Source organism: Chrysochloris asiatica, unplaced genomic scaffold (genome assembly GCF_000296735.1).
Source record: "Chrysochloris asiatica unplaced genomic scaffold, ChrAsi1.0 scaffold00107, whole genome shotgun sequence".
Lineage (NCBI taxonomy): Eukaryota > Metazoa > Chordata > Mammalia > Afrosoricida > Chrysochloridae > Chrysochloris > Chrysochloris asiatica.
This window is the reverse complement of record NW_006408625.1, coordinates 4,068,434-4,186,277: the sequence shown is the minus strand read 5'-3', so window position 1 is coordinate 4,186,277 and position 117,844 is coordinate 4,068,434. Positions and strand designations below refer to the sequence as shown.

General features: G+C 43.3%; 1 protein-coding gene across 3 annotated transcripts; it reads left to right on the top strand.

Moving 5' to 3' along the window:
* The first annotated feature begins 23,017 nt into the window (after nt 1–23,017).
* PTCH1 (patched 1) lies at nt 23,018–104,582 on the top strand. Of its 3 annotated transcripts, XM_006867639.1 has the most exons (24): nt 33,071–33,277; nt 33,957–34,149; nt 58,444–58,633; nt 63,171–63,240; nt 63,365–63,456; nt 64,814–65,012; nt 65,303–65,424; nt 66,273–66,420; nt 67,400–67,531; nt 67,972–68,127; nt 68,675–68,773; nt 69,626–69,751; nt 75,657–75,775; nt 76,334–76,736; nt 77,132–77,441; nt 82,887–83,029; nt 85,082–85,265; nt 86,933–87,213; nt 89,086–89,223; nt 91,334–91,476; nt 96,393–96,492; nt 96,981–97,235; nt 99,058–99,601; nt 103,915–104,582. In XM_006867639.1, the coding sequence occupies exons 3-23, from the start codon at nt 58,503–58,505 to the stop codon at nt 99,598–99,600; spliced, it is 3,894 nt and encodes a 1,297-aa protein (XP_006867701.1). In that variant the 5' UTR covers nt 33,071–33,277; nt 33,957–34,149; nt 58,444–58,502; the 3' UTR covers nt 99,601; nt 103,915–104,582. The 3 variants fall into 3 exon arrangements, with proteins under 3 accessions (XP_006867700.1, XP_006867699.1, XP_006867701.1); XM_006867638.1 differs by lacking the exons at nt 33,071–33,277; nt 103,915–104,582 and adding an exon at nt 23,018–23,354 and having other exon boundaries at nt 99,058–99,600; XM_006867637.1 differs by lacking the exons at nt 33,071–33,277; nt 103,915–104,582 and adding an exon at nt 32,162–32,365 and having other exon boundaries at nt 99,058–99,600.
* The last annotated feature ends 13,262 nt before the right edge of the window (nt 104,583–117,844 follow it).

Genomic DNA, 117,844 nt, shown 5'->3' with positions numbered 1-117,844 from the left:
CCTGTGTGTTCATGAGGGACATTGGTCTATAATTTTCTTTTTTAGTGATGCTAGTTATTCTTGCTTCATAAAATGAATTCAGGAAGTGTTGTTTTCTATATTCTGGAATAATTTGCATAGAATAGATGTCAGCTCTTCTCTGACTGTTTGGCAGAATCCACCAATAAAGCCATCCTTGCCTAGACTTTTTTAATTGGGAGGTTTTTTTTCAATAATGTGATCAATTTTTTCTCTTATTATAGGCCTTTTCAAGTTTTCTACTTCAGTGTGTGGTAGTGTAGTTGGGCCGTGTGTTTCTAGATATTTGTCCATCCCTTCTAGATTTTCAATTTTGTTGGAGTGCAGTTCTTTATAGCACGCTGTTGTTATCCTTTTTATTTCCATTGATTCTATTGTGAGGTCACCCATATCATTTCTTATTCATGTTATTTGTATCTTCTCTTCAATTTATTTTGTTAGAATTGCCATTGGTTTGTTGATTTTACTAATCCTTGCAAATAACCAATTTCTTGTCTTGGTGATTCTTTCTATAGGTTTTCCATTTTATATTTCATTCATTTCTGCTCTAACCTTTATTATTTCTCTTTTTTTCTGGTGGCAGTAGGCTTATTTTGCTGGTGTTTTGCTAATTGTTGGAGATGTAGGGCTATAGTATTGATTTTGGTTCTTGTTTTGGATGTGTGTGTTTCTCACTAGAAAGAGCACTCTGAGCACTGGGTATGGTGTATTTCAGTTTGCACTCGTTTCAAGGATTTTCTTATAATTTCATTTTTCATTTGCTCTATTACCCAGTAGCTTTTAAGCAGAATGTTAATCTATATCAATGTACTTGACTTTTCTTATTTGATCTTCCTTTCATTGATTTTTAATTTTATAGTGCTGTGATCTGAGAAGATGCTTTTTAGTAATATTGATGTTTTAAATTTATTGAGGTTTGCTTAGTGGCCTAACATATGGTCTAGTCTGGAGAATGTTCCATATGCACTGGAAAAGAGTGTGTATTGTGCCATTGTTGAGTTGAACACTGTATATTTTCATGAGGTACAGTTTGTTGATTGTGTTGTTTAGTTCTGTGCTTTGTTGAGTTTCTTTCTAGTTCTGTCCTTCATCAAAAGAAGTATATTAAAATCTCCTACTATTGTTATTTGTTGTTGTTGTTGTTATGTGCCGTGGAGTCGATTCCGACTCATAGCAACCCTGTACAGGGCTTCCGAGGGTGTAAATCTTTACGGGAGTAGAAAGCCTCATCTTTCTCCCATGGAACCGCTGGTAGTTTCGAACTGCTGACCTTGCGGCTTGTAGCCCGATTCGTAACCACTACGCTACCAGAGCTCCTACTATTGTTATAGAGTTACCTATTTATTTCTTTAGTTCTATTAGACTTAATTTTTGTATTTTGATGCTCTTTCGTTGAGGGCACAGATATAATAGTTATGTCCTCTTGTTCAATTGACCCCTTTCTCATGCTATAATGTCCTGCTTTGTTTCTTGTGTTGGTTTTTGCCTTAAAGTCTATTCTATAAAAAAACTAATATTGCCACTCATGTTCATTTTTTATTGCCATTAGTTTGATATATTTTCTCAATCCTTTGATTTTGAGTCTATTTCTGTCTTATGTATAAAATGGGTCTCTTGTAGACAGCATATTAAAGGATTTTGTTTTCTTATCCATTCTACTACTCTCTGTCTCTTGACTGGTATATTTAATCCATTTACATTCAGTGCAATTTCAATAGTTATGAATTTATTGCTGTCAATTTGCTGTATGTGGTTTTTTTTGTTGTTGTTCTTTTGTGTGTGTGTGTGTGGTGCCACTGGTTTCTTTGTTCCACATAATTTTCTGTGCTTTGTTCATTTTATTTGTAGGTTTTTCTTTTCATTTTTATTTCTGATGTATTGTTGTTAAGTGCTGTCGAGTCGATTCTGACCCATAGAGACCCTGTATAGGGTTTCCAAGGAGCTGCTGGTAAACTTGAACCATGGACCTTGCAGTTCAAACAGCTATTGATGTATTAATGTTTACTAAATCTTTCTGATTTTTCTCTTTTTAATTTTGATTTGGAGCATTACTTCTCTTTGAGGTTACCCTATGGTTTATTCATTGTTTCCCCATTTTAAACAGTCTACTTTATTTTGAAATCTACTTGACCCCTTCACCATTTGTAAGTTCTGTATCTATACTATTCCTTCCTTTGCCTCATAGTTCACTTCATTATACATTGATATCTCTGGTTCCCTATTTTCTGTCTTATAGGTTTGTCTTACTTTAAATACTTCTATATCTGAATTGGAAGGAGCTCTGGTAGCGTAGTGGTTACGAATCGGGCTGCGAACCTTAAGGTCAGCAGTTCGAAACTACCAGCCGCTCCGCGGGAGAAAGATGAGGCTTTCTACTCCCGTAAAGATTTACACCCTTGGAAACCCTGTACAGGGTCGCTATGGGTCGGAACCGACTCGATGGCACTTCACAACAACAACAACATATCTGAATTGAGTTCTGAGTGGTGTCATGTATGGTATACTCAGGTTGTTGTCTGCTGTTATAAATTCTCAGTCCAAAGAATTTTTGTCTTTAGTAATTTTTTCACTTCTGTATTTTTTGTAAGTGTGGTCTGGTTATTACAAATGTCTTTAATTTCTATTTATCTGAAAATATTTTAATTGTGTCATTGTATTTGAAGGACAACTTTGGTAGGTATATATTTCTTGGGTGGCAATTTTTTTCTTTCAGATGTTTGCATATGTCATCCTGTTGCCTTCTTGACTACATGGTTTCAGCTGAGAAATAAGAGTTTAGTCTTATTGGTTCTTCTTTGTAGGTGACTTTGTTTTCTTGAGCTGTTCTCAGCATTCTTTTCTCATCTTTGGTTTTGGAAAGTTTGATTATGATATGCATTGGTGAATTTCTTTTGGGATATATCTTGTTTAGTGTTCAGTCAGCTTTTTGTATGCTTAGCTTCTCATCCTTCATGATGTTAGGGAAGTTTTCTTCCCAAATTCTGACAATTTTCTCTGTGTTTTTATTGTCTTTTCCTGTTCTGGAATTTGATTATCCATAAGTTATTCCTCCTTATGGAGCCCCAAATAATTCTTAGGATTTCTTTGTATTTTTTCATTCTTTTTTATGGTTGTTCTTCTAGCATACTAATATTGAAAGATTTATGTCCAAGCTCACTAATTCAGGCTTCCATTGTCTCCAGTATACTTCTGTGCCTTTCAATATAATATCCATTTCTGAAATCTTGATATTATACTACTGGATTTCTAATTACAGATTTTATATTGTTTCAAATTTTGCATTTATTTTGTCTATTTGTTCGAGTAGTGATTTCCTGAATTCTTCTAAAGTTTTTCTATATTCTCCTTGCTTTCCTTGATCTGTCTGTCAATCCTTTGAAGGGACTTAAATATCATTCTTTTGAATTCTTTTTCAGTTAGTTCCATTACCTTTTCTTCCTCAAAAATATTTTCTGGTTCTGCATCTTGGTTATTTGTTTGAGCCATTCTTTCTTATTTCTTCATGTGAGCTAATATTGCCTGCTCTCTCTGGGACATAGTGTTGTTCTCCTGCATATATTTAATGGATGATTGTATGTTATTGTGTTCTTAGACTCTCACCAACTGTCTACGGTGGGTGTTGTTTGAGAATGGAAGCTTGTGTACCATTCATTCTCTGTTCATGCCCCTTCCTCAGCTTAGCATGGGTTTGGCTGGTGTTTGCTGTTGTCTATCATTGACCAGATACAGGGTTGCTATGTGTCACAACTGACTCGATGGCACTTAACAACAACAAACCATTGACCAGGATGTATATAAACTAGTATTGGTTATTTCCCAGTGGAGAGCTAGAGAGGGAATGGCCGTGGCTGGGTTGCATGGGCACTGATGATGTATCCTGTCAGTTGAGAAAGAAGATAAACACACACTCACACACACAAGAAAACAAAGCAGAATAAACAAAAAAGCCAGCAACAATGGAAACAGAAAATAATAAAGGAGGGAAAAAAATGAAAGAAAAGCAGGCAGCAATCAGAAAAATATATATATAAGAGCTAAAAAGAGAAACGAAGAACAAGAAAATGGAGCTATAGAAGTCAAAGATAAGTTCTGCTTTCAGTGGAAAGTCTATGGAAGGGGTGGCAGGCGCCATGCCAGGGCTCAAAGGTGGCAAGAAGAAGATCCTGAAACAACCCAAGGAAATGGACAAGGCAGACAAGGCTTTCAAGCAGAAACCAAAAGAAAGAGCAAAAGAAATTTGAAGAGCTAAAAGCAAAAGCTACAGGGAAGGAACCCCTAGCCACAGGTATCTGTCAAAAAATAAACTTTGTGACTGAGTGGATGATTAACCTTGATTCCATTTCTGTTTAAACATTTGAATCCCAACTATTACATCTCTTACTGCATATAGTTAAATTGAAGTGCTGTCTTGGAGTCTGTTGTACATTTAAGAATAAACTTTTGTTAAAAAGAAAAGAAAAAGTAGAAGCAAGAAATTTTTTTTAATCTTTGGGAAAACCAGGGAGAGGGAAGCTGAAAAGAGAGAGTAGAGAGTAGTAAAGATCAAAAGGAAACAAAAAAGAAGAGGGGAATTGAGAAAAAGAGGTAAAAAATAATAGTGGAGATGTGGTTGAATGCTGCCAAGTCGGTTCTGACCCACTGTGATTGGTTATGTGCCATGGAGTTGGTTCCAACTCATAGCAACCTTGTACAGGGTTTCCGAGGCTATAAATCTTTATGGGAGCAGAAAGCCTCATCTTTCTCACACAGAACAGCTGGTAGTTTCAAACTGCTGACCTAGCAGTTCACAGCCTGATTCGTAAGCACTATGCAACCAGAGCTCCTGTTCTGACCCATAGCGACCCTGTATAGGGTTTCTGAGGAGCAGCTGTTGAGCTTGAAACTACTTTGCAGCCCAGCACATTAACACACAGTTCACACCAGGATAAAATTCAAGGGAATGGAAAAAGAAGAAAGAAACAAACAAAAACAGTGAAACTATGAAAGGGGAAAAACAAAACCACAAACAAACAAAAACAGTACATCCATTGGACCTGGAGGGGAGAAAATTCTGGGGTTCTCCTGCCAGCCAAAGTGGGTATATGAGGGATGTGGCAGCAGAGTTCCTGGCCCTAGGTGGAGCCCTTTTAGTTCTTGTTGCCTATGTTCAGAACACTCAGTCTGGAAGTAGTTCATGGAGGAACTTGATGGAGCTGGTATCAGTATTTGTTAGGACCACAAGGAATAAGGGAGCAGGCTGGCTGGTGATGAAGGTTTCTGCTAGCCTAATGCTGGTCTGATGACTCTGTGGGTTCTGTAGGTCTGGAGCCAATGCTGCCCAAATCCAGGCACCAAAGTGATGTAGCTGGCCCCTGGCTCACACTGCTGTGGCTCCCAACCATGTGTCTTCAAATTCCTGGAGAGCAGATTTTGTTCTGGGGGTGGATGAGTGTGGAAACTGGCCACACCTCTGGTCACCAGGAAAGCATGGGGGAAAAGAATGAATCATACCTTTCCCATCGCCTTTGTGAACCTGCTCTGCCAGGCCACCTTCTGTCACCAAAGCTACTCACAAAATTTCAAGGTAGTCATACCGCGTCTGACTTGCCTTTCACCAACCAGTCTCCCTCTCTCACCACCCCTGCTCAGCTTCTCCTCCCAGCAAGTATTCAACCCACTTCTCTCCTTTATGAGAATCTCATAAAGGATTCTCATTTATGTCTGCTTCATTTGGTCTCTCATATCTTTGTTGGAGCGGGTTTGTGGAGTATATCTGCCTTGTCTGCATCTTGCCAGAAGTCCTCCACATATCTTGTATTACAAAATTTCTATTTGATTTTCTATTTTATTCAAAGTCATGTGACTTTAACCAATTGAAAAATATGGATTTAAGACTAAAGGACATTTTCTAGGAGGATTTTAATTTAATCTTGTTCAATAAAAATTGAGTGTGCATTGACATTTCTCAAACTCCAATCTACCTATTTCTAAATTCTACATTCATAGAAATATTGTGGGAATATTTCATGTATTCCAATAAATATTGAAATGTGCTGGCAATAGGAAGATTTCATATTTATTTCTATCTTATTAAAATATAACTTTTAAAGCTATAATCATGACTCTCATAGATTTAAAATGTCTTCTCAACTCATCAATTGATGAGGAAACCAGTAAGATGTTAAATAGATTAAACAGAGCACTTGAAGTACCACATATATAAATATAGCGTGATGAGTGCTGATATTAATTTACAAATAGATGCAAAAATCTGGCAAAACTAATCAATATCTTGTTGTTGTCAATATCTACAGGCCAATAAAATACATTCTTCCAGAATATTTTGCATTTTTATGGACAAGAGTCATTTGCATTACTATCAATCTTATAAAATTTATGTTGTTGTTATTGTTAGATGCTGTAGAGTCAGTTCTGACACAAAGCAACCTTGTGAACAAAAGAACAAAACACTGCCCAGTACTGCACCATCCTTACAATCATTGTTAAGCTTGAGCCCGTTGCTGCTGCCACTTTGCCAATCCATTTCATTGGAGGTCTTCCTCTTCGTCTCTGACTTACCACTTTACAAGCATAATATCCTTCTCCAGTGACTGGTCCTTCCTGATAATATGTCTGAAGTATAAAATACAGAATTTCATCATCCTGCTTTCTAAGGAGCATTCTGGCAGTACAGATTTGTTTGTTCTTCTAGCAGTCCATGGTACTTTTAATATTCTTCTCCAACACCATAATTCAAATGCTTAGAGAAAACAACTAGATTAGTGGTTTCCAGGGACTGAGGGAAGAAGAGAATGGAAGTTGTGCTGTAGAGTTGCTTCTGGCCTTGCAGGTGTTTATCCTACAACACCACACCAGAATTCCAACCACAAGCATTGTTGTTGTTGTTAAGTGCTGTTGAGTTAGTTCGGATCCATAGCGACCCTGTATAGGGTTTCCAAGGAATGGTTGGTTGAAACTGTTGTGGTTCAAACCGACCTTGTGCAGTTCAAACTGGCAGTGCTTAACCCACAGCACCACACTAGGAGTCCGGGTGGGTTATTTAAAATCACAAAGACTAAGCAAAGATATAGTCACCTGTATAAGCAAATAAGGAGCTGCAATTTGTAAACTGCTGTCTCCATCACTTCCTCCAGGCCAGTGTTGTTTGTAACAGAGTATTTCTTAAATTGTCTGTCACTTCATCCATAGTTAAGTGACTTCATAATAAAACATCCTATCAACTTGAAAATCCACAAGGTGACTTTTTAATGAATTTTTGCTATTACTTTCATAACTCCTAAGAATGTTTGCATTAAATTAATAGCATTACCTTATCTACAGGATAAGCACTGGACCACAAGTCAGTTTGAGTCACAAGGTTGGCTGTTCAAACTCACCTGCCGCTCCTCAGAAACCCTACACAGGTCGTCATGAGTTGGGACTGACTGGATGGCACTTAACAACAACAACAACCACCTTATCCTCAAAGAGTCGCTAAAATGACATTATAAGATGACCCCAATGAAGGGTTGACTTCTATAATGCAGATTTTTTTTTAAAGCCCAGGTTTAAATTGAATTGTATTATCGACTGAATTGTGCCCCCCCCCCCAAAAAAATATGTGTTGTAAATCCTAACCCCTGTAGGATAAACATTGGACTGCTAACCACAAGTTAAAACCCACTAGCTGATCTGTAGGAAAAAGATGAGACTTTCTGCTCCCATAAAGATTTATAGGCTCAGAAACCTTATACGAGGTCGCTTTGAGTTGGAATCAAACTTGATGACAGTGGGTGGCACATCTAAGGTCATATCTATTTGGGAATGGATTTTCTTTGTTGTGTTAATGAGGGAGGATTCATGTGGGGTGTGTTTTAGGCCAATCTCTTGTGGTAATTGGTGCTGTAAGACCAGCACTGGACTATGAACCAGAAGGTCAGCAATTCAAATCCACCAACTGCTCCTCCGAAAACCTGTACAGCATTGCTATGAGTCCGAAAACACAACAGCACTTAACAATAACAACACCTTGTGGTATTAAAGAGCAGATTAAGTAAGCAAGTACAAATGGAGGAGAGGACACTTGCAACAAGACCGCCAAAGAACCTAAGAATGAAAAGATTCAAGGACCTACGTCCATAGCACATAGAGAGAGCCTTCCCCCTAGTGTCAGAGTTCCAGCCTTCCTAAACTGTGAGAAAATAAATTTGTTTGCTAAACCCAACCACTTGTGATAGATTTGTTCTGCATACCACAGTGGCGGTGGTGTTGTTAAAGGGCTGTTGAGTTGATCCCTCTACAGGTTTTCCAAGGAGCAGCTGCTGGGTTTGAATTGATGACCTTGTGGTTCAAACCAACCTTTCAGTCCAGTGTTTACCCTACAGCTTCACACCAGGACTCCTCAAACCACCATAACACCAGATAGCTAAAACAGGCCCATAAGGTAGCAATGCATTTACATTACGTGTCCACCAGAGGCTCTTTGGAAACTCTATACAGGGTTACTATGAATAGGAACCTACTCCACAGCACTTGGTAACATCAGCAACAACAAGCCTCTGGCCTTTGGAAAACATTATGTGGGTTTCCAATCTATACCAAAATAACATTGTATTCACATCCCATTTCCTAACTCTAAGCACTGCGAAGCCTTCTTTCTAGTCTATACGAAATGCATCACATTGATACAGAAAAAGCACGAGCGCAGTAGCTCAGAGCTTGGCCAGTCTGGAGCTTGCTTCTTGGTTGTTTCTCTCCTTCCTTAAAAGAATGCCCTTTCTCTCTCCTTTTGTCCTGGACAACAGCTCCCTCTTCCTTTCTGCAGCAAAGTGACCACCTCTTCCCTAGCTTCTCCACCCCCCCCCGCCCCCACCTCACTCCATGCCCTCACCAAAAATAAGGCTCAGTCACACACTCCCACTGCTTCCAAGATTTTGACAATGTGTCTCCGTTCCCACATTTATCACATTATTCTATAGTTATTTGATCTCTCTAACCTTCCCGTCTTCTCACTGGACTATGAGTTTATACAGACTAGGATACTGTCTTTTTTAACAGTGTTTTTTATTCTGAAACAGATCGTACACTCAAAAGTGTATTTATCCTCACACCCACTTAAAATAAAGCCAAACCAGTTGCTGGAAGATTCCATTTCAACTCATGGGAACACCCTGTATGTTAGAGAAGAGCTGTGCTCCACAGGGTAGATCACTGGAATTTTCTTCTGCAATGCCTGCAGGTAGATTTGAGCTTCCAACCTTCCAACTAACAGTGAGTGCGTTACCCATTTGCACCTCACGGGAACTCCTCATACCCACTGTTGCTGTTGTTAAGTGCTGTCGAGCTACACAACAGAACGAAACACTCCCTGATCCAGCATCAATCTCACAATCCTTGCTACACTAGGTTGCACCATTTTATATTCCCATCAACAACAGATATGAGATCGATTCTCCACACCCTCACCAACCTGTCATCTGCAATTTTTCTGTGATCTGTGAGTCCCACAAAAGAATTGAAAGAGGGACTCGAACAGATATTTCTACACCAATATTCATTGCAGCACTGTTCTTCACAAAAGTCAAAAGGTGGACAAAAACAACCCAAGTGTCTATCAACAGATGAATGGATAAATAAAATGTGGTTTTGAAATATTATTCAGTTATAAAGAAAAATGAATTTCAGATATATGGTATGACATACATGAACCTTGAAAACATGATGTTGGGTAAATTATGTTAGGTACAAAAGGACAAATACTGTGTGATGCTACTGATATGGACTCCTGGTGTGGTGCTGTAAGATCAGCAATGACTTTAAACCACAAGGTTGCCAGTTCAAACCCACCAGCTGCTCCTTAGAAACCCTATTGTTGTTGTTAAGTGCCATCGAGTTGATTCCGAAGGGTCACTATGAGTTGGAACTGGCTCAACAGCACTTAACAAACAACAACTAATCTGAAAGACCTAGAATACGCAAATATAGAGACAGAAAGTAGGTGATTGACTATCAGGGACTGGGGGGTAGGAAAGTGGGGAAATGTTGTGTGAGAGGTACTGCGTTTCTGTTTACAGTCACGGAAAATTTGTGGAAATGGATTGTGTGCTGTAAAGTTAGTTCTGACTCATAGCAACCGTGTATACGATTTCTGAAGCAATAAATCTTACCAGAGCAGAAAGTCTCATCTTTCTCTCTCAGAGCAGCTGGTGGATTTGAACCACAGACAAAGGCACTACCTAAGCCACCTGAACCCCAAAGTCTCCTTTGTCTTACCATCTTGCTCATACTTGCAATGGGTATACTTTCATGTTTTACATGCTGTGACACTGTGGGTTAATGCACCAGACTGCAAAGCCGTTTGAACTGCAAGATGGGAGGTTCAAGCTCACCAGCTGCTCCTCGAAAACCCTATATAGGGTCGCTATGGATTAGAACCGACTTGACAGCACTTCACAACAACAACAACAATGGAGTCCTGATGTGGCACTTCAGGATAATGCGCTGGACTGCAAGGTCAATTTGAGCTGCAAGATTGGTAGTTCAAACCCACCAGTCGCTACTCAGAAACCCTATACAAGGTCGCTGAGTCAGAACCAACTCAACTGCACTTACCAACAACAACAATTGGGTATGAATGGTATTTCGTGATGTTTTTAAGGAAATAGCCTTTTACCCCACCTCCAAACTCCCAGCACCCAGCAAGGGCGTACAGTTGTTGAGTGCTGTCAAATCAATAGTGACTCATAACCATCCCATATTGACAAAGTAGAACTGCCCCTTAGAGGTTTGTAGGCTGTCTTTTTGTGTGTGTGAATTGAGTGGAAGTTTACAGAGAAATGAGGTTTCTATTCACCAATTCATATACATTTTGATTTATATCATTGACTACAATTCCCAAAATGTAGCAACATGTCACTTTCTCCCTATTTCCATTCTGCCTTCCTTCCCAACCCTGCTGAACCTTGTCGTGGGGTAAATGCTGCCCTTTTTATCTCAAATGGTTGATTATTCTAAGGAGTGCATACCTCCCCAATATTATTGTTCCCTTATAGAGAGCTGGTTCGAAACTACCAGCCGCTCCGCGGGAGAAAGATGAGGCTTTCTACTCCCGTAAAGATTTACACCCTCGGAAACCCTGTACAGGGTCGCTATGGGTCGGAACCGACTCGATGGCACTTAACAACAACAACAACATAGAGAGCTGAGCCATGGAGGTGAGTGTCTTTCCAGACCTGAAGTGTGACTAACGACCACAGTCACAGGGTTCCACTGGTCTCTGTCCCACTAGTAAGCCTAGTCTTTTTCCTGATTTTGAGTTTGTTCCACATTTTCTCCTATTCTATTCAGGACCTTCCAGTGTGGTCCATTTCAGAGCAGTTGATAGCGGTAGCCAGGTACCATCTAGTTCTTCTGGTCTTCCGGTTTGGAGGCTGAGGTTCCAGTAGTTAATTTGTCTATTGGACTAATTATTTCCATGTATCCTCAATTTTGTTCACTCTTCTTTGCTCCAGACACGGAGCTTGGGGAAATTAGTTACACCTTATGTGATCACTCACAAGCTTTTAAGACCTCAGTCACTACTCACTAAACCAGGATGTAGAACATTGCTTTTGTGGACTGGTTATTGTTGTTAAGGGCCATGGAGTTAGTTCCAACTCATAGCCACCTGATGTACAACACAACAAAACACTGCCCAGTCCTGCACCATCCTCACAATTGCAGCTACCCTTGAGCCCATCATTGCCGCTATTATGCCAACCCATCTCATTGGAGCTCTCCCTCTATTTTTGCTGTCCCTCCACTTTACCAAGCATGATGTCCTTCTTCAGGGACTGGTCCCTCCTGATAATATGTCTGTAGTATGAGAGACTAAGTCTGACCATCCTGGCTTCTAAGGAGCATTCTGGCCATACTTCTTCCAACACAGATTTGTTTTTTCTTCTGGTAGTCCATGGTATTTTTAATATTCTTCTCCAACACCATAACTAGGTTATGCCAATTGACCTTGGTGTCCCTGGAGACTATGGTCCTGAGCCCAGCAACTCATTCCCTCAAGGTGTTTGGTAATGTCTAAGACGTTTTCATCACTTTGCCTCTATGTTCCACCAAGTTCATGGATATGTTTACAGCAATGGTAAATACACATGTAGAAATACCATGTGCATAGTCTTACTTTCCCTTCCACACCTGTTTGTTTAACCTTGCATCCTTGCGTAGATCACTGTTATTGTGGGATTGTGCGAGATTGTGTATATAACTATATTTACCTCTGTTGCCTTTAATCTTGCACCCCTCCCAGTGCCTTCCCCTTCCATTTTTTTGTTGTTATCTTTTAGGAAGGAGATTGCCAGGTTTTTCTCCTGCAGGTGAGTTCTAACCAGCAGCCTTTCAATTTGCACCTGAGAACTTAACTGTTTGTGCCACCAAACTCTTATGCAAATAGCAGTGCTGGTGATAGTGTGCCATGGAGTTGGTGCCGACTCATAACCACCCTGCATAGACTTTCCGAGGCTGTAAAGCTTTATGGGAGCAGAAGGCCTCATCTTTCTTCCGTGGAACAACTGGTAGTTTCCAACTGTTGACCTTGAGATTAGCAGCCCTACTTATAACCAGTATGCTACCAGAGCGCCTTGCAAATGGCTGAAGCTCACAAATTTGTTACTTGATGAATGAAAAGCATGGTTCTATGTGATACATCGTCTAATCGAAGAGAATATAAAAAACATATTTGTAAATTAACCAAGTGTCCCTTAGGACTGTAATCTAGCTGCACATCAGAATTGCTTGTATATCCCTTTATTTTGGGGTGTTTTTTTGTTTGTTTTTTTTTTTTTTTTTGGTATTTATTATGAAAATGTCAAACATACAACAAAGCTGAAGTAAGTCTGCAGGGAGCACCTGGATATCCACCTCCTACATGCTACCATTAATTATCATTACTAAACTTTAGGGAATTCATTTTAAAACTACTGATTCCCTGAGTCTGAAGTTTTGATCCTAGCTCTAGGAGAAGGGCAAAGAATCTATCTTTGTTTCTTTGTTTTTGTTTCCTAAACTCCCCAGGGTGATTCTGACGAACAGCCAGGCTTGGAAACCACTGCCTTAAGGAACTCACAGCAATCAATAATGAAGGTTTGTAATTAGCCTAGCAGTGCTCATTCTTTGGGGGAGAGGGAATTCTGCTGGTTGCCTAAAGCCATTTTCTTAGACCACCAGCATTCCATGGAAATGTGTCACACGGTGTCTTGTCCTGTTCCTGTCGTTTTTGTGGCGGAATGACAAGTTTCTGAGAGATAGCAGATCAGGTATTTTTTAAGCTAGATGTCAAGTGGGACCAGTAGAACTCCAATCTGCCCTGTCTCCTTCCTTGGAACACCCGTAAACCACTGCTATTGAGTCAGTTCCAACTCATAGTGACCCTGTATAGGGTTTCCCAGGTTGTAAATCTTTATGGAAGCAGAGAGCCTCATCTTTCTCCTGAGGAGAGGCTGGTGGGTTTGAAACTATTCTGATGCATAGTGACCCTGTAGGGTTTCTGAGGAGTGGCTGGTGAGTTTGAGGCACTGATTGATCTTGTGGTTCAAATCAACCTTGTGGTCCAGTACTTATCCTATGGCACCACCAAGGCTCCTTGTGGAACACCCAGGCAGAGGTAGACTTGTCCTTCAGATCCAAGTCAGCTTCTTTCAACCACCGTCCTGGGATGCGAAAGGTTAGGTAGGATCAGAGACAGGGTTCAAGCTCCCATCTAGCACCTCATGGCCCCCAAACTAGGCATCTATCAACAGCTGGTAAGAGTTGCTGAAGGAACTGGTTACTACCCAAGTTCCTTCCCTCCTGGGGACTGCAGAAAACAGAAACAGTCTTATCAGGCCCGTGTTCTCTAGGGGGCGGGGTCAGTCTAATAATCTCAAGGCACAGCAGTGTGTGTATGTGGGGAGTCTTCAAAGCCACCAATGTACTGTGGAGGAACCCTCACAACATGACAGAAGGATGCCTCAGTTTCCCTCAAACAATTTTGACCTTTATCCAAAAAAATCACACATACACAGAGCATTTTGCTTCACACAATCTCTTACTCAGGGAGTGAAAACACATTTGGGCTTATCACTCTTTTAAAAAATTGTTTTTTAATCTCCAACCAACACCATTTAATTAATTAATTTTGCCTTCTCCAGCACCCAAGTTAGTATATATTAACACACCCTGTAGTCCTGGTGTGGCACTGTGGGATAAAGCACTGGACCATAAGGTTGTTTGAACTGCAAGGTCAGTGGTTCAAATTCACCAGTCGCTCCTCAGAGATCCTATGTAGTGTCGCTATGAGTTGGAACTGACTCTCAGCACTTAACAACAACCCTACAGTTGGAGTCCTGGTATGGTGCTGTAGGATAAGCCATTGACTTACTTAGAGAAACACCCTACAGTTAGTGATTTACCCTTCTTTCCCCTAGTAACGATCAATAAATGTTTCTTTTAGTGTGAAAATCTTTTCTAGACTCTCTACAATACTGGTCTCACACAATATTTGTCCTCTTTGTAATTGGCTTATTTCAGGTGCGGCGCCATAGGATAAGCACTGGACCACAAGGTCGATTTGAACCACAAGATCGGTACCTCAAACTCATCAGCCACTCCTCAGAAACCCTACAGGGTCACTATGAGTCAGAACTGACTCCATGGCACTTAATAACAATAATGTCCTCCAGGTTCATCTTTGTTATGAAATGTTTCTCAGATTCGTTGTTCTTTTACATTGTGTAATATTCAATTATATGTATTTACCATAGTTTATTTAAGGAATTCTGATAGCATAGTGTTTATGAGCTGAGCTGCTAACCTCAAAGTCGGCTATTCAAAACTACCAGACGCTCCGTGGGAGAAAGATGCTCCCGTAAAGATTTACAGCCTTGGAAACCCTGTACAGGATTGCTATGAGTCAGAATTGACTCCACAGCACACCACCACCAACACCACCACCAACACCACCACCATAGTTTATTTATAATCAACCCTTCCATGGATGGCCATTTAGGTTGTTTTCATCCAATCTTGTAGCTTAGCTCTTGGAACTTGGCTTCATACCTATCGCACAGATCTTGACTGAGATAAATGATGAATTCTGAGCAAACGCCTCATGTGCTGCAGAGCAACACTGCCCCGTAAGGTTTCCTTGGATGTCGTCTTTACGAAAGTGGACTTTCTTCTGTGTCACCATTGGATGTGTTTGTTCTAACCACCAAGCTATAAGTTAGCCATTGAGTTGAATACAAACAGTTAGCTCCGCCCAGCACCTTTTTCATTTTTACTTCCTTTATTAAAGGTATCAATGCTCCTAGAAGCAGTTGTCTAAAACTCAAACAACATTTTGAATTAGGGAAATCTGCTACAAAAAACCTCTTTAAAGTGACATAGAGCAAAGATGTCACTTCGAGGATTAAGGTGCTCCTGACCCAACTGTGATGCTTTAGGATAAGCACTGTATTGCTAACCACAGGTTGGCAGTTCAAACCCATCAGTTGCTCCTTGGAAACCCTATATACGGTTGCCATGAGTCAGAACTGACTCAAAGCACTTAAGGACAACAAGGACCCAAGCCATGGTATTTTTAATCACCTTATATGCTTGTGATAGTTGGACAATGAATAAGGAAGATCATGGAAGAATCAATGGCATTTGAATAACAGGATTGGTAAAGAATACTGAAAGTACCATGGACTGCCAAAAGAAAAGACAAATCTGTTTTACAAGGAGTACAGCCAGAATGCTCCTTAGAAGTAGGGATGGCAAGACTTCATCTCTCTCTTTAGACATATTGTTAGGAGGGACTTCTCCCTGGAGAAGGACATCATGCTTGGTAAAGTGGAGGGTCAGTGAAAAAGAGGAAGACTGCCAATGAGATGGACAGACCCAGTGTCAGCAACAATGGGCTCAAACATAATAACAATTATGAGGTTGGTGCAGGACTGAGCAGTGTTTCGTTCTGTTGTGCATAGGGTCACTATGAGTCAGAACCAACTAGACAGTATCTAACAATAACAACCACCTTGGCTATCTTTTAGGTACAATTAGAACCCTACCATAAATTTTCTGACCTGGTTAATTACATTAAGCTATTTATGGGAGGGAATCCTTGGGAGAAGTAAATGGTTAAGCACTGGACTACTATCCAAAAGTTTGGCAGTTCGAACCAACCTTGGAAGACAGGGATCTGCTTCTGAAAAGTCACAACCCTAAAAACTCTATGGAACAGTTTTACTCTGGACACATGGGGCCACCATAAACTAGAATTAACTCAATGGTAAGTACCAACAATATCAGTGGGAGACCCCGGTTCAATTCCCAGCCAGTGTGCCTCAAAAGCAGTCATCACCCCTCTGTCAGTGGAGGCTTGCACGGCACTATGAAGCTGAACAGGTTTCAGCAGAGATTCAAGACTAAGAAGGAGTAGGAAGAAAGCGCTGGTGATCTACTTCAAGTATCAGCCAATGAATATCCTCTGGAGCACAACAACCAATCCTGGGAATGATGCAGGACTGGGCACTTTCTCATTCCTGGGGTGACTCCTTGGCAAGTAAAGACAGCCGTTCTCCTTTCACTCAGCCCTCACTGTAAACCACTGTGGCCACACCTTCCTCCTGCACTTTAAAAGCTCCTTTGCCATTCTTACCGTGTTCTTTGTTTACAGGATTGACCCTGCATTTCTTCATACAGGAATCTCATAATCGGGTGTCCCCTGTGTACACCACTTATGGGAGTAAGCAACTGGGATAACTTTCCATTTTTTTGATGGCTGGGGTGTCCACAGGTTTCTCTCTCCACATGTTTCATCTTGCCCTGAGATTATCATCCACTCTTTTGACACTCTAGCACCTTCATGTGCTTCCCTCCTCCTTGGAATGTGGTTCCCTGGGAGCCTTTGGTTTATGGCATTCCAGGATTTTCTCCACTCATCTTGTGTCCAAGCTGTGTGTTCAGGTTTCTCTGTTCATACCACTCACTGTCTTTTGTATCTGTCAGAGAAGTACGTTAAACTCTTCTGTGATCCTGTTTTATTTCTTGCTGTTGCTGTTTAAACCATTCCTTTTACTGTTTCAGCACTGTTTCACTTTGTTTTCTAATTCCAAGTTAGAACAACCAACATCTTTAGATATTTTTTTTACCCCTCCAGTCCTCAAAGCTCTAATTCTATAAGTTGGTTTGGCTTGTGGGTATCTTCCTGACAGGAAAAGGAGGGGAATAGTCATTTTAGAATTGGAATCCCTAATTAAGTAAGATGGCTTCCTATGAAAGCTTGTGAGGATCTGTCGAACCCAGTACAAAATAATTGCCCTGCTAAGGTGTGGCCAATGTGGCAATGCCACTGACCATTGCAAAAGCAGTATTCATCCTAAGGATGAATTAGGATAGTTTTTTAAATGCAGGCAAATGTTTCTTTGGATCCCTCAATTATTCAATTGAAAGTGTTCCAATTGCTAAGGGCTGGCATCAAGAAAGGAGTCATTGGGTGGTGCAAATGGCTAGAAGGCTAAGTGAAAGATTGACAGAGATACCTTGGAAGAAAGGCCTGAGGAATTGCATCTGAAAGGTCATGGTCACAGCCTTAAAACCCTATGAAGCACATTTTCATCTGTGTATGGAGAGTCACCAGGGGCCAGAACTGCCTTGAGGGCAACTGGGATTTTTTTTATATATATATACTTTTTATTTTTTTGCATGGAGAAGGGGATGAATGAAAGTGCTTATACACTTATCCTTAATGAAACCAAAAGAAGGAAGACTAGAATGCAGAGAGTGTGTGTCTGTAGTTTTGTGTGTGTTACATGGGTAACATGTCTCAAGTTGTTGTTGCTGTTAAGTGCTGTCAAGTTGGTTCCAGCTCGACTATCCTGAATAGGACTTCCAAGGAGTGATTTACAGGCTTGAACCACCAACCATGCAGTTCAAACCAACCTCGCATTAGCCCACACCACCAAACAATTCAGAATGACAAACAGAGCCAAGGATGACCTTCCCCATCAACAGAATTGATCATGCTCATGTGTTCTGCTTTGAAGTGTTCTAGAAGGCCTAGTATGATGCTATAGGATAAGTACTGAACTGCTGACACCAAGTTGGCAGTTCAAACCCATCAGTCACTCCTTGGAAACCCTATACAGAGTCACTATGAGTCAGAACTGACTTGATGGCACTCAACAGCAACAACAACAGTGTCCCCTCATCCAGTGCTCCAAACACCTCTATCTAGTCCTACCTTGAGGAGCCTTGGTGGCCCACAAAGTGGTTTAACTCCCAGCCCCTAACCAAAATCTCAGCTGTTCGAATTCACCAGCTGTTGGGGAGTTGGGGGAAGAAAGATGCGACAGCCTGTTTTTGTAAAGCTTTATGACCTTGATATGATAATCTCAGGGCCAGATGAAGCATGTAGAGAGAAATCCCATGTGGCAGTTCTACTGTGGACTATAAGGTTGCTAGGAGTTAGAATCCATTCTACAGCTATGAATTTGTTGTTTTGGTTGGTCCTGCCTTTAAAAATCCTACTACCATAGAGTCAATTCCAACTCATAGTGACTCTATATAGGATTTCTAAGGCTGTAAAACCATTAAAGGAGCAGAATGCCTCATCTTTCTCTCAAGGAGCAGCTGTTGAGTTTAAACTGTGTATCTTGCAATGAACAGTCCGGTCAGTCCTTACCTTCTTGTTGTTAAGTACTGTTGAGTTGATTCTGACTCACAGTAACCTGGTACAGGGTTTCCAAGGAGCAGCTCGTAGGCTTGAACTGCCAACCTTGTGGTTAGCAGCACAGTGCTTATCCTGCAGTGCCACACCAGGACTCTTAGTACCCTGAAATCCTCAATTTTGGAGTTACTCTCCTCTGAAATTCCAAATATAGAGCTGTTAGGATAAGCACTGAACTGTTAACCACAAGGTTGTTGGTTCAAACCCACCAACATCTCCATGGAAGCCCTATAAAGGGTCACTATGCTCTCTTTAAAGTGTTCAGGAGCAAAGATATCAGTTTGAGGACTAAGGTCTGCCTGACCCAAGTCATGGTACTTCCAATTGCCTCATATGCATATGAAAGTTGGACAATGAATAAGGGAGGCTGTAGAAGAATTGATACAGTTGAGTTATGGTGTTGGAAAAGAATATTCAAAGTACCATGGACTGCCAAAAGAACAAACAAACCTGTGTTGGAAGAAGTACAGCCAGAATGTTCCTTAGAAACCAGGATGATGAGACTTCATCTCTCATACTTTGGACATGTTACCAGGAGGGACCAGTCCCTGGACAAGGACAGCATGTTTCTTAGACAGTCAGCAGAAAAGAGGAAGCTCCCCAATGTGATGGATTGGCCCAGTGGCAACAGCCATGAGCTCAAGCATACCAGCTGTGAGAGTGGTGTTTCATTCTGTTATGGATAGGGTTGCTATGAGTCGGAACAGACTTGACAACACCTAACAACAAAAACAAGTCGGAACCAATATAAGGTTATTTAACAACAACAACAAAAATCCAAGTTAAGTTGCAAAAGTACTGTCTAGTAGTCTTGTTAACTGTTAACATCCTGACATCAATTGGTTTATCAGACTGGACAGGCTGGAGTTTAGCTCCATTGTCTGGTAGCTTGATTAGCTATTAACACCTTGATGCCAACTAGTGTATCAAAAGCTGATTTTTCTTCTGTAGAAAGGAATGAAGTCCAAGCAACTTTAGGAGGATCCAGCAAAGAGAGATGGCCCACCCTGGTGAAAATTCTCAGCAAAACACCAGAAGGTAGTAACTTAAGGACTCTGAGCCCCGAACACATACTGCCTTGTTATTGAACTCTTCTAGCATCTGAGAGAGAATGGGAAGAGGGGAATAAAACTGACATAATTTGCAAAAATTTACCTCAAGTTTTACCAGTGGGTTCCCCTCCTTACTGACCCTTACCAATACCAAAGGTTTTCTCTCCCTGCTTCACTACCTGGCTCCTGACCAACTCCCAACAATTTGCTCTCAAACCTCCCAATTATAAAGCCTTTGACTGAAAGATCATTGATATTAACACATTCCTACAAACACTCAGTCTCTATACCAGGCAGCCTAAACCCACAGCCTTTGAGTCCATTCCGACTCACAATAACCCTGTATAGAGTTTTTGAGGTTTTAAATCTTGAAGGGAGCAGAAAGCCTCATCTTTCTCTCATGGAGCAGCTGGTGAGCTTGAACTGCTGAACTTGTGCTGATTCTACAGCTTCACCATGGTTCCTTCATATACCAGCAAGACTGCACTATTTTAACTATCAACCATTCTATCGCTTGGCAACCTTATGTATTACAGAGTAGAACTGCCCCCATAAGATTTTCTTCTCTGTAGATCACCAAGAGTTTCTTCCAGAATGGTGCAGGGTGGGTTCCAACTGCTAACCTTTCAGTTAGTTGTTGTTGTTAGGTGCCACTGAGTCAGTTCCTGTATAGGATTTCCAGGTGTCAGAGTCCATGCGTCTCCTACAGCGCCACAGCAGTAGTTAAGCATAAACTGTTTAAATCTGCTTTGTCAAGAGGGGCAGATTTGCTAAGAAGCTCATTAGCCTCCACACACCTCAGGGCACACTCTACAGCCCTATAGTAATGTTGTGCTTTAATTTTGAATCCCTGAAGGAAGCACCAGAGAGCTTGGTGACTCTGTAGGATAAGTACTAGACTGGGAACCACAAGGTCTGCAGTTAGAGCCCACCAGCTGCTCTGCAGAAGAAAGATCAGGTTTTCTGCTCCTGCAAACATTTCTATCCTTAGAAACCCTCTCCAGGGTTGCTGTGAGTCAGAACCAACTCAAGGGCACTTAACAATAACTAAGAAAACACCTTCAAGCTTCATAAACTTCAGGCCCCACAGCACCTGGGTTCACCCCTGTATCCCAGCCTCATTCTCCACTCAAGGTGCATATGGCCATGTGTGCTATTGTGTTTGTATGAAGGGTCTTCACTTGAGCTCAGAGAAGTAAACAATACAAGTGCTGCTGGAATTTTCCCACAAAGCTAGCAACCTAGCAACTTTTTTATTGTATTAGATTCACATGCCTTGGCTAAACTGTTTTGAAAATCTCCATTTCACTTTCACGTCCTAATCCACTGTATTTGGAAATGTATTATACCTTCCCCTTCTTCATCCATCCAAGTTTATAGCAGTGTATGAATACGGTTCTTTGATATGATACTAAAATATGCTTTGGGTAAATAGTTGATTTTTTTCCCTAATTATTATGACTCTTAGGACCCATTTGAGCTCCCCCTCCCCCCCCTTTTTTTTACTAGAGCCAATTTGCATGAAATGATTTTCCAGTTCAGCCTAATTCATAGGACTGCCAAGCATTCCATGTGTAATGACTTAACGTACCTCAAAGACAAACACTGGCAACTCAAGGGATCCTATATTAAGGAATATGTATGAGCGAGCTTCAAAAAGCTTGAGGAAAATGTAATTAAAAGATAGTCGAATTTTTCCATGAACCTTTTGAAGCCCCCTGGATTATTTTTAGAGGAGGGAGTTGAACCATAACATCTAGGTGTTTTGTGTCAGCAAGGTTGGCAGTTCAAATTCATCACCCACTCCTCGGAAACCCTATTCAGAATCTCTACAAGTTGGAACTGACTTGATGGCACTTAACAACACTCACATTGTCAGCCCAGAAGAGGAAGTCTGGCTTTATTTGACCAACAGTGTGGTTATGAATCGGGCTGCGAACCTCAAGGTCAGCAGTTCGAAACTACCAGCTGTTCCACATGAGAAAGATGAGGCTTTCTGCTCCCGTAAAGATTTACAGCCTCAGAAACCCGTACAGGGTCCCTATGAGTTGGAACCGACTCCACAGCAGGCGCTTAACAACAACAATAACAAACGTTTGATTGTTTTGGTAAATTTTCTCCCATTCCTCCCTCAGAGTGGAAGCAGTGGGGCAGTGGGTAAGCTAGACTGCTAACAAAAGGTCAGGGGTTGGAACCCACCAGTTGGATCTTTGGGTGAACCATGTGGTGGTCCGCTTCTGTAAAGATGACAGTCTTGGAAACTCTATTGGGGCAGTTCTACTTTGTCCTCTAGAATTGCTCTGAGTCCAAATCCATCACTCTCCTTGTGTCTGTGATTCGTCTTTATTCACAATGTGTTCCATTTAAAATAGCACCTCTCAGCTGAGTGTGAAACATGGCCCAGCCAGCTGGTTGGAGCAGATAAAATGTTAAACATTGTGGTGGGGTCTCTCCTAAATAGGAGTTTTAATGCCAGGCAAGAGGCTCAGAGTTGTCCTCCTTGGACCCACAAGCACCTTCATCTAACCTGTCCACCCAAGCTAGCCTCGTCCGGGAAAGCAGTGTGGGTGGGAGCATTTGGGTGGCATACCCAAAAACCACAGTAATTAGGAAAAAAGGCAAATATCAGTTAGTGATTCCATAGCCAGCTACTAATCTTGGTTTCCAAGGGATCCCACCTTGGTCTCTTAGAAGTAGCGGCTGTCAGAGACCTCCGTCAGAAATGACACGGATCCACATACATCGTACTGTATGAAACTTCCTGAGAGGCTCTTGTTATCTGCTTCCCTGGCTCTCTGCCTCCCTGTCAGCTTGTGGGCCTGTCAACCAGAACGCTCCCAGCTCCTCAGAGCTGCCGTGGGAATGCCAGCAAGAAAGGGCTTTGAAATTTGGGGACAAGAAAGGTGGTGTTCTTCTGTAATCCTCTGGGCACCCCCCTCTCCCACCCCATTTTCCTCAGCACTGGGGATGCTGAAAAAGGCTTCCTTGCTCCCCTGCACCCCCACCCCTGGGCTCTAGCAAGAAAGCGAAATGTTCTCTAATACTGTGTGTGTGGTGGGGGTGGGGGGGTGGCACAAGGTAGGAAAGGCGGGCGATGGAACTTGCGGAGACCCCCCCGCCCAGCGGCCCCCTGCAAACCGGGCCGCGGGTGGGGAGGGGGGCCCCTGGGGCTCGCGGGAGCTTGCTCTGCCGGGCGCCTCCCAGGAAGACAGGGAGGGGAGCGCTGTTTACCCAGGAGGGCTGTGCTGATAGCACGTTCCTCTAGTTTACTTTGCTTTCCTTGAGTTTATTGTAAAGGGGTAAAGTTTTCGGATCCGTCACGTGACCCTGACAGGTCCTGCCTATGGCGCGGCAGACCACCCACGCCGAGGGCCATGGAACTGCTTAATAGAAACAGCCTTGTAATTGTGAGTCCGCGCTGCACTCCACCGAAAGCCTCCGGCGGCCCAGCGCGCCGGGTTTTTTACACTTTCCGTTCCTTTTGTAAAGACGGAGGAGGAGGAGGAGAAGACGAAGACGAAGAAAAAGAAGACGACAAGGAAGACAAAGAGACCCGCAGCGACAAGGCAAGGGGGAGACGAGGAAAGACGGGGAGAAGACGGAGGAACGGAGAACCGAGAAAGGGGGGCAAGGGAAAAAAAGGAATTGATGTGAAATCCAAGTCAAGCGTCCGCGCGATCTGCACCCGCGCTCTGGGCAGGGGTTGACCGCCAGCGATGGTGAGTGCAACCGGGCTTCGCGACCTCGCCCTTGCGTGGTGTGCACCCCGGGAGGCGCGGGATCCTGGGCTGGGAGCTCCCGGTGCCCGGGACTGAGGGCGCGCGGGCACCTTCCGCCGAACAGGAGCTGCGGGCCCGGGTGGGCTTTACCACCGGGGGGTGCGGGAGCACTAGTCCGCGTCTGTCTTCTTGCTAGCTCGCTCACTGCGGGGGCCCCAGCTCTCGAGGGTGGCCCTGTGGGACGAAGAGGGGGGCTAGCTGTGACGGCTGGGGCCGGGAACGGCTCCTAGGAGGGGTGGATTCTCACGGAGGGGGTCGCTTCGGATCCCATTTTCACGCTTGAAAGGGTCGCCACCTTGGCTTCCGCTCCTTAGCCTGGTGGTGGCTACTGACAAGCCAGTGGAGACCCGGCTGGTGATGGAAGGGCTGGTGCGGAGAGAATGACAGCGCAGGAGGGAGGGGGGGACAACAGGGAGGGGGGGCTTGAAGAGCGTGCGCGCTCAGAAGCGAGTTTTATTCTGTCTCCATGTCCTAGTGCACCAGCTGGAGGTGCCCGGTGCACCCACATCTCGCACTTTGAGCGCACCGACACAGATGCTCAGTTGGGTGTGACACTCCGGGCTAGGGGAAGCACGGAGAGGTCTGGTAACCAATGGGGCTGAGTCCCGGAAGGGGTCATGGGTAGAGGTATCCCTTGACTCTTGCACTCGTGGATTCGGGCATTCTCGTGCCTACCACCCATTAGAGAGATGGGTGGCTGGCCCAGTGCTCAGAAAGTTTAGTGTGGCTTTGGGACAATTATTTTGAACCCCTGTAGACATGGTCCTGAGTATCCCCAATATGCGCAGTCTTAACCGCTGGGGTGACATAGTCAGGTTTCCACGTTTTTAAGTCCATGTGATGAATTAGTGTGTGGATAAGCAATAAGTTTAAAGTATTCAGATCTTCGTTTCCTTCACCTAAGAACCATACGGACTGTCTACGAAGGACACTCAAACCAACTGCCATCAAGTGGATTCTGACTCATAGGGACCCTAACCCTAGGTAGGCTTTCTGAGGCTGTAAGTCTATACTGGAACAGACCGCCTCATTTTTTTCCTGAGGAGCAGGTGATGGGTTTGGGCTGGTAAATTTGAACTGTCTACCTTGTGGCACGCTGTGGGATAATGCACTGGACCGAAGGTCTTTGGGACCGAAAAGTCTATTAACCTCAAGGTCAGCGACTCAACCAACCCCTCCTGGGAAACCCTATATTGGGTCCCTAAGAGTCACAACTGACTCAATGGCACTTAACAACCTTATGATTGGATTTCTGGTGTGGCGCTGTAAGCGTAGAACTGCAAGGTTGGTTTGAACCACATCGATGGTTCAAGCTCACCAGTCGCTCCTTGGAAACCCCATACTGACTGGGTCGCTGAGTTGGAACCAATTGCATGGCAACACCTTGTGGTTAGCGTTCAGTGCTTATCCTACAGCGCCACCAGGGCCATTTATGGAAGACACCCAGAGACGTCTATTTTCCTAGACTTGGAAGATCATCTTCCGTTTTTATTCTTCCTTGCTCCCAGAGCTTGTGCTTTTCCTTCCTGAGGAAGAGAAATATGAAAGAACTATACAAAAAAAAAAAGAAAGAACTGGACATAAACAATGAAGCCCAAAATGATGGCTTTAAATATGTAATAATTGGTTAACTGAGGTCTAGAACTACAAGAATCCATTTTCATCATTTTGTGTGTGTTCAAAAAAAAAAAAAGTTTTTTTTTTCCTTTTTGCTTCAATAGTTCAACATGCAATTAATCGCCTCCACAAAGAAATACAATGCTTTGTGGTGTTAAGCCTTTGTTACTGTAACATATTATTTCTGGGTGGCACCTCAGGATAAATGGTTAGCCCCAGGTGCATTGTGTACACAAGTTGTAAAACCAGGGGTTCTCAGCTGCAAGTTTGGGGATGTTCCAATTGTCATCCAACTTACTTCCACAGCAAGGCAGTAAAAAAGCCTTTGAGCTCATGGCCTTTTAAAATTAAAATCTTGGATCAAGATGGACACCAATAGGCCCATCATCTAATATGCCTATTCTCAATTTGGGGTATTAGCTTCCTTTCAAACTCACTGTGAAAGGTGTATCTAATTTCTGGTTATAATCTAGTCATAATCTGACAAGCTATTGAACAAGAGTTAGCACCAAATGGAATTATTTTATGAAAAGAAAAAAGGCTGTTCTACAAATTGCCTTCAACATTCTACAGATAGAAAAACTGGTGAGGCAAATCATTATGGATTAAAATATCTGTCTTTCCAGTTTTTTTTTTTTTTTCATTCTCTCTCTCTCTCTTATACACACACACACACACACACACACTCACCTTTTATTTTCTCCCGCCTCTGCCACAGTGTATAAAGCCCTATTGAGACATGTAGGCGTGATGTGTAAACCGGATTAGCACTATGAAAGAAAGACACACAATAAGCTGGAATTGTTTTACTTCCCTTTCATTTCTCATGCCTATATCTCTAATAAATTTGTTGCTCCAGCAGTGGGTCAAAGGGATCATGTTGCTCAGCTTCTTTTTCATGCAAGACCCAATGGCAGAGATCATTGAAATGAATAGTGTGCCTTCTGCCAAATGTAAAGCTTGATATAGATATATTAGACAGGGAGATCCGGATGAAGCAAGGAGATGGAGGGGGGGGATGTTCAAAGTCTGGATCTTTCCACAACATATTATACTCTATTAGAGTAAAGCAGTGTGGCTAAGCATATTATGTAGAGAAAGTGGTAAAAGTAATACAAAGGTCAATGCTGTTTTAAGTTCCTTGTAGGTTCTGAGCCTTCTTTTTGCACTTGGTAACATATCTTGCAAAAGAATACCAATAGCATTTGGAGTTGTACGAAGTCTAATTCCTCTTTCAAGCTAGTGTTTGAACCTGGAGTAATAAATGTGGACATTTCTGGGACCTTCTCAGGATATCCCCTTAATGACACCCCCCCCTCTGCTCCCACCCAATGCTCACTGTAAACTAAAAAAAAAAAAAAGAAAGAAAGAAAAATGCCAGTGCTCTCATTTACTCCTTTGTGGAGTTGGGAGCAGCTTCCCATTAAAGGAGATCAGGGATAATTAGCAGCATTATTTTGACAAGTTGGCTTGAGCTGTTCCCTTTCTCCAGTCCTGGGGAGTGGGGGGGGGGCATATGGGAGCAGACAGAGGAGGAAAAGAGAAGGGGAGGGGAGTCATAATGGTTTTATATCTTGTAGCTGCTGAATCTGTGCCCCCACCCCAAACCTTTTAGACTTACTTTCTACCTTTTAAGGAAACAAAAATTGTTAGTGAGAAACTAACAAGTCATTCTTACAAGAGCCAAGAACGAGTGGCATACTGGTTGAGGTGAGTCAAGACTCAACTCTTACCCAAGGTATCTGCTTTAATCTGCTCGGGCCCTGGTTCATCATTCACATTCTTGGACTCTCGGTTCATAAATAGAGTATTATATCAGTCCCCAATTATTCTTTCCATCCACTCCCTCAGTAAGAATACTACAAACCTTAGAGTAATGTTTGCAATTTTTTGCTTTTCTGGATGAGAGTATTAAGCTCCATAGACAAAATTATAACATACACGAAGAGTCAAATTACTAGAATACATTGTCTCCTTTATTCATTTACACACAGCAAAAATTAGCTAAATTGCATTGGGTCTTAAAGACTCATTTAGCTTAGTGTAAGAAACTAGTGAGAAGTTAAATCTCCCTGTGGTTGTATGTATAAAAGTTCACCAAGTCTGGCTTCCACAGCACTTATCATTGGAAGATCCACACACAAAGGGCAGATGTTTAATTTCAATGTCATCCTATCATTTGGCTAATTGGATGTCCTTTGGAGATGTGGGTAGTATGGCCAAGGGTATTTGAAGTATTGGAACAAAGAAGGTAAATCAGGGAGTTTAAGGAATCTCTTTTTTAAATGGCAGGCTCCAGTGAAGATTTGAACCATGACAGAAAAAAAAAAGGGGGGGGGGCGTAATTTAACTATGCATGGATCTCACAAGGGGAACCACACCCAGAAAGGCCATTAAAGGGACTCTTCCCAGATACCTCCAATCAGCCACATATCAGTTCTGTGGAATCTTTGTGGTTAGTAGAAGTTAACAAACCCGGTGTAGCACAGCGGTCCCCAGCACAGGGCATGCATATTAAACCCAACAATGCTTACAAATGTAAATAAGGGCAGATTGATTAGGAACAACATTATCGCTAGGAATGTCGCACTCGCATGCATTAGCAATGAGGCAAATTGGGGGCAGCCTCAGCCCTGACCACCCAAGTTGAGCAGGCTTTTACACTGGCTCCTCTTCCCTTTCTTAAAACGTTACAGAAACAAGGCCAATTAGATCCTCAAAGTAATTCATCTCCGTGTATGAAAAAAGAAGACCACAGGGGAAGCGGCGGGTGGGGGGTGGGGAGATTGTTTGCGCTTGTTAGAGCCAAGGTTCAGGGTTGCAATCGGGAACCAAAGGGTTGAATTTGCAGGCCGGGGACCGTTGTCTGAGACACTGAAAAGTTAACCTATCAAACAGCTGGCGAGGGAGCTCAGGGCGCTGAAAACCTCGGGGATCACTGTTCGGAACGTTTAGAAATTAAGTCAAACTCAGGGAAAAGAGCCCGAGTGGAAAGCGCTTTGCCATTAAAATGGTGCACATGTAGCAGCAGCCAGAATGAGAGGATGTGCAGCTGCGTGCGGAGATGAGTACATAGCCATTATTTATATATAACCTATAATTTCATTCTAGAATTCCGTAATCTAAGCAGCTTATACTGAAATTCTTATTAAAGATTGGGGAGGAAAGGCTTATATTTTGGGCTAAAGCGTTGTACATAATATTGAAGAGAAACATAGCAACGTGACATATAAAACAAAACTATTTCCAACGTCAAGCAGGAAATGGCCTTGTTGGAAATATCTAGAGTCGTTCTGAAAGAGTTGTTGTTGTTGTTAAGTGACGTCGAGTCGGTTCCGACCCATAGCGACCCTGTACAGGGTTTCCGAGGGTGTAAATCTTTACGGGAGTAGAAAGCCTCATCTTTCTCCCGCGGAGCAGCTGGTAGTTTCGAACCTCTGACATTAAGGTTCGCAGCCCGATTCGTAACCACTACGCTACCACAGAGTAACTAGAATAAAAATGATTCTGCCTACTTTATGCCCTTATCAGAATAATAAAGATTAGTAGGATTTTGCGTCAAGAATAAACTGGCTATGTCGAGCCTAACCTTCCTGCATGCTGTTTACTAATGTAGTTTAATATTTATTGCACCACGATTCCTTTCCTTCACTGGCTTTAGCGGTCCTTTACAGAGCCGGCGCATCAAATTTCCGCGCTGGCCCGGTACTCAGGTCCTCCTCCTGATCCTGTGAGCACCCCAGACTCTCTTTGTCTCTCTTTATTCTCCAGGACACCCTACTCTGACCCGGGTACTGCGAATGTTTTCGGATTCAATGGGCAGGATCTCACAGTGCAATCAGAAAGGAGGAAACGCTCTAGGGAAAGTGGCGAGGCTGGCTGGGAAGGAAGCTGAAAGATGAGGAAGAGAAAAAAGGCCCGGAAAGGAAGGGAAAGGGGAATGGGAAGGAAACAGGGCGGAGGGAACCGCAGGCTGGGGGGAGGAGAGTTAGGAAGGGGGCGGGGAGAATTGGTGGACGAGCCCCCAGCCAAAGTAGCCACGGTGGCCGGCACGCCGGCCGCAGTCCCGCGCGGGTCTAGACCGCCAACGCGGGGCGGTGAATGGGAAGGGATCCGTACGTGCAGCCATTGGTCAGTCGAGGAGAAACCGCGCGGACATTGGCCAACGTAAGGGGGCCGGACCGCCTTCAGGAATGTACTACGGCGCGTCCGGCACGTTCGTCCGCGCCGGCAGGGAGTGCTCCTCGCCTGTGCTGCAGGGATTCTAAGCTGAAGTGGCGGAGTACACCGGTGCGCTCTGCTTCCCTTCATCCTTGCCTACCTGCTTGACCGGCACCACGGGTGTGGGGAGTCCCGTAGCCTGGGCGCGCCCGTACTTGGGAGCACCCAGACGCGCGCGCGCGCGCACACAGGCCTCCCGGCCGCCGATCGCGCCCGGCCCGGCCTAGGATCACGTGACAACGCAGACTCCGCCTTCTTCTCCGTTCCTCCCCCTTTCCCTCCATCTGGGTTTCTTTCTTTTCTTTCTTTCTTCTTTTTTTCAATGAACACACACCGTGTGCATCTTAAAGCTACACTACATCTAGTGCTGGCCTCAGTTGGCTCCTCACTGCCACAGGTTCTTTTGCAGTTCAACTCCGTTTTAAAAAAAAGTGTGTGTGTGTGTATATATATGTGTATATATATATATTTAAATAATGCAGAATTGAAGGTTTGTGGGTCTGGTCCCTACCGCAGGAAGAAATTTAATAACGCGCAAATTTAAGAAAAATCGTACTCTCAAACTTTTTTTTTTTTTTTAATTAATTTAAACTGAAAAGCGCAGCTGTATATCTCTGGTCTCAGGATCCACCCTAAAGGGTCCCAGGTTTTCTTCCCCAACGGGAAGGGAATCCCCGAAATGTTGGTGACACTGGCCAGTGTTGGGACAGGTCCTCGCAATCAGCACACAGTTTGTTTTGAATGTATCCAACATCAAAGCCTTTATTCTCTCTTACGTCACGCTATTATTCAATATAACAGGACGCATACCGGTTTTTGTGAAAGTGCGTTTAAAACTGATTTAAAATAAGGACATGGCTAATAGAAAAGAGAAAGCATCCAAAGGAAACAAAAACTGGAAAAACGTTTCTTTCTCAAAGAAACAAGTCTGTTTGCCCAGACTGTTAAAATGATTGTGTTGTTTCTCTTTTTATTTATGTCGCATCCAAGATTAAAATAAAATGCTCTGCCTCCACCAGCTTGCTTCGATGTCTGGATTTCGCCTTTATAGAACACTGACTCCTTCAAACTGGTTGTGCGGTCGTCATTTTTTGTTGTTTGTTGTGTTTTGTTTTTCTGGGGAGGGGACGCGGAAGACTGGGGGGTCGGACTTTTAAAAGGGGTGGCTTTTCTCTACATCTTTGCTTTCCTCTTTAACTTTCTATTTTGTTTATATTAATGCAAGGCGTTGTTCCCTGCGAGAGCCTAAGTCTTCCCTTTAGTTATAAAAGAAAAGAGAGGAGGGGAAAAAAAAAATCTGGCACACACTGGCGCACTATCCACCACCCTGTCATTATTGGTGCAGGCCTGGGAATTCAAGCCGGACCTCCCAGTATTTGCTGCAGCTTGAGGCCAAGGTGCCTCTGAAAGGGTTTTCTTTGAGGAATTTCAGAAATTGTTTAAGCGCTTAAAAAAAATATTACATTTTTTTCTTGTCTATCGCAAAGCAAATGCTCCTGTGTGTGGGTTTGTGTGTGCGTGTGTGTGCGCGCGCAAAAGGCGTTTCACAAAAAGAAGACACTGTTGAAAAGGAGAGGAATAAGAAAGGAGGGGGAGAGCATTCCTTAAAGGAAGTATTGCATGCGAGAGGGTTGGCGCTCTCAGAGGCTCCCCCCGAAGCCGGGGATGCACACACTGGGGTTGCCTACCTGGGTGGTCTCTCTACTTTGGTGAGCTGTTGCTAAGCAGCTAATAATAGTCATGTTTGCTGAGTAATTTCTGCCCTCCGCGAGCCAATCGCGTTGCAGAAACCCAAGCCATCTGACAGCCCCGGGGGCGGGAGCTCCAGCCTTTTTCTCTTTCGCTCGCTCTCTCCCCCTCCGCCCCCCCTCCTCCTCCTCTTTCTCCAAATGGAGAGAGTTCTTTTTTTTCTTCTTCCATCTCATCTATTGAATCAAGGAGCTGCTGCGGCCGCTGCCCGTTGCACACACACAGAGCGGAGTCCCCAGGTCCCGGGAGCAAGAAGGGCGCGCTGCACGGGGACAGAATGGTCCAGCGGGTCGGCGAGGAGCACAAGAAAGCAGAGTCCGGGACCGAGCAGCCACCGCGAACCAAGCAGCCAGAGCCCCAGCAGCCTGAGCAGCAGCTTCAGGAGCCACCACTGCCAGCAGCAGCAGCAGCCGCCGCGAGAGCAGCAACAGCAGCGGCGACGGCGGCTTCCCCGGCCCGGCAGCGTTGATACCCGCCTGGCACTCTTGGACCCGGCAGCGGCTGTTCAGCTCTTGCCTTCCGTAGTAGCTCGGGCGACTCGGGAGGCGCCGAGGGAGCCAGCCCGGCCGGTGGGAGCGGTGGGGGTTTACTCGCGCTCTTTGCAGTGAAGGGGTCGGGACGCGGGTAGGGGGACTTGGGGGCCGCGAGGAACTGCCGAGCGAGTGACCAGGGGACAGGCTCGCTCCGCGTGCCTGCTATCGCCCTCCCGCGAACTGGATGTGGGCAGCGGCGGCCGCAGAGACCTCGGGACCCCCGCGCAATGTGGCAATGGAAGACGCTGGGTCTGACTCCCCGGCAGTGGCCGCGGCAGCAGCGGCAGCAGCGCCCGCCGTGTGAGCAGCAGCAGCATCAGATCTGTCAGCCGGAGCCCGAGCCGGAGCAGCCGGCGGTCAGCAGCGTCCTCGCTAGCCGAGCGACCCGGCGCGCCGAGAGCCCGCGGCGGCGGCAGCAGCGCGCCGGGCCGCCCGGGAAGCCTCGGTCCCCGCGGCGGCGGAGGCGGCGGCAACATGGCTTCGGCTGTTAACGCCGCCGAGCCCCTGGACCGTGTCGGCGGCAGCGGCAGCGGGGCTCCGGGTCGACCGGCCGGCGGTGGTGGTGGCGGGAGGCGCAGACGGACCGCAGGGTTGCGCCGCCCCGCCGCGCCGGACCTGGACTATCTGCATCGGCCCAGCTACTGCGACGCCGCCTTCGCTCTGGAGCAGATTTCCAAGGTGCATTTCAGAATCTTTCCTCTGCTCTCCTCCCACACTTTTCCCTCCTCTTCCTCTTTGGGATTGTCCCGCCACACACACATACATACACACTCCTCCAAGAAAAGAAGTAGACAAGTGGGGATTGAAAAATTCAAACCCTCCCTCCGGTCCTGGAAGGAAAGAGCTGTCTGCGGTCCGCAGGGGGTGGAGGGTGTGTGTGTGTGTGTGTGTGTGTGTGTGTGTATACACACGCGCCCTCCTCGGCGCTCCTTTCCGGAGGCCGAAAAGCGGTCCCAGTCGACCACCTCGAGGGCGGCCTTGGTATTGCCCTGCCCTGTACCCCCTGCCGCGGAGCCCCCTCCTCCCGCACCCCTGCCCTTATTTGCAGCCTAAACCCTAGTAGTGCTGCCACAAATCTTAACATCTTGAGGGGGGGCGGAGTGGAGGGAGGAGAGAGGAAGGGGGGGTGGACGGAACCGAAATAAAGGTGGTTTCCTTTTTTGGCAGCCGGTTTTGCTTTTGTTGAGCCTGAAATCTCTGATTCCTTAAATATTATCTTCGGGAGAGGGCATCCCCTCTCTGATTTTCCAGTTTTTGAGCCGCTTATTCTCAGAGCCTGGGGTGAACGGGAAACTTGTAAACAAATTGCCACCTTAAATCCGCTGTGCGGCGGGCTCATTGTGTTTACGAGGTTCGCTGAAATGTGTGGAATCTAGGGAAGGCGAGCACCCAGACTTGGGCCCGCCTGGGCCAAGGCCAGGGCCGGATAAACGCCGCCGCCGGGAGCAACCAGCACCCAGCCGGGACCCCCGCCTGCGCCGTCTTGGGCTCTTCCCAGGCGCAGTCGGGTGTTTTTTACGTTTATTCAGAAAGGAAGGGAGAGGAGGGAAAGATCCCTGTGGCTGCCCTCTTCCGATCACAAATATTGTCGTAAGTTACAGATGGCTGCCCCACTTCCTAATTCAGATCACACCGCGTCTCCCAACGCTTTGGAAATGCGTTGCGAGTAAACTCCCGCGGCCGCGCTCACCACGTGGATCCCCTTTACTATCATGCCTAGCGGGGTCTGAATGGGGGAACCAATACATTGTTCGCAAAGCGCGCTCGCGCCCCCGCCCCATCCCTACCGGGGAACGCAGAACTGGATTTATGGGAAATGGGGGTTGTTTTGCTGGTTTTTAAATGTTGGGGTTCACCGGAAGATTATGCACCCCCTTCCATCCCAGGTCTGGACAAATATTGCCAGTGTTGAGTGATCTCTCTCTGTACCTCGGCTTTTCTTGGTCCTTGCAACCCCTTCCCCCAGCGCCCCAAGTCACACTCAGGGTACTGCGCTGGCCAAGCGTGGGACGTCCCGCCAGTCGCCGCAATGTAGCTCCCAAGGTGCATCCGGACTTTGATTTATTATCAGGCCCCCCCACGCCGTTCTCAGTACCTTGCGCCTTATAGCCCCGAGGGAGAGTCTCTACACTACAGCAGCCCAAAACCCCAGGATGCAGCACCCCAAGGCTATCGGAGGCTCCTCGGGAGGGAGCCTGCGAGCGAGCCTGGTGTGGGTGGTGTGTTGCGCCTCCCTTGCACTCACTCCTCGCTTCTGCTTTGTCCGCAGGGGAAGGCTACTGGCCGGAAAGCGCCGCTGTGGCTGAGAGCGAAGTTTCAGAGACTCTTATTTAAACTGGGTTGTTACATTCAAAAAAACTGCGGCAAGTTTTTGGTTGTTGGCCTCCTCATATTTGGGGCCTTCGCTGTAGGATTAAAGGCAGCTAATCTCGAGACCAACGTGGAGGAGCTGTGGGTGGAAGGTAAGAAGAGAACAAGCGCTGGTTGCTGCGTCGTTTTCTCCACCCCCAACCCCCTTCCCTTCCTTTCTATCGATAAAGATATTTACCAGAATACACCTAGAGTCTTTCTGTACTGAGAGAACCCCCTGCCCACACCAGGGGGAATTGTTTATTGTTTAGGCAACTGGCCCGGAGCCAGGTCGGCCCGACAAAGGCCGCGCTGTAATCTACTCCGGGCGATGCGTTTTGCTAGGTGTTGTGGGAGAGAGTGGCTAGGGCGGGCTGGCGGGGGCGCGGGGGCCCTCTCCGTGGGACGGACCACTCCGCTCGCCCGGGGGGTCCCCGGGACTGCTGCCGCTGTGGATCGGCTCTGCAACGCCCTGAGACGCGGCTAGGGGAAGGGCTAGTCTGTCTTGCCTCCTCTCCTCCGCTTCCTTCCCTCCCCCACCCCCACCCACAGCGTCCAAAGAGAAAAGAGAGGGGGGCCGGGTAGGGAAGGCCACCCCTCAGGCTGGAGGGAGTAAGCGCGCCCCCGGCGGCCGCGGCCGCCGCGCGGGGGAGGGTGGAGGGGCGGGCGGAGCGCTGGCCTGCGGAGGCGGCAGCGTGTGTGGTCCTGTTTTTGGACAGCTTTCAACTCTGGGGGAAAAAAACATTTGTCTCTAGGTACAAAAAAAAAAAGGCAGGGGTGGGGGCGGGAAGAAGTTGAAAAAAAAATAGTAAAGCACAAACTGGAACGTATGTTTGCAAAGTAGATTAATGTTTCCTTGTGGGTGGGGGCTATTTAATGGAATTACTCTGGGGGAAGGCTTCATTTTGCAGGCAGAAAGAAGAAATGTGCTTTAAGAACGTGTTTGGTGGGAGGGGCCACAGACGTTCATGAAGGGGTTCTGCCAGTCTTGAATCCACATTCCATAATTTGGGATTTTTGAGGCTCCCCCTTTTTTAGATAGTTGTAAACTTAAAATATATTTTTAATTTTGTTCTGAAGATTAAAACATTTTATATTCTTTTGGTAATACAGCATTTTTATTTTTTTAAGTTAGTAGTTTTTTTTGTCTTTTTTGAAAAGTAACTAGTTTTGCTGGTTGGTAACAGTTTAATCCCTAAACCATTGTTTTAAGCATCTAACAAATGGGGGTGGGCTTGGGAGGAGAGAATTTGGGTAATTGTGCAGATATCTCTAACCAAAATATCTGGAGCCCTCAGAGTGAAAACTACCTAAGTGAATTTGGAAGCTGAAGAGTTACATACTTAATTGCTGGAGTGCTTCCTTTCAGGGTGCTATTGGCCATCTAATTTTGGAGAATATTTTGTTAATCTGGCTTTGTGAAGACTCCACTTGCAGGGTATTGGCAAACCTATGGCAGAGTCTTTAATTGAGAAGTGACAATTAAAATAGTAGTCCAAATAATTAAGACCAGTTAACATTCCTGCTGTAAGTAATTAATACGCAAATATTCTTTGAGTTTTACTATGGAGTAATTTTCCTTAGTTCAGCACTTCAATATTGTTATGTGCCGTGGAGTCGGTTCAGACTCATAGCAACCCTCTACAGGGTTTCCGAGGCTGTAAATCTTCAGGGGAGCAGAAAGCCTCATCTTTTTCCTGTGGAAAAAAGCTGGTAGTTTCGAATTGCTAACCGTGAGATTAGCAGCTGAATTCGTAACCACTACACTACCAGAGCTTCTTACTTCAATATTATTGGTAGATAAAAGAAGGGTTTTATTGAGCATCTATTATATATTAACTTTGTGGCGCTGTCAGATAAGCACTGGACCGCAAAATTGATTTGAACCAAAACGTCTCAAATTTACCAGCCGCTCTTCGGGAACCCTGTAGAAGGTTGCTATAAACCAACTCAACAGCATTTAACAACAGTAGTTATGTTACTTAGGTCCGTGGGTGGTGCCAGCTCAGCTGCTAACATAAAGGTTTGCTGTTCCAACCCACCCAGTGGCTTCTAGAAAGAAAGGCCTGGCAAACTGATTTCATAAAGATTACAGCCAGCCCAGGAAAACCTTGGAGCACTTAGAGGAGTCAGAATCAGCAGCACCTTCACACACACACACACAAATGCCCCTCGCAACAAGTTTGGAGTCCTGATGTAGCGCTTTAGGATAAGCACTGGACTGCTAACAGCAAGGTCTGTGGTTCAAACACACCAGCTGCTCCTTGGAAACCCTATACACCAGGGTCACTGTGAGGCAGAGCCAACTTAACAGCAACAACAAAGCAACAAGTTTGCTAAGCACCTATGATGTGTCCCTAGCACTGTAAGGGATTCTGAAGTGTGTGCTGTCCTCCCAACCCACAGTGGTGGGGAGTTCTGGAGGAAGAGAATGTAGATGATTCACGCCCTTGAAAGTAGTAGAGTCAAATGGACTTGTACTAAACTTGGAATCCCTTAAAAAGGGCGGTGATAGTGAAATGAAAAAACAGCTTAAGAAAAAAATTCCTGGAGGTGGTGAGGCAAATTGGGGACCCCTGGAGAGAAAGGGGAGGAAGGCATTGTACTAGACAAGGCCATAGCACCAGCTTTGTTTTGTTGGTAAGTACACCATCAAGTCAGTTCAGACTCCTAGCCACCTGTATAGGATGGGTTTCTGAGGAGTGGCAGGTGAGTTTGAATTGCCATCCTTGTTCAAAACGACCTTACTGCAATCAAGTGCTTACCCTGCAGCGCCACACCAGGACACTAGCAGGGGTTCAGAAAAGGAAGAGTGAAGCAGTGGTGGTATGTGGGTGGAAGGCTCTGTGTGGCCTTGTGTAGACTGGGACCTGGGCACCTGGCCGGCCTGTCATTGGAAATGGTATGATAGGTTAGACTGTAGGGAGCTCACATGGGTTTTAGAACAGAGAGATGAGCACAGGGAGCAGCCTACTTAGGTCAATAAATCTTTGATGATGATGACAAAAGATTGTTATTTTGAGCAAGAATTTTTAGTAGACTTTCTTTTAAAGAAGTCCTTGAATGACAACGTAGGATAAGCTCTGGACTGCTAACCACAAAGTTGGCAGTTCAAACCCACCAGCCACTCCTTGGAAACTCTATACAGGAGCACTATGAGTCAGAACCGACTTGACAGCACTTAACATCAACAGCATCAATTTAGTTTATTTTCATAACATCACATATTCCAGAAATTACTGTGTTTCTGCATTACACAACTCATTCTATGTATTGGAAGGCTGAGAAACCTGCTTTGCTGTAGTCCCATGATGCTCCAGTTAACTTAGTGAGCATGAGGTAAGGGGTAGAATTCTTCAGTGGATAGGGTGAGGAGCAAACTTGAGACAGCCACATTCTGCCTACTTTTGGCCTCTAAGCTGGAATATTCTCATTTCTGTGTTGGCATTTTTAATGTGGCTCACTGGTTCTTGGATCAATATAATTAATCATTATTATATTTTTTCTAGCGTAGTTTGTATTGTAATACTGTTTTTTATATATTATTGTTAAGTGCCATTGAGTCGGTTCTGACCCATAGCGACCCTGTATAGGGTTTCCTGGGAGCAACTGGTGAGCTTGAACCACCAACCTTGTAGTTCAAACGGCTTTGCAGTCTGGCGCATTAACCCACAATGCCACACCTAAATTGCTGTCCCATTGAACCCATGGGTCATCCATTTCTCTGCCCTTACCCACTTTGCCCATTAATGACTTAAATTGTTTGGCCTCATGTTCTCTTGGCTTTGATTTTCTTTCATGCATTCAGTCTATAGAAGCAACACTTTCATGAGTGTAAGTAAATCCTAGCAAGAAGGCCACCGTATTATTTTGTCATTTTAACTTAAATATGAGCTGGAACTAACAATGCAGAGATCTTGTGTATAATCATGAGCTTAGTGTCAACAGTAAGTAGTGTATTTGTTTTCAAGAATAAGAATTTCCTGAGAGAAACACTGTTGACTGATGATGTATGGAGGGGATTGTAATCAATGTAATGAAACAAGTCATATGAATGGCTGAATGTGAAACTGATGATGTGCCCTGTAAACTTTCACTCAATCCACAATAAAAATCTTAAAAAAAAAAAAAAATTTCCTGCTATCCTAGATCAAACCCGTTGCCTTTGAGTTGATTCTGACTTGTAGCTAGCCTGTAGGACAGAGTAGACCTGCCCATAGGGTGTCCAATGCTGAAATCTTTATGGAAGCAGGACTCCTCTTAAATTGTAGTAGAGATCAGTGAATTCAAATGAAACTGCAACTCTCAGTTTAGGTTATTTTTCTGCTTGTCTCATGGTACAGTGGATTAAGTGTCAGTGGATCAAACCACCAGTTGCTCTTCAGAAAGTTGAGACTGTTTGCTCCCTTAAAGATTCACAGCCTCAGAAACCCTGGAATCACCTTTTTGCTAGTGGGTTTGGATTGGTTATCTTTGACTTTCACAGTTGATTAACATGATGGGGAAATATGACTTTGTAAAGACCCTTGAGTACATTGGCCACATTGTACAGACCAAATAATGTAGATAAGAAAGATTCTCTAGACATAGTTTCTATGGCACTGGTGATTAGAAGTCTTTGATTATCTTGTTAATAACTTTTAAGCAGTTGCCAATGTATGTTAGATGCCAGCTTGGGTTTTGTTGTATGCAATCGAGTCAGTTCCAACTCATAGCCACCCTGTATTGGGTTTTGTTTGTTTTGGTTGGTTCTGGCTCATAGCCACCTGTAGAGGGTTTCTGAGGAGTAGCTGGTAAATTTGAACTGCCGACTTTGTGGTTCAAACCGACCTTATGGTTGAGCACTTATCCTACAGTGCCACATCAGGATTCTGTATAGTGTTTACGAGGCTGTAAAACTTTACAGGAGCAGAAAGCTTCATCTTTCTCTGGCAACTTGGGTTTTAGGGTGATAATATTTACAAGTGAAAAATGCCAAATCAAGCTCACTTGTAAATGGAGTAATCGTGGCTTGGTAAGAGAGTATGTGGAATGATATATATACGGATGTCTGCTACTAATTAAATACAGAGTAGTGACAGCAAGGTGGGAGACAGACTGATTTTAATTAAAGAGGAAAACGTTCATTGGACACACGTTCCAGAGAGATCTTGGTGAAAAGCCATAGTCCCTGCCCGTAAGAAACCTCCATCCAGAGGCCCACAGATGAGTTAGAATTCAGTGCAGCAACGCCAAGATGTCAGGGAAGCCTTCCAAGATATCCTGGAAGGATAAGGCACAGAAAATGTAGAGTTGGGCGGGGCCACATCCAGGCAGAAGGAACCATATGGGTAAAGGCTTAGAATAGGAGTGTGGCCTCCAGGAGCCCTACCAGTGACGACTCATAGGGTTGTAATAGGAGGCGGCTTGGAAGGTCAGCAGGGGCCATTTCATGAGGCTTTCACGTATACAAGATGTTTGACTAGGGGGCTTCCAGCTTCTTCCTTTTTGCCATTTTTCTTTCCTAGTGTTTATGTAAGTTTATTTGGCCTCTGGGTGGCACAAGCAGGCTCCATTTGTCCTGATGTGGGAATATAAGATCAGCAGCACATGCTCACTATGAGATCAATGGTTCAAAGCCACCAACCCTTGTAAACCCTGGTCCCTAAGAGTCAGAACCGACTCAGTGGTATTTAACAACAAAAAATGTAGGATATGAGTCCTGATGGTGGCACTGTAGGGTATGCAAGGTTAGTGATTCAAACCCATCAGCCACTCCTCAGAAACCCAATACAGCAGGCGTGGGGAACATCCAGCCGGAGAAATCATTTGGTCTGGCCTTACCAAGGCAACCACAGTTCTAGCCTTCACACCAGGGTTGAGTTAATTAAATGTTTGACCTTAATTTTAAAATTGATAATTTTGTATGGCCCAAGAATGATGTTATAAATTTTGGTTCCCCGTCCTTGCTATACCGGGTCGCTATGAGTCAGAACTGACTCCATAGCACTTAACAATAAGAAGTGTAGGATCTGCATTGCACTGGTAACCGAAAGGTCAGCAGTTCAAACTCACCAGCCACTCTTAGAAACCCTATACAGGGTCGCTATGAGTCGGAACCAACTCAACGGTACACAACAACAATAATGACCTCCCAAAGGAACTCTGGTCAGTGGTTCAAACCCCTCAGTTACTTAATGAGAGATAGATGAGACTGCCTGCTCCCATAAGGATTTCTTTTTTTTTTAAGTTTTTATTGTGAATTGAGTGTAGTTTACATGGGGGAGAACATTGGTTTTACACTCACCATTTCTTTGCAATGATTGCAATCTACTCCGTGCATCATCATTCAACAGTATTTACTTCTATTCCCTCTTTTTTTGGGGGGTGGGGGGTGGGGGGTGTACATAAAAACACTCAGGAATATATAATAATTTGAACAACCAAAGGACACATTCTGCAAGCCTGCCTCCTGGCCACCAGTACTCAGTCTTTCTTCCCATAAGGATTTTACAGATTGGGAAATCCTGTGCAGCAGTTCTACTCTGTCCTAGATCCAGTTGCTATGAGTCGCATTAGACTCAGTGACTGGGTTTGGTTTGGGGTTTGGAGAATCCTCCCTGACACGTCAGGTGCCTTCACCTGGGTCTCACTTGTCTGGGCAGAGATGTTTCATTTGGAACTTGGCCATTTCTCTATTGGCATTTGTTATTTGTTCAGCAGTTCTGTCCTCCTCTATCTTCCTTAATATCTCCTTCCCTTCCTATTAACCTCTCCTCTGGCGCTCTCTTAGAAACAAGTTTGCTGTCAAGTTTCTCCTATGTTCATTTGTCTTTAAGTTTTTTGTTTTGTAGTTTTTTTCTAAAAGCTGGTTCAGCCAATGGCTTCCCTTCTCCTGGAAAGGATAACAGCCTTGAAATGAACCCATTTTACGTTTGTGTTTGGTTATCAGAATCGTGGAAGGAAGACAGAAGTTAATTTAAAAAAGAGAGAGAGAAAAATAGAAGTGTGTTTGTTTATTAAATTCATGCTTGGTATTTATAAGTTCTGTCAAGTTTGTTCCTTGCTGGCATTGTGACTTCAGTGTTCTGGATGTAAAGTAGGCAATTCTAGGAGGTAATTGATCTTTGTCATCCTTTCAGTTTCAAGCAGTTTCTCAACTTCAGCACTATTGGCATTTTGGGCTGGATAATGCCTTGTTGTAGGGACTGTCCTGTGTATTGTAGGATGTTTAGCAGCATCCCTGGCCTCAACCCATTAGATGCCAGTAACAACCTCCCCTCATCATCTGTCAGGCACTGAGGATGCAATATCCCTGCCTCATCTCCATGGAGCCCTAACTTGCTAACAGCAAGGTCAGCAGTTCAAATCTACCCGGTGCTCCAAAGGAAAAAAATGAGGCTTTCTGCTCTTGTAAAGATTTACAGCCTTGGAAGCCCTATACAGGGTCTCTATGGGTCAGAACTGACTCCATGGCACCACCCCCACCCCCATCCCCTGGGCGTAACAACTAAAAATATCCCCAGACATTGCCAAATGTCGGATGGGGGTGAGAATGGGATCAGGAGAATAGGATGGGATGGAACAAAATCACCCAGATTGAGAGAATCACTGGTTTAGATGCTTGTTGTTCATCTTAAGTGCCGTCGAGTCAGTTCCAACACATAACGACCTTCTATAGGGTTCCTGGGGAGCAGCTGGGGAGCTAGAACTGCCGACCTTGAGGTTCAAACCCACTTTGCAGTTCAGCGCATTAACCCACAGAGCCACACCAGGACTCCATTTAGAGATTTGTATTTGTGATATAGAGAGCAGAATTTATTATGATGGAGTCAGGACTGCAAATACTGTTGTTGTTGTTGTTGTTGTTGTTAGGTCCCACTCAAAGTGAACCTGTGTAGGGTTTCTGAGGAGCAGCTGGTGAGTTTGATCCACCGACCTTGCCATTCAAACTGACCTTTCAGTCAAGTGCTCATCGTACAGTGCCACACCAGGACTTACAGGGTGATCGATGATTCTTCTTAAGTAAGCGAACTCTTCCACACCACCCCCAGTTACCAACTCAGGTAACTAATTTTGCAGAATGTGTTTGCTGAACTATTATTTTAGCATGAAGATGACTTTTTTAAATGATACCTCTGGGCCTTTTCCATATTGAAATAACATCTTTTTTCAGAAGCTAGCATAGCACTGTAGCTCTCTGGTGGGTCTTATTCTCCTCCAGATGTTTCTGTCACAAAGCACTTTCCTCAGAGGTGCCCATAACAGAACATAATCAGAGACCACATGGACAGTGAGGGACTGAAGATTTAGCCATAAAGGTAACAGGCTCAGCTTTTCCTGCCCTTCATTCTCAAGGTCTGCAAATGTCCCATTGCTGTTCTCCAGCGCTTTTCACAATGGACAGAAACAGAGCATGAAATGCAGCTGCTTTCTGTTCCCTAGCCATTTTTTTTAAAAAGAAAGAAGATATGTATTGGAGAAATATTTATTAGATTCCAGAAATAGGCACATACACACACATGCAGTCTAGGTGGAAGCAGTTGTTGTGTGTGGTGTTGCATTCATATATGGAGAGAAATGATTGAACTACAATGGCTTTGGAAATCACAAGTAGCCTCCGGTGCCTGCCACATGGGGCAGTTGACACTGCGAATCCTCTGGATTTCTTTGCTGTCTGCCATTCTTGACCCTTCAACAAGTTGAAAAGCCAGGACATGCAGTGTGGTGTTTCAGATATACATACTGCTGCTTGGAGGCTCCAGAAGATGACAGCTTCCAGATGTATGAACCACCCAATTCATTTGTTTAGATTACGCGCCCCAGCTGATGCAGAGATGAATGCTGGCTGGACAAGCTATGGGAGATTAGTCTGGTTTCCACAGTGCCATGTTTATATTTTATTTGGATTTCTCCTTCAAAGCTGACCTCCCTATGACCCCCTGGAGTTCTGTCCACTTGGGGCAGGCTGTAGCTTGTCTGTCTGCCCTTGCCTTCCTTCTCATATGTGAGGGGGTGGGGGAACCCACAAGTCAGTAGCCAAGGGGCCACTTACATGGACACCTCCCATTTTGTGCTTGTCAGCAGTTAGCCTAGATTTAGCTCTTGAAGAAATGTCCTGTCCTTTTCTACTGGGGGATGTGTTTGAGTTTTAAGGGAAGATGATGAGGCCGTCTGCTTCTGTAAAGATTTACAAACCTCTGAAATCCTGTGGGGCACTTCTACTCTGTCTGTTAGTCACTGTGATTTGGAATCCATTTGTTGACAGTGGGTTTGGGTTTGGTTAGATTTTTCAAAGTTCTTTTTCCATTTTTAAAACAATATGTGGAAATATTTAAAGATTATTTTAAAGAGGATCGGGTTTAATAAGACCGTTTTGCATAAATGTAGTATTATACTCAGCATAATTTTGATAGTATTTTGGAGGGAAAAAATGGTGAGAGGATTCCAGCTGTGTAAGGCATCCCTAGAAGATTACCACAACTGTGATGATAATGCTATTTTCTCTGCCTCCCACTGACTCCCTGAACCTCTTCTTTTTCCTCCCTCCTTCTGTCTTTTCCCTCTCCTTTGATGTCTTTACTCTTCTTTCTCTCCAACTCTTCTTCTTGCCCTTTCTTTCACTCACCTACTCCTAAACCGCCCAAATCCTTGCTTCCCAAATGGATCTCTGGAGCTAATAGTGTGAAATCTTGAAATGGTAGTAAGTTTGTTTACAAACTGACAGGAGGATATTAGAAAATGTACCAGTTCAAACCAGATATGCGAGATAATTAGATGCAGAGCTTCCATTTACATTCTTGGGGTTCTTATCTTACTTCAGGTTGGTCCCAAAGACCATACTTCATGAAGAATCATGACATTCTTGTGGAGTTTTGAAAGACTCCATTAACCAGTTCTTTCACTCCATACTAAATCACCAAGGAGAATAGGATTTAAGTCTTGGTCCCTTTGTGTTTAACGGACATTTCAAATATGGAAGAATTGGGTCTAGTGCCATTTCTGAGATAGTTATAACATTCTGACCCAGGTACCCTCCTTCAGACTTAATATGGTTGGAACTACCGCCAAAGCCAATATAGAGCTTGGATAAAGATCTGAAGAGAACACAATTTGGCCAACGCTGTGACCTTACTGGTGCATGTACACAGGAATTCTCAGTTGGCATCCCAGAGAGCAGACGGCTCTAGGAAGGCATTTGTTGTCTGCTTGCTCAGAAGGAGAAAAGCTCTCAGTGGGAAAAATTCCTTGAGTACACAGATATAATTAGGGTCATTTAAATATAAACATTTTTATTACATGTTCTTTGCTTCCAACCTCTGAATTGGGGTGGCTTTCTGCTCCCATAAAGATTTACAGCCTCGGAAACCCTGTACAGGGTCACTATGAGTCAGAACCGACTCCACAGCACACCACCACCACCATCACCACCATAATACTTACAATTTTTATTTTCTTTTAAATTAGATTTAGGAATTTTGTGGTTGTGTGTGTGTATATGTGTATATGTATGGTGGCATTTGACCTTCAGCATTCTTCACATGTATGATTCAGTGACGTGAATTTATGTTCTTTGTGTTACTCAATTATCATCTTTATATATTCCCCAATTTTTCCATCTGGGGAGCACTGTTGCTCCATAGTATAAGCAGTGGACTGTGAACCAAAAGGTTGGCGTTCAAGCCCACCAGCTGCTCTCCATGGGAGAAAGATGAGGCTTTCCGCTCTTGCAAAGATTTACAGGCTTGGAAACCCCATACAGCGTTGCTATGCATTAGAACTGACTTGATGGCATTTAACAACAACAACAACAAATTTTTCCATCTAGGTTTTTTTTCCCTTTAGACTGCAGTATCTCATTTTCTGTATAGATCAACTTTAACTAGGTTTAACAAAAGTAATTAACATTGCAAAACATTAGAATGTTGCCCTTGAGAAACCCACCTGACGATTGTGATTGTAGAGGATTTTAGGGGTGTGATGTGCAGAAAAATTAATCTGTTCCTTCTCATCAAGACTGCCTGTTTTGTAGCAGTTAGAGTTTTGCGCATAGTTGGAAAACCAGCTGCCCTGTGTTAGGAAAGCTATGTCGTTGGTGGACAATCAGGGACCTCCTAATGAATGACAAGTTTGTTGTTGGAGAGATTTATAATGTAGAGGCAGCACCTTATTTCTCATCCAGAAACCCAGGTGTGAGTTGGCCCAAACAGTCCTCACTGCATAGTGGTCTCATTATAACACTAGCCATGAAGATGAGTCCAAAGATAAGCCATCCCCATACCCAGCACCAAGACACAGTAAAACTCCTCAATAGAGCAGCCAAGATAATTTTCAGTTATTGATGAAACATGTAAAGAACTGGAAATGTGTTTGGGTAAGTCAATATGCATGCTTTTTCCCCCTTAAATCATTGCTTAAGGGCTTCTGGCCCCTAGCTCAGGAATCCTGCCCAAAAATGCCAGATGTATTACACAGTCAAGTATTACAATGTAAACAGTGCTCTGTGCCACAAAGCAGGGTGGTCCATTTAAAGAGAGCGAGAGATTGAGAGGGAACACTAGGAATAGGCTTTCTGTGCTCAGCGAACACAGTAGTGGTAGTGTCGTTTGTGTGGTTGGCTGTACAGTCAAGATTTGGAACCAGAAAAAACCCCAGAAAAAGTAATACTTTGGACTGCCAAAGAATAGCAGCTGAAATGGGAATGCCAAAGAGAGCAAGATGTGGCTCGGATAATGTTGCTTCATTGGGTCGATAAGTTAAAAATGTTGAACTGAATGAGTGACCGGTGGAGTGGGGGACAGGCTGCAGATAGGAAAAAAACTGTTGCCTTTACTGTAGCATTTTTAAGATCCTGTGAGCATCACCCATTTAATCTACTTTGACATCTGTTTAAAGACGATGGAAAGCAAGGCCAAACTGGGCAGTACTTCCTTAGTGGCCCACTACCGTGCCTGAACAAGCCAGAGGACCACTGCACACTCTGTGTGTAAACCAAAGACTTACCCTGCAGTTGTGGTGCCATATAGCCCTGGAGGGTAGCCCCACATTAGTTTGCACAGTAAATGGCTTTGCAGTTTACTCCTGGAGTATAAATGTAGTGAGATGTGATCTTCACTGAGAGAGTGAGAAAAAACCGGGATTTTCACTTGTTAGAATGTGCTCCACCGATGTGTTCATTTTACAATGCAGCAAGTGATTAAAGGAAATTGGAATTATCTGTAATCTAATCCTAACCTGTTGTTAGGAGTCCTCATGTAGCACTGTAGGATAAGCACTGGACTGCTAACCTCAAGGTTCAAACCCACTGGTCACTCCTTAGAAACCCTACATAGAAATAGGTCATTATGGGGCAGAACTGACTCGATGACACTTAACAACAACAGCAACAACCAACTGTTGTTAAGGAGTTCTGATGCCATAATGTTTAAAGCACTCCAGTGCTAACTGAAAGATTGGAAGTTGGACCCAGCAGTCCTTCCGGGAGAGAAAGATGTGCTTATCTGCTTCCTGAAAGATAACAGTTCTGGAAACCATATTGGTCCTAGCCAGTCACTTTGTGACATGATTGCCCTTGTTTGAATTGTCCTTAGAGTGTGCAAATTCAGAGTTTAAAAAAATTAATGTGAACAAGGGGAAATGAGATTTCAGTTTGAATTTCAGAGAGTTGTTCAAATATCTGCAATAATACCCCAATTTAAGAAATCTATGGTATAGAGCGATCCAGGAAAATTGCTTTAAAACAACAGTGATAATAAAAACAGGAATTTGGAGAGTAAGGAAAGTATAGGTTTCTAGACTCCCTTTCTTCCTTCCTTTTTCCCCCACTTTTTGAATTCTTCTTCCATCTTCCCCACCCCCATTCTTTGATTTCCTCTGCTCCACTGGGGGAAACCAGAAACCTCTTCACAAAATAAATGTAAACATCCCACCGTGACTTTTTTTAAATACAGATTTTTCTTAAAGAAAATAACAAAAAAATTTTCCCCAGCTGTGTCAGAAATTGTTTCTTTCCTCTTACCTGACTCCCCCGCCCCCTCCCCCCACCATGAGCTTCATCCCTTGTTATAATACAAAGTAAAAAAATTTAAGCATGATGCCATCATTTCCGTCTACACGTAATCCAGAGAAAAGTTGCACATGTTTAATACCTTGCTTAATTGCAAACAAAGCTTGCAGTTTGAAAGAATTAGGATTAGGGCTAAATATCTATTAACTGCTCTTTCTAGAGATTTGGGGAATAGGATGACCCTTTTTTCTACACCCCCCCCTTTTTTTTTTTAAATAGGTTACAGTTTCACATGGCTCCCAAAAGAAATCTCTCTCCCTTTTTGTTTCCCACACCAATTGATTTATCATTTTGCTTGCAAGCAGATCCAGAATGTTAGGGCAAGAACACACTCACTTTTTTCTCGTAACTTTTTTGTTGCGGACCGAAACCAGTTGACTTGAATAAATTTTTCTGAGGCCTGAATGTAGCCAGCAACGTGGAAAAATCTTGCCATTCAGGGCCATCTGAATGTACATTTCAGCCACACAGTAAGCTGCATTGGTAAGCACTGGACTGCTAAATACAACCATTTTTCGCAGCAGCGAGTTAGACAGGTGATTAGCATAATTAGCACAGAGCAGCCATACATATGGTAATGCTGAGTGTGTAAATGCCAGCTGCGGTGTAAAATTTATGTCAGGGGTCGGCAGGGCTGTGCGAAAGTATTGTGTTCCAGCTGCAGGTCAGGGCCGCCAAAGCTTACCTCCTTTTCTCTTGTTGGTGAATACGCCAAACAGAAGAGAAAGACAGAAATATAACAGATACGGCTTTGATGGAACAGCTCCGTTCTGTGCAAGAGGGACTGTTCCCTAACACACACTCTTGCACACACATGCAGAAACCCAGTTCTTTCCCTATAAATTGTGTTGACTACATACATGCAAGGTCCAAATGGGCTACAGTCAGGATGGGGGTTTGGATAATTGAATAGGCCAAATGATTTCCTGGGAAGAAAAAATGTCAGTCCCTGAATTTAAAAAGTTAAAAGTTCCACTTTTCTCTTCTTCCCCATCATGTTACCCCCACACTATTCTCCTACCCACATTGTTTTCCTTCAAATTGATGGGGAGAAAGAACCCTGCTGGATGGGTTAGGGTTTTGCCCTTAAATGAATAGGAACTTCACCATCTTGGAGTTGTTCACATTGAACAAAATCTGCAGTTTCAGCTGTGTGACTCTCTTCCCAAACTGCTTGACTGGTTTTAGAAAAGGCTCTGAGATTCTTTATGGTTTTGTCTGTGCTGCCCCCACACCTAAAGCCTATACTATCAGACCCACTAAATTCTTCATAGTTTAAAAGAAATAACAACACAGACCTAAAGTTTGAGAGGGCCGCCTTGAATAGGTCACGTCCTTTTAAATGCATGTTGGGGGACTGGATTGCAATGGCGGGTGGAGGAAGGACATCTCATGCATTCTTCGTTTGCAGCAGTGTGTTTTCTGTACCCATCCTAGCCTACCCCCCTGTTTTTAGTTGTCGGCTGTGAGGAGTGGTGGTGTTGACAGAATATATAGTTTACACCACACTGACCTCGTGATGAAACTTCCTCACAACACCAGGGGGTCCTTATGAATTGGTTCCTAATCCAGCTAATCCTGATGGCAACAAAATCATGAAAGTGGCCCCCAGTGCTGTGTGTCTCCCTGCACAGATACAAGGGAAGGAGCAGTGCAAGAGATAAATCAGGCCAGCGTGGGGTTCCACCAAGGCCAGCAGCCTGCACACCAAGGTGGGGAGGTGTATTATACACCCCATGCGTGCTCTACGTAGAGGCCATTCAAAAGAGGCCCGGATACTGGTGAGAAGACTGTTGAGAGCTAAGAGGTGATGTCAGCCCCACAGAAGCTGAGAGAAGAGAGCAGAGGGGTTAATGTTATGCAACAGTCTGAATGGTGCCAGAGAAAGCCCACCGAACAAGCAATTGAGGTTTTTGTTGTTGTTGTTGTTTTTATTTTTTAAATGTACACTTTGTTGTTGCCGTTAGGTGCCGTCAAGTCAGTGCTGACTCACAGCGACCCCATGAACAATAGAATGAAATGTTGTCCAGTCCAATGTAGATCTTAGGACCAAGAACTTGATAAAACCAAAAGCTTGATTAAAGCACACAGCAGTTGGTACCTGGGTTCTGGTCCCTGGTTGAGCTCTAAGGAAGCATACAGCTTTTCCATTTGTTGAGAGCAAAGACCCTCTACAGGCACGCTCTCCTTCTGCAGAATGATCAGAGATAGGTGTGCCTCTGCTTGCTTATAACTCTTGAGGGTTCAGGTTAAGTCATGGTAGAACCTGGGGCCACTCGGCAGGTTGCAGGAAGCCAGACCATCCTTGGCTTGGTCCATCCTTGTGGGTTGGAACTTTTGCGCCTGCCTTGTAGGGTTGTCCACAGCTGTGGTTGCCAGAACAGCTTGTAACTGATGAAGAATGGGTCTTCGACAGATGTGGGGTTGCCTTGGAAGTTGGTGGGCTCCATAAGACATACTGGGTAGGGGGCTGTGACAGGCAGCAGCTTAGTACAGGCAGAATGCTGGTCTGACTGCTTGTGTGTGTCGACAGTCAAGTGGGGGGCGTGAGGAGAGGGAATCAGTGGAAAGCCTTGTAGAGGAACCGGGTAGTCCCAGCAGCTGGAATGGGTGAGGTGTGCTACAAGGCAGGAATGGTGGACTGGAACACCCATGACCAGCCTTCCTTCTCAACCCCCCCAGGCTGTGCGCAGTAAGGGGAATTGACTGGCTGTGCTCATGAGGGGTTTTTGTGGTTTCATCACCAGACTCACTTCACGAAGCCACTTCTCTTTGGGCAATCAGATTTTAGTACTTTCCCATGCCAAGATTCAATGGCATAGTCTTCGACTACTGAAGCTCAGGCAGCTCATCGTGGATAAAGGGATAGGTTGGCAGAGTGACTAGACACTCACAGTCCATGAGGTTTTAGCCGTCTGCCTGAATCATTGGATCTTCGTTCTTCTTCTCTCTTCAAATTAAAAAATTTGCTGTTGCCAAGGGATTTGCATTTATACCTATTTAAAGATTTACACTTTTGCAATAACCAATCCTAACATTGAAAGAAGGACCAGAAGCAACTAGCCAAGCCAAAGCTCACCTCACTACTGTTGAGTCAATTCTGATTCGTAACAACCTTTGTCAGACAGAGTACCATGGTTCTAGAGGCTCCCCAGGGTTGCCACAGCTTTCTCCCACAGAGTAACTGCTGGATTCAAACCACTGACCTTTTGGTTAACAGCTGAGCACTTTATTCACTGTGCAACCAGGACTTCTTGAAACAATTAAAGAGTGAAGTAACATCTGCAAAAGCTGTTAGATAATTTATGAACTTGGTGGTGGTGTGCCGTGGAGTTGGTTCTGACTCATAGTGACCCTCTCTATAGGGTTTTCGTGGTTGTAAATCTTTGTGGGAGTAGAAAGGCTCATGTTTTCCCAAGGAGTGGCTAGTAGATTCGAACTACTGACCTTGTGAATTGGGTTAGAAGCCCAATTCATAACCCACTACACTACTTGTGTTCCTAATTTATGAGACTGGTGGTAGTTATGTGCCATGGAGTCGGTTCCAACTCAGCTTTAATTAACTGTAAATGCTAAGCTTGTATATGTACACAGACTCCCTTTTCCTAATTGAACTCTGAGTGAGTACCTTTCAGGCTAAAAGTGTTCCATTTGTTTGGACTGATTGATTTGCTGCAGCTTTGAGGGGAATTTCTTCTGTCTTGTACATGTTTTCCAGGCTCTGTACCTGAGGCTACTCATTCATTTTTTCAGTCAGCAGATGCAGAGTGGTAGACAGGGATAGGACCTTCCTGGTTGTTGTTAAAGTACTGTCGAGTCGATTCCGACCCATAATGACCCTGTATAGGGTTTCTGAGGCTGTAAATCCTGAAGAACCGCTGGTAGTTTCGAACTGCAGACCTTGCGATTAGCAGCCCGATTCGTAACCATTACGCTACCAGAGCTCCCTTAGTGGTGGTGGTGGTTATGTGCCGTGGAGTCAGTTCTGACTCATAGCGACCCTGTACAGGATTTCTGAGGCTGTAAATCTTTATGGGAGCAGAAAGCCTCATCTTTCTCCCATGGAACAGCTGGTAGTTTCAAACTGCTGATCGTGTGGTTCACAGCCCGATTCGTAACCACTATGCTACCAAAGCTCCCTTAGGGGACTTGAATTTATTGGAAAAACTGTTGGCTGGTCCCTCAGATCATCTTTATGTGACTTTCAATAAACTTTTGCACCAAGTTTTTGCAAGGGTGCTACAAGCATTTATTAAGTTGGGTGCTGCAGATTGTGAGAAAGAGTTATCCAGCAGGGAAGAGCGTGAGGAGATGTGGCCTCTGGTCTACAGTGGGTTGGAATAGCCCTGGACCAGGGGTATGGATGGACTCTCCTGGGTCTACTGATTGTCCGGCTCTGCTGACCCTTGTTGACATTGGAAAACTACACTTGGCTGGATTTAGGGAGGGGAGAATCAACAGAGCTTGCTTAAGAAATTCCTTTGCAGAAGTGATGTTTTTTTTACCCTTTTCTTTTAATGAAATTGGTTTGATCCTCAGATTTCTAGCAAACAAAATGGCAGAATTAGAAGGTGAAGAGACTTAAGAGTTGTTTATCCTTGATGGGTGCTTGTCTTGCTCCATCTGTCTCATCTACCACTAAGACCATCTCCTCTGAGAACCACAAAGACATTGGGACTTGTCCACTGTCATCATGGTGTCCTTCGGGAAAAGTTATACCTACTTAGTGGTGGTGAGGCAACCTGTTGTCCCCCAGTTGTTTGTCTTAGGTTATTCTAAAAGTTCTAGACATAAGCTTAATATGGTCTGCTCTATGGAATGTGATGTTCTTAGCCTATCTTCCAAAGGGCATTGGTCATTCAGTATAGAATTCTCGCCTACCTTGCCAGAGATCCTGGTTTGATGCCCAGCCAGAGCACCTCACGGACAGTTGCCACCCATAAGGACTTGTGTGTTGCTGTGTTGCCAAACAGGTTGCAACAGAGCTTCCAGACAGACAGAGATGGACTACTTCTGAAAATGATGGAAACCCTATTGATCACAATGGCCCAGTTCTCCTGAGCATGGAGTTGCCTTGAGTCAGAAACCAATTGAATGGCTGTGAACAACAAACCCACCACCCACTGCTGTGTTCAGGTCCCCAGCTGGCACTTAGAAGTCATGAGGCTGGCAGGGCTGATGCAAAGAGGACTGAACTCAGGTTAAACGTCACTTCTGCTGCCTACTAGCCGGGTGACTTGGGACAAGTCACCTAAATTCTACAATAACTTTTCCTCCTCTGTAAATTTAGGGTGATGAATGAAATAAAGAATGGACACCAGCTCAGTTTCTTAAGGCATTGGCACGTATATGGTCAGTTAATCCTCACACCATTCTTTAAGGTTTCTAGTTAGACTCATACCCTATTTTATAGAGAAGGCTACAGAGGAGCAGTTATAGGAAGTGACTTGTCCTAAATTCTCACCGTTCCATGTGGCAATGCTGGGACTTGAAACCCAGGCCTTCTGATCCACACACAAATGTAAAAGGTTCTTTTGAGTCCTAGGATCCTGTGATAACATTTACCGTGATAATTATTCAAAGGAGTTGGTGTAAGTATATCAAATTATTGGATTGATGGGATGAAGGAGAAGAATATTAGAGAGAGTTGAGGATATGATGATCATATATGTATTTGCATTGAACTTGTTTTTAATTCAGAATCTTGCAAAGTAGCTTTCAAATCTATAGGGTTTTTTGCTGCTGTTGTTATTGTTGCTGTTCTTTTGTCATATAGAAGTTGTAAATTACATATGTGTGTTGCAGAAAAAGTAGGAAATGGAGATAAACCCATAAAATGGATGCAGGTAAATATTATCCCAAAGCCAGCACTCAGCAATTAACAGCTGTCACCATGGTGTCTAGATCTCTATCTGTGTAAGAAAAATGGGAAGTTATGATTCATTCTGTTCCAGAGTTATTTTTCTCTGCAGTATTTCTTGAGCATTAGATTAATTTCTAAGTATATAAGAAGTACTGTAACCTTGAAAATGAAAAAAGAGAGAAAGAAAGCCATTTCCTCCCATCCCACAATTCAGTCCTTTGGAATGGGTTCTGTGGGACTTCTTGGGAGCAGAGCCTTCCCATTCACAGATGACAGGGGAGACAGCAAGGTAGCGAATAGCTTTGGGCTGTTATTCCACTGTGATTTAGTATAGACATTCACTGTAAGGTGAGTCCATACATTGTTCTGACCTGAGGGGTTTCTGTTTCTGGTAGCTTGTTCCAGAGCACACTGGGTGAATACTGATATAAGACCATGTGTACATTGTGCAGTTTATAACACAAGAATACCTGAGAAGGAGCTAAGTCAACCAGTGTAAGCAAGGGAATGACATCATTGTGGTCTCACCAGGCTCCATCCACACTTGCCTCCTTTCTCTGCCTGCAACCAGCCAGACCCAAAGCTCTCCAACTGCTGGCTCCTCTGCCTGTCTCCCCAGTCTCCATCTATCAAGTTCCTTCTTATTTGTAAAATCAGCTTAAATGTTACTTCCTTGTAGATCTTCCCTGGTCATCCTATTTGAAATAGCCATTTTCCTTCTATAACCCCAATAAATCACACCACCCTGATTTCTTTCATGGTCCGTGTCATACCAGGGTTTGCTTGGCCATTGTCTGTATTTTTTGTGAGCCTCTTTGAGCAAGAACATTCCAGTCTCCTCCACCTCATCCATCCCCACTTTTAACACAGTACCAGTTGCTGTTGAGTTGACACTGACTCATGGCAACCCCATGTGTGTCAGAGTAGAACTGTGCTCAATAGGGTTTTCAGTGGCTCATTTCTCTAAAGTAGATCACCAGGAGTTTCTTCTGAGGACTCTCTAAGTGGACTCAAACTGCCAGCCTCTTGGTGAACAGCCAAGTTTGCTCAGTGTTGGCGCCGCCTAGGAACTCTTACCACACTTGATTATAGAATCATGTTGAGACTATTTGTCAAATAAGATAGGTGTCAATTAAACTTTTTAAAATGTTATTGAGTAGTTTTGCAAAGACATATTCATACTTAAAGAAATATAGGATGAAATCTTAACTACAGCCCTATCAGATGTAAAAATCCTTGGCTTTACCCTTACTCAAATATGGCATACAGCATAGGGGGCTGAAGAAACTAAGCATTCAGTTCAGCCTTTCAACTCTAGGCATGCCTTGGGTGAAACTGGTTGTAATATGAGCAGAATATTCATATTTTTCACTAGAGGAAGAGATGGTAGAGCAAGATGTTTCCAATCCAGTGACATGAAAAATATGCATCTTTATAAAAAATGTGTTTATTATGAAAACATCTTTAAAAGGGTACATTATGGAGGCTTTCATAGGCCTGACGGGGAACAGAATCCGGAGTACCTGAGACTGCCTGTCTGCACCAGGGGGTCCCGCACCCTGCCGCAGCACTGGGACCACAAGGGCCACGGGTGGACAAGGGATGTCTGTAGTCTTGCTTGCTTGTTTTTAATCTTACAGTTTTAATTCGTCTGGATTTTCAAGCTTCAGGAAAGTGCTATCTAGCACTTGGGAGTCCCTGGGTGGTACGACTGGTTATTTGCATACTTTGCTGCACACTGGAAGGTTGTCAGTTCAGATTGCCCAAAGGTACCTTGGAAGAAAGATCTGGTAGTCTACTGAGCAGTCAGTCATTGAAAACCCTGTGGAGCACAGTCCTCCTCTGACACACACGGAGTTGTCATGCTTTGGAATCAATTTGATGGCAACTGGTTTTCACTTCTAATTTTTGTTTGTTTTTGTGTCCATACTGGAAGAAGCAGTTTGAAAATATAACTGATGTACATGTATGGAGCCTTAATTGAGACAGCGTAAGAAATAAAGGGAAGGAGTTGAGTACAGGCTGTTTGAACGCCTTGGTATGCAACTTTACCGCTTTTCTAAAATGACCTGGACACAGTAGTTGGCTTTTTACCCTCAAACAGCAACTTCTCCATCTCTAGAGACTTTGGACTATGTTGAATTAAGTTCACACATTACTGGTTGGAAATCAGCCATGTGGAATGCAGTGTGTGACCCCCTGTGGAAGAGTAAAACCCTGCCTTCAGGACAGTGCCTTTGGAAAGGCCAAGAGCAACATGGGACGCAGGCTCTGTTGCAACTTGTTTTCTGATGGCTAGTCTTTAACTTCAAATTGACTGCCAGGGTATTTTTCAAAATTTTCTGCACTTGAGAATTTTAATACTTGTTGTTAGCCAACTGATAAATTATTGTCTTCCTCTAGTCTTTCTCTGTCTGTCTCTCACACACACAGAAACCTACCACTTAGCCAGTTGCCATCAAGTCACCTGTGACTCATGGCACCCCAATATGTGTCAGAGCAGAACTGTGCTTCATAGGGTTTTTTTTCAGTGGCTGATTTGTTGGAAGTAGATCGCCAGGCCTTTCTTCTGAGGAACTTGTGGACTCAAATCATCAGTCTTTCAATTAACTGCACCACTCAGTGACCCCTCCCACATGCAGAGTGCTAAACCTCTTCTCACACAGTCTTCCTTGGTGCCCAAATTTATCTGCTCAAACCTGCGCATCTGCCATCCCTGAATCTGGGGAGTTTTCCTAATGACGGCACGATTTTGCTTTTTAGCCTGCCTCTTGTTTATAAAATATACCAAGAGGACTAAACAGCCTGCCGTTCCCAGAACTTATTTACTTGCCCAAACCAAATGTTTATGTCTTTGAATACTAAACTTGAGGATAAAGGAGTCCTGCTCGTGGGAAAGTGAAGATCACTCCCCGTTCTTCTATTGCTCGATTTGGGCTTCTTAGTAAACAGGAACCATTCACACTCACTTCCTTTGCCCTTGAGTGTTTATGTTGTGTGTTTGGGGTGAGAGGGTATGTTTCTGTTGTGTGTTTGGGGTGTGTTTGGTGTGGAGTGCAAGTTTGTGAATGTGGGGTGTATATGTGGGTGTGTGCAAATGCATGGTTGTAAGAGGAAGGAGGTGTGCTTCTAGAATTCTCTTTCTCTACTTTGTTGCTCTTTCCCTCATGGACTTCTACGCAGAACAGTGTTGGATCTGACTCCCCACAACACACACGCATGCACACACATCCGACACTCACCCACTCTAGTGAGAAATGCATCTCCCTTCTGGCAGCCCCTCCCAGCTAGGTGCAGCATTCTGACCTTGTCTTGGTCCAGAACCATAATTGAAATATAACCTGAAGGATTTAAAATAAAGGGGTGGGAAGGAATCTGTTTGTAGCAACAGTGTCAGGTGGTTGATGGTGTGTGGTCACCTGTGCCTAATTATGTTGGCTTCCAGTATACTTGGCTTTGACCAAGCTAGTTCTGAGACAGCAGCTATGTTCAGGATCACCTGGGGAGCTTCTGGGGTGACTCAGAACCTGGCATCAGTGTTTTCTGGGTGTTTACCAGGTGAGTCTGATAGAACCAGGTTCTGGAACTACACATGATAGAAGGACTGAGATACATTGCCTTCCTTTTAACTGGGATTTCCCTGTGGATTTGATTAGAATCATATTATTTATCTTCCTGACAGTTTTATACTGAACACACATTTGCCACCTTTTCTTGTTTCTTTTTGGATGCCGGAGAAATTTTACTGTTACCTTTGCCAGAGTGTTTAGGAGAAGAGTGTAAATTGAAGCCATTGATGTTGAATGTGCTGCAGGAGCAGATTGTTTATACAAGTGAAAGAAATTGTAACAGGGGTATTTTGTCTAGTCTGCAAGGAAAGGGTGTCTCAAGTTTTCTCTCCCCCTCTATTCATATGGTATATTCGTTATAATGTGGACAAAGTGCACACCTATAAGGTTTGTCTGTGGCAGGCAAGCATTAATGGGTTTAGTGAATATTTCTCTCTGATTATTATTATTAACATCTTGCATCCATATGGTACATTTGTTAACAATTGATGAAGCAATACTGATACATTGTTATTAACCCTATTTACATAAGGGTTCATTCTTTGTTCTAAAGTTTTTGATGAATGCATAATGTCATGTGTCCAACTTTATAGTACCACACAGAATAGTTTCACAGCCGTAAAAATACCCTGGATTCTGCCTTCTTTCCCCCTCCTCTAGAAGTCACTTGTACTGTCTCTGTGTTGTTGTTGTGTGTCATCTGATTCTGACTCATAATGACCCTATATTGAGATCTACCCCATTAGATTCTAGGCTAAAATTTTGGTGAGGGGGAGATCGCCAAGTCTTTTTTCCCTGGAGTGGTTGTTTGGGTTCAAACTACCACAGTCTTTGGTTAGTAACAAAGTGCCTAACCATTACCATTGTTCAACCAGACCTTCTAACTGTCCCTAGAGGTCTGCCTTTTACAGAATAGCATATAGTTGGAATCCTACAGTATGTAACTTATTTGGACTGACTTCTTTCACTAGCAGTATGCATTTAAGAGTCCTCCATGCTCCTCAGAAACCCTATACAGGGTTGCTATGGGTCAAAACCGACTCGACAGTATTTCACAACAACAATGTCATTTTGCTGGTTGATAGTTCATTTCGTTTTATCACTAAGTCATACTCTAGTAACATAGTGGTTATGAATCGGGCTGCTAATCTCATGGTCAGCAGTTCAAAGCCTACTAGGTGTTCCGCAGGAGGAAGATGAGGCCTTCTGTTCCCGTAAAGGTTTATAGCCTCAGAAAGCCTATGCAGGGTCGCTATGAGTCGGAACCAACTCCACAGCACATAACAACAATAACAACACTTCATTAGATTCCTGGTGTGGTGTTGTAGGATCAGCACTAGACTTCCGTCCACAAAGTCGGCAGTTCAAACCCACCAGCTGCTCCTCGGAAACCCTATACAGGGTCGCTATGAGTCAGAACCCACTAGAGAACACTTGACAATAACAACAACTCTTCATTAGGAACCTTGGTGGCAGAGTGGTTAGAAGCTTGGCTGCTAAGAAGGGTGTCAGTTGGAACCCCTCAGTTTGAGCCACAGGAGAAAGATAATATTTCTGTAAAGATCCACAGCCTTGGAAAACTACGGCAGTCCTGCTGTGCCCTATAGGGGTGCTGTGAGTTGTAACCCACTCTGGCAGTGGTTTTTTTTAAAAAATGTACTCCACTATATGGACTAGCCATTCACCTATTGAAGGACATCTTGCTTGTTTCTGGTAAGTATTTTTTACATGTGAACTATTTGTAAAGTTAGTGTTGCCAATAATGATAAAGTGAATGTTACTTCACTTGATGTATGTGAATCATCAGCCATATATTTTCGTGACCAGGATTCATTCCTTGGGTATCACAGAGTTGTTAGTAAGACCACAGATAGAACGTAGATTTGTGATGGTTTTGCCCTTCTAATTGAAACCTGTATATGTTCATTAGTTGGTGGACGAGTAAGTCGTGAATTAAATTATACTCGCCAGAAGATTGGAGAAGAGGCCATGTTTAATCCTCAACTCATGATACAGACCCCGAAAGAAGAAGGTGCTAATGTTTTGACCACAGAAGCACTCCGACAGCACCTGGACTCGGCGCTGCAGGCAAGCCGAGTCCACGTATATATGTATAACAGGTAAGCCGGGCAGGTAGAAGCTGCTGGTATGGGCCCAGTTTATTTTAGTAGATAAGGTTGTCTTGGAAATATACCTGGAGTAATTTGTTCAAATAGTTTTCTAATGAAATTGTAGCTTTTTTCCTTCATGAATTGTTTATAGAGGTTGGTATTCAAGCCAAGTACTTTTCTTTATAATGCATTTTCAATCAATATCTTGACACTTATGCTTAAATGAGGTGATTCTTCAAGAAGCCACTTGGAAAGTTTCACACCCATCCTAAAGAGGTTTAGATTGCAGACGATATCTTTTGCAGCAGTTACAGATGGAACTGAAAGTTCGCTTGTTTGAACTTACCAGCTACTCTGTGAGAGAACGATGGGGCAGTCTGCTTCCATAAAGATTACAGACTTGCACCTTATATTGGGCAGTTGTGGCACTGTAGGATAAGCACTGGACAACTAACCATAAGGTCAGTGGTTTAAACTCACCAGCTTCTCCTCAGAAGTCCTATACAGGGTCTCTATGAGTCAAAATTCTGCTCAATGGCAGTGGTTTACATTTTGTTTGGTTTGGTTTATTAATTAACTTAAAGACATTCAAAAAATTAAAGAGGAAGGGAGAAAATAAATCTCATTACTTCATCTTCCCTATACATATTGGCAATTGTTTGTACCATAAAGCGAAAGAGGTATTAAGTCACAGTGAAATCGTACTGACAGATAATGTTGCGTAAGGTGGATATATACACACATATGCATCAAGTACATGCACATACACATACACCTTTAAAAACATCATCCTTTAATGCTACAAGTAATGGAAGATGCTATGAGTATAGTAAAAATATACGAAAACAAAACAAGCAGTCCTTTTTCATATCCTTGTAACCCCTAAGGTAGTTCAGGGCTGGGATCCCATCTTGTTCAGTATCATACCCCAACATTGGAAAAGAATGTGTGTTTTGTTGATTGGCTGAATTAAGTTGGGTCTGTTCCTTTTGTTATTGAAATTGCAACTCTAAGGAACCACTGCATTGGTACTTACCTAACCTGGTCCCTCCCTCAAGGGTTTGTAGTGCCTCTGAGCAGTTGACAGTCAATTTTTTTTCACCTGTGAGAAGTAAGGAAGGAATGCATAGACATAGTCAAAGACCAGGGGACAACCAGTGGCAAGAGTACAAGTAAGAAGGGATGCCTGTCCCTCCTCTAGCTTCCAATTCCTCATGGATAGAACCAGATTGGTTCTGAGACTTGCTCCAGGCCAAGGTGTGTGATCCCAGGGGCCTGGATGGGTCATTCTAAACATAGACTTGTGGCCATGTAGTTCCAGGATAAGATCAAGCCTGTGTAGAAAAGGGTTATGGAAAATGTCAAGAGGTACTTTAATGTTGTTAAGTCATCTTAGCTGAAAAGTACATCCAAACTCATGCCAACGTAGCCCTCCAGCTCAGTTTGTTGTTGTTGTTGTTAAGTACCGTAGAGTCGTTTCTGATTCACAGCGACCCTGCACATGGTTTCCTAGGCTGTAAATCTTTACAGGAGCAGAAAGCCTCATCTTTCTCCTGCAGAACCGCTGGTAGTTTCGAACTGCTGACCTTCAGGTTAGCAGCCCGATTCGTAACCACTACGCTACCAGAGCTCAAGTCTATTAGGCGCACCATAAAGGAACCAACTACCAAGGATAGTTTTGAAAAATTTGAAGTAGAGGGGCTATAAATGGGTGTCCCAGGTTTATTGTAAGCACTCTACATATTTTTAATATAGCTAGTGGTATGTGGCATTGCAGGATAATGCACTGGACTGCAAAGTCGATTTGAACCGCAAAGTTGGGGATCAGGCTCACCAGTCCCTCAAACCCTATACAGGGTTGCTATGAGTTGGAACTGACTCGACTGCACTTAACAACAACCCAGGGAATCCTGGTGTGGTACTGTGGGCTAATGCACTGGACTGCAAGGCAAGTTTGCACTACGAGGTTGACAGATCAAGCTCACCAGTTGCTCCTTGGAAACCCTATACAGAGTTGCTATGAGTCTGAACTGACTCAATGGGACTTCACAACAACCTGTGGTACCCTACTTGAGAGGTCTTGTTATTCACATGTGAGTGCAAATAGTTAATGTGTTCTGCTGCTAACCAAAAGCCTGGCAGTTCGAATTCACCCAGAGGAACCTTGGAAGAAAGTCTTGGCCGTCTTGTTCCCCCAAAAAATCATCCATTGGAAAATACATGGAGCGGATACACTCTTACAAGCATGGATCACTCGAAGTTGGAGTCAACTCAATGGCCGCTGATTTTTCAAATACACAATGAAGAGAATTGAGCAGTCAACTGCTTTAACTTCCTTTCATTGTTAGGTCTACACAGTAAAATCATATTCTTCTTAAGCTGAGATAGAAGCAGAGAGCTGTTACGCATTGTAATGAACTTTACAGAACTCCTCATTCAGATCATTCCAGTTTTTTAGGTGTGAACACTGACTAGTATACTGATTAGAACCTTTGCCCAAGTTGGATGATGGTTGTGGCTTCAAGCTTTATTACTTTCCTAATGCACAGTCATACCCTTTTTAAAAAGCCTAAATAAGAGTTAACTGATTAAGTTATGTTTGAGAAGCTACTCAGATCCATCGGTCTATGTATATGTTTACACATGCAAATTAGGCGGTTTATAAGAACAGATGTTTATTGTCTCACAGGTCTGAAGGGTAGGACTCTGAAATCATCGGGGTATTCACTATGCTGATGTTTTTTTCTGAGGAATCTAAGGGAGAATCTGTTCCATGCCGTTCTTATAGCTTCTGGTAACAGCTGGAGACCCTTAGCATGTAGCTCACTCCAGCCTGTGTATCATCACATGGTCATTGATACTCTGTGTTAATGCTAGGTAGAATTAAAACATAATAAATTTATGAATGGGTGAAAAGGAAGGAAGGAGAGATCAATGGGTAAATAACTTGGCCCTTAATTTCAAGGCGCTTACAGTCATTGATACAAGTCATTGATACAAGTGGACCACGTACAAAGCCAAACACAGATGGTCCCCACTGCAGGTGCTTCAATCTCCAGGCAGGAGATCTGGCCTACTAATGTCTGGCGTTCAGAAGAGTTACTTTCAGCAGGGCTGCAAGAGATGGATGGAAAGGTTCTGAGAGGAGGGACAGGGAACAGGACTGAGTATAGAAAGCTCGTTTAGTTGGAAACATCTGTCCCTTGTTGTTAAGTGCAGTCAAGTCAGTTCCAATTCATAGGGACTCTGTATTGAGGTTATAAATCTTAGCAGGAACAGAGAGCTTCTTTCTGCCACGGCAGTGGTCTCCAGCCACACAGACCTTGTGGTTTGATGACCAGTGCTTATGTTACAGAGCCACCACATTCCCCACCCGTCCTTTGTTGAAATGCCATGGAGTCGGTTCCTATTCATAGCCACGCTGGATAGGGTTTCCCTGGAGCAGCTGGTGCGCTTGAACCACCGACCTTGCAGTCCAGCGCATTAACTGGCAGCACCACACCAATAAAATAGAAAGCAGTGTTGTTGTTGTTGTTGTTGTTATGTGCTGTGGAGTCGGTTCCGACTCATAGTGACCCTGCACAGGGTTTCCGAGGCTGCAAATCTTTACGGGAGCAGAAAGCCTCATCTTTCTCCCGTGGAACAGCTGGTAGTTTCGAACTGCTGACCCTGAGGTTTGCAGCCCGATTCGTAACCACTACGCTACCAGAGCAGTGTAGAGGGAGTTTTTTGTTTGACTCTTCTCTTTTATTTCCCATAACCTTCAAAATCTTTTTTTCAAGTCAAGTTTATCTCTCTAACTCACTCAGAAAGGCATCATGTTCTTGTAGAGGTAATAGAACTCTGAATTTTATTGATTAATATATTTAATGTCATTTCTGTAGGACGGGAACAGAGTTAGTTGTCCATTCTAATCTCATTATAATGGAAATTTGGTCTACTTGACAAGTGTCTTTTTCAGCATCTGTGGTTGAGGCAGGAAAATATATTTGTAATACTACATGTTATTTTCAGAATCAGCACTGGACTGCTAACCACTGGACCACACTTAGCCACAACAATACATGTTATATAAGTATGTGATAAGTGTATAATCCCCAAAGATGCCATTTTTAAAAAATCAATATTATTTTCCCACATGAATGTATGCTTATATGTTAAAGCTTCACTAATTGAGTCCTCATTCATTTTGAATTTGTGTTAATTCAACTGGGCTGCCCTAAAGTGGCCTAATGTATGTAGAAAAGCAAATTAATGGTGTAAACAAGATTATTGGGAGAACACACTTAAGAAATTAGGACTTTTCAAGTACTTTTGTAGCATTCATTTACATAAACACCCCACATGTTAATTACAATAGAGAATTATCTATTCATTAAAGCAAGCTTGCTGGGTCCCTCTTGGCAAAAGCTTTGCTAAGTTTTGACAGATGCTTAAAAGTGATAGAAATTGGGGTTCTTTCTACATACTCTGTACTGGTTTTTCCATCAATTTTCATAACTGACTACAATGAGAAAAATTTTTATCTCTGCTTTCTTTTTTATAGACAATGGAAATTGGAACATTTGTGCTACAAATCCGGAGAGCTTATCACAGAAACAGGTTACATGGATCAGGTATGTCTCCTTTTTGTTTATAAACATTTCTAAAAGTTTCTCAATCCCTATCCTGCCCCACCTCACACCAGTGTGGTATGCATTAGCCTAATTTGTGGCTTGTTCATTTTTACTTATTTAACAGATAATAGAATACCTTTACCCTTGTTTAATTATTACACCTTTGGATTGCTTCTGGGAAGGGGCAAAGTTACAATCCGGGACCGCTTATCTCCTGTAAGTATGATGATGTGGTTTTCCACAACAGAATGTTCTTACATTGTTTGATCATTGTTTATTCTCTTTCAGTTTTGAACAAGAAATGAAAACATTGAAATTCCATGTGCATTTTTCCAGTGAATAGTGGGGGGAGGGGATTTTAGTTAGAATGTTTTCCCCTTTTCAAAAAATAAAAGTTCTGTAGGCATCATTAAATTTCATTCACTTTTACCAACCTATTTATATGCAAATAAATGCAAATCATTGTGGAGCAAGTCCGATTTTTAACTCTTTTAAATGTTTGCAGTTTTGCAAATCCTTCATTTTTTTTGCAGGAAAGATTTTATCAGTGACTAGATGTCAGCAAAACATTTCAAGTTAAAGTACAAGGTCATGTAAAGTAAAATGCTAACTTTTGTTGTGGAGCACATGAATGACATTGAAGGGGGAAATTCGCTATCTATGAAGGCAATGTGTAGGGATGCTTAGCAGTTGGATATCATATATCCTCCATCATTTAAAGAGTAATTGTTGATCAGTGTGGACATTTTCAGTTAATTATGCAAGAGTTGGGGCTTGGGTTATTGTTTCTGCCCTGGCTTGTGCATATCTGCAAAAGCAATTTGCAGTGGCCATGCCCTGACCTTCAGTGTACAGTTTAGATGGGAAATAAGGGGTTTTGTGTTTTCTGGTTGGGAGATTCTGAATAATGACTTCAGCCTGGTTAAGCAGCTACAGTGTGGTTTGAACCACATAACAGGCAGCCAAAAGCCTTTCTGGTCTGTCAGCAGCACAGATTCAAAAGTGAGTGGGGCTGGGGGGGAGGGGGGTGGTCCTGATGGTGGTGACTGCAGAGGCCGCAGGGGGCTTGCCTGGTTGATTGCCAGACTGTCAGAGGGGGCTCATAAGTACGGGATTATTAAAGGTAATAGAGATCAAATATTTTGATTGATGACATTTGTAAAGCATCTATTAGGCTGGCAAGAGCTAATTTGACACTGTGAGTCCATCTTGTTTCCCCTCTCAGTTTTGCATATCAATCTTCTGCTGAGAAGCACCCTTTGGCTGATTGTGATTTTCCATAGTAAATACAATGACTCCAATAATTAATAATAAGTACATGAAAGCAAAGATTCTTTGATTCCCTCGTTTTTTTCTTAGGCTCTCTGCCATCTTGGTTGAAGAATATTTCCTGACATTAGTTTTGCAGGCAGATGTACTAGAATAGGAGCATTTGTTTTGTTTTTATGCCAGGGTCCCAGAATGATAGCATTACCAAAAAGCCTTCTGCAATACTGATAGATATGCAAACTTACTATTTCACCAAGGATTTGAAAGCTGCTTTTCATTGTTTGTCGGGTAATTTCTTTTACAGAGGGAAGCCTCCTTTACGGTGGACCAACTTTGACCCTTTGGAATTCCTAGAAGAGTTAAAGAAAATAAACTACCAAGTGGACAGCTGGGAGGAAATACTGAATAAGGCTGAAGTTGGTCATGGTTACATGGACCGTCCCTGCCTCAATCCAGCTGATCCAGACTGCCCCCCCACAGCCCCCAACAAAAATTCAACCAAAGTGAGCCACAGACATTGATTCTTTTCATCAGGGACAAAGAGAAAAACCATTTTTCTTTTTAAATCCATTTTTGGTTTTCCTTTTATTTAAATTTTTAGAATTTTGAAGGGTTTTGTCTATGGAACTCAGTTTGTTTATAGCACTACATTTTGCTGCAAGATTTACCCTCTCATTAGTCATGTTATTAATGTTCTCTCTGTAACAAACAAGCCCTTAATGTACTGGATTTTAACAAGGCATGTGACCTGCCTACTAATTCCTGCCATTATGTGGCTGTCTTTTTATTTTAGCCTCTTGATATGGCCCTGGTTCTGAATGGTGGATGTCATGGATTATCCAGAAAGTATATGCACTGGCAGGAGGAATTGATTGTGGGTGGCACAGTCAAGAATAGCACTGGAAAACTGGTCAGGTAATCTAACACACAGAGTAAAATCCCAGCCATTGAATTTCCCTGCTTTCCCCAGAAACCACTTCCCTGCTGACATCTGCAAGTATATTTGTATTAATACTCGACTGTTATCCTTTGCTAGCCGTCTGGTGTAATAGAATATTAGGAAATATTAGGAGACCAGAGCAGATTGAAAAAGCACCTTGTGGGGAATTTTTCAAGGGTGGATTTGTAGTTTTCAGCAAGACTGCAGTTACTGACCAGGATTTTAAAAGATTGTCCCATTATGTAGAAAATTGGGGCACATGTAGAGCAACCTCTGCATGTCAAGTAGGCAAGAGGCATTAGTCCTAGCATACCTTGTAGTGTTAAGTCAGCGGAATATAGTCACCTTCTGTTACAGCAAACCAAGAACTCACTGCTGAGCAAGAACTGACATTCTGGTCAAGTGTGAGGTGTTTAGTCTGTGATGTGTCTCCCTTGGGGAAAGCTATCATCTGAGATTTCTGCAGGGCAGCCATGCCTTAATGAGCCTACTATATCTGGTCAGCCCATCTACTCCTCTCCCCCTTCTTGTTTCATTGAATCGAAACCGAGAAAGGAAATTGCCCATTAATTTAATTTTGGGTATATCTGTAAGAGGTTTGTAAGGTTACACCTTTAATATGGTACATCAAGCTATTAAACAAAGTCACCATCCAGGCCCCATTTTAATGGAAACATGTGCTTAAATAGAAGAAAATCATTTCAGTGAGTGAGTTGGGGGTGGTGCTGAGTGGGGAAATTCTCACTGGGGATTTTTCCAAAGTGAAAACTACTTCCTAGGAATGTTTATGCTATGCCTTCCTGCCCCTCCAATCCCATCACAGCGCCCACGCCTTGCAGACCATGTTTCAGTTAATGACCCCCAAGCAAATGTATGAGCACTTCAAGGGGTACGAGTATGTCTCACACATCAACTGGAACGAGGACAAAGCAGCAGCCATCCTAGAGGCCTGGCAGAGGATGTATGTGGAGGTAAATTCGGAACCCCTTGAATTCAAGTTCACACTCTAATTATCAAACACTACATGTTAACAAGGAGTCCTGGGTTAATGCACCCAGACTGCAAGGTCGCTTGAACCGCAAGGTTGGTTGAACAGCAAAGTTGTCAGTTCAAGCTCACCAGCCACTCCTTGGAAATCCTATACAGGGTCGCTGTGAGTCAGAACCAACCTGAACCTGAAGGCACTGAGCAACAACATGTTAACAATGTTTTAAACACTGTTTGTTGTTGTTGTTTCCACATTCAATTTTATTTTCAAAACAAATAATTCTGGGAACTTCATGGCATTTTTTTTTTCTTTCCTTGATATTTAAAATCTTAGGATAATATTTATGTCAGGAAAGTATGTCTAAAAGACACTAATTCTAATTGGGTTGCCATAAAACACTTTCAGTACCCAATTGTGTACTTTAGAGCAAAGGCATAACAGTGTTTTAAAAACACTAAGCTAACAAGAAAAGGTGTCTGGAAAACATTAGCAAGGCATAGAATCTGTTCACAGCTGCACGCCCCTGCTTAGGTCATGTGACAGGAGCTGGCCTTTGTTTCCCAAGCACGACCTCTACTGAGCTGCATCTGACCTTTTAAAAGTGGCCAGCAAATGGGGGTTGTGGGGAGGAGTGCCTGTAAGAATGAGTTGTTTGGGATTAGAGGGGAACTAGTAGAACCAAAAACAGTCTTAGAGTTCTGGAGAGCAGGAGTGCCTTAGATGTCAGTGAATAGACGGGGCCGTGGTTCTTGATCACCACGGCACCGAGTTCTCACTGATGAGCTATCATCTTCATTGTCCTGACTTCATGGGAGTCCCAAGTTCAAACCCTCCCATCCCCCCATGTTTTTTTAATGTGTCATAAACAAGGGGGGGGGCTGGGCAGGGGAGTGGAGGGCTTCTTCAGCTCACTGAGGCTCTGTTCATTTGGGGACTTAGCGTTTGTTACGTTGTGACCACAGGTGGTTCATCAGAGCGTTGCTCAGAACTCCTCTCACAAGGTGCTTTCCTTCACTACGACCACCCTGGATGACATTCTCAAGTCCTTCTCCGATGTCAGCGTTATCCGGGTGGCCAGTGGCTACTTACTCATGGTAACAATCCCATCCCTGCCCTTGGGGCTGTTTGTTTCCTTCACTGTTTTGATTTTTTTTTAACGTTTTTACCTTCCCGTGACCGCTCTTGCTTTTTAACTGCTCTTAGCCTACACTTGCATTTAAGACAGAGAAAGCTTACAGACCCTGTCAGCTTCGTAACAGTTTCAAAAGTGGTCCTGTGAAGTGTTTTTTCCCATTCGCGGTTTGCCCATCATTTTGTGTGACGTCTGTAAATGTACATTTTTTGTCGTGATGGGGTTTGATGAATTTGCCTTTTGAGTTGGGGTGATGGGTGGGGGAAAACATTAGAATCATCACACATTCTAATGTTTGGCTTTTGTTTTATGTTTCCCCCCCATCCTCCCCTTTCTTCCTCTCCTCCCCTTTCCCATCATCCCCCCACCTGTCCCCTACCAACCCCGTTGTTCTGCTTGCAGCTTGCCTATGCCTGTTTAACCATGCTGCGCTGGGACTGCTCCAAGTCCCAGGGTGCCGTGGGGCTGGCTGGCGTCCTGTTGGTTGCACTGTCAGTAGCTGCAGGATTGGGCCTGTGCTCATTGATCGGGATTTCCTTTAACGCTGCAACAACTCAGGTACTAAGGGAGGCATTCCCTCGATGTTCATTACAAAAACCCTTCCACAGGCCCGGTCTAACCGGCCTCACTCAACCTGGGCCATTCTGTTGTCTCATAAGTTCAGGGGTGCTGTGTGTAAACGGGTCACATGGGGCAGTGGGCAGGAGGCCTGTTTATTATCAGAGATGTTTCACCCTTGTTTAGAGCAACAGTTCACCTGGAGGGCTTATAAAATCAGATTGCTGGACTCCCACCGCCAGCCTCAGTGTTTCTAATTCAGCAGATCTGGGGGTGGTGCTTGAGAATTTGCATTTCTAACAAGTCGATGTGTTCCAGGGCCTATGCTCTGAGTACCTCATCTATTAACTTAAAAAATATTATTTTATACGTGGTCCTTGGAAATAAGAATGTACAAGACCTATAAGCTGGAGCCATTAGACGTGGGGGGAACTCTCTTTACCAGGCATTAATGTAAGCTCCTCTGGTGGCAATGTGTGTCATAGCTGTAGAGTGACTGGGAGTGAGTTGCACATTCTAATGCCACTCTCCTCTGTTTTTGCTGCAGGTTTTGCCATTTCTTGCTCTTGGTGTCGGTGTGGATGATGTTTTCCTTCTCGCACATGCATTTAGTGAAACCGGACAGAATAAAAGAATCCCTTTTGAGGTAATAGGAAAGCAAAAGAAGAAAGCTTTTTGGGGGGTGGGGACTGTCAGTGCTCCCTGTGTTCCTGAGAACCGGTCCTTAAATTTTCCTCAGTAGTGTCCAATACATACTCTTAGTCCCACCTCCAGTGACACGTTACTGGCTCTGAATAAGGAGTCCTTTACAGTGAACTAGAACAATTGCAGGACACGTCGTAGCTGTAAGAGGTGCCTTTAGAAATCTGGGAGTTCCTCCCTGGGTGGTACAGACAGTTAAGCACATAGGTACTCACCAAAAGGTTGAAGATTCGAGTCCACTCTTAGGTGCTTCGGGAGAAAGGCCTAGTGATCTGCTGCCAAAGTAGATCTGTTGAACACAATTCTACTCTGACATACATGGGATGTTGACACATGAAAGTCAGTTCAATTGCAGTTTGTTTGTTTTTTTTTTGCATTGTTGTTGCTTAGTGTATTTAAGTCATTATTTTGCAGCTTCCTGCTTTGGATGGTTATAACTGTGACTATGTAGGTAGAACTACGTAGGTAGAAATAGTTTCCTATGTAGGTAAACAATGTTTGATTGGACTGGCATTAGATGGAGTCCTGGTGTGATGCTGTAGAATAAGCATAGGACTGCTAACTGCAAGATCGATGATTCACACAGGGTGGCTATGAGTCGGAACTGACTCAATGGCACTTAATAACAGCATTAGAGATTTTGACAACTATTTCTTTCTTGTTCTCTAACACCAGCCACCACTATTATAAAACACCAGTTGTGCTATTTTACCCCATTTTTGAATTGCCACACGTTCTGTGTGCTATGGGGATCCTGTCCTGTGTAACTCGAAGCACCATGCTTTCTCCTCCTCAGGACAGGACCGGGGAGTGTCTCAAGCGCACGGGAGCCAGTGTGGCCCTCACATCCATCAGCAATGTCACAGCTTTCTTTATGGCTGCGTTGATTCCAATCCCGGCTCTGCGGGCCTTCTCCCTCCAGGTGAGTGTCTAGGGACTAAACTTGTAGTGACCATGAGCCCTGTGTTCACATGTTCTTCAATCTATGCCTGCTTTTGCTCCACAAATGTGCTATAAGTGATTATAACTGTGAAGTAGAGTTGTATTTTAGGGTTTGGGGCTCTATTCAAATAGGTGGCTGCCATGTTAAGCAATAAACCTGGACGTCCCCTCCAAAAAAAACCACTTCAGGATTCTGCCCTTCCTGATAAGCCATATGGCCCTGCCTGGAGTTGCCATTTATGTTCCTGTCCATTGCAGTCAGTTCTGACCCAGCATCAGCGAGTCCGGCACTATCTTCATAGTCCGTGGTTGTGGTTACTGTGCTTTCTAACCTAAGGAGCTCATCATCTAGCACTTTATCAGACTGTTGTTCTTTTGTGGTCTGTAAGGTCTTCATTAGCTAATTATCAGAATAAATTACCAGGCCTTTCATCCTAGTCTTAGTCTGAATGCTGTGCTGAGACTTGTCCACCATGGGTACCCCTGCTGGATTTTAAATGCCAGTGGCATAGCTTCTAGCATCCGAACACCTCAGTAGGACACACACTGGCTGAGCATGGTGGTCACTCCTTGAGAGTGACACTTAGGAAATTCATGGTACAAGGGCCCAGGTGAGGGGGTAACTTAAATCTGAAGTATCCCAGTATTAGGATGTATAACCCATTTTCTGCTATGGAGAATTGCCTGCATATAGTGTTTCTCCTTTCTCATTTCATCCTCAACTCACCTCTCCTGCCCCTTCTTTAGCTTCTCACTGCTTTCAGACTGCCCAGCAAACTCTTACTTTCTTATGCAGAGCTATTACGTGTTCCCTCACTATTCTGCTCTCTCTTCTCTGAACCAGGCCCTTTCTTAGCTAGCAGCCATTGAGGTATTTTTTCTGAACAAAGAGCTAGGTTAACTGATTCATAAGAATGGAGAATTCCATAGAAAGGGGATGCACCTATTATCAGCAGTATGTTTAGAGTCATCAATGAATGACATTGCTTATAAGCTCCTTGGAACTCGCAGAAACCATTGTGATAGAGTCCCGTCCATTCACGGTGAGCCCATGTGTATGTATCAGAGCAGAACTCTGCTCCACGGGGCTTTCATGGGCTGATACTTTAGCAGTAGATCACCAGGCCTTTCTTCTGACACACCTCTGGGTGGATGCAGACCCTCCATCCTTTCTATTAGTAGCCAAATATGTTAACCATTTGCACAAACTTGAAACTCTCAGGAATCCTGAAATCAATCAGGGCAACAGAGGAAGAAAGCTACTTGGCTGGTTTCTAATATAGTCTTCCTAAATCTGAAGTGGCTCAGTGTTACAGTATCTCAAAAATGTTACTGAATTTTTTTGATAAAGCAACTGTTTTCAAAGAACATTTAAAGGAACATTGACTTTCCCTTTTACCTCTTATATATTATTTGGTGAGTACTTCATAAAATGGATAGGTTTTCAAAGAACCAATAAATTATATTTGGGTTTCATTTCACTAATTACTGATAATAGCTTATGCAGCTGTAAGTTGCCAATGCTCCTTGTGTTTGGGAGGCTGCTGTCATTGGGTGTTGTTGATTTGTGACCCTAGCAACCCTATGTCCCAATGAAAAACTATCTAGTCCTGTGCTGTCCTGTGCTAAATCGTTCCAAGTTTTGTATACATTGTTATACCTAGCTACTGGTGTGGTGCTGTGGGCTACTGCGTCAGACTGCCAAGTCGTTTGAACTGCAAAGTCGGTGGTTCAAGCTCACCAGCTGCTCCTTGGAAACCCTATACAGGGTTGCTATGGGTCGGAATCGACTTGACTGCACTTCACAACAACAACAACCGTATCAACCCATTTTGTCAGGGTCTTCCTCTTTTTCACAGACCCTCTACTTTACCAAGCATGATGTCCTTCTGAGTCCTGCCAGAGAACATGCCCAAAGTGTGAGAGACAAAGTGTCACTCGTCTGGCTGGTCACCAGCACTCTGCCTGCACTTCTTCTAAGACAGATTTTGCTCATTCTTCCGACTGTCCATGGTACTTTCAGTATTCTTTGCCAACACTGTAACTCAGATGGCATATGATACAATAGAAAATACCAATTGGGTCAGGCACACCTTAGTCCTCAAAGTGACATCCTGGCTCCTTAATATTTCAGAGAGGTTTTCTGCTGCAGATTTGCCCACTGTAATACAATTTCTTGACTGCTGCTTCTGTGGACATTGACTATGTGTTGTTAAGTGCATTGAGTATAGATGCAACTAAAATGAAATCCTCAACAACTTCAATCTTGTCTGTTTATCATGATGCTGTTTACTGGTCCAGTTGTGAAGATTTTTGCTTTCTTTTTACATTGAGATGTAATCCATAGTGAAGGCCTTAGTCTTTGACCTTCATCAGTAAGAGCTTCAAGTTCCTGTTAGCTTTCAGCAAGCAAGCTTGTATTCTCTACAAATCACAGGACTGATAATGTACAGATTAGAAGACTGAGTCGTCTTCTGATCCTGATTCCATGCTCTTCTTCATATACCCCAGCTCCTTGGATTCTTTTCTCAGCATGCAGATCAAATAAGTACGGTGAAGCAATACAATCCTGATGCACACTGTCATTGTTGTTGTTAAGTACTGCCAAGTCTCTATGAGTCAGTTCCAACTCATAGAGACCCTGTATAGGGTTTCCAAGGAGCGGCTGGTGAGTTTGAACCATGGACCTTATGGTTCAAACTGACCTTGCAGTTCAGTGCTTTAACCCACAGCACCACAGATGCACACTAGACTTCCTAAGTACTTGTAAGGTAGCTATAATGTGAAAAAAATTGTCATAATCACCAGAACCCCCAAAAAAGAAGTTAAAAAATTTAAGTATGGTTTATTTTTAATATAAAGCTATTTTAGGTTTTACATATTTTATGTAGAACATATATAACTTCTTATATGTTTTATATTGATCGAACATAAATACAGGAAGCGAGAATAAATGAATAAAGTTGAAACAGATATAAGCTTCAAGGAAAATGAAAATGTATCTAACTGCTTAGTAATTGAAGATACAGTAAAATATTAATCATTGTGACTAAAGTTTAGTCTGTATGTACAAGCATGTATCTGGTCAACACTCTTTTTAGTCCTGTTTTTGTTTATTATGTATCTTGGTATTAAGAAATTATACTAGAGTCGTGGAATAGTGGAACCCTCTCTCCTTCCGTCTTTTTCTTTTATTCCCTTCTTCTCTGCTTGCCTTTTTTCTCCCTGTTCTTTATCTTCTCTGCCTCACGTGCTTGTTTTTCTTCCTTTCCCTCTCTCTCGTTTTCTCCTCCCTTTCTTCAGTACATACTGATGATTCATCAAGACAAGCTCTCCTTTAATGATATTCTCTGGTGTGGTGGCCTGGAAAGCTACGTGTGTAGAACACCCAGCCCACTAAGTTCTCCCAAGGTGAGCATCTGGCTGGGCTCAATGAGTACTGTTGGGTTTGCATTTCTATCCCAGGCCACTGGAGGGTCACTTAAGTAAACTGTGCCTACAGTTTCCATGAGTCCTCATTTATTAAAGAATGGCTTACTGTGCTACTCTGGCTCCTTCTCTGTTACCCATCCCCCAAAATTTTAAAATACAGAAAGAGAAGAGAGTGGTGATTTTTGAGTAGACATTTTCTCCTGACTCTCATTTGTTCATTCATTCATTGTTCATTGACAACCATTATTAAACTCGAGTCTGAGAGTGGTAGTAGTTATTTCCACAACCTGGGGGCCTCACCTTCTAGCACTATATCATACAGTATTCTATTTTGGTAACCATGGGGTTTTCTTAAATTACAGTGTTAACTGAACATGTTACATATATTTTGAATTAATAGAAGTTACGTTTTGAGATGGAGACACTCTCAGTTGTTTTATGGCTCTATATAGATTTATAGAGTCTTAGTGTGGCACTGTAGGATAAGTGCTCGACCCCAAGATCGGCTTGAACCATGCAAGATTGGTGGTTCAAACTCAACAGCCAGTCCTCAGAAACCGTATGCCGCGTCGCTATGAGTCAGAACTGACTCAGCGACACTTAACAACAAACAACATAGATTCAACACAGAGCCCTGGTGGTGTAGTAGTTTATGCATTGGACTGCTAACCATAGGTCAGTGGTTCAAACCCACCAGTCGTTCTGCGGAAACAAAGATGCAGCTGTCTGCTCCCATGAAGTCTTAGTTTCATAAAAACCCTGGAAGTGGGTTACAATGAGTCTGAATTGACTCAAGTGTCAGTGGGTGTAGATTTCACAGGGAATTAATGCTTGAACATTCTCTCTCCAGAACTAGGGCTTGTTTGTTATTGCATCTTAAGCATAAATGCAAAATTATTATCAAAGCCCTTTGCTGAGTTTTCTCTTAGACTTTTTTTTAAAGGACTGCTTACTGGTTTTTGTTTTTTTTTCTTTACTACATTTACCCTATTGAGAAAATTTTAGAATTTAACAGTCTTGTGAAAAACCTCACAAGAGTTTTTCATTTGTTTTTAATTGGTTATTTCTAGATTACTTAAGCAATCCAGTGTTAGTTTTCTGTGTTTTTTCTTTCCATGTTTTTCTGAATGGGAGAGTCCTTCCCACTGTCTTCTGTTGACTTCTGTTGACTCCTATTAACAGCCCAATTTTGTAATTTTTACTAGGTCAGCAGGAGACTTGCCAAAGCACTCCAGCATCTCACCCCATGTTTATTCTAGGTTATGGAGTGACTTTTGAATCTGTCCTTATTTATTTTGCATACTATAATCACACTCAGGAATTTCTTTCCTGCTTAACTCTCCTTGACCTTTTGTGCTCCTGTGCTCACACACACCACAGGCTACTCCAGAGCACATTTGGAATGTGCCTATTAAAAACCTCAGGGGACATGTTTAAAATTTTATTTCATGTTTTAAAGGTGACATTTTGATATATTCGATCCATTTTCTATACACATTTTCTAAGTGGTAAGTCAGGGCCACATGAATTCTTAGTAATGTTCTGAAAGGGAAATGGTTCTTTTTGTTTTGAATTAAAATATCTCCAGTAAATTTTCTGTTATACTTTTGTAAATCAGGTTTGGTTTGATTGCTAGCTAGCAAAATGTTAGTGGTTTGGTCCAATATTTGCAATTTACGGAATTATTAGAGTTGGGGGATTAGAATAGAATTATGAGGACTATTCTAGCCCAGTAAAGGGCCCTGGTGGTGCAATGGTTAAGCACTTGATTGCTAAACAAAAGGTTAGCAGTGACTACCCATAAAGTATCTGTGGATAAAAGACTTGGAAGTCTGTTCCTATAAATGTTACAGCCCAGGAACCCTCTGGAGCAGTTTTACTGTATCCTATAGGATTACTGCCAAAAGAATCAATAGATCCGCTTGGGAAGAAGTGCAGCCAGAGTGCTCTTTGGAGGTCAAGATGGCCAAACTTCATCTCTCATACTTTGGACATATTGTCAGGAGGGACCAGTCTCTAGAGAAGGATATCATGTTTGGTAAGGTGGAGGATCCGAGAAAAAGAGGAAGACCCCCAATGAGATGAATTGGCCAAGTGGCAGCATCAATGGACTCAAGTGTGGCAACAGAAGTGAGGTTGGCCCAGGATCGGACAGTGTTTCGTTCAGCTGTGCATAGGGTCACTATGGGTCAGTACTGACTCGATGACATCTAACAACAACAACAATAGGGTTACTATGAGTCAAAATTGACTTGATGGCACACAACAGCTTGAATCCATTGGTATCTAAATGATGGAACTGTGATTTAAAAAAAGATGGAAAACTCCAACATCATTTCAGGATTAAATACTTCAGTAGGAAAGAGAAAGAAAGATGCTTTGAAACATCTTTATTTTCAAAGCAGTAAGAGTTGTATTTGAGACCTGACCGGCACCTTCTTTTCTCCTCCTAGGCGGCTGTAGTGGTGGTGTTCAATTTTGCCATGGTTCTGCTCATTTTTCCTGCAATTCTCAGCATGGATTTGTATAGGCGTGAGGACAGGAGATTGGATATTTTCTGCTGTTTCACAAGGTACATTATCAGGCTGCTCTGGTTTTTATCCATTGGGTACAGAGAGGTAGGATGTAATGCAGTTTACATTACAGTAATGGAGGTAGGGGAGATATCAGACTGACTGTGCTGCTCTGGGGAAATAGTGGCATCCCTAGGGTTCTCCCTGCCTTCCACTCAACAGTCTCCTATCCACACAGTTCTGCTACGTGATAGTTATTTCTATCGGCAATCGGGATTGCTGATGATTGGAAATCTGTCATTTCTTCGGGTTAGAAGTAGAACCAGAGTTGAAGGTAACCCATCTAGGGGGAAACACACACACACATATATATTTAGTAATTAGGTTTTGAAGAGTTCATCAACATATAACTTGTTTCCATCGACCAAACTTGGAATCATCTTTCTATTTGGCCTCCTTGGACTCATTCATGTCCCTGTCCAGATTAATTAGGTCGCATTTGTATAGTTCTCCAATAATGTTTTACTTCTGAATCAGAGACAGGGGAAATGCATATTCCTGGCAATTGGGGGAAAAGGAAAGTACCATATCCCTGTAACCGAATGTTCCTTTTTCAGTCCCTGTGTTAGTAGAGTGATTCAGGTGGAGCCTCAGGCCTACACGGAGACCCATGATAACACTCGCTACAGCCCCCCGCCACCATACAGCAGCCACAGCTTTGCCCACGAGACACAGATCACCATGCAGTCCACAGTGCAGCTTCGCACAGAGTACGACCCCCACACGCACGTCTACTACACCACTGCAGAGCCACGCTCCGAGATCTCCGTGCAGCCTGTCACTGTGGCCCAGGACACCCTCAGCTGCCAGAGCCCCGAGAGCACCAGCTCCACCAGGGACCTGCTGTCCCAGTTCTCCGACTCCAGCCTCCACTGCCTCGAGCCCCCCTGTACCAAGTGGACACTTTCCTCTTTTGCTGAGAAGCACTATGCGCCTTTCCTCTTGAAACCCAAAGCCAAGGTAACAACCCAAACAAGAGACTGTGCTTCAAATAATAAAGAACAGTCTTCTATAGCCTTCAGCATATTGCTTCTATTTTTCTTCCCTTTTACCATTTAAAAAAGATCATTTAAGGTGTGGTATGTTTCAGGATTCCCAAACGGTCCATCTATCCAGAGCATGGGGCTGTCTGAATGAGCACATCATCCACAGGCGTGGATTCTATAAATTTAGGCCAACTCCCTCCATCTCCAACATTATTTAATCCTTCATGAGCTTGGTTAAAATGTGATTCATATAATTCTATTGTTTCTCCTCTGGGAGAACAACCCCTCCATCAGATAAAAAATGAGGTTGAAACAAAGCAGTTCATCTTTCTGAAGGAAGAGTTGATCTTGTGCCTTATTCTCTTGCAGGTCGTGGTGATCTTCCTTTTCTTGGGCTTGTTAGGAGTCAGCCTTTATGGGACCACCCGAGTGAGAGATGGGCTGGACCTTACAGACATTGTGCCCCGGGAAACCAGAGAATATGACTTCATTGCTGCGCAGTTTAAATACTTTTCTTTCTACAACATGTATATAGTCACCCAGAAAGCAGACTACCCGAACATTCAGCACTTACTTTACGACCTTCACAAGAGTTTCAGCAATGTGAAGTATGTCATGTTGGAAGAGAATCAACAGCTTCCCAAAATGTGGCTGCACTACTTCAGAGACTGGCTTCAAGGTAAGACTTAACTGGAGGGCATGTCCTTTCCAAACTATCATTATTTGGTCTCGTGTGTGTTCAGCTTCTACAAGTCGCCTAGGTTCTCGTTAACTGTTAGATTATAATATAGCAGTGGCATGCTAAATGGACTTCTAAGTGTCGCTTAGAACCTTGATGTAGTACTTCTGCAACAGCCTCACCCAATGCCTGGCTTTTCCCTGTAAAATGAGACAAGTGACTTAGGAATTTAAGAGTCAACATTGGGAAATGGAAAGTATAAGATGTTGAGCAAATGCTTCTTCCAGTGTGCTGTTTTGGGTGATGGCTACTTTGGTGACCAAGTCAAATCAACGTGTTGATTGACTGTCCAGGCTGACTTACTGCCAAATTGCAGCTTCCTACTATGCAAGTCAAGGAGCTCTGGTAGCGTAGTGGTTATGAATCAGCAGTTTGAAACTACCAGCTCTCCGTGGGAGAAAAATGAGGCTTTCTGTTCCCGTAAAGATTAACAGCCTCGGAAACCCTGTACAGGGTCACTATGAGTCAGAACCAACTCCATGGCACATAACAACAACAACAACTATGCAATTCGATGTGGGATTGTCAGCAGATATAATTTAAGATTCTATATCTGATCATCTTTTCATTTGACATATGCAGGAAACCTATCCTGTTTTATAAATAATATAATTCTGCCTTAAAATGCCCTTTTTTTAAATCATTCCCCACACACACACACTGGAGGGGAACAAAAGTAGTCTAAACTTTTTTTCCTGTTTACTGACTGAATATGAATGTATTCAGTGATTCTAAGAGCAGCTGTTCATTTATTCTGTGTTGACACACGCAAAGTGAAGTGGACAATCAAGATAATGATCCAGACAAGTTAAGCAAAAATGCTTTTACTGAAATACCCAAATAATTATGTCCCCCAAAGTTTTTGGCTGAAGTTATACAAATGATTGTCTTAATTTCCCACTTAATTAGGCTTATTTAAACACAGATTTAAGTGCCTGTTTTGGTCTGAAGTCAGCACACTTGTATGTAAAGATTAAGCAGCCGGTTTCCCTGGGAGTGTGTAGGAAATGGTGAACAATTTGAGTTTCACTGGAAATCATTCCATATAGTCTGCGGTGTTGACTTGTGTTAGAAGAATTTTGTTCATACATGTACACAAGATTTGGATTTTATTTGGGAGGAAGGTAAAAAGAATAATATTACTTGAATGCTATTTTTTTTAACATGTCCATGAGATTAAATTTGCTTCAGGTTTTATTTGGTATAGTAGTTTTTTAAAGGAGGGCTTTTCAAACAATGACCAGACAGTTGTCCCCCGCCCCCACCCCTTGACCAAAGGCCTGTAAATCACTTGCCACAAAGCTGGAGTCCTGGCGTGACACTGCAGATGAGTGCACTGGACTGCAAGGTCGATGTAAACCACAAGTTCAGTAGTTCAAGCTCACCAGCCACTCCCTGGTGAGCTTGAACTCGCTATGAGTTGGCACTGACTCAGCAGCACTATACAACAACAACAACAACAGCAAAGCTGCCAGCATCTGCGCAGTGGAGGGTGACTATAGAAAGTACTCCAGTGGCATTAGTCTTTCCCTTGGGCTGCTCATTGTGGCATGGTGGGCAGAGCTGGGGGAGGGGGCAAAGAGGTATTGTATAACTCTAGGAGTCCTGGTGTGGTGCTACAGGATAATGCGCTAGACTACAAGGACAGTTTAGACCACAAGGTTGGCAGTTCAAGCCACCAGCCGCTCCTCTGAAACCCTATACATGGGTTGCTATGGGTCTGAACTAACTCTACAGCCCTTACCAGTAACACAGGCAGTGCAGAGATCAAGTATTTTATGGAGTATTATATATTATCTCTGGCAGCACAGTGGTTCTAGAGGATAATCATTGGAGTGCCAATCACAAGGTTAGTGGTTCAAGCTCACCAGCTTGTTGTTGTGAGACACATGAAGCTTTGACCTTCAGCAAAGATTTACAACTCCAGAATCCTTATACAGGGTTGCTATGAGTCTAAATCCACTTGATGACATTTAACAATAACATGTATTATCTCTATGCTTAATACCCTTAAAGATGTAAAGCAGCTAGACTTGAGATTCTTTTTTAGACGTAGGTTTGAATTATGTTTTGATGGCTAAATGAGCCTCACATACCTAGACCACATTAGATCATTTTGCACTACAAGGTTAGGTTCCAGCTGGCCCTGTGTTCGGGAGAGCACTCTACAGATAATGGCCAAATGCTACTGCTGTTCCATGCCTAGGTATTTTTCAGGCCTAGTGAGTGGTTGATTTGGTCTTTGAGTATTTCCTGCAATTTGAGGCAATTATCCTCCCGATCAGCTTTCCTCCAAAGTAAGTGAGAGAGAGTGAGAGTGATGATAATATCATTAGTTTTTAATACAATTGCCATTCAAATTCACATATTTCTATTGGTCTTCAATTCTATTGGTCTTTAACAACATTCCAATAGTTTTTCTTTTTTCTTATTTTTGTTGTTAATTATTGCTGAGTCCATTCTGACTTGTAGCGACTCTGTTTAGGGCTTCTGAGGAGTGGCTGGTGGGTTTGAACTGCTGATCTTGCTGTTCAAACCAACCTATGGTCCAGTGCTTATCCTACAGTGCCACACCAGGGCCCCAGAAATATGCACTATGTGACAAAATTTATCCCATGTGTAACTTTTAAACACAGGAGGAGGTGAAAACCATGTTGTGCACCTTGTGCCAGTGGTCTTCACACTAAATCCTACAGCTTAGCCTGACATTGTCTTCTCCGAGGGCCATATCTGAGGACAACTTGCAATTTAGAGATAGTTTATTATCTTTGGTTCAGAATATTTCACTAGAAAAAAATGGTAAGTTATTCACAATAGAAAAGTTTTTGCTAAAATGTAGGCATGTGTTGGGATACAAAATGTTAGAACCAGGCAATGGGCAATGGAAGTGAGTTTCCATGTCTTTTATTTGTACTGTATGCAGGAGGGCATATCATGCAGGCCCTTTGACTGACCATTGTTACTTGAGGAATTTGGTAATCCGTAAATGTGCTTGTTATGAAAAGACTTCATCTGTAAAGGCAGCTAGTACTTCTCATTAACCCCAGCAAAGTGAATGGCGTGAAGTTGCTGACAGTGTCGATGAGTTTGAACTTATTTATCATTAGGGTTGACATTTTCTGCAAATTTGGTCTTTCTTCCTTTCTTTCACACTGTTACTGTTGTTCAGTGTCATCGAATTTGCTCTGACTCACAGCAATCCTGTTGGGTTTGAACGCCTACCTTGGGGTTAGCAGTCCAGTGTTCACCCTACACCAGGACTACTAGGGTACCCCAAAAGTCATAGTGTATATATATCTTTAAAATTACACTCAAGTTTTTTGGGACCCCACCCCCCAACTGCTCGCCACCAGGTATCATTGGTACCTGAGCTAGTTCTGCGCATGTTACTCATTCTTTCAGCCCATGGAGTTGAGGGCAGTGTAGCAGAATGAATGGCATAGTGAGTGGCCAGCTCTGCTCACTGGCTGCCTAGCTTCAAAGCTTAGCTCCACAGTGTTAGGCGACCTCCTTGAGGTTACTTAACCTTTGCAGGCCTCAGTTTCCTCATCTGTGAAGTGGGAGCAGTATTAGTAATAGGACTATCTCACAAGGTTATGATCCTTAAACAAAGGATAATCCACATAAATGCCTAGGAAAGCCTAGTGTTCATCAAGTGTGAGCTGTTCTTCAGGATGACTAGGCCCAGAGGGAAAGTGTTTTTTAAGAACCTATACCAGTGATGAAAGTTCTATTATGATAAGGAAAACAGACCAGGCCACCTCCTTTTTTCTGGGTAGGGGGTGCTGCTATTTTTCTTCTCCAGCTTTTTTTTTTTTTTTTCCCCCAAAGGGGGGGGAAAAAAAAAAAAAAAAAAAAAAGACTTTAGGTAATAAAATAACATCTGTTCAATACCGCTTGTTTGCGTGTCTCGCTATGAAAAGCAGTTTGTCTGGGAGTTCAGGACTCAGCCGTCCTTGGTGGTCTCTCTCCTCCTCACCTCTTCTCTCTGCTCACCCTGTAATTGGCCCTTCTTTCACCCAGCCCTCATCCCAAATTGTTCATAGAAAAACAATGCCCACACAATGTCAGAAGGAGGGTTTAGTTTAAAACAAAGTGTGAGCGAGAAAGAAAGGGGACTGTGCTTTCCCCTCCCCCACCTCAGACCCCAAGAGCTTACAGATTCTGAGCACCCTAACATAACCAGATTACGTCTTCCCTTTTTCTTTCTTGGTCTTTGAAGTCATGTCCTGAAATGAAATAAACCCTTCTCCCTTCTCATGGACATGTCTAGCCCATGCATGGTCCAGCTTTTTTAAAAAAGATGTGGTGTCCTAAGCGGCTGGGGTTTGGTAATTCTACTTGGGAGGTGGCTGGGGAGGAGCAGGGGAGGGGTGTCAGAAGAGTGTGCAAACCAGCAACTGCTCAGACCCTAAGGCCGGGTCACTGAGGCCATGTTTTCTCTTCCAACATGCTTATCTCTTTACAGCTGTAACCAAACCATCAGGTCTGTAATGATGGTTTTGATTACAGAGGCCAAAAGCAGCTGTGTGTGGTGGGCTCATAGGCTCGCCCATCCCCCAAGCCTAGAAAGCTCTTTTCCTTCCCCTCCCTGGGCTTGTGGTTTGTCATCTGTTCTCACAGAGCCTCCTTGTATTGGCCTGTGGCTTCCTGTTCTCAATCGGCTCCAAATTGAGCCTGTGAGGTATTTCCCGGTGAGCACACAGGCACACACAGTATCCATCCCTTCCCTGCGCCTCCACACCCTCTCCCGAGGAAGGGTGCTCAAGAGGAAGAGAGCAGTGGCGAGTGAATACGTGTTGGCTGTGATCTTTACACAACCTGGCAGCAGATCCCACAGCTTGTATTAGCTCCACAAGTTGAACAGATGGAACAAATTCACAGAATCGTGTTCACTCACCCTGGGCTCGAGAAGCAGCTGAGTTGCTGTTTGAAGTTAAAAGTTTGAATGTGTTTTCCCCCATCTGAGTAAAATTTCTGGTTGTACTCAAGAACCCTTGGCTTAGCAGCCTATACTGGCATGAAAACGGTTAATGAGCGTGCTGTGTGTCTTCCTCAGCCCATGGAGCTGCTCAGCTGGTGCACTCTCTGTCTGCCTTGCTTTCTTTTGGACTAGTCATAAGATAAAAGAAGGGAAGTTTTTTTTGGTTTTTTTGGTGTGTTGTTGAAGATGATGTATGTCCATTTTTTCCTAGAAATAAATATACCCCCACTCCTTTGAGCAATGATCAGTAGCAACCTGCAGTTCATTCATGAAAACTGAAATAGCATCATTTGATGCAGAGGGTAGAATACGGAGGATTTGGGTCCTCGGCCCCACCTCATTAGGACCAGAAGGATTTCGGTTATGAATTATAATGTATTGCACACATTTGCCTTTCCTAGGACTCCAGGATGCATTTGACAGTGACTGGGAGACAGGGAAAATCATGCCCAACAATTACAAAAACGGATCAGATGATGGGGTCCTTGCCTACAAACTCCTGGTGCAAACCGGCAGCCGTGATAAACCCATCGACATCAGTCAGGTATTCTCACTGCTCCACCACACAGGGGGGTTCAGAGGATGAGGACAAGCAGAGTGGGGGGGGGCGGGGGGGCTGGAAGAGGGGCACCATATTGAAGACAGTGGGTTTTAATTTAGGCTTAGACTCTGAATAGACTAACCCATCTGTGTTAAGGGAAGCATTAGAGGCTAGTTGAAAGAACATTGGCAGACATTTGGCTCTACTTTATCTCCTCACTAGCTGATAGTGTGACTAAAGCAATTGAGTGAGCCTCAGTTTCCCTATCAAGTAGAGACAAGTTTGTCAGTGACCTCCAGGCAATTGTCAGAATAAAATGTGGTTCAGACAGTGAAAGCTTTTCCTATTCTCTTTCAAATTCTGTGACATCTGTCTGTTGATTTGCTTGTATTCAAACTAGGAAAGATGGGATTGTTGCTTAGCAGTCATTTGGGGTGGATAGATGGAAATTGGGAAGTTACTGGAAGGGTGCAAGGCTTCATCCTTTTTGTGGCATTTGATGCCTGTGTTACCCTGGCCCAAGGTGTCGAGGAAAATTGGTCTGTAATGGATAAAGCCAAAGGAAATATAGATCCCTGGACTCTGAGTAGACTAACCAATCTAGATGCCCTGCCACCCCAGGAAATACGAACTATTTCTATTTGGTAATCGTTTTCCAACCCTTTTCATTGTGACACTTGGGTTCTAGCTATCCCTTTGGATTCTTGGGTTATGTTTGGGAGTATGTTTGGATCCCACACTACTACTGGCTTCTCCAGGTCTAATTCCTTCTGCTCTTTGTTGCTTCCTTGCTTCACCTTCAGGCAGAAACCCATCATGCTAATCTTCTCCCCGGATCTGTTTATTGTCTCCCCTCTTTTGCTGGCATGAAAGGTGACAGGTTTACACAGTACACTGTTCAGAGTTACTACGGAGTGTGAAACGCGGTGCTTTATAGCACTGAGGTTGTCAGTTTTGACAAGCTGTGGGCAGAGGAGTCAGTCCGGAAGATAGCGGGTGATGCTCAGGGAGCTGGGTTGAAATGTAGGGCTCAGGTCCATCATGGACCAGATTCCTCTGCCTGGGAGGGAGCAGTGTGCTGCATCCACGGGGCCATGAGCTGTACTATGTAATTCCAAAGACGGCTTGAAGACAACACAGTTGTTACATATCCTGTGGATTAATTGAATCCAGACCCCTGAAATCGAGTTCACTCACTCTCCTCTCTGCCCTTTCTTCCTTTGCTCTTTCTCTATTAACTGCTGTCACTGGTATTTTTCATTTTGTTAAAAATGACCAAAAGCTTTTGGAGCCAAGCCTGAATGTAAAATAAACAGAAAATATGCGTGTGTGTGTGTGTATATATATATTATATTATACATATATATATATCCCAATTTTTTTTCTTCTCTAAGCAAAGTTCACAAGGCAAGGCCCTCTTTAGAAGGGTGTGCATTTGGGCCACGCACAGGATGTAGCACACATGATATGACCACATGATCTCTCTCAGAACTAAAATTTCTGGAGTGGCCATGGTTGTGCACCAGTCTCTTCCACTTTCTGGCGATGGGCATTTTTTGAATACGCAGGTCAGAGGAGGCAAGTGTTAGCAAAATTTATACAGATGTTGTTTTATTTTTATAGCTCTCCATTTACTGGGTGGCATTTCGTTCAGTGTTAACAACAGAGGTTAACTGCACACAGACGTGTATGGGGATTCTTGCCAGGTTTTTTTTCCCCCTTCCCCTCCTATAAATATGTTTCTCCAGATTGTTCATTCTCCGCCTTGGCTGCAGACAGTTTTTTAGCATTCAAATTTAATTGGTTCACTCAATTCCCAGGCCATCTGCAGGACTGTTTGTTATAAACACACCAATTATGGCATCTCCACTGATAAGTGCAATTTGAAAGAATCAACGGTGTGCCGATGGGATTTACTGCACTTTCCAACAGTGGGCATTCTCCTCTTTGTTATAAATGCTGGTAAAAAGCTCTGCTGCTTCTCTCTAGGCAAGAGTGTGTCCCCCACTCCCCCTGGACTGATTCTGAAAGGCCTCTGTTCTTCCCCTTTTGCAGTTGACTAAACAGCGTCTGGTGGATGCAGATGGCATCATTAATCCAAGCGCTTTCTACATCTACCTTACCGCTTGGGTCAGCAACGACCCTGTTGCTTATGCCGCCTCCCAGGCCAACATCCGTCCCCACCGGCCTGAATGGGTCCACGACAAAGCTGACTACATGCCAGAAACCAGGCTGCGAAGTAAGTAGCCCTCTATCCACCAGCTTGGGAGCACACGGAGTTGCCACACTCTGTTCTCCAGTAAACCGCCCATTGACACTCTCCAGGGTTCAAAAGTATAAACAGAACAATATGTTTCTTTTAGTTTAAAACTTCGGGAGACAGGTGAGGATGTGTAATGGAATACAACCCCTTGCTCTATCACTTTGAGAAATAAGGGTCTCTAATTTCCTCCTGGAGCTTTAAGGAGAAGGAGTTCGTCAGGCATTGCTCTTTAATGCCAGCTGTTCCATGTGAAGGCTGGGGAAGACTCCAGGTTGAGTGTTATTTTACCATCACAAAGTTTTATCGCCGGGGATTAGATGTTTATCTTAACTTTGTCAACTCTGGCGTTGAAGGGATTTTTGGCAAGTTGGGTCATTCCCATAAGCCATTGAGCACCTGTACTCTGTCAGAACTGTTTAAAGCAAAGCACAAAAGTCTGTATACAGCAGTGTCCTCTTCCTTTCCCTTCCCTTCCCTTCCCAGCCCGAAGTTTGAAAGGTAATTCTCTGTGCATCTCATTTGCAATTCCGTTAGCAATATTTGTAGTTTATAGTTTGGATATTGGGCCAGGGAAGACGTGAGAAAGGAGACGGGTCCTTTTGTAAACATGGTTGGAGAGCAAGCGAGTTGTGTTCCACTGTATCTAAACCCCAGAGCCTTGTGGCAAGCAGCCAAGACTTGTCTTAATGAAAATTTATAGTTGAGATTATAATAGGGCAAATCATGTTTAGCAAGTCAACTGAATGACCCCAAAGGGTCGGAACACACAACGGCAGTAACTAAACGCTTGTTGTGTAAGGATTTCTTCTCCTGTTGCTGCAGACTTAGCATTGCATTAAAAAAGAAGCATGGAAGGTTTAAGTATGTTAGATCACTAAAAGGATAAGAAAGTTAAGCATTTTCCCCAGTAAAGCATGACTTTCAAGTTATTCTGTTCTCATAAGTGATTGAGCAAAACCATTTGGTTTCCGTATTTTCACTTGTGTCCACTGAATTTTAAAAGGTTCCCACAACTTAGTTTTTAAGTTGTTTAGAACTGTTACAAAGAGTGACTGCTTCTAGAAGATGAAAGTCAAAGATTGAAAAATGTTCACATCACAAGATTTCCCCGCTTCCCCCCCTCCACCAATAAAAAAATCAAATGCTGATTGTTACTCGGTTTGTTTTCAACCAAATATTAAAGTTATAAAGACTCAAAGCCTATCATTGGTATCTTTTGTCCGTTGCATTTGGGGTGGGGGGAAGCATAACAGTGAATTCACTTCCTTGCAAAATGTTTAACTTTCACTGTAATTACGGAGTGTCTGGAGCATTATTTGTAAAACTGGACATAAATCGGGTACAGCTCACGATGGAAATTTGTCACAGCTGTTGCATACCTGGGTCATGATGGCAGTTAATGTGCTCCACTAGGGACCAAATGATTGGCAGTTTAAGTCCACCCAGAGATGGTTGAAAGATCTGGTAATCTACTTGCAAAAAATCAGCCATTGCAAACCCTATGGAGCAGAGTTCTACTCTGACACATGTAAAGGAACCACGTGTCACTAGCACCTGACCCTAGTATCACATACTTGAATGCCTGAGTGTTGCAAGACTCTTTTTAACAGCAGGCCTTCCCCCCTGTCACCTTCTTGATGCAGTCCCAGCAGCAGAACCCATTGAATATGCTCAGTTCCCTTTCTACCTCAACGGCTTGCGTGACACCTCAGACTTTGTGGAAGCGATTGAAAAAGTCAGGACCATCTGCAACAACTACACCAGTCTGGGGGTCTCCAGCTACCCCAATGGCTACCCTTTTCTCTTCTGGGAGCAATACATCGGACTTCGCCACTGGCTCCTGTTGTCCATCAGTGTGGTGTTGGCCTGCACTTTCCTTGTGTGCGCCGTCTTCCTCCTGAACCCCTGGACTGCTGGGATCATTGTGAGTTGATTATAAGGGTCTTTGTGGAAGTCACATTCCTTTCAGCATAGCTCTTTCTGCAGCCGGGACGTGTTGTTTATGTCTGGGCCTCTGGAGGAGGAGGGTCTAGATTGCATCATCTATAATATATTTATTCTACTTGAGGTGGTGAGGTTTATGGTTAAGGTAGAGCTTTTAATGGCCTTAATCTGGGGTCCCATGTCATGCGGCTTTACCATTTCTGTGTGAGGATAGGAGAGCTTTGTAAACACACTTGCTCTAACAGTGCTGAGCATGGAAACACTAAAAGCACAGCTAGTTGTTTATGTTGGAGTTTTTTGTTTTGTTTTGTTTTTAGTTTTTTAATTCAAAGGTGTAATTTTGTGACTTAATCCCAGACCTAATATCTAGAAGACTCTCCTGTATTTAACTAGAGGGAGAAGTCAGGACAGTAGTATGTGGAAAAAATGGTGCTTACTCCTGGAGAAAATTATAACCTTATACTATTAAGTGGGGCGGAGGGGTTTGTATCCTTCCTCTTGAATACTCTCAGATTTGAAGTAAGTTTCATGGAAAGTCTATAAAATCATACAGCAATGTTTAAATTCCATGAACTATGGTATAGCCTTCAAATGCCAAAATTATAAAAACATAGACCAGGTCTTGTTTCTGTACTGTAAGTCTGTGTGCAGCAGGTATGTTAAAAGGTAAATGTTTAGTCTACAGGAGTTTTCATGGTACTTAAGCAATTGATGTTGTTTATCTTTCATTAGCTTATTTTATAAAAAAATAAATAAAAGAAGGGAGACTTCTATCACACTGTCTTTTTCTATATATACTTCCAAAGTTTAGTGTTTTATTTGTAGTTTTCTCCCCTTTGGCCCAAGAACTCCAAAATCTACCTCACAGATTTTCTTTCCATCTCCCCACAAATTGTTACAGGAAGATGAAAGGCACAGAAAAGCTTTTCCTTGCATTTAACTGTTTGCTTTGTCCACCCTGATCCCCACCATTTCTTCAAAGTGAGGAGATCTTTGTAATCTGACACGTACCAGCTGATGACTGCATCCCCCTTCCTCCCTGCTCAACCTGCTGCCAAGTCAGCATCACGAGGCCGGTGGGCTCTCCAAACCAAAGCAAACTGTTTTTACTTAAAAGAACTTTCATTCACCCTGTCCTATCAGCTTTCTTTAGGATGGAGTGTGGAGCAACCAAAAATTTCTAAGTTTCAATTCTCTGATGAGTTGAAGGATGGTTCCCCTCATGGTTAAGATTGAAGCAGAAGGAAGTATCTTGTTTTAAACTATATTAAAGTCCTGTCTAGCAATGACTTCATGTGTATGTAATTCTTAATTGACCACTCCAGAGTTTCTGAGTGTTACAAATGGTTAATGCACATGTCTGCCAAATGGAAGGTTGGTGGTGAATATACCCAGGTGTTCCTCAGAAGAAAGGTCTGGCAGTCTACTTCTGAAAAGTTAGCCATTGAAAACACTATGACATAAATGTTCAATGTGACTCAATAGCAATTGCGGTTTGTTTTTTTAGTGATGAAAGTAATCAAAAAAAAATTTTTTTTAATTGGTTTCTACAGCAGATGCATTGGAAAAGCAATTTACCTTAGGACACTGAACATTGCTTTATTTACTTACTCTTTCTGAAGCCTTATAAACTGGCTGTCTCAAAGCCTCCATTCTCCATAGGGAAAAGATACATTGGGAATAAGGACAGTTATCCAAAGTCACAGTAAATCAGTGCGTCCCTTCTCTTTGAGTCACAGGCATTTCTCCACTCTTGATCCTCAAGGGGACCCTGTTAGTACTTTAACACCCTTGCTTGTTCTCAGCACCCAGGGTCATGCTCCCCATGACTGATTGCTGTGTGTTATTACAGGTCATGGTCCTAGCTTTGATGACGGTTGAGCTCTTTGGCATGATGGGCCTCATTGGAATCAAGCTGAGTGCTGTACCCGTGGTCATCTTGATTGCATCCGTTGGCATTGGAGTGGAATTCACTGTCCACGTTGCTTTGGTATGGGAAGCATTTTAAGCAAAATCTGTATGAGAAAATAACATTTCTTGTAGGTCTTTTAGTCTCCATGTGAGAACCATTTAATTTAATTTTATTTTTTTCCATTTCAAGGAATACTCTTAACGCAGGTCACAGTATAAAGGTGTCAGAAACAGGTATCCCTGAGAGGGACTGAATGTTTTCTGAATTCCTTCCCCTCTGGGGAAACTAAGGAGAAGGTCGTGGGAGGGAAAGTTGCTGGACCCTGTCAGCAGCTGGGAGGAAGTAAACCAGGAAGGACTTAGTGTTGAGTGTATCATTCATGTCACTAGGTTCTAAAGTTGTCACATTTGTTCCGGAAATAGATGGTATGTGTGGTTACATGACAGTTTTTTAAACATTAGCACAGTGGGGGTAAAATGAGAACACATCCCAGGTCTGGTACGGATGGCATACTTGAGGAGGCTAGCTGGTAGCCAATACCACACCTTCAGGACTATGATCAAAAGTATAGATGCTCATCCTTGAAGAGCTGTCTTTTCTCAGAAGCCCACCCGGCTCCTTCAGCCTCCAAGTTCAATACAGCAGAAAGTAAGAGAACTAGTGTTGTTTCCAATAGGAGAATGTTTGTTGAAGGAAGTTAAGCTTCAGACTATTCCCTTCCATTCTAGAACAAGTCCATTAGATACATTTATCATCATGTATATGTAATTGTGTAGATAATTTTTTGAGCTCCACATAGTTGAAAATGTAACGTCATTTCCATACTCTAAAGCTTCATGGCAGTGCATATTCACAACTTGATACCGTGGAAACACAACCCTTTAAATTTAAACCTGCTCAAAGTATTTTCCCTCATTGGGCTGAGAGAAGGAAGTACACATTTTTAAAAAGTACCCCCATGCCTAGAGCTTAGAAAACACATGATTCTAATATCCTTTCGCTAAAAAGGGAAAAAAAATTGCACACTGCTTGAGAATGAATCTGTAAGTCAATCTGATAACAATGCCAACCACTTTTTTGTTTGTGTGTGTGTGTGTGTGTGTGTGTGTGTGTGTAGGTAGCTAGAATAGATTTTTCACACTGGAAATGCTAACTACACATCTAAGGTCTGGCTCCTTGAATTTAAGGAATTTGATGATCCACTCTTGAGCCAGTTTTATTTTGTGAGTGGAGACCCTTGCTTGGTGCTGTTAGTCTTCATCAAGAGCATTATCTGCATATAGGATGCAATAGTCTTAAATTCTGTTTGAAGTAAGCAATTGTTGCTCTTACAAGGTTTGTAAAATATGGAATAAGTTAGTTGAAGACTTAAGATAGCAATGTGTTCCTGTCAGCATGATATGTTTCAGTAATGTCTAAGTTGTGTGTGATAGGATAAACACAGCTTGACCCTCATGACCTCATTGTCCAAATACAGCACAAAGTAGTATGGTTCCAAACCATCTTGATGCTGTCATCCCATGGTAAATTGAGAACTAAATTGGCCTTGATATCTTTTCCCAATTGATACAGTAAATGTATAAGTGAAGTCTGTCTTAGCCAAGTACTTCTTATAGAGAAAAATATAAAGACTTGTAGCAAACTTTTGTATAGTTTTATGTATTCACCTGTAAAGGAGAAGAATCATTCCTGTGTGCACACTGGGTAGATCAGGGATGGGATTACACCCTGCAGTGTATTGTAGCCCTTTATTTTTTTCTGTAAGGGTAAAATGCACGACCCTAGGGTTACAGCCTAAACTTTCATGCAAAGAGAAAACTCCTGTGAGGCTCAGCCCTCCCTACTGGAGTCCCACTGAAGGACCAGGCAGGGTGTAAATGGTCCTGCGTCAGACCATTAAAACAACTATCTGCGATATACCTGATCTGGCTTGGTAGTGTTTCCATTTGGTTTCAGCAGCATTCTGGACCTAGAAGTGCTTTAGAAATGTGAAGGAGACATGGATATGTCCATACACCTCTATAGAATGGGCTAAAATTCAAGATGTCCTGCAAGTTTGAATACATGACAAAAATTCTCACCTCATAAGTATCTGGCACCCAGTTTCCAATTTAAGACAAAGCTGGACATCTGAGCACATCAAGTCTGGGAATCTGATCTGGTCATCTGAACTCTGCTCCCCTCACAGGCTTTCCTCACTGCCATCGGTGATAAGAACCGCAGGGCAGTACTTGCCCTGGAGCACATGTTTGCACCTGTTCTGGATGGTGCTGTGTCCACTCTGCTTGGCGTCCTTATGCTCGCAGGCTCGGAATTTGATTTCATTGTCAGGTAAGCATAAGTGGGAGAGAAAGCTGTCTTTGAAATCATTCTTTGCTCATGTGAGCTTTGTTGCATATTCCTTTTCTGTACCTGGCAGACATTTGTGTTATTTTTGATGGTATGAAAATCCTATGCTGGTTACCTGCCTGATATAGGGTAGGTACATAGAGTTATGTCTTCATATATGATCTACTTTCTTTTGAATTTACTAAGTCAGAGATACACTGAGAGAATGTAGAATGGCCTGGAGGGAGGGTGGTGTCTGACCTCCTTTGAGTTCGCAGGTGGGGAGGGAGGAGCAAGATCATCAGCATCAGCCACTCAAGGCCAAATTTGCCTCTACCCTCCAACCTTTTTACCAATCAGATGCCATCCTTCCCTCCCACAGCACTGTCCTGTCTACTTCTCTGCTGTGTTTGAGAATTCGTTTCAGTGGCCACACACAACTCACAGAAAATATTCACGATTATTAAGTTTGTTAGGGAAGTAACAGGTTACGATTCAGGTTCAGGAATAACCTAGGATACAATTCTTCAATCATGGCAGCCTTCTCTCAACCACTGCCTGCAGGCAGCCTGTCTCTGGCTCTCTCTGGTCCCTCAGCTGGTCCTCACCCTGTAATAAAGCTCTTTTAGCCAATTCAGCGCCTAGAGGGACCATACTCTGACAGCAAGCTTTCTGCCTAAAGACACTTGGCTTTCTTACTCCATGGCCTGGTGAGCCCAGGTACCTATCTCTTGGTTCTCTGCTGCCATTTTGTTGCCACAGCTCTGTGTCTTCTCTGTCAGGGCGGTTCAGCGCAGGGATCTTGGGTCCAAAGGAAGCTCTCCGCTCCTGGTTCTTCTTTCTTGATGGTAGTGAGATCCTTCTCCTGCCTCTGGGATGGCTCATTTTAAGCCTAGTGGGATGGCAAAGTTGACCAAACCCCACATTAGGGTTCCATACACCTTATTTGCATGGTCTCACTTCCGCAAGGGTGTCTTGCAGCTTATTTGCATTATTAGCAAACTATCTAATCCCTTGATACACCACGAACACTTCACATTTACTTAGGTCTTAACCAGTCATTTAGAGTCCTGGTGTGGCACTGTAGGATAAACACTGGACTGCAAGGTCAGTTTGGAACTGCAAGGTCAGTGGTTCAAATCTACTAGCTGCTCCTTGAAAACCCTATATAGGGTCGCTGTGAGTTGGAACTGATTCAACAACAAAACAACAACCCAGTCATTTGGTGAGAGTTACAAAGACTCTAGCTAGATGGGCCATATCAAGTAATTCACTCACTGTATGATATATAAAAAGGTGCTCTCTTCTCAAGATATTTGTGCAATACCTGGAGAAAAGATGGAAGATTTGGGACTAGCTGCAACGCCACATGTTGAAGCCAGTGGATCACCAAATATCACAGTTCTTTGTATCCCAGGTTTGAAAAAGCTATAGGAAAAGATGGTTGTAAATTCCATTAGGTGATTTAATTTGACCTTCACTTCATCTCCTTCAAGACTGTAGAAATGGAAACCTCAGAAATACCTTATTCTCTTAAGAAGTGAAAATTAATGTGCTCGGATTTCATGTTGTTATTGTTGTTCAGTGCCATTGAGTCAGTTCCAACTCATAGCGACCCTGTAATAGGGTTTCAGAGGAGTGGCTGGGTGAGCTTGAACCACTGACTTTGCAGTTAAAACCGACTTTGCAGTCCAGCACATTAACTCACAGCACCACACCAGGACTCCACAGATTTCATGTTCTTGTTGTTAAGTGCCGTTGAGTCAATGACTCATAGCGACCCTGTATAGGGTTTCCAAGGAGCAGCTGGTGAGCTTGAACTGCCAACCTTGCAGTTAAAACGGCTTTGCAGTTTGGCACATTAACCCACAGCACCACACAAGCCTAATAAAGATTCAGAAAGCATTGAATGTACACTTTGGACATCCAAGCTTATCTTAGACTCTTCTCCTTGGATCTAAAGGTAAGCAGTTTATGATGAATTAAGATGATGTGGCAGTGTAGGGTAAGCACTCAACCACAAGGTCTATTTGAACTGCAAGGTAGACGTTTCAAACTCGCCAGCTGCTCCTCAGAAACCCTATTCAGGGTCACTATAGGTCAGAACCAACTCAACAGCACTTAACAACAACAACAAGATGACTTTTGGAGCGTGGTGGCTCCGTATGGTAAGTACTGGACTGCGAACCAGAAGATCCACAATTCAAACCCAGTAGCTGCGCCACTGGAGAAGGATGAGGCTTTCTGCTTCTGCAAAGATGTAAACCCTCGGAAGCCCTATACAGGATTGCTATGAGGCAGAATGACTTTTTATGAACTCTAAAAGGAAACCAAGCTTTTCTTTCTTAAAGAATTTAAGAACTACAGGGAAAAAGATGATTTGTGCTTTTTTTCAAGTTGCTAATCTTGGACAAACAGTGCTACTTTGTAGAGAGGCAAGGCCCAAATCTGTCAGTAAATGAAAGATTGCCTAGAATTAGAGCCATGGAGGGCTGAACCAAATGTCTGGATTGTTGTAAGAGAGCATCTGAACAGTCTTCCTGGGTATACATTCGTGCATGTATTTGAGCTACAAAATTTCGTTATTATAGGAAGTGTATCAAATCATTGGTTTGGGACAAACCCATATGGCCAATTTGGCATCCTGGAAACCCAGCCTTCCTAAAACAAGTGCCTAGGTTTGCTCACTGATTTTGGTGTAGAGTGGGATAGCTTTGAGTATAGACCAGTGTTTATCAAACTTTCAAGAACTTAGGAACCTATCTGGTGCTCTCTGTCAACGCAGACTGGGTTCAGTAGGCCGGGGGTGGCACAGAACGTGTGCATTGCATCCACATTTCTGTCAGTGCAGCACCCTAATGCTGATAGATTAACAAAGCCAATTTGTAATTCTTGTCACTTAGTACCAAAAATGTATTTTCCTACTTAGATGGAGGTTTTGTTTCTGTTTTAAGCTCTGAATTTGACTTTGATTTATTTCCCAAGTATGAATTTTTTTCAGAAATTCATGTTGTTTATTCCTTGCCTGAAAACCTTTTGTCAAATAGAATTTCTTTCCTGCAATTCCTTTTTCATCCAGCACAAATGTAAATGTTGTTGTTGTTAAGTGCCATCAAGTTGGTTAGGAGCGACTGGTGAGCTTGAAACACCAACCCTGCAGTTCAAAAGGCTTTGCAGTCTGGTGCATTAAGCCAACCTCTTAACTGCAGGAAGACAGCATTCCTCTCAGGCAGCTCTGAGGGAAACTCAAGTTCTTAAACAGTGGGAAGCGCAGGGGGTGATGGGATCTTGGAGGATCTAACTCAGCCTAATGGGGGCAGCTGTGTGAACCACAGAGAGTAGCACTTAGCCAGAATTAGAGTAACCAGGCCAGGAACCTGAAGGCTAGAATTCCCGTTCTGTCTTCTAACCCATGGCTGTCAGTTCCCTCCTAAAGGTATTAGAGTTCCTGTTTCAAGCACTTAAAAGGGCATCTCATTTTCTAGAACTGGACGGATAGCTGATAAAGTCCCTGCTGAGGTCGAATACATGAGCAGACATTGTATACACTCAGCCGTCAGAAATCTAATTGCTGTGTTTATTCTTTGGTGAGATGGATGGGATGCAAATGTCCTAATGCCTGCTGCTGATGTATGTCTCAGCCTAAAGTTCTATCAGTTTACATTAGAGCAAGTCATTGGCTGCTCGGTCTTTCCTAATGCAATTCAGAAGTCTCTGGTGTTTATAATAGCCACAAGGTATTTGTATTTTTATAGGGATCCTCTCTCTTTTAATCTAACAATGAGGCACATCTAGACATGGCAAAGCTGTTTTATGATCAACAGAATGGACCATTAACAGATATTGTGTCCTTCCTCTTCCTAAAGCATCCAAAGTGTCTCCCTTACTCCAGCTCACTTCCATTCAAATTGCCCTAGAAATCATTAGTTACAGAAATGCCTCCTTGCTCAAAGTCCGCTCTCTCCAGCTGTGCAGAGTGTCCACCTGAGAGGCTCGCCTTGTCTGGCAGGTTTACCTTGGTATTCACGAAGGCTCCCAGACCTTAGCCCTCAATGGTGGGAAAGCGGGGCCACTTGTGCACTTTCCTCTTCTTCCATGGTGCTGCGGCCTTTATGTTTGAATTGGCTGACGCAAAACAAGCGTATTCAGAGATGCTAAATTGTTCAACAAAAGATTAGCCCGCCGAGCAGCCTGGCCATTGTGGAGCGCCCTCACCCAGCACAATGCCCGGGCTCCCACAGAATGGGCAGCATTTTCTTTGCAGAAAGCTGGTTCCTGTGTTCTAAAAAGGTTGCAATTGGAGCTATTTGGTAAAACTGGAACTCACAGAATTCTAGGCAGCAAGTTGTGATTAATGAAAGCCCAGGGAAAGCCTTACCTGATATGCCGGAGACTTAATTAGAGATTCTGCTCTCAGATGCAGACGCATTTCACAGTGAATTAGCTGCCTGCAGAAGTAGGCTTCTTTTCGTCCTGGGCTAAATTGTTTAAATTCTACACCCTTCACTTCATTTGTTTGCTTCTGCTGGGTTTTCATGCGAGGGGCCCCCTCTGCTTTGTGTTTGTGCTTTCGGTCTGTGAGGCCATTCAGCCCGAATTCCATATTTTTGTGTTTGTGTAACACATTCATAAATAACATTACATGCCACGAGATTTCAGCAAATTAACAAACTTTTTTTTTTTACCCCCTTCCATCCATGAACTCACACTTTGGGTTGTGAAATGTAGTCTTCAGAGTCATAAGGTAAAAAAAATATATCTTGTGCTGAATTTGAACTTTCAGTTTTTTGTAAGAAACTTTTCAGTGGTGTGGTTTTTGTTCATTTTTAGTTTTGACGTGCAGACACATCTGGTGTGTGAAAGATAGCATGATTTCTGTTCGTCTCCATAAATGTTCTGGTTCCCCTTTTATCTTCCAGGTATTTCTTTGCGGTTTTGGCGATCTTAACGATCCTGGGTGTTCTGAATGGATTGGTCTTGCTCCCAGTCGTTTTGTCCTTCTTTGGACCGTATCCCGAGGTCAGTATTTTACACTGATGTAAGGTAAAACCCCAGGGCCAATTGAATGTCAATTTTCCTGGAGTCCCACTCTTAATTTAGATATTTGGGTATATGCACATTTGTTGATTGCTTATAGTTCCAGTAAACATCTCCATAAAGTATGACTTTCTCTCTACTGTAACAGTTTTGAGGGATGCAGTACTCGCTTTCTTTTTTAAGCCTGCTGATTGGCAGCTTCAAAAAAGATGATGAAAAAGTGGAATGAAAAGAGAGTGGGATTTTTTTTTCCTCCTCATACAGGAAACACTGTCCAAGATGAATGAATGTTGGGCTTGCACAGAGTAAAAAGGGCAAATCCTGCCTTCTCTGGGTCTAAAAGCAAAGGACAGTTATCTAACCTGACGGGCATAAGGGGCGAGGTGGACACAGCGTGAATACTATGCTTTGAACTGTGAGTGTGGCCAACAATGGATAAGACCACTGTTAATGTGCAATTCCCTTAATAGGTGTCTCCAGCCACTGGGCTGAACCGGCTACCCACTCCCTCCCCTGAGCCACCCCCCAGCGTTGTCAGGTTTGCTGTGCCTCCTAGCCACACGAACAACGGGTCCGATACCTCTGACTCAGAGTACAGTTCTCAGACTACCGTGTCAGGCATCAGTGAGGAGCTTCGGCACTATGAGGCCCAGCAAGGCGCCACAGGCCCTGCCCATCACGTGATTGTGGAAGCCACAGAAAATCCCGTCTTTGCCCGTTCCTCTGTAAGTCACACTCGGGGCTGGGAGGAGAGTCATCACTACCCCTGATGGTGGGCGCATTAGTCACAGAGGGTGTCCAGAGCAGCCCCTACCTGCCCCAATCTGTAACTCGCACAGATAGGTTACAACCAATGCAAAAATATAGTACATGTTACACAGCTGTATGCCAGTTGTCACCAAGTAACTCCAACTCATGGCCACTCCATGGGTGTCAGAGTAGACTCTGCTCTATACGGTTTTCAGTGGCTGACTTCCAAAGTAGCGCACTTGGACTTTCTTGCAAGGAATCTCTGGGTGTATTCGAACCTCCAACTTTTTGATTAGCTGTCAGTGCATTAACCATTTATAGCCTCCAGGGATCCTGGGCATATCTTAAGCCAGATCATATGAAATTGCTAATATTTGACTCTTATTAAATTGTAAAAATGCAAATTTCAAAAGGTTCAACCTGATACACCAGAGGACAGGAATCAGTTACTACATACAACGCTAGCGTGTATGAATGTCTTCCTCAGGAAGATTATGAAGTGCAGGGATAATGCACGCTTTCTTCTTTTTTATTATTTTTTTTAATTTAATTGCCAACAGAAGTGATTTTTCCCCCCTCCCATTTTTGATCGTCTTAATTTCTCTTGGCACAAAATGATTATAATGATTGTTGAAGACTTTGCCATGAGCTTTTGTGGCTTCAAGCTCATATCCCAAGTGGTTGGAGGGAGCAGAGAAGCTGAGAACCACGCCTGAGTTCTTAGTCTCCAGTAATCCAGGAAAGTTTAATGGGGCAGTCTGGCAACAAGCCCTTCTCAGAACCTTCTCTGCCAGGGGCTGCTAAAAGCCCACAGAGGGTTCTAAGGCTCATGTTGCTCTGATGGAGGGCCTCCTGCTGTCCCTCCAGGAAATGGGTATTCCAGTCCCAGACCAAAGCAGCCCTTCCATGAAAACATGAGAGGCCAACCAAATAACCTAAATTTTCCTCCTCTTACCCCCCGTGACGATGCCTGCTGAGCAGCAGTGTGAATCTGGTTTTGTTCAGCGGGAGCCTAAAAATAGGTACAAGCTGAACAACTTTGAAGTTGGTCACGGTCCTTTTGATTGATGTGGCCACTGTGCTGCTCAGTGCTTTGTATAGAGACCCAGAAACCAGATTCCTAACAATCAAATAGAGCCACGCTGCCCAACAGCCCTTTCTGCAATGAGGGAAATGTCCTCTGGCTACTACGCTGTCCAGTACAGTAGCCGCTGGTCACATATGGCTTTTGAGCCCTCGAAATGTGACTGGTGCAACTCGGGGACAGAGTTTCATATTTTGGTTCACTTGCTTTGAAATAGCCACACGTCTCTCATGGCCACCGTGATGAAATGGCTTAGGTGTCAGCAATCCTGCCAGTGTCTGACACTTAGCAGTTTTAAGAGAAGAGGATCTTGGGCTGGGGTAGACTGAACAGGATAGGAGATGGGCTGTGAGTGAGGTGGCTTGGAAGCTGTCCGACTACCGCCCTGCGTTTATGGACGGCTGCCACATGTGTCTAGCTGGCTATGTTTGAGAAAGCCTAGAGATAAGATCTAAATGAAGGTCTCTTCTACCATGTCCTGCAGGTTCTTGAAAGAACCGGTTTTTCCTCTGTGGTCCCTCTGGGCTCCCAGGCCCCTCCCCTCTCTTCTTTCCTTGGCAGAGTTGACTGAAAGCTTGCTTAGGGAAGTACTGAATGTGGGTGGCAATGTGTGAGCAGGAGCCAAGCAGGGTGGGAGGGGCAGGATCAGTGGGTGCCCATACTCAGCCCTGGTGTGCACCCTACCTGTTTTAACCTGCCCACACCCTCTGCAGGTGGTCCATCCTGATTCCAGACACCATCAGCACTCGAACCCTCGCCAGCAGCCCCACCTGGACTCAGGGCCACTGCCTTCAGGACGGCCAGGGCAGCAGCCCCGCAGGGAACCCCCCCGAGAAGGGTATCAGCCCCCGCCTTATAGACTTCGCAGGGATGCTTTTGAAATTTCTACTGAAGGGTATTCTGGCCCTAGCAACAGGGACCGTGTGGGTGCCCGAGGAGCCCGTTCTCACAACCCTCGGAAGCCAGCATTCACTGCCGTGGGCAGCGCCATGCCCGGATACTGCCAGCCCATCACCACTGTGACGGCTTCTGCCTCCGTGACTGTTGCTGTGCACCCCCCACCAGGCCGTGGCCGGAACCCATGGGGGGGGCTCTGCCCAGGCTATGAGGACTACCCCGAGACTGACCATGGGCTGTTTGAGGACCCCCACGTGCCTTTTAATGTCCGAGGCGAGAGAAGAGATTCAAAAGTAGAAGTCATAGAGCTGCAAGATGTGGAATGTGAGGAGAGGCACCGGGGAACCAGCTCCAACTGAGGTGCGTGGGCCTTGGCGTTCTGCCCTTTAGTTGCAACTGGAAGACATGAGGGACCAGAGATCGAAAACAAACTCCTTGGGGTTCCCTAGGCTGTGTTCTAGAAAGCCCTGGGCATGAGGATATCCTTTAGAACAGGTGGGGAACATCTGGCCGTCAGGCTGTATAAGGCCCTCAGAATCATTTGGTCTGGCCCTGACAAGGCAATCGCAGTTCCAGCCATCACATTGGTGGTAGTGGTATATGCCGTGGAGTCGGTTCCGACTCATAGCGACCCTGTACAGGGTTTCCGAGGCTGTAAATCTTTATGGGAGCAGAAAGTCTCATCTTTCTCCCACAGAACAGCTGGTAGTTTCGAACTGCTAACCTTGAGATTAGCAGCCCGACAGCTAACCTTGAGATTAGCTGCCAGAGCTCCTTAGTCATCACATTAGGGGTGAGTGAATTAAATGTTTGACCAAATAAAGCAATCTTAATTTTTTTTTTTTTTTTTTTTTTAGCAATCTTAATTTTTAAGTTGATAATTTTGTATGGCCCACAAATGATGATATAAATTCTTTTTTTTTTAATTAATGTTTTATTGTGAATTGCGTGATAGTTTACATGGGAGAACATTAGCTTTACATTCATCCTATCATAGATAGTTTTGTTGCCATGGCTACAATCCCCTCCATGCATCATCAACCAACCAAAGGGTATAACTTGCAAGCCTGCCCCCGGGTCGTCAGCCCCTCTCCCTCTCTGGGTCTAGCATTCCCAGCTGTTCCATTTCTCCATGTCATCACCTCTGCCTCCATCTCGGGCATCACTGCTTCTCTGGGTAGGGTCCCACACTCCGCTCTTCTCCATTGGTGGTCCCGGGGTCCTCAGCTCCTGGACTGCAAAGACAACCACTCCCCTCCTTTTGCTACAAAATGTCTACCTTTACATTTCCAACCCTCATGGTCAGTCCTGATGGTAATTATTCACTATTGTACCACATGAGTACTACCCACATCTCCTTTCATCAGTCCCACCCAGACAGATTGGACACTACTCAGTGGATATTCCACCTTCCTCTGTGCCCTCTGGATTTAGGCTCCCTCTTGAAAACTTGTAAGCCAGTCACCTCTTGCCTTTGTAGCCCCCCATTTTGAGCAGCCAATGTCCAAGTTGCCCATCCCTGTCTACCCCTGTGTATGGAGAGGGTGGGAATGAGCCTCGTTGTAAAGACTTGTTCACTCTTTTGAGCTACTGCATCCATAGGTGTAGGTCAAGTCCGTCAAATTGTATCAGATTACTCTTTTTTTCTTCTTCTTCTAGTTGAGCTCTGATCATCCAGCCATTGAAGCCAGGTCAAGTAGGTATTATCTGTAAGTGCGGGTGTTCTTATGCATATGCCCTCTCTTCTTATCAACTGGATGCTTCACTCTCCACTCTATTCCTCTGTGGCTATGTCACTGACTCTGGGCCCAGGAGTCCCCAGGTCTTGCCACACTGCTGGCCAACCAGGTCTCCACCCGGATTCACAAGAGTGTATTGAACATTGAACATTGCTGTTTTTCCCCTCACTTCCCCTTATTGGTGACCAACGTGGTCACTAGTCAGAGCACGTGTCTGCTGGTGTATTACCATTGAGTCTCAGTCTTGGAAGGGGGTTTGCCCTGAGGAGACCGGACCACTTACCTTGATGTCTCCTGGGCGAGAAATTTGCTTGTTCTTGTAGTAGTCAGTCAGACTGCCTGTATTGTTTTGTATCAAGAAGTATTTTCTGTTCTTCTAGCCCCTCCAGGCTGGTCTGCTTGTCCTTTCAAGTGGGAATTTCCCATCTCTGGAGATCTGGATGTGGTTCAGGTTTCCACCTATAGTCTTATGTATTGCAGAGGCTCCATAGGAAGCCTCCTTCACTGGGCACTTTGTAGCCCCATTTTAGGTATTCCAATCAGAAGGAGCACTGGTAACGTAGTGGTTACGAATCGGGCTACAAACCTCAGGGTCAGCAGTTCGAAACTACCAGCTGTTCCATGGGAGAAAGATGAGGCTTTCAACTCCCGGAAAGATTTACAGCCTCGGAAACCCTTACAGGGTCACTATGAGTTGGAACCGACTCCACAGCACATAACAACAACAACAATCAGTTATAGGCAGAAGACGGACTTACAAGCTTTCTATGGTGATACTTCTGGCTATTCCTTTCTCTCCCCCTCAAGTGTCTGTTTTATAATGGTATGCCAAGGAAACCAAGATTAAAAAGACAGCCAAGCATCTTAACATTGTTGCCCCCCTTTTGCCCATTCCAACCGTGTCTCAATCCCTGTATCCCAGAGCCCTGTTGTTCCAGGGTTGTGCATACATACATCATTATTTACCTCTGTCCCCCTTAGCCCATGCACACCTGCCTATTTTCCCATTTGCCTTGTTCTTCTATTCCCCTCCCCCTTCTTGTATATTGCCCCTCTCCCTAACACCCAAACTATCCTGTGTCTATTCCCTACCCTGTGCTCCACCTTCCCTTCCCTCCCCTCCCTCTACCCCCCACATCCCAGTAACCAGTAAAGAATCCCCCTACCCCCCTTTAGTATGGGTTCTTTTTCTTAGTCTTTTACAGTAGTGGTCCTATGCAGTATTTCTCCTTTTATGACTAATTTCACTCAACATAATATCCTCAAGGTTCATCCATGTTATGTGATAGCTTACGACATCCTTGTTGTTCTTCAAGGTAGCATGATATTCCATTGTGTGTATGTACCACAATTTGTTTATCCATTCTTCCGTTGATGGGCACTTTGGCTGTCTCCATCTTTTTGCTATTGTAAATAGTGCTGCTGTGAACATTAGTGTGCATATATCTACTCGTATATGGCTCGTATTTCTTGTGGGTAATACCAAGTAGAGGAATTGCTGGATCATAAGGTATTTCCATCTCCAACCTTCTGAGGTAGCGCCATATTGCTTTCCAGAGAGGTTGGACCATTTTGCAGTCCCACCAGCAATGCAGAAGTGTCCCAGTCTCTCCACATCCCCGCCACCATTTATTGTCCTCTACTTTTTTGATCTTTGCTGTTGTTGCTGGTGTGAGATGATATCTCATTGTTGTTTTGATTTGCATCTCTCTAATGGCTAGTGATCGCGAACATTTCTTCATGTTTGTTGGCTGCCCGGATCTCTTCCTTGGAGAAGAGTCTGTTCATGTCCTGTGCCCACTTTTTATTTGGGTTATTTGTCTTTTTCTTATAGAGGTGTTGTCGTTTCCTATATATTTTAGAAATGAATCCCTTGTGTGGTATATCATTGCAAAAGATTTTTTCCCATTCTGTGGGTTCCCTTTATACTCTTCTGCTGAAGTCTTTTGATGCACATAAGTTTTTAATTTTTAATATGTCCCAATTATCTATTTTGTCTATTTTTGTTTGTATAGTTTTCAAAATGTTAGGTAGTCTGTATATTCCCTGAATTAGAGCCCTCATATTTGTCCCTAGTTTTTCACTGATGGCCTTCATAATTCTGGGATTCACATTTAGGTCTTTAATCCATGCTGAGTTGGTTTTTGTATAAGGCATGAGGTAAAGGTCTTGTTTCGGTCTTTTGCATATCGCTTTCCAGTTCCACCAGCACCATCTGTTGAGGAAACTATCAGCTCCCCATGTGATATATTTAGGTACTTTGTCAAAAATCAGTTGGCTTTATGTGGATGGGTTTATTTCTGGATTGTCGATTCTGTTCCATTGATTGATGATAAAATTTTGGCAGTACAAAGGCTTCCCCACCTCTGCTTTAGAAGAATCAACCGTGTCCCCAAACTAGTTTTCATCAAGTCAACTCTTAACTGATGACCACCTCATAGGTGAGGTTGGAACTCTGTTCCACAGGGTTTTCAATGGCTGGTTTTCAGCAGTAGATTTCCAGGCACTGCTGATGGACTCAACTCTCCAAGCTTTCAATTAGCAGTTGGATGCAGTGACCATTTGTACAACTGAGAGACCCCCAAGGCAAAGCTAATCTAACCGATTCCAGCTTTGTCATCCTTGGAGAATCCATTGAATTCTAAATGGAGTTTCTTTCCCATTGTTAAGCTTTGAAGAGTAACACAGCAGACCAAAGGAGCTAAACAATTTCTCTGTTTGCATATTCTTTATTAAAGTGTAACATATGTGTGCATGTCTTAAGTATGTAGCTCAACAAACACTCACACAGCATTCACATCTAGGTAGCCAGCCCCTGGACTGTAGGGCCTAGGAGAAGGCAAAAATAGAGATTAGATTTTTACCTTTTATAAATACGGACTCATAGCCCATTTACTTATTATGACTTCCTTTTCACTTCTTTTTCTCCTAAAGGGTGAGTAAAATCTGAAGCAAAGAGGCCAAAGATTGGAAATCCCCACCCCCATCCCACCCCCACCACTTTCCAGAACTGCTTGAAGAGAACTGCTTGGAGTTATGGAAAAGATGTGCTTGCTGCCCAGGATAGCAGTTCATTGTTACTGTAACCGATTGTATTATTTTGTTAAATATCCCTATAAATATTTAAGAGATGTACACATGTAATATACGAAGGAACTGTGTAAAGTAGTAGGGTTTCCCCACTCCTGTCAGAGTGGAGGCGGGGGGGCTGCAGTGGGCCACTCCCTGTATGTACAATGATTTCTGTGCCACAACCCAGCTTAACTTAGTCTTAAATTTCAGCATATTGTTGCTGCTGCTTAAATATTGTATAATTTACCTGTATAATTCTATGCAAATATTGCTTATGTAATAGGATTATTTTGTAAAGGTTTCTGTTTAAAATATTTTAAATCTGCATATCACAACCCTGTGGTAGTATGAAATGTTACTATTAACTTTCAAACACGCTATGCGTGATAATTTTTTGTTGTTTAATGAGCAGATATGAAGAAAGCACGTTAATCTCAGTGGCTTCTGTAGGTGTAGCTGTTTGTGTTTCTGTTATTTGGCTGTTTGAGTGTGAACACACAGTGTGATCCTTCCCATGTACTGTGATTATTACACACACACACACACACACACACCGTTTTTTGTTTCCTTTCACCATCAGTAACCTTTCGTGGTCTCTGAACTAGTCAGGCTAGAAGAGTCAGGATCTCTTTATTGGTCAGTACTAGTGGAGGGCCAGCCCAAGTCATCAGGGGTCATCCTTGTGAATTGGCAGAGGGAAAGCTGGACTCACTGTCATCCAGTCACCCCATCTTGTGCTGCAGGGGAAATGAGTTTCTTCACATGGGTTATGGAGATTGGGATTGGAACCTCAGGGCATAGAACTAGTAGCATCTGTCTGTCTTTATTGGAATTACAGAACTGGATGGCGTGCCTAATGATGAACCTTACTGGGTCATGTTTGCATGCTCTATCTAACAAATTGTGCAGCCTCGTAAATACTCTCGTCATGACCAACACACACAAATTAAGAGTAGATAGGGAAGCCGCCTTTGGAGCGTATTCCTACAGGTAGGAAATCTATTCTGGTGATTCTGGGCTCACAATAAACCCTGAGATGGTGTTTTGAATCCTTAAGATCAAAACTCCATCTCTTCCTAAATTAAGCATTTGATTGATTGGGTTGTTTTGGTTGTGTTTGCATCTTGTTTGGAAAATAAATGAAGAGCAGACAATGAATGTGCTGACATAGAATCAGACACTGCAGAGGCTGTGGGCTTCAGAAGGAGTCCTTCTCAGCTCATTAATATTAGCATCGTGGAATGCACACTTCATGGGAAACATTGGCTCCCTCTCCTTGCCATACATTGTTTGGGTGGATTCCACATGGTATTTATTGAAGGAGAAGCAAGGTGCTAATCTCTCAGCCAGCCATTATATTTAAAGATTGCTTCTGTATGAGTTCTGTTTTCGCGCTCTGAGGTGTGTTCTTCTTCACCCTGTATCCAGAGGACAGCAATTGCCAGGGGAAGCACTTGGGACCCCATCCCCACTTGTTTACAGATACAGGGACGTCAAAGGAAAGGGCTAGCTTCCCACATGGCAGAGCCTTGAGCTACTGTACAGAGTGTACAAATGGCAACTCCGTGATTTCCTCCTCTTTTACATGGAAAATCATCATCGAAAGGCAATGGGTATCCCTAGTGTAGTGACCTCAGACCCTAAAATTCAACTACAAAATTGCAAGATACTAACTAGAAGCCACCTGCAGTTGCCAGGCGTGTTTGTGGTGTCAGGGGCCTTGGCCGTGCCCATTGCCACCAGCCACACTGTCTACCTAACACCCACCTCTGCTCAGAAAATGGGGAATTGTGCAAAATCGGAGGTCGGCTTCTCTTTAGTTCTTGTTGTGTTCTGGCTCCTTTCCTGACCCCAACTTGTGTGGTGCGTGCAACTTTCCCAGCCTCTGCTTTCTGCATGGTGTAGAATCCTCTCCCATAGTCACATTGGCAAAGGGAGAACTCAGGCTGGCAGGCAACTAGAATTTTTCTTTTAAAAAAATGTGTTGTTGTTTTTTGTTTTTAATTTTGTCTGTCTTGTTTGTTCATTTGGATGTTTTAATTTTTTTAAAAAAATCTTTGCTGATATTTATAATTTTGTATCATAAGAATGTTTTCCTACAGTATTTGTCATGCCAGTTTATAACAAAAAAAATGCAGGGATTTTATTTCTATTGGAAACACTATTACAGCTATGTTTTACTTTTGAACAGAATTTTTATTTGTATAGAGTGCTTACTAATGTTAAATAGTTCAGAGTATATAACATCTACATTAAGGACTCACAGTAGGTTTTCATGTAAGGAGTTTAAAGGAAATAAATAATCCAGACTGCGTCTCATTGTCTGCCAATGTTGGCGCAAATGGGTTTGTGTCATTTCAATTACAAAGATAAAAAGTATGCCATATAATTTATTTATATGAAAATTTATTTTTGTAGTGTACATAGTAGTCATCAAGTCTTCTGACAGAAGTATATTTTTAAAGAATTTATATGTGATGAATCCATAATGTCTGGAACTTTGCCGAGACATAAGTGGGGCACACTTTTCATTGTAAATTACAGCAAGAAAAAGAAAATGTTTAACAGTGTTAAGAGAGTGAGTGAGTGAATATTCAGGCAATTATGAAATGTGTATTAGTTACCATTTGTGACCCAGTGTGGTTCTCCTTTTTAAACCTGGGAAGGCAAAAAATGTACAAACTCTCTAAATATTAATGTTCAAACACTGATAGAAATTCTAACATGAATAAAAAATAATATAACTTGTTGGTTATGTCTTTGTTTATAGAATGTTCTTTAATTAAAATTATTTAATGAAGACAGTTCATTTTTCAGGCCATCCTAAACTTTGTTGTTTCATCATGTTGACCTGGTTAAATATTTGCTTTTTGTTTTTAATCAACTTTAGGTAGGTATTGTCAGTATAAAAACCATTCTTTGTTTCTATTTTTGACACCAAAAAAGTTCTTTCCTTATGCATTTCTTATGTGATGCCTCATAATAGGAACATTTATAAAGTCAATGTTTATTATAATAAATGACGTTATGCCTCAAAACAGTATAGCTGAGAATAGGCTGATTGGACGTAATATATAATAACTTTTGTGAGTATTTACAGGTCTTATACTTCATCATGACCATGGAAATCAATAAAACCAGGATTATTACCATTTTACAGCTGTCAGCAAGGAGTGGTGGCCAAGAAGTCAAGACCTAAATTGCAGTGGCTGTGTGGTCAGTCTTAGAGGCTGGCAAACTACAGCTGCCTCCTGTTTGTGTTTTATTTTATTGTTAGTTGGGTGAAGGTTTACAGACTAGATCATCAGCTCTACATTCACAAACTCTACGCTTTGCTTCATCTCAATGATTACAATCCCCTCCCTGCAACAACAGTTCTCCTACTTCCTCCCTGTGTCTCCCAATTTACATTTTATATTTCACAAATGAGTGGGGCAAAAATATTTGATGTACACTTGTTGTTAGGTGCCATCGAGTCGGTACCGACTCATAGCAACCCAGTGTACAACAGAAAGAAACACTGCCTGGTCCTGGGCCAACCTCACAATTGTGATGTACACATACAAAGCAAAAAAAAAAAACAACATACATTTAAATGTCCAAAGGTCACATTCAATAAGCCAGCCTCCCACCCAAAGGCTCAACCTTACTCAGTTCATGGGCCTAGCACCCAAAGCTGCTATAGCTCTCAATGCCATCACCTTTTCTGCTGTATTTGCTTCCGCCGCTTTTCTAAGTAAATCTCACACTCCACTCATGCTTTTCCTTCTTGATGGTCCTGGATCGTCTGTTCCTGAAATGAAAGATTAAATACAAACCCCTTTTAGTTACACATCTACAATTACAGTTGTGACAATCACAATCCTGCTAACAATTATTCACAATTGAATCAGAAAGTCCTATCACCGCTATGTCCCATCCCTTTTCACCAGATCCATCTGGGCAAAACACAAAATATTCAGTGCAATTAGGCACACGCACGAAAGCTTGTAGGCCAGCCACTTCATGCCTTTGTAGCCCTTTCACCACCATTTTTGATAGCTAATGTCTAAATTTCTCATCCTTATCAACTCAGTACACTGAGGAAACAAAGTCATTCCTTGATATCAAGAATCCTTCCATTCTGTTGGAATTTTGAGTCACTGCATTCACACTGACACCTGTTTTTGTAAATGAAGTTTTGTCAGAAGACAGCCACACCAACCCATGCTCATGGTATGGCTACTGTCTCACCACAATTGTAGAGTTGAGGTGCTATGACAGAATATCAGACTTGCAAACCTAAAATAATAGTTGCCCTTTAAGAAAAAGTTTGGCGGCAATAAGGTATCCTGTTGCTATTAGCTGAGTTGGCTCCCAAACTCATGGCAACCCCATGCACAATAAAGCACAATGTTTTGCCATCCCTATACTGGACAGAGGACCCTACCATTGTGATCCATAGAGTTTTCACTGACTAATTTTCTGAAATCGATCAGCTGGCCTTTCGTCCTAACTCCTCGTACTCTGGACATCCTAGGAGCATTGTGGTCTACTGCACTGAGGGAAGGAGTTCCAGGCAATCCCTGGGTTATGGAAGGCCGACTTGCCCATTAACAAGATGTAATTTGAAACAATGGAACCAACCCCGAATCAGTCACCTAAGAACTATTTGCACCTGTTTGGCTTAAATGACAGATTCTTAAGCCACAGGTTAACTTACAGACTCATAAGTACCCTGGGGACTACCTGTATGCCACTGAACCCCCACTGCCTTCAAAGAATCATCCGTTCCTGCTAATTGAGCATAACTTTAGGCAGCGGCCACACTGATGTGAAGGCAGGAGTTTCATATTTAGTAACTGATCTCCCAAAATGAGAAGTGGAAATGGTATACTAGTTCTTTTTAAAATGTTGCCATGCATAAGTAGACTCCTGGTGTGGTGCTGTGGGTAAATGTGCTGGACTGCAAGTCTGAACCGCAAGATCGGTGCTTCAAGCTCACCAGCCACTCCTTGGAAACCCTATACAGGGTTATTGTGGGTCAGAACTAACTCAATGGCACTGAATAACAACAACAAAGTGTGATTCGTGAATTGGCAGTATTAGCCCCAGCCAAGGCTTGCTAGAAATGAAGCCTCTCCACTGCCCTTCCCCAGGCCCTGAGTCAGCACCTTTGGGAGAGAGGCCCAGGAATCTGCATTAACAAACTTCCCTGGTGGCTCTGAAGTCCCAGCAGGGGCAATCCCTATAGTCCTTCCAACTAAATCTGTCAATGGTTCTGTTTTGACACAAGCTACATGGCCAATTCATTCATGGAAACCACAGTCAAGAAATCAAAAAACGTACAGCATTAGGCAAATCTGCAAATAAACTCTCTGAAGTGCCAAAGAACAAAGCTATCACTTTAAGGACTAAGATGCAGTTGACCTAAACCATGGTATTTTCAATAGCCTCAAGTGCATGTGAAAGTTGGACACCGAATAAGCAAGGTCATAAAAGAATTGATACATTTGAATTAAGGTATAGTTGGAGTTGTTGTTATATGCCGTGGAGTCGGTTCCAACTCATAGCGACCCTGTACAGGGTTTCTGAGGCTGTAAATCTTAACGGGAGCAGAAAGCCTCATCGTTCTCCCACAGAACGGCTGGTAGTTTTGAACTACTGACCTTGAGGTTAGCAGCCCGATTTGTAACCACTACACTACCAGAGCTGAATATTGAAAGTACCATGGACTGCCAGAAAAACCATAAGTCAGTCTTGGAAACAATACACTCAGAATGCCCCTTAGAAGTGAGGCTGGCGAGACTTTGTCTCATACTTTGAATATGTTGTCAGGAGGGATGAGTCCCTGGAAAAGGATATCATACTTGGAAATGTGGAGGATCACTGAAAAAGACGAAGATTCCAAAAGAAGTGAATTGACACAGTGCCAGCAACAATGGACTCAAACATAACAATTGTGAGGATGGTAGTCTTTTGTTCTATTGAACATAGGGTCGCTATGAGTTGGAACCAACTCAACAGTACCTAACAACAATATGGCCAATTCAGGCTAGATCTGGAAACAAAATAGATTTTTACTGTTCTGTGTTCTGTGTGGAAAGTGGAGACCCATGAACTGGGCATTTGTGTCTGGGAATCTGAAGGATGAAGTTTCCTTGTTAGTACTTTGCCAGCACTGTGAGTTGTTGTTGAGTGCCATCGAGTCAATTCCGACCCATTGCGACCCTGTGTAGGGTTTCCAAGGAGCAGCTGGTGAGCTTGAACCACCAACCTTGCACTTCAAAGGACTTTGCAGTCTGATGCATTAGCCCACAGCACCATACCAGGACTCCAAGCACTGTGAGGAAGGACCTAAATAGAGGGCTTGAGTTCCTGACCATGGCCAACCAGACCCCGTTCCTGCTCTGTGCCCTGAGAAAGTTTCCTGTCCTCCAGTTGATTCTGACTTAAGTAAGTTGCATGAAACCCTTTGAAGTCTCTGTGTCCTCATTTATAAATGATAGATGATGAGTGCCCCTCACACTTGGTGAAGGTCAAAAATGATGGTGATGCTTGTGAAGAGGTGTAGACCACAGAAAACAATATTGATCAACACAGTGTGAATTGGAACATCTTTCTGCTATATGCTGACTCCAGGTTGCCCAACTTAACCTCTGAGTTTTCTTATCCCTGCCACAAGGAGTCCTGGTGTGGCAATGGATAAGCACTGGGCTACTAACCACAAGGTTGGTGATTCAAACCTAACAGCCATTCCTTGGAAACCCTATACAGGGTCGCTATGAGTCAGAACCAACTCGACAGCACATAACAACAATAACCACAAGGTCAGCAGTTCAAGCCCAGCAGCCACTCCTCGAAAGTTCTATATGGGGTCACTGAGTCGGAACTGATTTGACAGCACTTAGCAACATCAAAGGTAATAAGTAGGAAGACAAGCCAGGGAATCAACCTCCCAAATCACTCAATGAAAACCATATGGACTACAAAGTCTGATTCACAACTGATCACATGAATAACAGAGGACCAGGCAACCTTGTGTTCTGTTGTGCCTGGAGTCACTATGAACTGGGGGCTGACAACAGCGTGCTAACAAAGACATCAGACAAAACACTATAAAAGTTGGTATGGGAAGATTTCGCATTTATTTACCCTTTTTTTTGAAGGTATTTGACCAGAGAATAAGATGCTCAGGAAATTCAATGTCCTCGTTAATAGAATTTTGACCCAGGAAAAGTAAAAGTGTGTAGCAGAGTTTTCTGTCATAACTTTGTCTTCCTACCTCTTGCTTTAATCAGCAATTGCCCACTTGCGTCATCCAAAAGTCATAGCAACATGCACGCCCTGAAATGGAATATGGTAGATATTGACTACATTAATTCGAATTCAAATTGAGATAGGCTTCATCTTAGAAGTACTTCATTCCACCCCAATGATCAATCATTGCCATTCACTTTTGTATTCCTTATAAATTACATAAGCATGTTATGTTTTAATCATGTTAGCCTAAGAGAAGTTTTAAATCATATTTCTGGACCAAAATCACCATATTTATTCAGGACTTAGGTAAACATGAGGCCCCATTGTTTTGTTTTGTTTCTTTGGCATAGTGGAGTAGTTAGCAGTTTAGAGAACACTGTGGGCGGCTAAATTTCAGGCAGCAGCCACATGGATGTAGAGGCAGGTGTTTCATTTTTGGTAACTGACCTCCCAAAATGAGGAGTGGAGGAGATGGCCTATTATTCATCTGAAAAGAGTATTTGCCAAGTTTTAATTACTTTTAAGGAAAGCTGCACATAATGAGAACATGCCTGAAACATGAATCCATTTAATCACTCATATTGTTGTGGTGCTGGGCATGTTGGCGGCCATCTTCTGCAGTTTCCCTGCCAGGAAATTAACAGCTGCCATTATAAGGGTCTTGAAGGCATGGATGTTCTGTTCTGTTGGGAACATTGTGGGCCTCAGGAAAGCAGAAGAACCCAGGGTTCTCTGTTACAAAGGAAGCGAGCAAGAAAGATGTCCTAGACTAAAGTTGCGGTGGCCAAATTATGCACTTTCTACATGGCAGTTGTTTTTATTATTACTACTAGTATCTTGATTCATGCCTACTGGTGGTGGTGATGTTGTTGATAGCTGCTGTCTTAAGTTGGGTTCTCTAGAGAACAAAACAAGTGAAGAGCATGGATAGAGATTTATTTCCAAGAAATGACTCTTGCCATTTAGAGCCTGGCCCAAATCCATGGGTGTAGCATCAGGCTGCAGGCTCTGGACTCATGATAGCAGGAGCTGACAAACCCCAAACCCTAAAATCAGGAGGTAGGTTGCTGGTTCACGGGACTGCAGGAACTGGTGAATTCCAAAATCTACAGGTGAGAGAGTGGGCTACTGGTTCGCACCCCAAGAACTAGAAATGAGAGGATGCAGGATCAAGGAAGAGATTTGCAGGAAAATATATATATATATGGAGTCCTTGCGGTTCAAACGGCTTTGCAGTCTGATGCATTAGCCCACAGTGCCTCACCAGGAATCTTTCTTTCTCTCTCTCTCTCTCTCTCTCTCTCTCTCTCTCTTTTATATATATACCAACCACACCACAAGGTCAGCAATTCGAAACTACCAGCTGCTCTGTGGGAGAAAGAAGGAGCTCTGGTAGCGTAGTGGTTACGAATTGAGCTGCTAATCTCATGGTCAGCAGTTCGAAACTACCAGCTGTTCTGTGGCAGAAAGATGAGGCTTTCTGCTCCTATAAAGATTTACAGCCTCAGAAGCCCGGTACAGAGTTGCTATGAGTCGGAACTGACTCCACAGCACATAACAACAACAATATGTGTATATAGGTTCTGGCATCATGTATATATATATATATATATAATGCAGGCCACACCCCAAGGAAACGGATTGGCTTTCAACTACTTGGCTTCTCAGCTGATTGGCTGTTCACATCACATCACAAAATGAAGGATGATTACATTATATTACATTCTGTCTAACTACTGAGAATCCTAGCCTAAACAAGTTAACACATAGCAGCTATGACTTACAGCAATCTTATGTATAACAGAATGAAATGCTGTCCAGATCTGTACCATCTTCCATCATAGTATCAGACAACATTATCTTGTGATGCATAGTATTTTCACTGGTTAATTTCCAGAAACAGACAGCAGGCTTTTCTTCCTAGTCTATCTTATCCTAGAAACTCCAAAAAAATCTGTCTACCGTGGATGAACCTGCTGATATTTGAAATACCAGTGGCATAACTTCCAGGAGAATCACTGTTGCTACTGTTAAATGCCACTGACTTGACTGCAAACATACCAGCTATCTAGCACTGCTATAACGAAGTACAAGCGGATGACTTTAACAAAAAAAATTTATTCTTCACAGTTTAGGAGGCTACAAGTCCAAATTCAGAGTGCCTGCTCTAAGGAAGTCTTTCTCTCTTAGTCCTTCCTTGTCTCCTTTCAGCATCTGTAGGCCTAACATTCCTGGGAGATCGCCATGTGTCTTGGCATCAACATTCCTCTGGATCTAGGAGCTTCACAGTGCAGGACCTCAGGTCTAAAGCATTCCACTCCCAGATCTTCTTTCTTGGTGGCAGTAGGTCTCTCTGAGCTCTGTTTGCCTGTTGAATCTCTATTATATAGAAAAAGAGATTGGCCCCAAATGCAAGCAGCCTAATCCTGTAGATTGCATGTGGCCTCATTAACATTATAGAAGTGAGGATTCCCAACACATGAGGCTGATCACATCAGAGCACATCATGGAGCGGGAGTGATTATATCATATTAGATCTCAAAAAGGAGGTGATTATTACATTTAACCCTAAACCACTGAGAATCCTGGCAAAATCGTAGCGATTGCAGCGATCCTTAGGTACAACAGAACAAAACCCTACCCTGTCCTGTACCATCTACACAACTGTTGTTGTTTGAGCACACTGTTGCAGCCACTGTATCAATCCATCTTCTTTAGGATATTCCTCTTTTTGACTGACCTTCTCCTTGACCAAGCATGATGTCCTTTTCCAGGGACTGGTCCCTCCTAACAACATTCCCACAGTACGTAAGACAAAGTCTTGACATCCTCATTCTAAGCGGCATTCTGTCTATATTTATTCCAAGATAAAGTTGTTGTTTTTGTATAGTACTTTCAATATTCTTTGCCACCACCATAATTAAAATGCATCAGTTCTTCTCTGGTATTCCTCATTCAGTGTTCAGCTTTCACATGCATATGAAGCGATTGAAAATACCCTGGCTGATAACCCTACTCTCTAGAATTTTTCTTTCTTGGAGCAAAAGGGAAGGAGACCTTTTAGCTGAGACATTGTGAAGGGAACCAAACATGTAGAGATACTATTTGCCTTGGAATGAGATACACCCAGCAAACAGTGTCAACTAGAAAAGCAACCCCAGTCAAATGCTTAGCACAGTCAGCTGAGCCTTTTACACTTCATTTTGCTGCAGACTGTTATTTCAATTCACCAGCTTTCTAGCCATAGAACTTGAGGCTGAGAGAATGGGAGGGAGTGTGATGATGTAAGTTATCAACAAGGCAAAAATAAATAAAGTCAAATAAAAGTTCTTACTGAAGCCAAGCATAGGAACTACCTCTGTCAGCAGCAGCATCTTTGTACACAATAGACAACAGAATAGTCTTGCGGAAAGCGTGGTGGTGGATAATAACCCATTTTGTTTTTATAAAGAAAAAAGCCATGTGGATGGAGGAGAAATTAGATGAGCAAGTTCTGACTAGTGAGCTATTATATAATAATGAGGATTTCAGCATTAAGCCCAAGATGCCAAAAGAACAATCTTGGTAATTACTAAGTTCAATCAACAGCAGTGGTAGGTGGACTCATGTTGAGAGCCACTTCTGCAGCAAGAAGAGAAGCAAGATGAGGCAGGAATGAAGAACAGCAAGAGGCTCCCTTTGTGAGAGAGAACAGCTCTCCATCAAAGTGGAGCAGGTCTGTGTGTGGGAAAGACCAAAGTACCATTCAAACTAGGAAAAAGATCTTTAAGAAGGGAGACATGAAGAAAGAATAGAATACAATGGCAAAAAATAGTCACAGACCATCTCATTTAGAAAACCCATGAGCTGCAAGAGAAGCTGCCAGCCCATACTTGTTTTTTGTTGTTGTTGTTAAGTGCCATCCAGTTGGTTCCGACTCATAGCAACCCTGTATAGGGTTTCCGAGGAGTGGCTGGTAAGTTTGAAGTGCCAACCTTGCACTTCAAACCAACGAGTGCTTATCGTACAGTGCCACACCAGGATTCCGCTTGTATTGTAGCTGTGCTAAAGAGTCCATAGGCAGCCTTGAAATCAAATGATGCTTTTTTTTTTTTTTTCTTACACCGTTCCCACCTTACATGGATTCATAGAACAGTCATGGAAGTTTCTTATGAATAATGAAAGGTGTAAGGAGGTCCTGGTGTGGCACGGTGCGATAAGCACTGGATTGCTAAACACAAGGTTGGTAGTTCAAAGCCACCAGCCACTCCTTGGAAACCCAATGCAGGGTTGGTATGAATCAGAACCTATTCCACCACACTTCACAACAACACAAAAGCTGTAAGAGGTGTGAACATGGTTAACATGTTTAGATGCTAACCAAAAGGTTGAAGGTTCAAGTCCAAAAGAGAAACCTCTGAAGAAATGCCTAATGATCTGCTTCTAAAACCATATGGAGCACAGCTCTACTCTGACACTCACTCACTGGGTCACCATGAGTCCAAGTCTACTTGACAGCAACTTGTTGCAATTTTTGTTATGTTTTGTTTAAGCAGAACGAGAACTTTGTCATCATGCATCCAAGAAATTCACTTGTCTACACAGAATACTCAGTAGTCATGTCAAGATTAGAACCTGGATCCCTGGAGCCCAGTCTGAGGTTCTCTCTTACAGTCCTCATTTTTATTTTTTGAAATTTCAGTAGTTTGGGCTACTGCTATCTGCACAATGACAAAGAAGCAAGATCACCTCTGGACCTCCCAGCTACCCATATGTAGATGCATAATCACATTCACGCAGAGTACATACGCAAGCATGCAAGGCAAACAGCTGCAATGGGGAAGCAATTAGCAAATCTCTGAACTATCCTTCTGATTACACTTAAATTCCAAAAGCTAATTGGCTAAAATGTTCCTCCTTAATTAGAAGCAATTAATATGTGAAACTGGGTTTGCATTTCACAAGCAAGTTTGCATTTCACGATCAAAATCTCCTAGTTCATTTACTAATGGTCTCTAATGACCTGTAATCATAAGGCACACTCAATTAAGGTGGGATTTTCAAAGTATAAGTAAAGAAGGATGCCTGAGTTTATGAATTATCCTTCCACTGCTAAGGACATAATCAGTATCCAGGCAAAGCTGTAACACACACAGCGTGCATGCATGTGCTTGCCCAAACCCACCCAAGTCTTTAAGCAGTCCTGACCCGTCAACTTTGACCCCTTCAGAATTTCCTATTCTTGCCTCTCTACTGAGAAGGTCTGTCCTCTCTTCCTTAATCAAGTGAGACACTCTCAGCACCAATGCCAATAAAAATCTATGCAAAATTCAGATATTAGTGGTTGAGCTCCACCCAGTATAGCAGTAAAATTAGCTATAAAAGCCAACTTACAGATTGTCTCACTGAAGAGCTTCTGTAAATACGCCATTGACAGAGACTTCATAAGAAAAGGAAGAATACTACGTGCAGAAGGAAATCTGAGGGGGACCTCGTAACTTGGGTGAACCTGGAGGACAGTACGTTAAGTGAGATTAGTCACAACAGGACAAATATTGTATGAGACCATTATTGTAAAAGTTTAAGAAAAGGTTTTCAGACTAAAAGAAACATTCTTTGATGGTTATCAAGGGTGGAAGGGAGGAGAGAGTAATTCTCTGGCTAGAGGGTAGACACAGTTAGCTTGGGTGATGGGGAAGGCAATATACAAGAAGGGGGAGGCTGGTAGACAAATGATGAAGACAGGTGAAGATACAGGGAGGTATGCATGGGCTAAAAGGGATAGAGGTAAATAGTGATATATATACAACCTTGGAACAACAGTGTTTGTGAGTAGAAACACAGATTGAGACATACGCTGAATGGGTAAGGGAGGAAGAGTGGAATGTTGTTGTTGTTAAATGCCATCAAGTCAGGTTCCGACCCACAGCGATTGGATTTCCGAGGAGCAGCTTGTGATCTTGAACCTCAGGCCTCCCGGTTCAAGTGAACTTTGCAGTCCAGTGCATTAACTAACAGGTTATCTATTTATACATCCCACAAATACATAAGAGTTTGAAAGAGGATCTTTTCCATGAATATTTATTTACCTTTCCTGCAAATACAGCTATAAATGTGGTGGAGCATACAGCACTTCCTAGATATTATCAAACATCTTAAGGCAATGAGTTGGTAGGCCAGGGAGCTCAGGACCATAGTCTGAGGGGACACCATGGTCAATTGGCATAACATGGTCCATAAAGATAATGTTCTAGTTCCTATTTGGGTGAGTAGCATCTGGGATCTTGAAAGCTCATGAGCTACCTTCCAAGGTGCAGCTCTCTCCACATGTGGAAGAAAGAAGAGTGATAAGAACTGAAGAGGCTTGGGATCAATGAGTCCAATGGACTAACGGAACATGTGAACATCAGTCTCCATGACTCTGAGACCAGAAGAACTAAACAGTGCTAGCTACTACTACCAACTGCCATAATAAGGATCACATTAGAGGGTCCTGGAGAGAGTGAGAGAAAATGTGGAACAAAACTCAAAGCTATTTAATTTTTTAAAAAGACCGGTTTACTGGTCAGAA

Bases quoted from the DNA above. Each gene is read 5' to 3' on its own strand.
- PTCH1 (XM_006867637.1), top strand. From the start codon at position 32,162: ATGGCTTCGGCTGTTAACGCCGCCGAGCCCCTGGACCGTGTCGGCGGC. The intron at 75,776-76,333 runs GTACATTATCAG...TTCCTTTTTCAG, and splicing joins ATTTTCTGCTGTTTCACAAG to TCCCTGTGTTAGTAGAGTGA. The intron at 96,493-96,980 runs GTCAGTATTTTA...TTCCCTTAATAG, and splicing joins TCTTTGGACCGTATCCCGAG to GTGTCTCCAGCCACTGGGCT.